Consider the following 144179-nt stretch of genomic DNA (forward strand, 5'->3'; position numbering starts at 1 on the left):
CTCCATCCACTTCCCGGCCTTTCCTGACACAGGCTGCTTGGCCCAGGTCCTATGCACTCATAGAGGAACAATCTCCATTCTCAGCGTCCTATAACCCCGGCTATCAACCCCTCCAGTAAGCGCCTCTTACCTGCATCTTCCCGCCGACGCCACTTCGCTCCTCCAGCCTGCCACCGAAGCGGGGAAAGAGGAGACCGAAGCACCCGCACTGTCCCCCCCGCAAACACACACGGAGGGAGGCGATCAGAGGCGGAGACCACCAGGTAAGGTCCCGGGGTGGGTCAGAGCCAGCATAAAGTTATTTGCAATTTTTCACACTTCGTGGTCCGGCTCTGCCCCTAACCCCCGCGAATACCAAGGGAGCAGTGTATTATGTTACAGTTATTACTTTTTTAAAAAAAATAAATTTTATTTGTAAATTTTCAAAATTTAAAATAACAAACACAGTAACCACAAACAGCTGCAATATTGTTACAAAACTCGAACAACTATAAGATAATTAGAGAGTTCACAATGGAAGTACAGTACACTTATGTATTACAAGGTTAGGATGAGTACAATATGCATCCAAGATTCCTCAAGTTTTGATTATGTTTTAAAGCTATAACTTCTTCATATTTTCTAAAAGCATGTAAGGTATTCCACCATTTGTGAAAAGTGACATATTGATTATTTTTCCAATGAATAATAACGATGTGTAAAGCCAAGGCAATCATAAGGTCAAACAATCTTGAATAAGTGGAATTAATGATGAAATTGGGGTTGGATGATCGAAGAATTATAGTTTCATATGTTACGGAGTCCGATATAGAAAATACATTGGAAATAGTGTCCCAAATTTGTGTCCAGTATTACATTAAATCGGTACAATAATAAAATCATATGTGATAATGATCCCGCCGAATTATTACAGGACCAACAAACATCAGGAGGTTTACGTGAAAGCTTTGCAAGTTTTACATGGGTCCAATGAGCATTCTACAAAATAAAATATGAAGATTGTAATAAAGCCGCTCATAAAGATGATCTGATTGATTTAGACCAAAAATGTTTCCATGAAGTAGAGGATAATTGCAGATCCAAATCAAATTTCAAGTTTATTTAAAATTTTTTATACTGCCTAATCAAGCCTTCTAGGTGGTGTACAAAAAACACCAAAACAATGCGCCGATTAAAATACAATATGAACAAAGACAAACCAAGAGAAATGACAATGTATAAAGATATTGACGAACTGGAACAAAAGGGAAGAAGGGTTGGAACTACAGTTGATAGAAAGAAAGAGAACATTCAAGACAAAGATCAAAGGGAGAGGGAACTGAAGGTAGAAATTGTCCTTGTCTATTCCACTTAAGATAGACATCAAACTGGCCTTTAGAAGCTTGGAGGATTTTGTATACAGTAGACGCTGATTTTGTGGACTGCAGGAGATGCAAATGGAGGTGATAGGAGGAGTTTGGAAGTAACTGCAGAAGGATGAGTTTCTCCTAGATTGAAAACCAAATGGACTTAAAACAGCAAAAATGACCAGGCAGTTAAGTGCAAAGGCTGTGCGGTAACTGTAGGGAGTTTGTCAGGTGTGTCCTCTGCAGTAACTGCCCTGAAAAAGTTCTTTAGCACTGTACAATTACCATGATATTGCTAGAGGAGGCCATACATGAACCTGTATAGGCTGCAAAAATGGCAGTGCACAGTTAACTGGCATTAGGTGTAGAGTACAGTCCCTGCCTAATCCCCACCCACTCTCTCAGTCTCATAAGAACACAAGAATTGCCATTGCTGGGTCAGACCAGTGGTCCATCATGCCCAGCAGTCCGCTCACGCAGCGGTCCTCTGGTCAAAGACCAGCGCCCTGAGGCTAGCCCTACCTGCGTACGTTGTTGTTCAGCAGGAACTTGACCAACTTTGTCTTGAATCCCTGGAGGGTGTTTTCCCCTATAACAGCCTCCAGAAGAGCGTTCCATAAGAACATAAGAATTGCCGCTGCTGGGTCAGACCAGTGGTCCATCGTGCCCAGCAGTCCGCTCACACGGCGGCCCCCAGGTCAAAGACCAGTGCTCTAAATGAGTCCAGCCTCATCTGCGTATGTTCCAGTTTAGCAGGAACTTGTCTAACTTTGTCTTGAATCCCTGGAGGGTGTTCTCCCCTATAACAGCCTCCGGAAGAGCGTTCCAGTTTTCTACCACTCTCTGGGTGAAGAAAAACTTCCTTATATTTGTATGGAATCAATCCCCTTTTAACTTTAGAGAGTGCCCTCTTGTTCTCTCTACCTTGAAGAGGGTGAACAAACTGTCTTTATCTACTAAGTCTATTCCCTTCAGTATCTTGAATGTTTCGATCAAGTCCCCTCTCAATCTCCTCTGTTCGAGGGAGAAGAGGCCCAGTTTCTCTAATCTTTCGCAGTACAGCAACTCCTCCAACCACTTAACCATCTTAGTCGCTCTTCTGTGGACCTTTTTGAGTAGTACCGTGTCCTTCTTCATGTAGGATTACTTTCAAAATACTACTTCTTACTTTTAAAGTTCAATCTAATCACATTCCGTCAGATAGGATGTTAATCCCATATGATCCACATAGAACTCTACGTTCTTCCCAACAAAACCTTTTAGCGGTCCCTTCAGTCCACCAACTGTTTTATGATACGTGGAAAACAATCTTCTCTGTGACCGCTCCCACACTGTAGAATACATTACCTCTGACCTTGAGACAAGAAAAGAATCTCAATCATTTTAAATCTAATCTTAAAACATTTCTTTTCAGAGATACTTTTGGGATTTATATTTAATTTTTTAATTCAAAATTTCAGACATCAGGCCTTATATTGATTCCTTTTGTTTTTTACCTCCCCTTTTTTAAAATTTTTTAATGCAATGTATCCTCCCCATTTGCCCATCTGTATTGTGTTGTGTCTGTATGGTAATTGTGAATTTGTTCCCTTTATTTTATTTTTTTTAAAATCTTTTAAAAACTTTGAATAAATTGGAAACCGCTTTGACTATTAAAGCAGTATATCAAGATTTAAATAAACTTGAAACCCTCTAATAACATGCCAACAAGCACAGACCAGTCGTATCACTGTGATAACAGCTACAATTCTCAGGCACAATAATTTGCAAGTTGACTGTTTAACATATTTTAATGGAACGGCCTGTAAGGAATCCTTTTACTAAGCTGTAGCAAAAAGTATTCCTAGCTGATCCTTGCATGGTGTTTTCCCCAAGCATTAAGGCTATTTTTATCACAGCTGCAAAATGGGCATTATTATTATTTTGTATTAATCGCATGAACTAATGTTGCCATAAGGATGCATCCATTAGAAAAAATTACTGAAGAGCACTTACCAGCACCCATTTTGTAAGCGGTAAGGACAGTGCACTAATGGGGATGTCCTCTCCATCCCCCTCGCACGCAGCTAAACACCCCCCCCCCCCCAATATTTTATAGTGCATGGATTAGCATAAATTTGGCAGTTCCCACCCAGGGTGCCTGAGCACATCCCACAATGCCATTTTAAGCTCCGTTAGGCATGCATTGGTGTGTAACACAGTTTATTAATAAGTCCTCTGCAACATTTGGCAAGTTTGGTTTTTATGAAAGCGTAGATAGATACCTCTTACATTAAAACATAAGAAATCTTTTGGGTCAGACTAGTGGTCCATCTAGCCCAGTAGCCTGTCTTCATGGTGGTCAATCCAGGTCACAAGTACCTAGCAAAAACCCAAATAGTAGCAACATCCCATGCTACTACCCCAGGGCAAGCAGTGACATCCCCATGTCTGTCTCTTACATTAACATGTTCGCACACTTAACTGAGAAAAGAAAGAAACAAGCCTTCACCTTTCCTAGTGTTCCTCATTCTCAGGGTTATTTCTCCGTCAGAAAGATAAGTTACTACTGCCAGCTGGTTCGATGGAAATAGGCTATTACTGAATGCTGCTAAGACAGAGGTGAAGGTGGTTTCTCAATCTTTTGATGGCAGATCTTCCTAGTAAACTTGAGTTGGATGAAGAGGAGGTATCATTTGTACAGCAGGATGGAACTTGGGAGTACCGTAATGCTTGCACTAGCCTTTCATTGAAACAAATTGGAACGGTAATCAAGTGCTCCTTCTTTAACTTACAGAAACGATCTTCTACCAGAAGTCTCTAGGTTAGTGGTGCCCAGTGTAGCACTGAGTGGGAATAGACTATTTTAACTCATACTTTACGCTTCCTGCTGGAAGGATAAAGCATTACAGGTTGTAGAAAAAGTTGCTACCCAACTGATTTAGATCTCCAAGAATTCAACATGGGTCTCCACTGTTGACTACTCTCGGGGCAATTTCTCCAAATGAGTTAGTTTTGTGCATACCACAACAGGAATGAACCTCACTCTTAAGACAGGCCATGTATAGTGTAGATCTCAATCTGTCGGATGTACTTTCAACACTTGCCGTAAAACTTGCACCATGCCAAAGAGCTTATTTCTGGAGTTCATAAGATTCTTGTGAAAACTAGAGTGAGGTTTAAGTTCTTGCTTTTGATTCAGAAAGCCCTAAGGCAGAACTCCACTTATGTCCATAGTTTCAAGCCTAACAGATCATTGAGGTTACTGGGCATGTTCCTTTTGACCACCCCTAATCTGTCAAGGGTTCATCGTTATTGTTGATTGGCCATTTATTACCCAACACAAACGATTGCCTTCATGTTTGCAGGTTCAGTAGCATGGAAGCAGTTGTCATCGAGGCAGATAACTGTAGTTTAATAAACATTTCAAGGAGTAACTTTTTTCAAAAGTATTTTCAAGTTTAATGATTATTTAATATATCGCTTATAATACTAAGTGATTATATAAAGTAATTAAAATCAGGGGTGACACAATAAAAGTACATAGTGACAGATACAAAGATAGAACGGACTAACATGACACAAAAGGACTATGGGTGAACTACAATAAAGTATGGTAAAGAGGAAAATAGAGGTTAAAACAATACAGTGGTTCTGTGGAGCTGTCTAGAACTGAAACAGGACGCTAACGTGGCATGGGTGGGCAATGTGGTAGAGTGGGCTAGTGGAGGTAGAATCGGTCCAGCTGTGCAATTATAACATTGTTTTGTTTCATATGATGTTATTTTTAGTTTGTTTTACATATTATGTATGTTTTATTATGATTTGCCTTGGTCAAGGCAGAATATGCTTGTAAATAAATAAATAAATATGGATTCAGTTCTAGAAACAATAGACCAAACATTTTTCTATGTCAACTGGATTTGTAGATTGTAAATCTTCCAAAGATACAGGTTTAGGCAAAGGTAATCCACCAGAACCAGTTATACCAAGGACAGGATCACCAAGTTTCCTCTCCAACGTAGTTATAGTTTCCTTATTCCCACTAACCATTTCAATATTTGGAGAACAAACTAATGGGTGAGGAGTGGGTCTACCTTCCAAACTAAGGGAAGGGCTAGATTCTGGTGAGGAGACATTAAATAATTGTGTGGTCTCAGTTGTTGTTACTAAATGCTTGTCCATCAGACCAGTCATTCTCAAAGGAGTCTGAATATTCTGTATTTTAGATCTTCTGAATATTATGTATTTGGATCTTCGCTTTTCCATTTTTCCAGATCTAACACTTCTCTGTTCCTTCTAACTCTCCTCGAAAGTCTTCACGTCTCTTAGGTCAAAGCCCTTTAGGCATGGGTCAACGGCCGTGCGCCATTCCTGGCGCTCGCTTTTAACTCAGCTGATGACGTCAGTTCTTCCACAGTAACAGGCAGCGCATTCAGGCACACAACCCCTCCTCTCTCAATTATAGCATTTGCATTATTGACATGTTTAATAAATAAAAGTTTGTGGTGGTTCAGTTGGTTTTTATTTTTAGGTTGGTTTGAGCATTCTGTTATATATTCTTATATGCTCTTAAAGCTGCTATTGTCACATTCCCAATATAGAGCGAGATAGTAGAAATAAGGCAATATTTTTATTTTATACATTCACAGTAAGCACATCTTAGGGCTCCTTTTACAAAGGTGCGTTAGGGCCTTAACGCGTGGAATAGCGCATGCTTAATTGCCACACAAGATAGCCGCTACCACCTCCTCTTGAGCAGGTGGTAGTTTTTCGGGAAGCAAAACACTAGCACACCGTCGTAGAAGGAGTCCTTAGTATGATAGCGCAATGTGTATATCTCCCTTTAATAAATCCATTCATCATTCCAATCTTTATTTGTGCATATCAACACTTACTTTGGACCTTTTTTTAAGGTACCTTTGTCACTTTTTTAATATGGTAAAAGATAGTGGAAATATGTCACTATCCATTCACTTTTATTCTGTGCAATGCTGGCACATACCTATGATCTCACATATCTCCCCTTTTATATGTTTTTCAATTATTCACATCACTTTGTACATTTTTCTTTGGCACAATATCAACTTTTTCAGTACAGTGTTCCCCTGGTCGTTCACAGTCGGCGGTTCCGATCATTCGCGGGATTTTCCGACCGCGAACCGCCGACAGGGAGAGGCAGGAGAGAGAAGCCGGAGCACCGCGAGTGCAGAAATCACTCGCAGTACGCTCCAACTGCCTCTTCCTGCACTAAGTCGGGCCTTATCCAATCAGGAGCTGCTTTGATACACAGCTCCTGCCTGGATAAGGCCTGACTTAGTGCAGGAAAAGGTGGTCAGAGCACGCCACGAGTGATTTCCTGCATTCCCGGCGCTCCGGCTGCCCTCTTCAGGCTCCCCCATGAAAAACCATATTTGGGGTTTTTTGAGATTCGCGGGGGTTCCTGGAACGGAACTCTCACAAATATTGGGGGGGGGGAGTACTGTATTCCAGTTTCGTACACAATCGCCATTTTGAATTTTAAAATTCATTATAAATGCCTGAGTTTGTCTTGTTTTATAAAGGACTCCGCAGGAAGGCAACAATTGCCGACACACAGACCATGTGGAGTCCTAGGTTTTACCACTGCACATCTTGACTTGTTCTTTGAGGATTTTAGGGCAAATTCTATAAAAGAAGCGCCTAATTAGACATTATTCAGCGCGATTCAAGTCAAATTGGGTGCTGTTTAGTCAATCGCGCTGAGCGACACCTATTTTGGAGGCGCCCAATAAATAGGCCAGCTCTAGCCACAACGAAAAGTTAGGCGCCCATGCGAGCGCTTAAGAGCAGCAATTCTGTAAGAAGGCGCCTAACACGAAGCCACGCCCACACCTAACATGCATAGCGCCTATATTTGTGAAGGCCGCCTAAATTTTTAGAGGCGCCTTGTTACAGAATCGTGCTTTCTTGGTAGGCGCCTAGGTTTCAATCAGTGCTGATTAAAAAGCTTCATTGAGCTTGTTCTTCAATTGAGATAGGCGTCAATCTAGTTGGGCATCTCCGAAATAGGTGCCTAACTTTAGGCGTTGGTTACAGAATGTAGGCCTTTATGTTACATTACATTACGGATTTCTATTTCGCCTATACCTTGCAGTTCAAGACGGATTACAAAAGATTTGACTGGGCATTTTCTAGTGAAGATACGTTTTTGTTTTTTTTAATAACAGAGGAGAGATAGCTGGATAGATTCCGAGGGGAACTTCCGAGTTGGAGGTAAATTGAAAATGCAGAACTAGTGATTTAAATAAATAGATTACAGTTAGAGTAGGTGAGATTACTATACATTTCAGGGATCTGTTTACTTGGTAGGTGTTTTGGGGGGGGGGGTTTAGGGGGGAATTATCTGGAGGTATGGTGATGAGGGTTAAGATTTTTGGATGAATTTTTTGAAGAGTAGGGTTTTGATTTCTTTTCGGAAGGTTTTGTATGTCTATCAATAAATATATTTACATTTTTTCCTGTCATCCTTATACGGCATAGTTTTTTTTTTTTATTGTGGCCACCTTAGCACTAACCAGAGTGTTACACTGGTCAGAGGTGGCATTGACAGGTAAAGTGCCACTGAATATCGGTGGGCAGTCCACTCAGTGTGGTTTAAGTGGGCAAAAGCCTCTTCTGTCTGCTTAAATCATGAATACTGATCCCAAAAGTTGGGCTCCTATAAGAATATGAAATCATCCTCCTGCAGCTAATCAGGATTTTAGGATATCCACACTGAATATGCATAAGATAAATCTGTACACATTATACCACTGTATACAGATCTCTTTCACATATATCTGTTGTGGAAATCAATTTTTGACTCCACAGCAAGAACTGAAAGATTAAGGCTAACCCCTGTTCGTTTACAAAAATTGGATAGCTCTAAGTCTAATAGATGTTGGCACTGTCATCTCGAAGCAGGGACTTTATTATTCTATTGTCCATTCATTATGAATTTTTGGAAATCAATTTGGGACCAAATTAACTGTTTATTAGATAACCCTGTGGCATTATCATATGATACGGTGCTGTTTGGTATGGCAATGAGAGCAAAAAGTCAGATATCTACAAATAATAACAAATTATTACTTATAATGACTGGGGTTGCCATTCAACAAATTACATATAATTGGAAAAATTGGAGTAGATTAAATTATAATTTCTGGTGGAATTCCTTATGTCATATTTATAAAATGGAGAGACTTATTGCAATACAACAGGGTTGTTTCAGGAAATTTCAAGATATTTGGGAGCCATTAACAAAGTATTGTAATGATTAGAAAAATCTTGTTCCCCTTAAATTTACAAATTCAATTATGGGGTGGGAGGGAGGGTATTTTTATTGTTACATGTTGTATAAGTATTGATTATATGATAGATAAGGGTGGGGAGGGGGGGAGATAAGAGAATATTATATGTATCATTGTTGATTATTAAGTGATATATTTATGGTTATTTGTATGGATATGTTATCACACTTATTATAAGTTTAAAAATGAATAAAGATAAAAAAAAAAAAAAAAGTCTAACCTCTAAACCTGTTAATGAAAAAGCTTGCTCAATTCAATTTCTTATGCAAAAAGTTTATTTACTCCTTAAATGGAGATTGCATGATCCTATGTTAAAACACCCAAGTGGGCAGAGGGATTCGGTGGGGGCAGGGGGTGAAGCAGTTTCAAGAACATGCACACCATTTGCCCAGAAGAGATACTGTACATGCAGAAAAAGAAAAGATGAGTCCCCGAGGAGTAGAAACAAGCACATTTTTTCATTCCGAGGACTAGTGCAACGTCCACCGCTAAAAAGTACCTGCAACCTTTGCTGCTACTAAAACCTTTCCCGTAAGGACCAACTGTTGGTTAACAAAACTGCATGGCTTGGGGCAAATTCTGGGGGAACTTTCACCCACAAGGTATACAACTGTAATCAAAAGGAAACCACATATTCAAAGTGATGCTTACTTAACTCTCCATCGCCCCAGGTATAAAGTCAGATTGTGAGGCTTCCAGGGAAAGAAATAAATGCCTACTGAACGTGAAAGCAGGCAGTATATAAGAATGCTTGAGTACCTGAATAAATTCATGCAAGCCGTTCTGAGCTCCCATGGGAGAACGGTAGAGAAAACTGAATAAATACATAAAAAGAAACTAAAATACAAAAATAAGAGATTTATTGATCAAGTGGGGCATGATTAGCAGTGGGAACCTAATTATCTTTAAAGGAAGGCCATATCTGGGGAGAAGAAAATTAATGTTGAGGGGCCTAGGGGAGGGTAAAGGTAACGTAATAATGATCTGACAAAGGAAGGGGAGCTGTGCTAAAAGCTTAGCTTGAAATCTAAGTTCTCCCTTGGAACGTTGCTACTCTTTGGGTTTTTGCCAGGTACTTGTGACCAGGATTGGCCACTGTGAAGACGGGCTACCGATTGGTCTGACTCAGTAAGACTATTCTTATGATACTCATCCCATGGCAGTCAGCAGTTTTGAAGCCACCGACAGCCTCTGGCCAAATTAATCCCAGACGTTCAATGCACTGTTCCGAGATAACCAGAGAGCAGTCTGCCGAGCTAGATGGACGGATCACCCCTCCATTCCCCTCATCTTATTATCCTATCATGCATTGTACTCGTAATTCCTCCTCCAACCTATTCTTACTATCTCTCAACTTTCTTTTGTTCTTTTTTCTTTTAGTCCCATCTGAAAAATGTGACATGGAAATCCAAAAATTTAGAAAATTTGCAAGCCGCTCAGATGGCCCATGATGGGAGGTATAATCAAAACTTTAAACACGGAAACTTTAATTTGATCATTGTAAAAAGTTAGGTGCAGAAATATGTCCCTCCTTTTGCTGTTCGACATAAAGGGTCAACCTTCTGTTCCCTCTACCCACCATCGTTGCTAGTAATTTTAGCCATTCCTACACTAAGGGCTCCTTTTACAAAGCTGCGTTAGGGGTTTAACGCGTGCAATAGCGCACGCTAAACCACTGGCCGTGCTAGCCGCTATCGCCTCCTCTTGAGGTGGTAATTTTTCGGCTAGTGTGGGGGTTAGTGCGTGATGAAAAGTCCCGTGCGATAAAGACGCTAACGCGGCTTCGGCAAAGGAGCCCTAAGAAATATACTTTCTGAAGTCTCCTAGTTGACTCATGCAGAAAACCACATGTGCCGTGCTGTATATATCTGGCAACGCCACAGAAATAAGAAGCAGTAATTCCTTTCACTGACTGGAATCGCCTCACTGCCAAAGTTCTTAAGAAGGTACAGTAGGCAAAGTCTGTGTGACCACCGGCAGTTTCATCTCTCTCTTTTCATTCCTTAGGCAACATGGAAAACTAGTGAGGCTCTGAGCTAAAGCTTCAGGGTCGCATCCAAACAGCAGCAGAAAATTCAGCTTATTTTTCCAAATTGACCACATTTCTTAGCAGTAATAAAAAACAAACAAACTTCTGTTTGCTTTGCAGAAGCAGCTGACTTGACAAGACACTTTAAGGGAACTTCTATAAAGACACTCAAAATTCAGCATGGAACAATATTCTATAACAGGAATGCTGGGATTGGTGCTCTTTATATAATAGCGCCGGGATTCACGCTCAGCTCTGTTTGCAAGAAGTTGTTCCAACTAAATAAAACCAGGCGCAAATCCCTATGTGCAAGTTGGGCCCCGATTCCCCAAATTCTGTAACACTATTCAATTTTAAGGACCAAAAATTCAGTATAGAAGTAGCGGATAACGTCTGACACCATTTATAGAATTTTCCCCCTAATAGGATATTTCAGATCAGTTCCTTCTTCTTTATGATATGAGTTTTATGACAAAAGTACCAAAAAACAGCGAAAGGAACTGGACGCCAGCAGACAGGCAGATTGCACACTTATAAAGAGGATTGGATTTTGCAGGTCCTACAGCCCATTTTCAGGATTAGATTTAATAAGGTGCATAACTGTTGAAGTGCTAATACCATTAATGTGCTTTATTATTAAACAGCTCCCACTTAAACCTCCAATTTACTTAGTGATCTCTCCAGGGGCAGGGAAATACTTGCAGTAACAGAATGTACTGTATTCTTCGGACCATAAGATGCACCCCCCGCGGTACCTTTTTTAGTGGCCATGGTCCAGCTAATCTCCTGGATGGCTGCCTTGATCTTTAGAAGAGTGATGCACAACGCAGGAGCGTGACCTTTGCCTGGTCATGCCGCTCTGTGATTGGCAGTCAGTTACTGACTGCAGCCAATCACAGAGTGGTGCGGGACCAGGCAGGAAGCGCAAAGGTCATGCTCCTGCATTGTGTGTAGGGTGGCTTTGGGCTTCCCAGCACCAAAAGCACCTACGTGTAGAGGAGGAAAAACCAAGAAGAAAAAAATTCTGAATCAAATTTTTTTTTCTTGGTTTTTCCTCCTCTACAGGTGGGTGCGTCTTATGGGTGAGTCTTTTGGTCCAAAAAAATACGGTAACTTCCCCTTGAACAAGGAATGAGTCAAATCCAAATCTATCAATAAAAACAACAGAAAATCCAGCCCAATATTAACACTAAAAGCAGTTGCCCTCTTCTCCCTCCCTCCCTTCCCCGGCAGAATATTTACATGTACTCCATACATTACTCCATCAGAAAAACTAATTCTGACACCCCTTTTACATATTTTTGGGAAAAAAAAGTTCTATTTTATTTTTGTTTACTTTTGTGCCAAAGATCGACTGCAGAAGTGGTTCGAACTCATAGTATTGCTCAGACAAAACCTGCATTCATTTTCAGTACCCAGGGAGTGGGAAAATAACCCACAGCATGCTTTTTCATCACCTGTGGACTTTTCAAAGCTGCATTCCCTTAAGAAGGGATCTTTCCTATGACAGATCCAAATTACTATTGGTGTTACATCATGTGGAAGGATGCAAGTGATAATGGAAGAGAGAACAGGTCCCAGTAAAGATCTGAGCAGCTTATAGTGGATTCCAGACTTAACCAGATAGCATTTGCTTCACCCACTGTACTGGATCAATTAAATGTTAATTCAAATTTCTCCTGCTCGCCCCCAAACAATCAGAAATAAAAAGAAACCAAGGTGCATCTGTTCCATATTGCATATCACTTCTGTGCTGGAATTGGAAATGCGGTACCTTAATGTTCTAATAGCAGTCTGCACATGAGCATGGTACATAAAACGTTTTCCCCATCTGCTTCAGTCCTGTTTCTGTGAATGAGGATTTCCACTCATCTTGCTTCTCCGACTCTTGGACAGCTCAACAAGCAAAGTATTACCTGTGATACTTAGGCCTTGTAAGGAAGACACCACCCTCTGAGCAGTGCTTGCATCTTTGTAATCAAGGAAAGCCCTGTGCTGTGCACCCTGCCAACTGAGTCGTACCGGCGAGGCGTCGCACTCCCTCAGCATGCTCTTCAATTCGCTTGCTCTCATGCTCTGAGGAATATTACCTACGTACACCGTGGTAACAGCACTGTCTATACATGCTTCTGATTTATCTCTTTGTCCAACATGGAGAGACCCGGATTCAGATTTTGGAAGCTTGGGTTCTGTTTCAGCAGTTCTCACTAAGGCCGGTTTCTTCTTGTCCTGCGAGGAATGTTCGTCCTTGAGGCGCACGTCCTTCCCTGCCAGCCTCTCCCTATTCTGCAGACTCTTTAGGATGGGAATTCTTTGCATCAGTTCCCAGGTGACCTGAAATTAAAAAAAAAAAACCCACAACAAAATACTAAAACATAGTGGAAACATAAGAAAATGCGTTATACCACTCAGAGATATTTCTAGAGTGATGTACAGTTAATAAGTAGATGTTAATGGATGTTCTGCTCTTCAGATGTCTCCTTGACACTGTCTGGTAAATATTTAGCAGGCAGTGGTCAGCATTCATTTTAAATGCTGACCACTGGTGGCTAAATTAGCCCCAAATATTCAATGTCAAGCCATAGCCGGGCTCTTAGCACTGAATATCTGGCTCTCACCATATTTAGCCTCGCTGTCAGAACTTTTGCATTAGGGCAGTTAACTCCCTCCTCCTGAGCACAGTTGAACTTCTAGCGAAAGCCAATCCCCTCTCTGCCCCGCACAAGCACTTGCACTAACAAAATGGCTGAAGCAGCATCTCCTGGTACAGAGGATTCTGACTGGGAGAATAAAGGCACTGAAAGAGAGACCTTTCCAGCCTCTGACCTGTCCCCATGTTCCTCCCAGCTCCATACCGCCCTTGCATTTGCACTCCAAATTAATAGAATATCAATTAATGGCAGTTTCTGCTAACTAGTCCTGAATAGCATCAATTAAGATCAATTATAGCTAATAACTAGTCATTAATACCCATTAGCAGATAATTAAGCTATTATACGCACAACTGACTTTATTCTATAACTTGCACATATAACTTTGTGTGCTAAGCATAAAATCGGGGGTGCAAGTTTACAGAATTAGGGGGAGCAGGCCTGGTGGATCTAGTCGTGGTCCATGAAGGCGCAAACCACACTCGTGGTAGTAACATGAAACTACTGCTAGAGCTCACGGCAGCCATTTTTAACTGGAGCTTCGAGGGGCAGGAGTGAGTTGGGTTCGCTCCTGCTCCGACTACCACTAGACCATCAGGCCTGTTCAGCAGGTAGTCAGGAGGGGGACCGGGCAGGGAATCAGCCTTTGTTGGGGAGGAGCAGGAGAGAAGGGGTCAGACTTTACTTGAGGGGGATTGCAACTGTGCTTGGAGTGGGGGTGCGGGGGGCAAGAGAGAGAATGGATGAGCTAAACAAACTCATGTTCTTAGCCCTGTTAATGAAAATATATCTGATTAATATTCCTGAAACTATTCCAGTATTGAGAGCTTCATCGATATCTTCTGTAACAGGTAGAACATCCCATTATGAGATCAGCTAAGAGTGTAAAACAAATTAAACCTCTTTTTTGGCACTTCAAATTATGTCCTCTTATTTTCACTTCTAGCCATAATAAACAGATTGCCTCATTTAGCTGGGCATTGATCTTCCAACTATTCTAACGTATAATCAGGTCACTAATTAATCCTTCCACCCATTCCAGGGTAAATAGTCCAGTAGCAGCTGCATAACTAGCTCTTAAAAAGACAAGATGGACACTTGGATAAGTCCAGTAGTTGTACTGTGCTGTTTCCTCACAAAATTGCCTTGTCATGTGTTTCCTAGTCATTATCTCACTATAATAGCTGACTACCAGCAGAGATAACAGATCTTGGACCATGTGCTATCTGTCCTGAAGAAATTCCAGAATGATTACTCTGCTGGAACTCAGATTTTTCTCTGTTCTTTAGGCCAAGTAATCAGTGCATGTCTTGGAAGCTGAGAGCACCTCCCTTACTGGGCACTGTGACATAAGACTAGCGTCTTGAAGGCAGCTGACTGTTTTTGCTGGCCACTGAATAGGAACATTTGTTGTGTGGGGTCAAGTTTTCCAGGCGAAATCTCAGCTCAAGGCTAACTCTGGCAAACAGGAAAAACGGTTTGGTGTTTTTCCTACCCTAATATAACTAAATCATTTTTCTCCAGGAGTTTCATCTATTCTGCAGGAACGGCAGTGATAGCGTATGAGGGTCTTGGACAAGCCAATATCAGACTCAGTTTAATCCTTTTGAGACTGGCACCAGCAGTGTTGTGCGAAATGTTACATGGCTGGTGACCTAAAGAAAGACGCATTTACAGGTGGACAGGGGGGGGCAGAGGGATATTAGTTGCCAGACCATGAGGGAGAGGGGGAAATACTCATCTGGGGATGGCAAGGATGGCATTTGACAACACTAAGGTAGATATATTTCTTAGCACAAGGGCTTGCAATTTTTCCCATAGATAGTAGCTTGCATAGATTTAAAATTAAAATCTACTTCTCCCTGACCTAAATATGCTCTATGGGAGTAATTCTATCCAGTAGGTGCTAGCTTTACCTACCAGTTATGCATGCAAGCGTTTAAAGGGTAAGTATATAAATTGAAGCCTCAATGTTGTACGCTTAGTGCCAAGTCTATAATAGCAACTTGGCATCTAGATGCCACTGTGGAAAGATTAGGTTCTAACCTCAATAATCTTCTTTCTAGTAGAAAGACACTATTCTTGAACCTGTGGGTAGACAATTCCTTCTCGCGAAAACTTTTGTAGAGAGCTGAAGACATGAACGGCCTGCACACAGTTGGGTCCTCTCCAAGATCAGAGGCCTCCCACTAGGTCTGGATCCAGACCTCCTAGAGCTGAAGCAGCATCTCCTGGTATAGCGGATTCTGACTGGGAGAATAAAGGCACTGAAAGAGAGACCTTTCCAGCCCAGACTTCCTGGGTCATGGATGATCCTCAGATGGCCACCCATTGCAAATGTACCATGAATCCAAGGTATCCTGGCCTGAGGAGTCCACCACACTTGTGTATAAGCAAACCCGAGGTGTTTTGAGGCAGACAGAGGCTTATATTTTCAAATCGGGAAATCTAAGATGGCCAGTGCAGCAGCTATTTTAGTGTCAAAAACGACCTGGCTACACTGAGGTCCAAAAACTAGCAATTTTGAGATTTTAGAGCTGGGGAACCTGACTAACCCATTAAACACTCAAATTATGTCCTATTGGAAACCACAGAGGGGACCTACCTAGACACTACAAGGTCTACCCACTCACTCAAACAGTGGCACAAAAGAACACACACAAAAAACGTAAAAAAAAAAGTGGAGAAAAGGCCTCAGTTCATCTTCATATGGCAAAAAAAAACTCCAATGTAAGACCACAAACAAATAGGGTCCAAAATATATCAGTCCAATCAGCAGTGAGAAACACAATAGTAGCCCTCGTAGGAACCACCTCAAAAACTTCAGCAGCTTGTCTCTTGGCTCCAGCAGCTTGTCTCTTTGTGCTGCCTTTTATTCAGCTTTCAAAAACCTTAAATCCTTGACCCCCTCACCCTTTCACATGATTCTTTAGAGGGGGGGAACCTCTTCCTCTTAGCAGAAGGAAGCCTCAACAAAATACAGTGGTACCTTGGTTTGCGAGCATAATTCATTCCAGAAGCATGCTCGCAATCCAAAGCACTCTTATATCAAAGCTTATTTCCTCACAGGAAATAATGGAAGCCCAGATGATTCGTCCCACAACCCAAAAACTAATGTACAGAATAAAATAACCCAAAAACTAATGTACCTGAACAAAATAAAAAGGAGAAAGACACCGAGCTGCCAGAGGAGGAGGACGAGGAAAAGAACCGCAGCCTGGGTGGCTCCCCGGTACTGCTGCTCCTGTCTTAGTAGCCACCGTTGCTTCTGGAGCTGGCCTCAGTACTGCTGCAAAAGCAGACGTGGCAGCGTCCCAGTGCACGCCCTGCAGGAACGTAAACACCACCGGACCTGTACGCATGCAACATCTACGTAAACACCACCAGCACTGGCCAAACCTGTACGCATGCGCTAACCCCGCCTCCTGGAGCTCTAAACACGTAAAGTATAGGAGTTCTAACCAGGCGCGCGAGCTGCACAGAAAGAGCCCCGCCTCGAGCGAATGTATGCACCGTCCCATCTCCGGAGGAAGGCGTCTCTTCAGATCCGGTCACCTCGCAACAAGGACGCACTCCCAGCGGGAAGAAAGTATTTGACTGCTCGTTTTGTGAGTCACAAATGTTTTGCTCGTCTTGCAAAACACTCGCAAACCGCGTTACTCGCAAACCGAGGTTTGACTGTATTGGATTAAATCCTAAAAATACAAAAATCTAGTGCAGAGCAGATGAAAAAACATCTTCTCAACTTGCTTGGAGAAATTCAGACTGAGGAGAGGGGGCACTGTCCAGAGAGACAAGGTGGTGGAGAGAAGAAAATGACCAATGTCTTTTGCAAGCAACTCGCAAGTTGAACTACTTAACCCATCCAGAAGGAATTGTATGCTGTTGGCAAAGGAGTTGACCATCAAGTATTGTTAAAGATGACTGGAGCATTTTGGTTTGACCAATTCTGTTCTGGGGTGTTTTAAAACAGTGATTCCCAACCCTGTCCTGGAGGGTTTTCGAGATGCATGAGAGAGATTTGCATACAATGGAAGTGATAGGTTTTCAGGGCTATCCTGAAAACCTGACTGGCTGGTGGTCCTCCAGGACAAGGTTGGGAACCACTGTTTTAAAGCATGACTTGAGGATAGTTTTTCAAGTCAAAGTGAATTTGAATGTTTCAACATGGAAATCAGTGTCCTGGGGAGTCCCACAGAGATCAGCCTCGTCTCTAGTCTTGTTTATATGACATCCATTTGTAAACTTTTGGCCTCCTTGCAGATGATTTACAATTTTCTTTCAGGTCAAATTATCTTTCCCATCGTTAAAAGGCGTCATGTATGCAGGTAAATCCCTTTTCTTCAAATTCACTGAGATTTGGAATAACCTCCCTGCCCCGCTGCGGAACCTAGGCTCATTCCAATTATTCCGAAAGCATCTGAAAATCTGGCTCTCAAAGCTATATTATGCCTTGCTGATAGTTGGTGGCAAGGCATATATTTGAGGAGGTGGGTAAATGGGGAGAGGGACTCAACCAGTCGAGTGTGGCAACCTTGAGGTTGGACGGACCCCTGAAAGGGTCCCTGTGGACAAGAAGGCCAAGTAAAAACATTTAACAGCTCTACACTAAACACTAAACCAAGGAAAGACTACACAGGCTTACCACCTCCCCCTGCTGGAGACTGAGAGCAGACTGATTTTACTGGAGACTGCAAAGCCCACTTGTACTACAGCCAAAAGGTTTTGTCTCAATCTCCATCTGCTGGTCATGGTAAACTATTATCCCATCAGTGAACTGCACTGGTCTGGAGAGGTACTAAATAATTTTCCTTTTGTGTTTCAACTTTTAGGTGGCAGAAATAGTACTGTTTAATTTTGATTTTTCCATCGATGAAGGGAGCAAAGTTTTAAATCTGCCCATGGTTACTGTGTAATTTGCATCTGACATTCTTTACCTTTGAACATTCATCTAAATTTGACTTATGGAATTTAGAAGAAGCTGAAAACAATACTAAGTTTTATCAAGTTTTATGCACCAATTGTTAATTTTTATATATATTTTTTTTCAGTGAAGATTGTAGATTTGATGATATTGCTACCTGCTTTGAACCTGATTGATTAGGGATTTGGTGGAATAAAAATCCTTTACATAATATAAGACAATGATGCCCCTACCCCTAACCAACAGAGGAGTGGAAAACCTAAGACCAGGTCCCTCAGCATGGCAGTGTGCCCCAAAATAAGAAAGCTTATATACAGTATGTACAAAATCCTTACTAGGTCTTAAATACAGTCTGGGTGATATTCAACCCATGGCAGGCAGCCCATAACAGCTGCAGGCTAAATTAATAATAATAATAACAGCTTATATACCGCAGGACCGTGAAGTTCTATGCGGTTTACAAAGATTAAAGATGGTACAAATTGAATGAACTTAATAGAGGTGAAAGATAGAGGTTAACATTCAAGGGAACTGGTATTGAAGAGAAAGATTGTATGGGTCAGTTGTCTAGATACATTCAGGATCAGATGTTTTTAGGCGTTTCCTAAATTCCCCATAATGGAAGGCGTAAGCAATTGTTCTAGATCTTTACCCCATAATGCTGCTTGGTGTGAGAGAAGGTATTGGTGGTGTCTTTTGAGCTTACATCCTCTAACTGGGGGGGGAAACGAAGTTCAAGTTTGTGCTTCTCTTATGTCTGTTGCTGAGAAGGAAAAAAAGGTCAGTTATGTAATTAGGGGCTAGGCCATATAGTGCTTTAAAGCAGAAACAGACGAACTTAAACTTTACGCGTGCCTCCATCGGCAGCTAAGGCAGCTGTCAGTAGTAAGGTGTCACGTGGTCGAACTTCCTCAGCCCGAAAATCAGTTTGACCGCTGCATTCTGTATTAGTTGTAATCATCGCATATTCTTTTGGGAAATTGCTAAATAGGCGATATTACAGTAATCAAGTTGACTCAGTACGAGGGATTGTACCAGAATTCTAAATGCTGACATATCAAAATATGCTCTAATGGATTGAAGTTTCCATAGAGTGAAGAAACCCTTCCTGATCAAGGAGTCCACTTGGTCTTTCATGGTTAGGCACTGATCTAGTGTTACACCCAATACCTTCATAGTAGTCTGAATAGGATAACCAATTTTATTGATGCATAGTGGTGTTTTGTTGTCAAACGGATGTGGCGAGGCTACAAAAAATGAAATCCTGATAATCATGCCAAGCCCTGTCCTGGTACCAAAACTGAGGATCTGGATCTTTGGTGGACCCAGAAGTTATGTAGGTGCTGACAATATTCAAATCCGGCATCTGCACATCTAACCAGGCAAAAATGCCTCCTTATCTGCCGGTTAGGCGTGGGCACCAGATCTGAATATCGCCAGAGCCTATATACTCACGTCTAGCTCCATGCCGGCCTTCAGACTGCCCTAACATTAACTGGACAGTACCATAACGGATACACCAGATGGTCATTACATCAAAATACATTTCTAGACCGCAATACTATCCAGATCGATGCGGTTTACATCATCAAGAGACTGTAGAAAACAGTGAAATACAAAAGAAATGTCATCTTCTTTACTGTCCTAAGAATTTTATAAAAAGAGATGTCTTTAATAGTTTTCGGAAATGCATATATAAAATTGAAGAAGCAAACAAAATACGCAGTTCCGAATCCCAAATAGCAGCCTGATACGCAATTGTTCAGTGCAAGAATTTCTTATAAAGACATCCTTGCACTGAGGGACACACAAACAGTGAAGTTATCCTTAGTGGACAGACCGCCTTAAAAAAATGTAAATTGTTCTAATAAGTGACCAGGTACCTGACCATATACAGCTTTATGACAGAGAGCCCAAAATTTAAACCAAATCATGGCCTCAAAAGTCAGCCAATGGAGTTGTCTATAGTATGGAGTAACATGATATGATTTCGTTAAATAAAAAATTAAATGCACAGCAGCATTCTGGATTTTGTGCAATCTATGCAAATTTGACCGAAGGCCTGCCAAATGAATTGAATTACAATAGCCAAGCATACGACCTACTAGAGATTGGACCAGTATTATGAATGCAATGGGACCAAAAAAAAAAAAAGACTTAATCGTGTGTAACTTCCAAAGAGTGAAGAAGGATTTTTTAACTAAAGCATTTGTAAATGTTTTCATAGTTAAATTCCTATCCAGATAAATACAGTCAAACTACAGTTTGCGAGTAACCCGGTTTGCGAGTGTTTTGCAAGACGAGCAAAACATTCTTGCAAAACTTGTCTCGCAAACAAAAAAAAAAACAAAAAGGATATATGGATAAATTCAAAAAGATTTGGGGACCATTAACAAAATATTGTAATAATTGAATTTCATTTTCCCATAATAAGAAAATAGTTAAAGAAGAAAGGGAGGGAGGGGATATGGGAGGGGGATTTATACTCTTTATTATAAATTATAAATAAAATATTATTAATAGATGGTATTCTTACATGAAAACAATGTAATAAAGGGAGGGGAAAAAGGTTAATAATTTAAAAAATAATTGATAAAATCATTACAATATATATGTTGTATAACTTTATAAGAAAAATAATTAGTTATATGATATATAAAATCATAAGAAATATAAGATAAGAAATGTTATGTATAAAATACATTATAGAAATATCAAGTGTATTATTAAGATAATTGTATGAAAATTTATGACACTTGTTGTTAAATGAAAAAAAATCAATAAAAAAACTTAAACAGAGTGTTGACTCGATTTGCGAACACCCCCCCCCCCCGCACCGGCATCGTTTCCCCCCGCTCGCAAAGGCCCCCCCCCCGCTCGAACCGGCACCCCCCTCCCCCCCCCGCGCAAACCGGCACACACACCCCCGCCCGAACAACTTGAAACTTATCCCCCGTCTGGTACCGACACGCAGCCCACAGGACGTGCCAGTGCCGCTTGAAGAACTTCCTGCTTCTGCCGGGCCTTGAGCATGCATCTGTGCATGCTCAAGGCCTTCTCATTCTCCCTCTCGCCGAGATTCTTGGGGATGGCTCATTCAATGTGATTTAACTAGGCACAAGTCTCCTGCTTGCTTAAATTATGCTGAATATTGACACCAGGAAGTTGACTTTGAGGACGCTGACTTGAGATCTCTTCTAATATAGCTACCATCACTGCTGTCTAGAGTCATCTTATCTATCATATTACATGCAAACTCAATACAAATGAGTCAGGTGTCCGAGACAAGCAGAAACATAAAGCTCAGTGGTTACCTTAGGCAGATGGTCTACATCAGTGTGTTGCAAACTTTTTAAGCTGTGGCACAATAATCTTGGGGCTGCGGCTCAAGAACACCCGGAAATGCGCTGCCGTTGACACAGATGTCACACGCATGCATGACATCATCACACTGACATCCGTGTATGCGTGGATGTCCTATAACTGCGGGGGGGGGGGGGAGGGGAGGGTGCTGCAGGAGAGGTGAGAAGGAGAAGCGCCGGCTGACTGAATACAGGATGTGCCTCTTGCCACGAACCCTAAAAACATTAAAGCAAGAACTCAATTTTTCACTCTGTCAAAAATTCCAAAGACTAGGGGGACACTCAATGAAGTTACAGGGAAATACTTTTAAAACCAAGAGGAGGCATTTTTTTTTTTGCACTCAGAGAATAGTTAAGCTCTGGAACGCATTGCCAGAGGTTGTGGTAAGAGCGGATAGCGTAGCTGGTTTTAAGAAAGATTTGGACAAGTTCCTGGAGGAAAAAGACAGAGTCTGTTATTAAGAAAGACGTGGGGAATCCACTGATTGCCCTGGATCGGTAGCATGGAATATTGCTACTCTCTGGGGTTCTAGAATCTTATTACTCTATGGGATTCCGGAATCTTGCTATTCTTTGAGATTCTATATGGAATGTTGCTACTCTTTGGGTTTTGACCAGGTACTAATTACATTACATTACATTAGGGATTTCTATTCCGCCTGTGCCTTGCGGTTCTAGGCGGATTACAATATAGAAAATATCTGGGACATTCCAGTAGAATTACATTTCAGGATATGAGTAAGTTACAGGAACAGTGAAGAGTTATGATATTACAATTTCACAGAAGATATTACTTATTACAGAAGATACTACATATAGCAGAAGATAATGCATTTTACAGAGGTAATATATGTCAACTCGATCAGTTAAGTCAGGTGTAGTGTAGAAGAGTTACAGTACATTCTTGATCACAGACAAAGAGATATTATGGATGAGTGATTCCGAAGTCGTTGATTGGGAACTCATTGGGCGGTGGTTAGAGTGATGGGAGATATTTTTTGAACAGTAGTGTTTTTATTTCTTTGCGGAACTCTTTTATGTCTGTTGTTTTGGTCAGTAATTTAGAGATGTCAGAGTCTATTTTGGCTGCCTGTGTCCCCAGGAGGTTGTCGTAGAGTTTCTTACGGCAGGTACCGTTGAGTGGTGGATAGGTGAAGAGGTTCTGTGTTCTCCTTTTTCTTGGTGGGTGGTAGTAGTGAAAACGGTTATTTAGGTAACTGGGTGCCGTGCCATGGGTTACTTTGAAAATGAGACAGTAAAGTTTGAATTGTGTTCTTGCTTTTATTGGTAGCCAGTGAGATTCTAGGTATGCATTGGTAATGTGGTCGTATTTGCTGAGTGAATATATGAGTCTGAGGGCTGTGTTCTGGATGGTTTGTAGTTTTTTTATTGTGTTGGTCGGGCAGGGTAAGTAGAGGCTGTTGCAATAGTCGACGATACTTAGTACCAGGGATTGGACAATGATCCTGAATTGGTCTTTTTTAAAGAATTTTCTGATTTTTCTTAAATTTCGCATTGTGAAGAATGCTTTTTGGGTGATTTTTTGGATTTGTGTTTGCATTGTACAGCATCTGTCTAAGTGTATTCCAAGGATTTTGAGGGAGTTCTGTATAGGGTACTTGATTGAGTTTACTTCCAGTTCTGTTAGGGATGGTGTTTTGTCTTTCTCTAGTAATAAGAATTTGGTTTTGTCAGAGTTTAGCTTCAACTTGTGATCTATCATCCATTTATCCACTGTTTCCAATGTATTTTTCAGGCGTTCTGTGGAGATTGGGTTATGTATGTCGAATGGAAGGAGGATGGTAATGTCGTCCGCGTAGCTGAGAGAAGTAATATTTTGGGTGTCTAGAGTGGTGCCTATGGGAGGATATGAATAGGTTGAAAAGTGTGGGAGAGAGGGAGAGCCTTGTGGTACTCCCAATGGATTGGACCATGGTTCAGATAGAATGTCTTTAGATTTGACTCTGTATGTTCTATTTTTGAGGAAGCCTTGAACCAGTTATGAACTTTACCTGAAATTCCTATTTCGTCTAGTATTTGGAGGAGTATGTAGTGGTCCACAAGATCGAATGCGCTGATAGATCAAATTGGATGATTTAGCAGTTTGTTTCCTTGGCTGAGGTGACTTCGAGCTATGTCTAGTAGAGATACTAGTAGAGTTTCAGTACTGTAGTTGGTTCTGAATCCGGATTGGATGGTTGTGTAAGATTGTTGTGGGATTCGAGGTATGTGGATAGTTGTTGTGCGACTAGTCCTTCTATTATTTTGTCGTATGTTGGGATAGAAGCGATTGGTCTGTAGTTTGATGGGCTGTTTGTTAGACCTTTGGATCTTTCAGTATTGGCGTGATTTAACTTTTCTCCGAGGCCTGGTGGGGAACTGGCCACTTCTCTGAGTGTAGGTTTTTGCAGCCATAATGTGTAGCAAGCTTGGAAATTGATGGAAGCTTGTTGCTAGTAGGTATGGTGGGCAGTTTATTCCAGATCACATGCTGATTTGCAATATTTTTTGTATAGCCTGTCCAATTCGGTCCATTGGGTTTTAGGGAAGGTCGGTCCAGAACCTGTCTGCTGATATTGCTTCGGCTGTTGTGGGTTTTGTTAGAATCTTGTCTGTGTTGTATTGTGAGTTGTTGAATGTTGTTCTAATTGAGATGATTTTATTTTTGAAGTGGTCTGCTAATTGAGAGGCTGTAGGTGTTAGGTTTCCTGGGTGGCTAGGCATGGTTTAGTGTCGGTGAGGTTTCTTACTAGGTTGAACAATTTTTTTTGTGTCTGGTTTGTCGGTGCCTATGAGGTTGAGTAGTAGTCTTTGCGTTTTTCCTTCAATTTGATTTTGTATTGCTTGAGTTGGGTTTTCCATTCTATTTTGGTAATAACTTGTTTCTGTTTTGTCCATGCCCTTTCTAGTTGTCTACATTTCCTTTTTAGTTGTAGGAGTTCGGTGTCAAACCATTTATCTGATTGTCTATGTATTTTGTTTTTTTCTCTTAGTGGTGCTAGTTTGTTCAAGGTCGATTCACTGAGAGACCGCCAGGAGTTTATGAATTCACTAGGGTTGCTGGAATCTATTGCTGGGTCCACTGCGTTCCAGAATGTTTGGTTCGATTTTCTGTCTAGTCTTAAAGCTTGTTTTGAGGGGGGTGGGTTTGTTTTTGGTATGTTCCCAGTTGATGGTGAAGTTGTATTTATAGTGGTCCGAACATAGGGTGGGTTGCCAGGTGCCATTGGTGATTTGGATGTTTTGTGTGTTGAAGTTAGGGGATGAGTATGCTGCGATATCGAGTTGGTGACCTTTTTCATGTGTTGGTTCCGGGTTGAGGATCTGGTATGATAGGGTACTGAGGTATGATATAATATCTTCTACTTGTTTGGAGGAGTGGTCTTCTAGGTGGAGGTAAGTCACCAAGGATCAGATTGTTTGTAGAGGAAAGCGAGTTTCTGGAGGATGAACTCTTCTAGTTCATATTTAGTTATGTTCCATTTTCCTGGGGTGATGTAGCATAGGAAGGCAGTTTAGATTTTCCTGTTAGGGTGGTGTCAGAAAGTTGGCAGGCTAGAAGGTCTAAATGGGGGGAGGGAAATGCTTGGCTAGGACTTTGATGTTGAAGTTGTTTTTTGCTATGATTGCAATCCCCTCCTCCTCGTCTGTTTGCTCGGCATACTAGTTCAATTTTGTATCCTTTAGGACAAGATTTCTATAATGTGAGGGTACTTTGTCGGATGTGAGCCAGGTTTCAGTGAGGAAGAGGCAACCTAGGTCTTCTTTTGATTAGCCAGTCTTTGATTAGTTCTGTTTTTGGACCTACCGATCGTATATTTAAGTATGAACATGCTATTTTGTGTGATTTTGTGAGTGGGCAGGGGGGTAGGAGCTATATTTGATAGTATTTTTTGTGTTGTCTGGGGTCTTTGAAAGCTTATCTTGGCTTTTGTTTGTATGTCTTTTTTCCCCAGACTGTGGGTATGCTTGTTTGGTTGGATGGGTGAACAGGAGGATCAAAGGTTCTAGGGGTTTTGGGTTTTTCTGGTTTGTAGGACCGATTTGTTTGGTACTAGTAATGATTGGGATTGGCTGTGTGTGGTATCCGGTTGTTTTCCTTTTGTCTGTGAAGAGGGATAGTAGTAGGATAGCAAGGATGAGTTTGGGTGTGCTTGTATCCATTCTGTGTGTGGCTGAAAGAAGTTGTTGTGGGAATTTGCTGGAAACTTTGGAGGGTCTCGGTATGTAGGCTGGTCGGGTTTCCTGTTTGTAGTTGAGTTAACTAGTAATTGTTTGTTTGGGTTTTGGTATGGTGGTTCTAGTGTGATTTCCTGGTGGTGTTAGGTGGTTATTTCTCACTCACCTCTACGTTAGGTAGTGTTGGCAATTTCTGTGTTCGGCAGTCGTCCCTGCAGTCGCTTCCCAAAGGCGCGCACTAAGGCGCATGCGCCTTTGTCGTGCGCCTTCGTCGGCGCGCCGAACGGCGGTGCGCCGTTGGCCCTGGGTCGAATAAGTATGGTGTCCTCCTGCGGGAACGGGGGGGCGGAGCAGGGCTCCCACGCCGGCCCGTTCGAGCTGGCTGTGTGTGGTGCTGGCGTCGGGTTTGTAGTTTTTAAATATGGTGTCCTCACTGCGGGAACGGGGGGCGGAGCAGGGCTCCCACGCCGGCCCGTTCGAGCTGGCTTTGTGTGGTGCTGGCGTCGGGTTTGTAGTTTTTTAAATATGGTGTCCTCCTGCGGGAACGGGGGGGCGGAGCAGGGCTCCCACGCCGGCCCGTTCGAGCTGGCTTGTGTGGTGCTGGCGGCGGGTTTGTAGTTTTTTAAAATATGGTGTCCTCCTGCGGGAACGGGGGGGCGGAGCAGGGCTCCCACGCCGGCCCGTTCAAGCTGGCTTGTGTGGTGCTGGCGTCGGGTTTGTAGTTTTTTAAATATGGTGTCCTCCTGCGGGAACTAATGACCTGGATTGGCCACCGTAAGGATGGGCTACTAGGGTTGGATGACCATTGGTCTGACCAGTATGGCTGTTCTTATGCCCTTATGTGTGCCAATATAGGACAATCAAGCTATTGTGACGTCACTGATGAGGTTGGCTCTGAGGCATTATGACATCACAATCCTCAGCTCTGGAATGTTGCTCTCATTTGGGGTTTCCAGAATCTTGCTATTCTTTGGGTTTTGGGCCAGGTACTTAGGGACCTGGACTGGCCACCGTGAGAATGGGCTACTGGCTTGATGGACCATTGGGTCTGACCCAGTAAGGCTATTCTTTTGTTCTTATGACATGCTCAATAGTTACAATTGCAATGATTAAGAGTTATAATCCCAGTGTTTGGTCTGATATTGAAGAACAGCTCTGAGCACTGGGTTTACCATAATTGAAGAGTTTTTTTCATATGCTATGAAATGTGTGATGCTATTATCCCTTTGAAGTAGGCAGCTATTACTTTGTTTATACTTCCTGAGTGTTTGAATGTCCTGTAAGCAGTCAGATGGCACCTCTCCTCCTCGCCGGCATCTCGGGGCACACCTGGAATCTGCCAGGGCACACAGTTTGCGATACACTGATCTACCCAAAAGCCCTTCTTTAGTGAAAGTTGTCATGGCATACCTTGGACCAAATTATTGCCCGAGGCTTTGGCCGCTTGCAGTCTGTTTTCATAATTCTGGTTGGGGTTAGTATATAATCACGGTAAGAATCATGGTCAGCAACCAGCTCTTCTGGTATATCAACAACCTAAAATAAATTGAAGCAAAAGGTCTCTCAATGACTTCTCATGACTGCACAGCCACTTCATAATGTCCAATCACTAGGAATGTAAAATTATTTAGCAGATCTGGGCACTGGAAGGCAAGGAAATATTTTCCATGAACTTTTATCTTGCATTTTTGATCTATTTCCTGTTCAATTTGCTTTCCCCCCTACTTTTAAACCCCCTTCCTCCAGCTTATTGTCTCCCTATTTAAGTCTCCACATCTCCTAGATTCTACCTCACTTACTTTTTTCTCTTCTTTTTAGTTGCTCTCTCTCATCCCATTGTTTGGCCTTCGAACTGTTCTCACCTTTACCTTAATCTCTCTTAGCAGGTTTCCTTACAGTCTCTCCTCCTTCACTTTTCTCCCCTTCCAACTTATCAACAGCTCCTTCCTTCCCTCCTTCTTTCCCCAGCCAACCTCCCTCCAGCTACTGTCTGAACCAAATTTGATTTTGGCATCAAAACTGCGCTGAAATTCAGCTTTGGGTCTTTGGTCAAAAATACTAGTTGCATTTTCTGCTGAAATCGATATCCCCTATCTACACTCACCAAATCTGTGCCTCCCTGGGCCTACTTTAAGCAGTCCTGGTGGTCTATTGCCTTTTTGGGTGCAGGAATCAATCACACTCTTTCTGCCAGTGCCTCTGCTCAGTCAAAATGGCTGCAGAGACTGCCGTGGGAGGTCAACAGCCCTTTTGAGACTGAGCATGGGCAGGAACAAGTCTGTCCATACTGGTTCCAATCTCAAAACTGCTGTAGGGAAGTCTCACGAGACTGCACTGGAAGTCCCAGAAGCCATTTTGACTGGAACTGGCCATACACAATAGTGAGTGGGGGCATCCTGCGCCCACTACCCACCAACAAGTTAGGTCCAGAAAGGGGCTACAGCCACAAGTGGGGGGGGGGGGGGAAGGGAGGAGGCAGTTTCATTTTTGATTTTGACTTCTGCTGAAACAGAGCTGCCAATCTGGTCCTGGTTTCAGTTGGGCTCTACTTCCAGCCTTCTCTCCCATCACTCTCCCTGAACTGATTATTTATGGTAGCAATACAATTGAAGGAATTTTTTTTTTTCCACTCAGAGAATAGTTAAGCTCTGGAACGCATTGACAGAGGATGTGGTAAGAACAGATAGTGCAGCTGGTTTTAAGAAAGCTTTGGACAAGTTCCTGGAGGAAAAGTCCACTGCTTGCCCTGTATCAACGTGTAGCATGGAATATTGCTACACCTTGGGTTTTGGCCAGGTACAAGTGACCTGGATTGGCCACCGGGAGAATGGGCTACTGGGCTTGATGGACCATTGGTCTGACCCAATATGGCTGTTCTTACGCTCTTATGTGTGCCAAGTATCAAGCCATTGTGACATCACTGATGAGGTTGGCTCTGAGGCATTATGACATCACAATCTCAGCTCTGGAATGTTGCTCTCATTGGGGTTCAGGAATCTTGCTATTCTTTTGAGATGCTGGAATGTTGCCACTCTTTGAGTTTTGGCCAGGTACTAGGGACCTGGATTGGCCACCGGGAGAACGGGCTACTGGGCTTGATGGACCATTGGTCTGACCCAATATGGCTATTCTTATGTTCTTATATTATTGGCCCCACCTGAATTCTTCACATGAGTTTTTGAGACTTCTTCAGATATGACCTGCGGGGGGGGGGGGGGGGGGACTTCCCTACCTGACAATCATGGACAATGGTTACCACTGTGGTGTTCTCACCGACTGCTCCCATTGTTGCCATCATTGCATATTCCATGTCGGCAAAACCTTCGCCTTTGCCAATTCTCCAACCTGCAGGTTTAAAACAGACAAGGACATGCTGAGAATAGCATTTGCCTACTAATAAAGTATCTTCCAGCATGGCTAAGGAAACAGTATTTTGCTCTGCCTTAGATTCTGTAGACATCATGTACTCTTGGTAGCTCAGGAAACAGAGAAGTCCTGGACTCTCTCTTCTTTCATCCTTTCAACTTAAGGCAAAGATTCAATGCATTGAAAAAATGTCTGCATGGTGTGCCAAAACCAATAGTGAACAGAGACGGTGCTACAGCACGTGTGCTCCTACTGCTAAATCTGATACCCAGCCTTAAATCGGGAGCAAGCACAAAAAGAACGGCAACTCTTCAGCAAACTTGAACTCCACATGAAAAGCTTTTTAACTCATTTACAGAAAGCCACAGGGTTAGGACAAATCCTTCACGGTTTAGCATGCTCGCAAAAGCACAAATTTTGTCCTTAAACATTGGACAAAACAGCCTTTCTTGGAGATCAGAGCCAAATGAATACTTGAAATGGCTTAAGGCTTGAAAAGTATCTATCAACAGATTTTACAAATAATTTACCGCTAGGCTGCTGTGAAATTGAATTCTATGCTTCTTTTTGGATTGCGAGGGAGCACCATATACAGGAAAGGATATGAAAAGTGATATAAAGCTTTCTCACCTGCTCTAGCTAAGCACAGAAGGAACCTATTCACATTTCTGCCATATGAAATGCTGGCTACGTAGCTGGGGGAGCAGCAGCGCTGGCTGCCTAGCTCCAAAGCATGCAGGGGAACACTGCTCTGGCTTTTTAAGTGTCTACCAACACCTCCAAATGTCAAAAGAAAGTTATTTGGCTTCATTCTTTAATTAACTCCTCTTAAGTATGCAGTTTTTAAAATTGTCCATATGCAACACTCATGTAATGCAAAGTTCTGAGAGATACCGCTCTCCCTCTGCTAATGGAGGCTTGAAAAATTGTTGCTCCAGTTGTACGGACCAACAAAGATATGGGCATTCCTGCACATTTTCACATGTGTTTTGTCAAACTCAGCGTCATTTGTAAAATAGTGAAGGAAATACAAACGTTAGAAACCTGGGCCTGCACTCTACAGGTAGGGCCCCATTACTTTGCAAAATCCATTTACATGCCAACCCTGTATGCAGGTGAACAAGTGTACTTTGAGGAGTTAAAGTCTGGGGGACAGGGAATGCCACAACAGGCATAATCTCACATTTTCAAAAGTCCTGTTTCCAAGTTTACATGATAGACTTACAGCACCACAAGGTTACCTCCACTGTGCCTGTTTGGGAGAGAAGAGAACCTGCCAAAAAAGCAGATGCACTTTTCCCAATAAGTATGTGCCATTCCCTTGGTAAGCTAGTTTAAAAGTTCAAGTTTCAAGTTTATTCGAAATTTGATGAATCGCTTATACATAAAATACTAAGCGAATTACTATAAAATCCAAATTTGAACATACGTTAAGATACAAGGTGATAATAATAACAATAAATAAATAAAAAAGGGGGTTTGACCTACAGACCAACAGACTCAACTGGATGGAAGGGAAGAGGGATTCAGGTTACAATATTAATCATTTTAAAAAGAGAGAAACATGAAAGGAGAAAACATTAGGTTTTTTTTAAGAGACTGCTGCACTGCAATTATTCCATATAGGAGATAAACGCATCTTTAAACAGAAGGGTTTTTAAATTAGTTTTGAAACGACTAATATCTTTTTCGTCTCTAATATATTGGGGGAGAGAATTCCAGGTTTGAGGTGCAACTACTGAGAATATATCGTATCATCTTGTGCCGATCACTTTCAAAGAAGGGACTACCAAAAGACCTTGGCTTGATGAGCGAAGGGAGCGAGAAGAGTTGTATGGAATGAGTATCCTGTTTATGAATTGCGGTTCGTTTGTGGATAAAGTTTTAAATACCAAAAGTAAAATTTTGAAAATGATGCGATGATTGATGGGAAGCCAATGTGAGGCAATCAGAAAGGGGGATACATGGTTCACAGGTTAGAGTATGTGTGTGAGGTAAAAACTGAGCCATCATGTGCCGCCTTTGGAAATAGAGCTTAGGACACTTTGGGCTGATAGTTAATGGTACTTATGTAGATAGCAGTGCCATTTTTCCAAGTAAGTCTTGCTCACTGAGTCCATACCCAGATTTTGAGTGGCATTATCCAGATAATGCTGCTAAAATTCCAGCAGATCGCTCAACGCTCTGGGTGAAATGCTATCAACGGTGGTCAAAATTCAGCACAAAAAAAAAAAGTAGGCAGCGAACAGTATTCTACAGGGTGCCCACGAAAACACTCCTTGATTTTAGATGGTTACAAAACCAAAATTTATTGGAATATTCTTTCACCTGAGGCTACAGTTTTATCAACTCATAAAGTTTCATATGGTATCTGTTGATTACAAACACTCGATGTGTGCCCCACCTGTTACATCGATGCGATAATTGAGCTCGGACCAGACTCTCCGAAGCATATCCGGCGTGATCGCATTTATAGCTTCAGTGATGTGTTCCTGCAGACCATCCATAGTTGCGGGTAGTGGAGGTACATACACTCTGTCTTTCACGTACCCGCCCAAAGGAAAAACATCACAAACAGTAATGTACGGTGATCTCGGGGACCACTTGAGGAACACCTGGTCATTTTGTCGCATTGCATTGTCTGAAGGTTGTAACTTCTGCAACAATTGCAGCTTATAAGGGTGAAAGTGCAAGCGATTGTGTAAGTTCTTGCTAACAGTGCTTTTTGGTGTCAAATTTTGAAGAGCATATTTATTAAAAGTAATTTTATACTCCTTTTTTTGCTTGGCATCTTATTTATAAACATATACCAATAAGTTTTGATTTTGTAACCATTTAAAATCAAGGAGTGCTTTTGTGGGCACCCTGTATAATGGGCATTCCAGGACTGGCACTCTTTAAAAAAATAGCACGTTTCTATCATTTAATTTGCCAGAGATATATCATTTCAATTAACAAAAACTTTTAGTTATAAATAGAACCCAACTGACATTGTTGCCTCATTTCTCAAGCAAGCGTACACTAAGACTTGGGACCTTTTCTTAAGATTGTGACGCAAATGGGCACATAAACATGTAATTCTGCTCCATTTTCACACCCATTTCTGGGCCAGTAGTGCCGAATGATTGGCACCATATATAGAATTTCGCCTTATCTAGGTAGTTGCTGCGCCAGTCCGCAGACGGAACCTGGGCAGAGTTTCCCCTTTCTTGACCAGAGATGATTTTCAATCAGCCAATGAGGTAACTGTTGTCTGGATAAAATTAGAGAAGCCAGAAGTTCCTAACTTTATCCAATTACTTATTCAGGTACTGATCTGAATATCGTTGATATAAGTGCCACTGGCCAAGATTATACAGTACACAGATATTCAGTGCTGGCTTGAAACCAAATATCCAGGCATGCAATAATCGCAGCAGCTGGCATTTGAATCAAAAGACGGGCCACCAATATTGACTGTTAACCTCCTTTATCTTCTTTCAGTAAGATCCCAACATTCATATATCTGGATGAAAACGAGGTGAGAAATGAAATGTTTGCAAACATCCCAGGCCCGCATCTTAAAATGCATTTCCTACTGTCCCCTTTTAACTCAATCTGGCTGTTTGACTTGTCTTCCTGCTAATGCCATAATTATGGCCCTTAAAACCTAAAGTGACAGATCTTTATTTCTATCTTTACACCCTCCCCCCACCTCATCCTACCTTTCTCCGAAACAGCAACTGACCCCACGACAACCAGGTCCACTTGGACTTTGGCATCCAGGCCTATGGGTACACTGTATTCCTTTACACCCTAGATCCAGAAACAAGGTTTCAGATGGATAAGCATGACATTTGGGGTGAGAAATAAAAACACAGCATATGCATACACAGATAAGTTGTTTACTTTGCTTTAGAGATTTAAGATGACTGAAGAGCAAAAGTGGTCATTCTCGTCTACATAACTACTAACAGAAACACTTGTGCTCCGTCATTCCCACGCCGACAATCCCTCACGGGACACATGAGTGCCGGATTAAAACAGTAACTGTTAGCGCTCTGAGGGTGTTACAAGTGTTCACGCTCCCATTGGAGCGGGGGTGGAAACCTCCCACTACACTAAAAAACTGCCGAAAACCCCAAAACACTTAGCAAAACGGCAGCGCAAACACTTCTAAGTTTAGTGGTGGTGGTGGGGTACCCCTCTCACAGTGCTAACTGTTTTAATCCAGCGCGCATACGTCCTGCGCGGGATTGTCGGCACATTTTTGTCCAGCACACTTCTGTTACGGTACCGTCAAGACGGTTATAGTATTTGGGAATGCACACTAAGAGAGCTCTATTTGCCAACACCAAGAGAGTCCTGTAGCGAGATTCTGTACTGAACAGGACTTTACATAAGGAAAATTAAACACATATTTATATTCTGAAGTTCCTCTTAAAAAAAATGAATTGACACATGTGGTGTTACATAAACCTGTATTACTTTCATGCAAATGTCACCCTAAACCACGCTTGCAAAGTAAGAGTTTGGTGCCTCCAGCAACGTGAACCGAGGAGGTCAACCGGGATACCTACAGTAACTTTCTGCCTTCATAGCAGAGTGAATGAAGCCTTTGTTTCCTGTTGGCAAATGCACAAAATCCTTCTGGGGTTTTCTTTTCTTATTCCTTCCCATGCAACTTCATGCCATTGCGGGTGCCTCACCGCCAGCTTCAGAAGTAACATTCGTTTGATCCAATTCATGTCATTAATAATCAACTCTCATACACACTGTGTTGGTGACCACAAAGCTCCACATCCAGGCCTTGAACTGATCCAGTCCTGGTCTTACCTCACTACATGCAGGGAGATGTTAAGGAGCTTAATAGGGAATCAGCACTACAACAGCGGTAATTTCACTTTCCTCTGGACATTGGGGTAGAGGTCTGCACGGGAACGGGGATCGCGGGAATCCCGCGGGTCCCGCAGGAATCCCCCCCCTAACCCATGGGAGTCCCACGGGGACCCCCCTCTGGCCCACGGGACTCCCACGGGGATGGAAGCAGGGTTCATCCATATAATATAATGGACACGTCAGCCTTAGTAAAAGAGGGGGTTTATAAGTGAATTACTTGAACAGAAAACAAAAAAAGGGTTCCACCAAAGAGATTCCACAAGGAAAACAGCAAAAGAAACTGTGGAATTGATGATCCTGTCAGAAGTAATTGCTGCTTTTTATGGGGACGAGCGGGGATGGGTGGGGACGGAGAGAATCCTGGCGGGGATGGGTGGGGACGGAGGGGATCCTGGTGGGGACAGAGAGGATCCTGGCGGGGACGGGTGGGGATGGAGAGGATCCTGGCGGGGACGGGTGGGGACGGAGAGGATCCTGGCGGGGATGGAGAGGATCCTGATGGGGATGGGTGGGGACGGAGAGGATCCTGGCGGGGACAGGTGGGGACGGAGGGGATCCTGGTGGGGATGGAGAGGATCCTGGCGGGGAGGGCAGGGACGGAGAGGATCCTGGCGGGGATGGGTGGGGATGGAGAGGATCCTGGCGGGGACCAGTGGGGATGGAGAGGATCCTGGCGGGGACGTGTGGGAACGGAGGGGATCCTGGCGGGGATGGAGAGGATCCTGGCGGGGACGGGTGGGGATAGAAAGGATCCTGGCGGGGACCGGTGGGGATGGAGAGGGTCCTGGCGGGGATGGAGGGGATCCTGGCGGGGATGGGTGGGGATGGAGAGGATCCTGGCGGGGATGGGTGGGGATGAGAGAATCCTGGCGGGGACGGAGGGGATCCTGGTGGGGATGGATGGGGATGGAGAGAATCCTGGCGGGGACGGGTGGAGACAGAGAGGGTCCTGGCGGGGACGGGTGGGATTTCTATCCCCATGCAACTCTCTACATTGGGGTTAGGTAACACAATACAAGTCCTGTTCTGGAAGCCATGTGGGCAGCAGAATGATTTTGCGCCAATTCATTAATGGTTTAAGGACCTGCATAAGCCATTAGAGAATGTTAGCACACAGTTGCACTGGCGCTTCCTAAGTTGGCTACTCCAATAGAATTGGTATAATTTTCCTTTTTATCCCAGCACAGAGATAACAGCTGCACTTACTGATTCAATTATTAAGTAAAGGGGTTTCAGTACAGGCTCAATTATCCCTACGAGTGACTAGAAGCCCCAGGAAGGTATTCATAGATGACTAGCACCAGACCTGAAGGTTTTTTGAATAATCATAAGTTGGGCACACTTACAATTTAATGGCTGGTGAAGCCCGAGTTGAGACTGCTCTTGCCCAGAAGAGGCCATTTGACCACCAAGAAATTTATCGGTAGGCCTGGGGAGGGCCTTCAAGTGGTGGTGGCCAGGCTGAGAGGACTCACTCTGCTGGCAGCAGTGTAGATGGGAACTGGTGGAGAGTGATCATGGGGGTGGGGGTGGGGGGTTGTAATTGGTTTCAACTGAAAATGCACTTGTATTTTTGGCAGAAACTAAAGCATGACCAAACTTGGATTTCAGGCAAGTTTTGGTGCTGAAACTGAACCCAAAATTTAGTCGGCCTCTAGATTAATGTACTAAACAATTTCCCCTATTTTGCACCTATGGAAAAACACTTAGTACCAGGAAAGATGATAGAGGCGAGGATAAAGGCGCGCATCACTGATCACCTTGACGGATACTGTCTGATGAGGACCAGCCAGCACGGTTTCAGCAAAGGCAGATCATGTTTGACGAACTTGCTGCTCTTCTTCGAGGGAGTAAACAAGCAGATAGACAAGGTCGACCCGGTCAATATTGTATATCTGGATTTTCAGAAGGCGTTCGACAAGGTTCCACATGAATGACTATTTCAAAAAATTGCGAGCCATGGAATTTAGGATGAAATACTCATGTGGATTAAAAACTGGCTGGAGCATAGGGAACAGAGAGTGGGGATAAATGGACAATACTCGGACTGGAAGAGCGTCACTAGTGGGGTGCCGCAGGGCTTGGTGCTTGGACCCGTACTCTTCAACATCTTTATAAATGATCAGGACATTGGTACGACAAGTGAGGTGATTAAATTTGCGGATGATACGAAGTTATTCACATTAGTGAAGACGCAGGGGGATTGTGAAGATCTGCAACGTGACATAATCAAGCTCGAGAAATGGGCATCGACATGGCAAATGAGGTTCAATGTGGATAAGTGTAAAGTGATGCATGTCGGTAACAAAAATCTCATGCACAAATACAGGATGTCTGGGGCACTACTTGGTGACACCTCCCAGGAAAGAGACTTGGGAGTTCTGATCGACAAGTCAATGAAGCCGTCCGCACAATGCGCGCTTGCAGTGAAAAGGATGAACAGAATGCTAGGAATGATTAAGAAGGGGATCACGAACAGATCGGAGAAGGTTATCATGCCGCTGTACCGGGCCATGGTGCACCCTCACCTGAAGTACTGCGTCCAGCACTGGTCGCCATACATGAAGAAGGACATGGTACTATTCGAAAGGGTCCAGAAAAGAGAAACTTGGAGGAGTTGCCGTACAGTGAGAGAGTGGAGAAACTGGGCCTCTTCTCCCTTGAAAAGAGGAGACTGAGAGGGGACATGATCGAAACATTCAAAATACTGAAGGGAATAGACTTAGCAGATAAAGACAAATTGTTCACCCTCTCCAAGGTAGAGAGAACGAGAGGTCACTCTCTAAAGTTAAAAGGGGATAAACTCCGTACAAATGTAAGGAATTTCTTCTTCATCCAGAGAGTGGTAGAAAACTGGAATGCTCTTCCAGAGTCTGTTATAGGGGAAAACACCCTCCAGGGATTCAAGACAAAGTTGGACAGTTCCTGCTAAACTCGAACGTACGCAGGTGAGGCTGGACTCATTCAGAGCACACTGGTCTTTGACCTGGGGGCCCCGCGTGAGCGGATTGCTGGACACGATGGACCACTGGTCTGACCCAGCAGTGGCAATTCTTATGTAGTACATGTGGCCCAATATGAACAAGGTGACAACATTAGAAAACCAGCATCCTGTTGTCATGTGAAACATGAAGTTGGATATGTGCATGAATGTGAATGAATGCTAAGTGTTCTTTCAGTTTACCCATTTAGAAAACACTGCTCAGATATAATAACACATGTATAGAACATATAGAAGGGGTAGGGAGGGAAAACTATTGTAATATTAATATGATATAAATTCTGAAAAAGGGTTTATTTAATTCACATTGTAAGAAAATTTAATGATAATTTCAAGTGTTTTTTTTGTATAATTGAATGTATTACATGTATTTCACTTGATGTAAGAATTTAAAAAAAAAGAATAAAAAATATTTATACAAAAAAAAAAAAAAAAAAGAAAACACTGCTCACCATCCACTCCAAAAATTATCAACTTTCATTTCATTCTAGGCTAACTCCCTCACATTCTGTTTCTGCTTTGCTTTTCAAACTTGTTTCTCTGGAATGTAATGCTGTCCTAAAACAAACAGTGTGAAGGTACGATAGCCTCTGTCCTGTTTTGAAAACGTTCCTCCTCCACAAGCCATTCTTTAGTGGTTAATACCAGGGTCCTATGTTCACAAGGCAAAATAAATTTCACATTAACAAGCTTTTATTCAGGTATCCATGCAGTGAACCAGGTAGAAAGCAGCCACATCCCCCCAAACACTGCATATCTTGCTTTACACATTGAAAGGTGAGTTCGCCAGGCAAGCAGAACATGTCCTACCTGATATTCAGCGCTATTTAGCCACTTAAGCACAAATATCATGTTTCCCCGAAAATAAGACCTACCCTGAAAATAAGCCCTAGTCCCTGGATTTGCTGGCAGCAGCGCTTCCCCCTGCCTCCACCCCCGCCGCGTAGCTGAATCCCCGCTGACCCTCCCATCTCTCTCTCCACTGGGGCATTCCCTCTGCTGCATCACTGATAATGTCACTGATGATGTCATCAGCAACACGGCGCATGGAAGGCCCTGGCGAGAGAAGGCCGCAAAGCAGCCTGTTTAGAGTACTGCCGACACTGCTCTGTGGAGGGAGGTATGTAGGTCTCGCAGTCGGCGGGGTTCAGATGGGAGTGTCAGAGGGAGTTCAGCTGCGTGGCAGGGGCTGCTCAAGGGTTCTGCTGCAGCTGCACGGAAGGGAGGAATAGAAGCTGGGCAAGAGTTCTGCTGCACAAGGGATGGAAGGGAGGGATAGAAAGATGCTGTGCAAAATGCAAGGGTTCTGCTGCACAGGGGGATGGGAGAGAGGGAGGGATAGATAGAAAGATACTGCAGAGGGAAGACTCAAGGGGATGGGTGAGAGGAGAGGAAAGATGCTGCACATATTGGAGACATAAAGGAAAGAGGAAGGATTGGGGTGAAGAAGAGGAACTGAGAAATGATCATGTACATGAAAAAAATAAGACTTACTCTGAAAATAAGCCCTAGTGCATTTTTTGGGCCCAAAATTAATATGATACTGTCTTATTTTCGGGGAAACACGGCCACTGAATATTAGTTAGTGGCTAACAGATAGCCACCCAGCAGTCTCAATTTCGGCTAAGTCGAGCGGCCAAATCAGGCCATTTAAATGGCTGGCCTATCTTTGGTCACTATAAACTTAACTGTCCAGTGGTGAATACCAACATAGCTGCTAAGGTTTTTTTGCAGCCAAAACCAATCTGGATATTCAATGCTGGTCACCAGAAACAACCTTGACACTGAAGATCCAGGCTTAGCACTAACCAAGGGAGTCGGCCCAGCTAACGCCCGTGATCTGAATATCAGGCCCTTTGGGTTTTGTTTGTTTTTTTTTACTTGGGACTGCCTTGTGATTCTAGAATTTGGATAAGCCTTAGATGTTCTGTAAACTGGAGTGCTCATACTTCCAATTTCATGCCCAGCAGACATGCTTGATCTGTGTGCTGGAAGTAACCCTGCCTGTACTAGAGGAAAATGCTCTTCAAACTCTCCATACCGGCCTCATCTGAAATGCAACACTAGCCAGAAACAGAACAGGACATGTTAAATTCATGCTTCTTCAAACATATAATCTACTTGGAAGAACAATTACTTTACATTGAATATTACAGTCCTGTACAGTCTCAATTTATTACATCAGAGGGAAATGTACTTACCTGAGAGGTGGCACATATTCTCAGCATGTCTTTACTTGCTCCTGGCGGTGGAATAATTTTATTAAATAAACCAGACCTTAGACGTGGTGTTGGAACCAGTAGTATTTTTCTTGCCTGTGATAGAGGGGAAAAAAAAAAAAAAGGTCAGTCGTTAGGGATCAAAAGTGGGACAATGAACAAAAAGAACTTACAGCTGAAAGTACACCATAGGCAGCGAAATGGGGTGGACCGCTGGGGCCTCACCCTAACCAACTTTTGACCCTATATGAAGCGCCAACTTCAGAAATTTTGGAACACACACACCATATTGGGCCCAATATTCAAAAGATTTATGCTCGTAAATTGGCATCTCTAAAATTTTATTAGGGCCGAGTGCCTAAATTTACAATCACAATTTCATTAAACTTCTAAATTTAGGAGTACAACAAGGGGGAAAGAGTGTGGCGCTGTGGTTAAAGCTACAGCCTCCGCACCCTGAGGTTGTGGGTTCAAACCCACGCTGCTCCCTGTGACCCTGAGCAAGTCACTTAATCCCCCCTTTGCCCCAGGTATATTACGAGATAGATTGTGAGCCTGCCGGAACAGATGAGGAAAAATGCTTGAATACCTAAATAAATTCATGTACAGTACTCTCCAAAAATGTGCAGGGGTTCCGTTCCAGGAACACCCACGAATTTTGAAAAATTGCAAATGCGGTTTTGATTCTGTAAAAAGGCAGGAGAGGGTAGCTGGGGCGTTGGCAGGTGACGTAAATCATACCCAGTATGCTCCGGGAGGGAGAGGAAGAATCGGCTGTGCAGAAGGCTAACGGGGTGGGGGGGGGGGGGAGAGAGGAAGAGAAATCAGCTGTGCAGAAGGCTGATTGGCTTACCAATGGGGGGAGGGAGGATGAGGAATTGGCTGTGCAGAAGGCTGATTCGCGGACTCATTCCCTGTATTTTCAGACCGGAGGAGGCAAATAAATAGCATGGCTAAATTTAAAAGCATAAAACTTTAAGTTCCTAAATTAAGATGAATTTTCAGCTGAAAACTTAAGTTCCTAAATCTGTTTTATAAATCTTTATTCATTTTCTTATGTTACAAGTGTTTCAAATAAACTTATTAGAAACTTGAATATACACACTTGATTAACTCACATAATAACATCAATTTTAACATTTCTTTAGAAATTAATATTATATAAAGTTATATTAATATGTAAGAAATCTAAATAAATATATTTCTTATTGAATATAATAATCCCTCACCCCTCCCTCCCTCCCAATCAAATATATATAAATTCAACTTTATTAAGAATTCATTAAATATTGGTATAATATATAATAATCAGAACTAAAATCCCACCCCGATCTCCTCTAATCAAAAATCTTATCATGGGAAAATTAATCATTACAAAAATCTGTTAACGGTCCCCAGACTTTTTGAAATTTACTCACATAGCCTTTTTGTGTTGCAATGGTGAGTTCCATTTTGTATATATGGCATACAGAATTCCACCAGAAACTGTAGTTTAACATGTCATGTTTTTTCCAATTACCGGTATATGTTATTTGCTGTATTGCTATTCCAGTTAAAATAAACAGAAGTTTGTTGTTGCTTGCTGAAATTTGACTTCTTGCTCTCATAGTTGTGCCAAATAAAATAGTATCATATGTCAAGGCTACCGGATTTTCTAACATCCTATTGATTTGAGGCCAAATTGTTTTCCAGAATGATAAGATGAATGGACAATAGAATAAAAGGTGGTCTAATGTCCCGATTTCAACATGACAGTGCCAGCATCTATTAGACTTAGAACTATCTATCCTTTGTAAACGAACAGGGGTACAAAAAGCTCTATGTAATAGAAAAAACCAAGTTTGTCTCATAGATGCTGACACCGTACATTTTAACCTCCAAGACCAAAGTCGTGGCCATTGAGATGCAGTAATTTGGTGCTTTATCTCAATGCTCCAAATGTCTCTAAGACCATTTTTTGGTTTTTTATTTACAAATCCAGATATTAATTTATACCACTGTGCGGCATTATGATCTGTTGAATCCATCTGGAAACATAAGAATTCCAAACTATGATAATTAGTAAGATTTTTCTATTCAGGGAACCCTACCTGAATGGATTGCTTCAATTGCAACCATCTAAAATATTGTGACTTATTAAGATCAAATTTATGTTGCAATTGTGAAAACTCCAGCAACTTACCATTTTTTATTACATCCTCCAAAATACGAATACCTGCTATCATCCAATGTTTCCAGATGATTTTAAAACCGCCAATTTTGATCTTGGGGTTTAACCAAATCGTTTTGAGTTGTTGATTTACTTATTGGAATAGGAGTTAGATTACTTATATATCTTAGAGTTTTCCAAGTATCCATAAATATTTTATGCTCTTTATATAACCTTACAACAAAAAACCTCCCAAACCCCAAGAATAGAAACTAGACAAGGGAGAGAGACAAAAGCAGAGACGGCTCAACTACATTCACCAACCTATCAATGATGTTTAAGATGTAAGTAGATTAAACGGGAGAGCCCTCAGTAACACAGCCACCCACTAGAGAACCAGTGGAAAAGGCTGTCACATGGCTTACACCCAAATGAGTGTTAACTGTGAAACATCCCCGGGCTCTACTCTGTATTTTTTACAATAAAGTGCACCCAACAGTGCTAAGTGTGAAAAAAGATATACATAAATCAAAAAAACACACTTTACCATCCACTACGATTGTCTCTGCCCCTTGTCCAGGGGGCCAGAAAACGTCCAAGTCCAGCCAAGCAAAAAACAACAGGAAGTACTTAGCTTCTCCGTGAAGACAAACAGCCAGCAAAGATATTCTTCGTCCAACGGGACTCCGTTTCGGGGGTGCACACCCCCTTCTTCAGGAACAGCTGGACTGCGCTGTGACCGTCCAAATCATCCGGCACAGCAAGGATTGACAAAGCAGGAAATGGCACTGAACCGAACAGAACGCCTCCAATTTAAACAGCAGACCCAAAATGTAATTGGACAAGAAAAAAGAAAGAAAAAGCACCTGACTCCAGAGAACTTCAAAGAGACCAGAAAAACACGGCCCGGAGTCAGCTGAAAAAATGAACTGCAAAAAAATTCAATAAAAAATAAAGCAAAACTAACTTTCAAAAAACAATAAATTAAAAGGTATGTTGCCATTCAATATAGTCATTATGTCCCATAGGAGCTAACGCTTGGAGTTCAAAAATCCAATATTGCTCCCTCCGTTGTAACCACAGTACTTTATCTCCCTGATGACTATCATAAACCTGTTCAATAATAGACCAACGTAAATCCTGAAAGGTATGTCCCAACTGGATACAATGAGGCACCAACGGGGAATTCATTGACCGGGTATTGATACGTGAGCGGTGCTCAATCAAGCGTGTTTTGATTTTCCTTTGAGTACGGCCCACGTATACCATACGACAAGAGCATGTAATAACATATATCACCCACATAGAACTACATGTGGTGACAGATTTGAGAGCATATGTCTTAAGAGTCTTAGGGTGTTGCCATGTATTACCCTCAATAGTAACCTTGCACAAATCACAGGTATCACTGCATCTTGAGTGCTGTCCCTCCTGGATCTTATGGTTATGTTCAGCAATATATCTGGAATGAACCACATAGTCTGCAACATTTTTGGCACGAGAATATGCTATGCAGGGAGGTTCATGAAAGATGGAATGAAGCTCCCAGTGCTTTTTGATGCTTTGAGCAACAGTGGCCGCTTGATCAGAAAACGACAACACACAGACTGTTTTAACCTCTTTTTGAGGGGAAGTGGAGGACAGCAACAAGGCCCGGTTGGCATAAAGGGCTCTGTGATAGGCATTCTGCAGGACACAATGCGGGTATCCTCGCTCTCTAAATCTGTGGTATAATTTCCGGGCTTGAATACGGAACTCATCAGTATCTGTACATAACCTCCGAATACGGAGGAACTGGCTTATAGGAAGAGATTGTTTAAGCTTAGTGGGGTGACAACTGGTGTAGCTTAAATAATTAACCTCCACTGCTTTTCTGTAGACAGTGGTGGTTAGGGTTTGGTTGGACTTCTGGACCCATACGTCTAAAAAAGCTATTTGATGTTGATCAGATGTCATAGTAAATCTCAAGTTTATGTCCAACGTATTAAGCCAATCCACTAAATGCACCAACAATTCTGGAGGGCCCATCCAGATACAAAAAACATCGTCAATAAATCTATACCAGACTTTAATAAAAGCAAACCACTGGGATGGATACAAGTGGGTTTCCTCAAACCGGGAAACGTATAGATTAGCGATGCTGGGGGCCGCTGCGGTGCCCATGGCTACGCCATGTGTCTGCAGGAAAAACTGATGGTCAAATTGAAAATAGTTACGATTCAAAACTAGCTGCGCCAGTTGGATAAGTAAATCCGCTCTAATACGCTCATGGTGAATGTCCTGCATGAAAATCCCGGAAATTAATTCAAGAGCAGCGTTTTGTGGTGTGTTGGAATATAAGGATTCTAAATCCATGGTGACTAAAAGGTAAGTATCGCGAACGTCCGTAATCTGTGCAATACTTGACAAAAAGTGGGTTCTGTCTTTCAAGTAAGACCTAGCTTTTGTAACTTGAGGTTTAAGAAACCAATCAATGAATTTGGACAAAGGTTCCAGGACAGTGCCTCTAAGAGACACTATTGGTCTACCCGGTGGGGGATTAACGTTCTTGTGAACCTTGGGAACGATATAGAACGTCGGGCGGCAAGGGGACGGCAATTTGAGAAATCTTTTTTCAGCTCCCGTGAGTTGTCCTTCATCATAAGCCTTATCCACAATGGATGCGATGGTACTGATAAGAGAATCAGTGGGGTCCCCAGACAGACTAGAATAGTAACGAGTGTCAGCTAAATGTTTGTACACTTAAGTGGTATATTGTTGGTTATTTAAGACGACTATCGAGCCCCCCTTTTCCACCGGTTTGATGATACGCTGGGTGTCTCTTCCTAAAGCTAATAAAGCAGCACGTTCTCGAGCAGTCAAGTTAGAATACCTCCGTGTTTTACTACTAAGAGTGCTCTCTAAAGCATGTAAATCTCTCAAAATAAGCTCTCTGAAAGTATGAAGGGCAGGATCCAGGGGTCCTGGCAGAAGCCATTTGGAGGGAGGTCTAAAAATAGATGGATCTTCCACGTCAGGTTGCTTCTGGAAAAATAACCTGATTTGGAGAGATCTAATAAATCGTTCAATATTACAACGTGTAGTGAAGGCATCATACCGCATAGATGGAACGAACGAGAGCACCTTATTCAACACCTCCAATTGATCAGTGGATAAGGGTATCCCCGATAAATTATTGACTAGGGATTGGGTGGGCCGAACGATCTCATTTGGGGGCGTGTAGATGGATTCAAACTGGGATATTGACCTTTGTTCGGCCCCCTGCCTCTCTGCCTGCCTCCCCCCTGCTGCCTCCGTTGCCTGCCCCTACCCCCCCTGGGTAAAAAAACCGGGGATTTAGACCTGGCATTAAGATCCTCCGTGCCACTGCTGGAACCTGAGTCCAAATCAGTATATGATTGGACTGATGGCATATTGCGTTCTGTTTCTTTAAATGTCAGCCATGAATATATATTACCCTTAGCGTAGTCATCTGCATCACGATGGAATTTTTTAATTTTGGATGCACGTGTTTTAATTCTTAATTGGTCTAAAGATTGTTGGATAACTGGTAGACTCTCTTGTAATGCCTGTAAAGCCTCTGGCTCTTTAGATATTTCCTCATGAATCTTATCTGCTTGTGTGGTCACTTCCTGAGTAACTTCCTGAATAGTATCAACTATGAGCATCATTAGGTCAATAGAACATTTATTTAATATTGATGCCCATTTGCAGAGAAACGATTCCCTGTCTGTGAATAACCCAGGAACCTTCTGAATATGAAGGCCTCTGGGAATATATTGGTGCTTGAGATATTCTACCAGGGACATACTATGTAGATCTAATCGAATGAGACTACGTTATAAATTGATCCAGGTTTGTTTGTTGGGGGAGGAACTAGAAGAAACTTTAGATTGTTCATTATCCAACAGAGAAGTACGTTTGGAATATTGAACTAATTGGTCTGCAGTGTAACATAGAGTACGTTGCCATTCTGGTACTTCCATGGGTAGAAGTAGTCTAAAGAAATCAGAAAAACCCGAAAAAATTGGAAGGTGAATTGGCTGGACTTGGACGTTTTCTGGCCCCCTGGACAAGGGGCAGAGACAATCGTAGTGGATGGTAAAGTGTGTTTTTTTGATTTATGTATATCTTTTTTCACACTTAGCACTGTTGGGTGCACTTTATTGTAAAAAAATACGGAGTAGAGCCCGGGGATGTTTCACAGTTAACACTCGTTTGGGTGTAAGCCATGTGACAGCCTTTTCCACTGGTTCTCTAGTGGGTGGCTGTGTTACTGAGGGCTCTCCCGTTTAATCTACTTACATCTTAAACATCATTGATAGGTTGGTGAATGTAGTTGAGCCGTCTCTGCTTTTGTCTCTCTCCCTTGTCTAGTTTCTATTCTTGGGGTTTGGGAGGTTTTTTGTTGTTGGATTTGTCTATTCACCTTCCAATTATTTCGGGTTTTTCTGATTTCTTTATATAACCTTGGCATTTTGATACTAACTACATGACTAAGACGCAAGGGAAACATAAGTCTCCATTCTAACCAGAACCAGTCTGGAATATTATCAGTGGGCTCTGGGAGGATCCAATACATACCTTGACGTAAAATATAGGCTTGATGGTACCTATAAAAATTGGGAAAATTTACCCCACCCTCCACAATTGGCCTTTGCAACGACACTAAAGCAATTCTGGGGTTTTTACCAAGCCAAATAAATTTTGTCAAAATCCTATTTAATTTTTTATAAAAAGATTCTTGAAAGAAAACTGGTGTCATCCCCATTTGGTAACAAACTACAGGCAAAATCATCATTTTAACAGTTTGTACTCTTCCCCACCAAGATAAATGCAAAGGATTCTATTGCTCACACATTTCTGTCACCTTTTGCAATATGCATTTTTCATTACTTTTCATTGTTTCATCCACTGTTTTTGTAATCCAAATTCCCAGATATTTAATAGCCTCCTCCTTCCAAACAAAAGAGAATGTATCAAATAAACCTTTTGTACAGTGTACATTTAATGGAGGAACTTCTGATTTATTCCAATTTATCTTATATCCTGAAAACTTTCCAAATTTCTCAATCAACTCAAGTAAATATGGAATGGTAGATTCTGGATTCCTCAAATACAATAGTAAATCATCTGCATAAGCAGATACTTTATATTCTCTATCTGAGTGTGGTATACCTTGTATTTCCTTTACTTGCTGGATAGCTAATATTAAGGGTTCTAAAACAATATCAAACAGTAAAGGAGACAAGGGACAACCTTGTCTAACTCCCCTCTGTAAATTAAATTTTTCTGAAAAAGTATTATTAATATATAATCTAGCAGAAGGGGAGCTATACAATGTTTGTATTATTTGTATGAATCCGGGACCTATACCAAACCATTCCAATGCCTGATACATAAAGGTCCATTCTACTCTATCAAAAGCCTTTTCTGCATCCAGAGAAACAGCAAAAGTAGGCTCATTCATTTTCTTTGTTAAGTATAACATATGGAATGCCAATCTGGTATTATGAGATGAATGTCTTTGAACAACGAATCCTTTTTGATGCATACCTATAATATGAGGGAGAGCTTTAGCCAATCTTAACGCTAATATTTTTGCTAGTAATTTACCATCTACATTTATTAAAGATATTGGCCTATAGTTTGAAACCAAAGTGGGATCTTTATTTGGCTTTGGCAAAACAATAGTTAAAGATTCTGCTATAGTGCCATTAATAGAACCTTTATTAAGTTGGTATTGATAAAGATTTAATAAATAGGGCAATAGAAAATTTTATAGAACTCCACCGTATACCCATCACCACCTGGAGCGGATCCAACTCTAAGGGACTTCAAAGCTGTTCCTAATTCTTTTAGTGATATTGGCTCTTCCAAACTTCGTTTTACATGTTCCATGTGCCTCAGGCGGGGCCTGAGGCACATGGGCCCAACCCGACCATGTGCCCAAGGACCCGCCCCCAGGAGGGACCTAAGGCTCCTGGGCCTATTCTGATTGGCCCAGGCGCCTTAGGCCCCACCAGTAGGCGGAGCTTTGGGACGGATGGGCCAATCCGGCCTTATTCCGTTGTTGGCTGCCTGCCGGACAGGCAGGTTTGGCTCCCGTCTGTCCGGCCAACTACAGAAAGGTATGGGGAAGGGGGGTGGGGGTGTCATGGGGGTCGGCCAGGGGGGGCGCGGGTCGGCTGGGGGGGGCGGTCGGAGGTTCTTGGGGAGGGGGCGGTCGTTGGGAGGGGGGTTTGCGTCGAGGGCAGGAGGGCCTGGGATCCCTCCTGCCCGTAATGTAGTGCGAGGTGGGGGTAGGGGGTCGCGTGGCCAGGAGGGTTTGGGCTCCCTCCTGCCCCGATATTGTCAGGGAGTTGGGGAGTCGGCGGGGCAAGAGGGCTTGGGCTCCCTTTTGCCCCGATCGTGTCGGGGAGTCGGGGGGGCAAGAGGGCTTGAGCTCCCTCATGCCCCGATCGTGTCAGGGGTGCCGCGGTTGGCTGGGGCAAGAGGGCTTGAGCTCCCTCTTGCCCCGATCGTGTCGGGTGTGCCGCGGTTGGCTGGGGCAAGAGGGCTTGAGCTCCCTCTTGCCCCGATCGTGTCGGGTGTGTCGCGGTTGGCTGGGGCAAGAGGGCTTGAGCTCCCTCTTGCCCCGATCGTGTCGGGGAGGGCAAGAGGGCTTGAGCTCCCTCTTGCCCCGATCGTGTCGGGGGTGCCGCGGTTGGCTGGGGCAAGAGGGCTTGAGCTCCCTCTTACCCCGATCGTGTCGGGGGTGCCGCGGTTGGCTGGGGCAAGAGGGCTTGAGCTCCCTCTTGCCCCGATCGTGTCGGGGAGTCGGGACCGCCAAGAGGAAGCAGCAGGTAGGAGCTTCTACATGATGGGGGGGGGGGGGGGTCGAGAGCCTGTGGGGGTGCGAGCGGTCCTTCAGGGTGGGGGTGCGGGTTCGGGTGGGAGTGCGTGCGAGCGGTCCTTCGCGGTGGGAGTGCGAGCGGTCCTGCGGGGGGGGGGTGAATCTGATGTCGGGGGGGGGGGGGCATCAGGCTTTCAGGGTGGGGACAAGACTTCAAGGGGGAGAGGAGAGTCGGGGCGGGCGAAAGGAGAGTTGGGGTGGCCAGAGGAGAGTCGGGACGGGCGAAAGGAGAGTCGGCCAGCATGCGCGGTATACGGGTGTGCGCGGTATATAAAAATTTCTGTACATAATTTGTGTTTTTCGCGCGCTATACCCGTGTGCGTGTTTTACACGGGTGCGCGTTATCTACGTGAAAATACGGTAGTTGCTCCGAATTGTCCTCCAAAATATTTATTCTATTTTCTGTCACATCCACTCTTTTTGTGAGGATTGCAGCATCATCAATTGCTTTTTGTAATTTTGTATTACTATCTAAAACAATCTCCTTGATTTGCCGCAATTCCTCCATAACGTCGGGGCTCTCATCTGATGGCAACGGCACTTTTGAAGGAGGAGTACCCGGCTCCGGCTTTGATCTCTTGTTACTTCCTGTACCGGATCCTCCAGCCCCCGAATCGCCTTTGTTTTGTTTGCTAGATGCCATATTCTTATAATATTCAACTTGTTTTCTTTTAAAATTTAATTATTTTTGTAGTATTTTCTATAAATAGAGCTTGTCAGCACGGAGCTACTCTCTCACCCAACCATCAGAGTTCGCGTCTAAGCCACGCCCCCCCCAAGTTCCTAAATCTGGCTGAACATAAGACACAAATTTAAAAATACAGTTTATTTTATTTTTTTTTGTAAGTGTTGGGCAACCCATAGCTTCTCTCTCTTGCTTACTTTCAGCACCCCTGGATTTCTTGGGCAGGTTCCTGGACTGGTCTGGTACTCAAGGAACAGAAATTATCAGGTAAGGCACAACCAAGACAAGACACATCCATGGAACCAGAAGAAAATACAAAAGCCCTCTTTGTCTGGAGTGAGAGGAATCCACTGCAGTAACCAGATCTCTCACTTCAAAGGGCCATTTTGGCCCAACAGGTCTAATCCACAGCATCTCACAAAGGGCTGGAGAGATACTGTATCTATTTCATTTCTTTACAGATATCTTCTGTCAGAACAGATCTATATTCCACCCAGGAGGCTGGTTGTTGGATCTTGGTTGTGTGTGTTTTAAAATCTTTTGAAGCCTTTCATCTGTTCAAGCCATATTCCATCTGAATGCTGAGCCTCTCCCATCATTTTGGGCCTCTTGTGCAGCAAAAGCTGATGTTGGCTCAGCCCTGGCATCAGGATTGATAAACCTAATACATCCACATCAGGAAATGCAGGAACAGAGCCTTAAGAAGGAGCAAACCCCTCACCTGAGTTGCCCCTGTCTCTCTTTGGCCTGTACAGGTAACAAGCTGAGGTGGAGCACCCAGTAGGTCTCGATTCTGTGAGGGTGGGAGAGGAAGAAGATAGCTGCTCTCCCCAAAGCTGAACCAGTGGCAGTTCAGCAGAGATAATTAAGAATCATTCTTCAAACAAAACTAAGCCCACTACTGAGCTCTGTTTTCTGTCACAATAACTAGAACAGAACCTGCCCCCCCCCTCCTTGAGTTTGGCCATGATCATTAGAAACTGTCCAGCCCTGCCCAAATGCTGTAACAATCCTTTGCAACTACGAGAGAACAGCCATTGCCCAAGAGGCAAAGTGATTCAAATCCACACTGTGGCTTTTTTTATTTTTAACACTAAACCCTTAAGTGTGCATGAAACAAACAAAAAAACCCTAGCATGTACTATTTACATGGGCATTGCATCCCAGTAAAAGAACACCTTAAACCAGGGTTTCTCAACACAGTCCTCGTAGAACCCCCAAACCAGTTTGGTTTTCAAGATATTTACATTGAATATGCATGAGATATATTTGCATATCTTAACAACCAGACTGGCCTGGGACTTCCCAAGAAATAGGTTGAGAAACTGTGGTCTCAAACTCAAACCTTTTGCAGGGCCACATTTTGGATTTGTAGGTACTTGGAGGGCTGCAGAAAAAAATAGTTAATGTCTTATTAAATAAATGACAATTTTGCATGAGTTAAAACTATAAAGAGTTTTACATCATGCAAATTTGTCATTTCTTTAATAAAACATTTACTATTTTTCTGCGGCCCTCTAAGTACCCTTTTTTTTTTTCTTCAGCCCTCACAGTTAAAGTTTAGCATCTTTCCTTTTCCTTTGAATTAAGAAAAGATTATAACAGTTATAACAGGCATCTGCAATCGCCTTCAGCTCTCATCTTTTCCAACACTGGACCTATTTCTGAAATAGGGAGGGAGGGATTGGGGGGTTTTCTATTTTAGTTACACTTGTCATATTTATTAAATGTATTACATAATATTAAAATCATTATAAAATATGAATACAAGTATGACATATTGTACTTAAAGTGTTCATGAAGAAAATCAAGTGTGTATTTATAAGATTATATGAATTTTTCTGATACACTTGTTGTAATATGCAAAACTGAATAAAGAAATTTAAAAAAAACAAAAAAACACAATACCGGACACACGCACAAGCTGCACTGCCTCCAATCATTGCTCCAATGGTTACCTTACGATCTGGAACGTTGCCCGCCTCACTGCTGTAACCTCACGCAAGCGCTTTCCTGCGATTGGACTCCACTTCACAATCGCATACAGGTGCAGGAAAGTGCTTGCGTGAGGTTACAGCAACCGCCGGACACTTGTGGAGTGGACAATCACGTACAAAATAGTACCTGGTGGGCCGCAAGTTTGAGACCACTGCTTTAAACAGTACAACACACCAGAGAAGCATACGTTAATAACCATCACTCGCCCAAATATTGTTAAAGAGAACAAAATTCACCTGAGCACATCCCCCTCAATATGGCATTATTGAAAACCTTGTGGAGGTACACCAGGGCTTTCCACAAGCCCCAGGAGGAAAAAGGGAAGAAACAATAGCCAGGGACTGAACTACTCATTGGCAATGAAGTGCTGAGCAGGATGTGATACCTCTCTCCATAGTGACTTTCCAGTTATACTACCTTCAAGGGCTATGAGGAGGGGGAACACCCTGGTGGCTCTGGGCCTTCTACTATGATTGCCTTGTTTGCTCAGCTCTTAGAATTTTTTTTTAAATCTACTGCTAAGCTGCTCCAGCCAAGAAATCCCTATAGAACAAAGTTTTTGACTGGCTCCAAGGGTTTTCTCTAGGGCACAGGTGTCAAATACAAGGCCCGTGGGCCGTATCCAACATGCCTGGCTGTTTTATGTGGCCCGTGGTGACCGTGGACCCTCCTGGAGTCCAGACTCCCACCACCACCTCACCGCTGCTGAAATATAAAATCTTTAGGCAGCCAGCGTGAAGCCAGCCTCCCATTGCTGGCCTGCCCCGGAAGTGTTCTTTCTGCAGCGTCCTGCCTACATAGGAAGAGGAAGTGCTCCAGAAAGAACACTTCTGGTACAGGCCAATGATGAGAGGCTGGCTTTATGTTGGCTGCCCAAAGATTTTAAATTTCAGCGGGGGTACGTGGGGAAATTGGGAACTGGGGATTATCATACCTTAGGATCCAGCTGAGAGAGGAGGGCTGGGATTGGGAATGAGGGAAGGATATGCTGAACGGGCTGCAACGGCTGGGGGTTAGGAAGGGAGGGAAAGAGATGCTGCCGGAGGGTGAGGGAAGAGAAAAAGAAAATTCTTGGACATAGGTATGTGGAGTGGAAGGGAAGAAAGGAGGAAGAAAGAGATGCCAGACCGTGGAAGGGAATGGAAGGGAAGGAGGGGGGGGGGAAGAGATGCCAGATCATGGAAGGGAAGGAGGGGGGGGGGAGAGATGCCAAACCATGGACAGGAAGGAGGGGGGGGGGAGAGATCCAAACCATGGACGGGAAGGAGGGGGGAAGAGAGAGAGATGCCAGACCATGGACGGGAAGGAGGGGGGAAGAGAGAGAGATGCCAGACCATGGACGGGAAGGAGGGGGGAAGAGAGAGAGATGCCAGACCATGGACGGGAAGGAGGGGGGAAGAGAGAGAGATGCCAGACCATGGACGGGAAGGAGGGGGGAAGAGAGAGAGATGCCAGACCATGGACGGGAAAGTGGGGGGAAGAGAGAGAGATGCCAGACCATGGACGGGAAGGTGGGGGGAAGAGAGAGAGATGCCAGACCATGGACGGGAAGGAGGGGGGGGAAGAGAGAGAGATGCCAGACCATGGAAGGGAAGGATGGGGGAGAGAGAGAGATGCCAGACCATGGAAGGGAAGGAGAAGGGAGAGAGAGATACCAGACAGCAGGCAGGAGAGATGCTAGACCACAGAAAGTAGAGGAGAGAGATGTTAGACCTTGGGAAGAGGGAGGAAATGAGAGATACCAGCCCATGGGATAGGAGAGATATTCCAGGCTATGGGAAAGAGAGGAGAGAGATGCCAGACCATATGAGGGGGCAATGGGGAAGACAGCGTTGTTTGACCATGGGAGAGGGATGAGAAGGTGCACAGGGATGGAGAGGAAGGGGAGACAGAGGGAGGAGATGGTGCACAGCAATGGATGCAACAGGGAAGGGATAAGAAGACATTCTTCTTATGGATAGTGGGGAATAGGGAAGAAGAAAGAGGGAGGAGATGGTACACATGGATAGATGGGAAGGGAAGACAAGGAAAATTTAGATAGATTTTGAGAAGAAAAATGGAAGAAAGTTGAATGTTAAAAGTTAATGCTAAAGAAGGATGTATGGCAGAAAGTAAAGGAGAGAAAAATAGCAAATGGATAAGGTGGCCCTGGATGCACAGTTAAGAGCACAGACAGAAGGAAGTGCAGCCAGAGACTGGGAAGAGATGGTTTGAAAACCAAAATCACCAGACAACAAAGATAGGGAAAATGATTTTATTTTCAATTTAGTCATTAAATTGTGTCAGTTTTTTTTTTTTTTTTTTTTTTTAAATTTTTATTTATAAGTTTTCCATTCTTACAATATTTGAGTAATATAATATACAATAAAGTTTTTTTTTTACATATTTAAAATATTATCATTAATAATACATCGTATTTAAAATATAATATGATAAAGATTATACATTAGCATATAAAATATAATTCCCATCCCCTTTTTATATAGTATATTTCCATTAATTAGTCAAATCCCACCCCATTCATATATAATTATTTATCATAGTGCTAAGAACTAATCATTAGAATATTTTGTCAATGGTTGCCAAATTTTATTAAAATTAAGATGATTTCCCTGTTGTAACGCTATTATTTTTTCCATTTTATAAATATGACAAACAGAATTCCACCAGAACGTATAATTTAATTTGGTGTAATCTTTCCAATTTTGAGTAATTTGTTGCATGGCGACTCCTGTTAGTATTAGTAATAGCTTATTATTGTTTGCTGAAATCGGACTCTTAGTTCTCATTGCAGTACCAAATAATATGGTGTCATACGAGAGTCCTACGTGATTCTCTAGTAACTTATTAATTTGGGGCCAAATTAAATTCCAAAATGCGTTTACAAAGGGACAAAAAAAGATTAAATGATCTAACGTCCCTATTTCCAATTTACAATGCCAGCATCTATTAGATCTAGTACTATCTATTTTTTGCAGGCGCGTTGGGGTCCAGAATACTCTGTGTAATAAAAATAACCATGTTTGATTCATAGATGCTGACCTTGTAGATCTTAATCTCCAGGACCAAAATCGTGGCCATTGAGATTCAGAAATTGTCTGACCTATCTCAATACTCCAAATATCCCTAAGACCTGTTTTCTTTTTTTTATTTAAAAATCCATATATCAATTTGTACCATTTTGCGGCTTGGTGACCCAACAAATCCGTCTGGAAACATAGAACCTGTAAACTATATTGATTATTTAGATTTTTCCATTCAGGGAACCCTACCTGAATGGCCTGCTTCAATTGCATCCATTTAAAATATTGTGATTTATTTAATCCAAATTTATTTTGCAATTGTGAAAAACTAAGCAGTGAACCTTCTGATATGATATCATTCAATGTTCTTATTCCTGCATTTATCCATTGTTTCCAGACGATTTTAAATCCGCCAATTCTGATCCTGGAGTTTATCCATATTGATTGATTTAGAGATTTAGCAATAGGTTCAGGTGATAGATTACTAATATATCTCAATGTTTTCCAAGTGTCAAATAAAATTCTGTTGTCTTTGTATCTTTTAGGCATTGTTATAGTTATTAACTGTTCTGGATATAAAGGGAACAGGAGCCGCCATTCTAAATATAGCCAATCTGGTACATTTTCTAGAAGCTCTGGGAGGATCCAATACATACCCTGTCTTAAGATATAGGCTTGATGATACCTATAAAAATTTGGAAAATTTACCCCCCCTTCCATAATTGGTCTTTGTAATGATACTAAAGCGATTCTTGATCTTTTCCCACACCAAACAAATTTTGTAAGAATATTGTTAAGTTTTTTATAAAATGACCCCTGAAAAAATATTGGAATCATACTCATTTGGTAACAAACCACAGGCAATATCATCATTTTAATTGTTTGAATTCTTCCCCACCAAGAAAGATGTAATGGATTCCATTGCTCACACATTTCTGTTATTTTTTTCAATAAAAGTTTTTCATTCTCTTTGACTGTGTCTTCAATTGTATTTTTGATCATAATTCCTAAGTATTTTATACCATCATCTTTCCAAATAAATGAATATGGGTCAAATAATCCTTTGGTACAATGAACATTTATTGGGAGAATTTCAGATTTGTTCCAATTAATTTTATATCCAGAAAAAGTACCATATGTTTCTATTAAATTAAGTATACATGGAATAGTAGTTTCCGGTTTTCTTAAATATAATAATATATCATCTGCATATGCAGATATTTTAAATTCAAAATTGTTAAATGATATTCCCTCTATCTCCTTAGTTTTGTTTATTGCAATTAATAAAGGTTCTAGGACAATATCAAAAAGTAAAGGAGACAGAGGGCATCCCTGTCTAACTCCCCTGTGCAAGTTAAATCTATTTGATAAATTATTATTAATATATAATCTTGCTCCAGGAGAGCTATACAATGTCTGAATCATTTCAATAAAACCGGATCCTATACCAAACCATTGTAAAGCTTGGTATATAAAATTCCATTCCACTCTGTCAAAAGCTTTTTCTGCATCTAAAGATATTAAAAAAGCTGGATCATTTATATTTTTTGCTAAATTTAATGAGTGGAATGCTAATCTAGTATTATTTGATGAATGTCTTTTAGCAATAAATCCTGTTTGATGTACATCAATAATGAAAGGGAGAGCTTTTGCCAATCTTAATGCTAATACTTTAGCCATTAATTTGTTATCCACATTCAATAATGAAATAGGCCTGTAATTTGAAACCAGAGTAGGATCTTTGTTTGGTTTTGGTAAGACTATAATTATTGATTCTGCCATAGTACCAGAAATTTTTCCATTCTTTATTTGATATTGATATAAATTTAACAGATGTGGTAATATGATATTTTGAAAAAATTTATAAAATTCAACAGTATACCCATCTCCACCTGGAGCGGATCCAACTCTAAGAGACTTCAATGCTGTTTCTAATTCTTTTAAAGATATAGGTTCTTCTAAACTTCCTTTTATATGATCTGGAATATTTGGTCCAATATATGAATTTAAAAAAGTTAATCCGTCTTGTTCTTTATTTTTATAAGAATTGGAAGTATATAATTCTTTATAAAAATCAAGAAATTGTGTTATAATATCTTTTGTGTTGGTATGTGTGTTACCTTTTGTATCTTTAATTGCAATAATCTTAGATTTTCTTTTCTTTGCTTTTAGAAAGTTTGCTAATAATTTACCAGCTTTATTTGAATTTCCATAATATTGTACTTGTTTGTTAAAAATGTCTTTCCTCACAATTTGAGAAGAAATTTCATTGTATTTAACTTTTAATTTTAATAATTCTTGTAATGTATTATTTTCCCATTTCTCAATTAATTTATTTTCTAATAATTTAATTTGCTTTCCCATCTCAATAAATTGTTTTTTTTTTTGTTTGTTAATAAATGTTGAATATGAAATAATATTTCCTCTCATAGTTGCTTTAAAAGCATCCCATAAGATCTCAGCATTAATATCGTCTGATTCATTAAATTGAAAGAATTCTTGCATTTTTATTTTGAAATCTTCAAGAAATTTTGAATCCGCTAATAAATCATTATTAAATCTCCAAATTAAATCAGAGTTTTCAGCATCATAATTTTGAAGATTAATCCACACACCAGCATGATCTGAAATTATAATGGGATCAATTACTGCTTTTAAGACACGCTGCGCTATATTATTAGAAACAAATATATAATCAATTCGTGAAAAGGATTTATGGACCTGAGAACAAAAAGAAAATTCCTGATCATTAAAATGAAGAATTCGCCATATATCTACTAAATCACAAGATAGTATCAAATTATCTAAGCCTAATGATTTCATAACTTTACTTGGTTTTTTATCCAATATCGGATCCATTACAGCATTGAAATCCCCTGCTACTATTAAATTAGATGTAGCCAGTGGTAAGAGCAATTGTTGAATTTGTTTAAAAAACTCCATTTGATTCGTATTAGGAGCATATAAATTGAATAAATTCAGGGTAGTATTTCCCAGAACCATTTCGACATGCACCCATCTTCCTAAGGGATCATAATTAATTAGTTTAAAATCTGCATTACATTTTTTATTTATTAGAACAGCCACTCCAGCCTTTTTCTTTAAAGCCGGTGCAAATAAACATTTAGAAATAAAACCTCCAGATAATTTTTTTGATTCAATTTCCGAAAGATGAGTTTCTTGAATAAAATAAATATCCGCATTTTGATTTTTAAGGAACGATAATAATTTCTTCTTCTTAATAGGATGATTTAAACCATTGACATTCAGCGAATACATTTTTAGATCCATCTGATTAATAATTATACTTAATCAATATTCTATGATTGTTTACATGATTAGCTCCTAGCACATTCATTGAAAATTTATCCCCTAACCCACCCATTATTTTCCCTCCCCTCCCACCCATTATCTTATTCTGATTTGGAACACGCATTGGTCATGCAAAACCTACATCTCCATCCCCAGGCAACTAATAATTCATTATATTATTTAAAAACAAATTTCTAAATTCAATACATTCTTTATACTTCCACCCTTATATTATTAAAAATTATATTCATTTAATCTATAAAATTTTATAAATTTACTGAGAATTATATATATTTGATTCATAAAATTAAATTCAATATCATGCATACATGTAATATAATACTCTTAATAAATAAACATATTACAAATATAGTTCTTATTCTCTATATATCTGATATAATATTAATAATAATGCATTTCAATCATTTTCATAGATCATATATATCTGTAGTTCATCATATAAATTAAATATATCCATTTTTATATAAATATTAATATTAATAATAATGCATTTCAATTATTTTCATAAATCATCTTCATAATGAATTAATTTGAATGAATAATTGAATAAAATAAACATTATCTCAATAAATAAGTTTTATAATAAATTCATGTTTTATTAATTATCTATATCAATGAATAATTGAATAAAATAAACATTATCTCAATAAATAAGTTTTATAATAAATTCATGTTTTATTAATTATCTACCAATCAATTACTTAATTTTTTGTTTTTCATAATAAGTTAATATGACTGAATATTTGAATTTAATAAAAAATTTTATAATATATATCTATTTTATTAATTAATCCTTTCAATATTCAAATTTTTTTCTTGTATATATTTCATAAAATTATAATTTTCTTACATAGAATTAAAATATTGTTTTTATAATAAATTAATATATTTCATTTTTATATATTATTCTCAATATAACAGTAACTAATTTTCTTTTCAATATTTTTAATAATAAAAACATTGTAATTCGTTTCATTATTCATTAATCATAATAAGTTAATATGCTATATAATTGAATAATTCTATATTTGATTAAATTATGTATTATATAAATAAATTTATAATAATTTAATAATTTTTTATATTATATTTATATATATATATTTTTTTTTTTTTTTAAATTTTTTTTTTTTTTTTTTTCCTATTAATATTAATGAATATAGATGCAAATATATTATTAATAATTAATTTAATAAAATAATATTATATTATTGCATTCAGTATATCAGTATAAATATTTCCAGTTAGTATCATTTCTTATTTCTTAATTAATTTTTTTTTATAATCTTCTTTCTTTTCCCTTTTTTCCATGTCCTTTCTTATTTCTTCTTTCTTCTTTCTTCTTTTTTTTTTTTTTCCTTCAGCATAGTTATTTTTTCCATGTCCTTTCTTGTTTCTTCTTTCTTCTATCTTTCTTCAGCATAGTTATTTATATTTTTTTTTTTTTATGTGAATATAGGATCTTTTTGTGTCAAAAATTCTTTCAGTTTTGCAGGGTCTTGAAAGTATATGGATTTATTTCCACTGGATACTCTCATAGTAGATGGATAATATAGTCCATATATGTATCCTTTTTCTTTCAGTTGCTGTCTGTATGTGAGGAATTGTTTTCTTATGTTTGCTGTATATCTAGCAAAATCCTGAACTAAAATCAGTTTTGATCCTTTGTAGTTCAAGTTTTTATTTGCTTTTGCCATTTTTAATATTTCTTGAGCTTGTTGATATCTTAAAACCTTGAATATCAAAGGTCTTGGAGCAGCCTGATTTACTGGCTTTCTTGTGGGGATTCTGTGGGCTCTTTCAATTTCTAACGGCCATTTTGAATTGAGCTGAAGTAGTTTAGGCAAAAGATTTTCCAGGAATTGCACAGGGTCTCCCCCTTCAATATTTTCAGCCAGCCCTAAAATTCTGATGTTCTTTCTTTTTCCTCTATTCTCCATGTCCACCATTTGATTTTTTAAAGCTGTTATTTCTTTTTTATCTTTGTCATATTCCTGTGTGAAGGAATCAAACCTCTCCATTTTTTCTTCCAGCACTGTCATTCTCAGTCTCTCCGTTTGGATCTCTTGTTTCATGTTGAGAAGTTCTTCTTTTACTTCATTTATTTTATTGGCATTTTCAGTCAGCATTAGTTTTATTTTGAAGAGTTCAGTCATTATATCAGATTTTTCAGTCAGTTCTTCAGTCTCCATCGGGAACGGTACACTCGATGGTGACAGGGGAGTAACTTTTGTTCTTTTTGCTGATATTCCTGAAGTTGAAGGTTTTTCAGCTTTCCCCTGCTTCATGCTTGCCATCTCCGACGTTGTTTTATATATTTTTAGTGGCGATTTGAAAAAGTGAAAGTTTTATTTTTGTTCCGTTTGTTGCCTGGATACGGGAGCGCTGCGGTTAGGCTGCCATATCGTGCGCGCTCCAAGCCACGCCCTCAATTGTGTCAGTTTTGAGAATTTGATCTGCTGTCTATATTTTGCACTGATCAAAAAGAAATGCATTTGTTTCTATTTCTCTGGAGTTGCATTTTAGGGTTTCGTTTGCGTATATTAGTACTTTTATTTTGTAGTCCTGTGTTTGCATAGGGGTTATTTGTGTTCTGCATGTGTGACCAAGGCCAGGTGTTCTGGTAGGAATGAATGTTGAGAAACATACAGTGTGCTTTGTGTAGTTTAATTTTGTGGTTAACCATTATGTGTTGTTAATAAGATTATATTATGTGCATATATGAAAAATGAATGGAAAAAATTGTATTACAATTACAATTATTACCTGGGGCGGAGCTTTCAGGCCCCCCCAAACAAAAAAGTGTTCCGCTGCCTATGCCTAGATTGACTATTTGAATAAAGTTGGGATTAAGTATGGTAACATCTATAAGGTGAAAATAACCAGATGAATCTCTCGAATGGTGTCTCAAGGTGAGGAAGGATCTATACTTCTACTAAGACTAAGTATCTTAATAACAAATTTGTCTCACGACTTAGCCCGTGTTTTAGATTTCAGCCCCTTCCATGATTGAGTTTGATACCCCTTGTCTAGGGGAAAGAGATGGGTGGGGGTGTGGGTGTGGGGGGGGGGGGGGTTATTCCATGCCGAAAAGAGCCCATGCAGATACCTGGGCTCTAATCAGTGGCAAAACACACAGCTTTCTTTATCTGCTGGAGTCAGAGCAAATGCTGACCAACTACCTGCTGCAGCTGCATATACAATGAATAGAACAGGACTTTTCACTATCTGGAGAGAGAGTATATTCCCACTGGTTTGGCAGGGAGAAGAGGAATAGAAAGCTTAGGCCAGTTTGCTTTTCTGTCACTTCAAGGCTTTGCAGTTGTAACATTGCTAAATACAGCTGCATAAGGTGTTCTGGAGTGAAGCATTCATAGGTCTCAGTTCTCTAAAAAAACACAAATCACAAACAAGTTACCTGTAGAGTTGCAAGCCGAACTCCTTCAAGTGGCTTGTCAGGGTCCACCTTCACCTCACTCGTTCTGTTGAAGGCATCAAGTTCTTTTATGGAATGACAGGCCTGGTAAGAAGCCTGGATTAAGAGAATAGCGGAATGTGGACTTACTTCTAGTGTAAGAAAGCGAGCATTCTTCTGCGGTGCATCTGGATTTACTTTAATGGCCTTGGCATTTTTGAATTCCTGTAAGCTTGGTAGCTGTCCTGCAGCCTGAGAGGCACCCTGTTATTGTGAGATAGCAGTGTTATCACAGTTCCAGAGTGGGTTCAAGTCACAGGAGAACTAGCCTATCGATCTTACTCCCTCCTTTGCATGTTTAATCAGCAGTCCTTTAATTTATAATGTGTGTTTTGAAACACTGCTTTTCTTTCAAACACTTTATAGACCAATATTAATGCACTATACTCCAAGCCAAACAGACAAACTAAAGAGTAGCAAATCACATGGTATCTACTCCAAAGTGCTGGAAAAAATGAAAAATGAAATTGCAGATCTACAATCTGTAACCTATCACTAAAAATTATCTATGGCACTGAAGATTAGAGGGTGGTCAACATAACCTTGTTTAAAAATTTGACTTCCAGGAATGATCTGGAAAACTGCAGACTAGTGACCTTGACAAGGAGTGCCAGGCAAAATTGCAAAACATTTAAAAAGGGGTAACTGGGTTGGTTAGTCTGGTGCAGTGGTTCCCAAACCTGTCCTGGGGGACCCCCAGCCAGTCAGGTTTTCAAGATATCCCTAATGAATATGCATGAGAGAGATTTGCATACCTGTCACTTCCATTATATGCAAATCTCTCTCATGCATATTCGTTAGGGATATCTTGAAAACCTGACTGGCTGGGGGTCCCCAGGACAGGTTTGGGAACCACTGGTCTGGTGTAAGAAAATTGACAGAGTCAGATGACACCTTACAATCAAGAAACAATATATCAGGAGGAAAACACTTAAATTAACCCCTTCTTTTACAAAGGTGCGTTAAGGTTTTTAGCATTAGCAAGCGCTAAATGTTAACGTGTGCATGTTATTCTATGGACGCGTTAGCACACGCTAAATCCGCACTAAAACGCTTAGAACGCCTTTGTAAAAGAGGGCCTAAATCAAATCAAATCTATCTATCTATCTATATATATAAAATCGGAGGTATGTATGTGTGTATGTGTGTGTATGTGCCGCGATCACGCAAAAACGGCTTGACCAATTTGAACGAAACTTGGTATGTAGATCCCTCACTACCTGGGATGATATGTTCTGGGGGTCTCGCGGCCGACCTGCACACGTGGGCGGAGCTACAAACAGAAAATCAGATTTCACCCATTCATGTCAATGGAAAAAATGTAAAAAGCTGCCATTCTCACAGTAATTCAACAACGGCTTGACCGATTTGAACGAAACTTAGTATGCAGATCCCTCACTACCTGGGGTGATATGTTCTGGGGGTCTCGCGGCCCACCTGCACACGTGGGCGGAGCTACAAACAGAAAATCAGATTTCACCCATTCAAGTCAATGGAAAAAATGTAAGAAGCTGTGGGACCGATTTGAACGAAACTTGGTATGCAGATCCCTCACTTCCTGGGGTGATATGTTCTGGGGGTCTCGCGGCCCACCTGCACACGTGGGCGGAGCTACAAACAGAAAATCAGATTTCACCCATTCATGTCAATGGAAAAAATGTAAAAAGCTGCCATTCTCACAGTAATTCAAAAACGGCTTGACCGATTTGAACGAAACTTGGTATGCAGATCCCTCACTACCTGGGGTGATATGTTCTGGGGGTCTCGTGGCCCACGTGCACACGTGGGCGGAGCTACAAACAGAAAATGAGATTTCACCCATTCATGTCAATGGAAAGGATGTAAAAAGCTGCCATTCTCACCGTAATTCCAACTATAAAACACTTTCTATGACACTATAACCACTAGGGACATCGTTTCTATTCTACCACGGACACCATACATATAGTGTTTGTATGTTCTAACTGTATTTGTAACTGTTTCCTTCATGCACCCCAGTTCATAATGTTATTACATTACATGAGTACTCACATATCCTGAACTAGGAACACAGGTTCCATTCTGAACCGGGAAACAACTGCATGGAGTTTCTTTTCAACCTGAGTTTCCACATATTGAGTTGTTTTAATCAATACTGGAACTTTTGGATGCCACTTATTCCAACAGATCTTCCTTTTCAGTTTAAGAGATTGCTAATTCCAGTGAGACTTGCATTCTCTATCACAATCAACAAATCACAGGGACAGACTATTACATACTGTGGAGTGGATTTAAGATCCCCCTGTTTTTCCCATGGACAACTCTATGTTGCTTGCTCAAGGGTGGGTTCACCCAAGAATTTATATGTTCTTGCTCCTGGAGGTGAAACTAAAATTGTTGTTTATAATCAAGTTTTGTGTTAGTTGTATTGTATTCATTTTGTCAAATATTTCACATTATAATTTGATTATTGTACTTTTTATAAAGCTGTAAAAAAATAATTTCATTCACCACTATAAAGTATCTTTATTTCAATCCATTTACTGTGTTATTGCTATAATTAAATACCCGTGCAACGCCGGGGCATCAGCTAGTATTTTATATAACTAAACTCTATCAGGGCGGGATGCGGCCGAGAGAGCGAGAAGTTGCTTCAGAAGGGGGCGGGACACCGGTAAAGGAAAGTTGCGGGGTCGGTCGCTGGCGCTCTGCACAAATTTGAAGGCTAGGACCCGGGAGGGAGAGCTTGAGACTGAGGTGTAGGACCGTGGCCAGCGGGGAAGGAAATGACGTGCTGGATTGGACAGAGCGGGAGAGAGAGAGAGAGATGGCAAACCGCAAGGGAGGCTAGGAGTCCAGTCTTGTCTAGTGATTGCGAGGTTCAGAGCTGCCAAGCTACCCATCCAGGAGGGAGTCGTTGGTTAGTCCAGGATTTTTGTCAACCGCATTAGGTACACTCTAAATATAAAAATCAAAGAAATGGAGCCTCAAATGCTCCCTTTTAACCCACAGTAACTGGAGACCTTCATATAAAGACACAAGGTAAAACAGCATAGACACATAGAAATAGACGGCAGATAAGGGCCACGGCCCATCTAGTCTGCCCACCCCAATGACCCTCCCCTACCTTTCTCTGTGAATAGATCCCACGTGTCTATCCCATTTGGCCTTAAAATCAGGCACGCTGCTGATCACCTGAAGTGGAAGTCTATTCCAGCGATCAACCACCCTTTCAGTAAAAAAGAACTTCCTGGTGTCCCCATGCAGTTTCCCACCCCTGATTTTCCACGGATGCCCCCTTGTTGCTGCGGGACCCTTGAAAAAGAATATATCTTCTTCCACCTCGATGCGGCCCGTGAGATACAGTGAAAAACTCCATACCAAAGAGAAAAGACTGTGCTTCCAAAACCTGACAAACTAGAAACAACTCTTTATGAGGTTCCTTCTATAACAGGGATCTCAAAGTCCCTCCTCAAGGGCCGCAATCCAGTCGGGTTTTCAGGATTTCCCCAATGAATATGCATTGAAAGCCGTGCATGCACATAGATCTCATGCATATTCATTGGGGAAATCCTGAAAATGCGGCCATCAAGAAGGGACTTTGAGACCACTGTTCTATAACAATGTCATGTTTTAGCTGAAGTTCATGATCACACAAAGGTCCTCCAGCACCTGGATCACCTGATCTGCCATGTGCCAACCCTTGGCTAATGAGGGAGCCCTGATCAGCCAATCATCCAAGTAAGGGAGAGTGTGATGTAGTGGACACAGCTACAGCCTCAGCACCCTGAGACTGTGGGTTCAAACCCTGTGCTGTTCCTCGACACTCTGGGCAGCATCTCTTTCCCTCCCTTCCTAACCCCCAGCCGTTGTAGCCCGTGCAGCATGTCTTTCCCTCATTCCCAACCCCAGCCCTCCTCTCTCAGCTGGATCCTAAGGTACATTAGATAGAATGTGAGCCTGCCGGGACAGACAGGGAAAATGCTTGACTACCTGACTGTAAACCACTTAATACACCTCGTTCAAGTGGTATATCAAATACCTTGGTGAAGGTATGGGGAGCCGTTGCCAGCCCAACGGGCAGAGCTAAGAACTGGAAATCCAGGACATGAAGCCTCAAGAATTTGTGGTGGGCTGGAAAAATCAGAACGTGCAAGCAGGCTTCCGTGAAATCCAGCAAGGAAAGGAACTCTCCCAGGGCCACCACTGCAATGACCAATCGCACTGTTTCCATGCAAAAGCGTGGAACTTTAGAGACCTGCATTCATGTGCTGAAGATCCAGAATAGGCTTCCAAACTTCAGAGTCTTTCTTTGGCATGATAAAGTATCTGCCTGAGCCCGAGAGTTCAGGTGGCACTGGCTCTATAGCTTGAATATCCAGCAAGCGTTGAACAGTGGCTTCAACCTTAAGCGCCTTGTTCGGCAAATCCATGGGAGAGTCCACAAACCAGTCTGTCAGAGGTCGGGCAAATTCTTGCTTGTAGCCTGACCGAATAACGTCCAAGACCCACTGGTTGGAAGAAATGCGAACCCAGGTGGACAAGAACACTGAGTGTCTACCTCCTATCTGAAGGGCACCCCTTGGCTTGGCATCATTGCGCCTTTTTGGCAGAGGGTGCAGAACAAGAGCCGAAAGACTGGGATCGCCTATAGCCTGTATACCTGTGTCAAGAGCCCTGGGAAAATCTCTGTGATGCGGCACCTGCATATTGGCAGGATCGCCAGCAGCCACGAAAATTAGAGCAACCAGAACCTCTAGAGGTCCTGAGTCTGCTGTCAGGCAGGGTCTTAGGGCAATGGTCCACCACAGAATTCATGATGTTGTCCAGGCCCTTGCCAAACAATAACTGATCCTTTAAGGGAAGTCCAGCCAAAGTAGCCTTGGAAGTGGAATGACCAGCCCATCCTGAGCATCTGGTGGGCAGAAATGGAGTACGCCGACACCTTTGCCAAAACCTGCATAAGGTCATACAATGCGTCAATAACATAATCAAACCCAGCCAAAAGAAGTTGAGGAGGAGGATCCAACACCTCACTCTTCAGTGTGTGCAGTCGAGAGAGACAGGCATGTGTGACAAAAGGACGCCGCTGAAGCAGCCTTTATGCTTAAAGTAGCTGCATCAAAAAGTCTCTGGAGTACCACACCATCTCATCACATTCACTAGGTAGAGAGCTGCACTTAGTCACCTGCGCAACCAAAGAATCTACCCTAAGCTGACCCAAAAGCTGTTGGCACTCCTGTGCCAGAGGATACAAGTGAGGCATGGCCCTCGCTATCTTGAGAACACCTTCCGGAGAATAAAACTACTCATATCACAGTACCAGGGAAAGGTGGAAGACTGCGAGTGCACACCACAAAGCCAGGAAGACATGGACGGAGCCTGCTGAGTGACTAAATTCCACTCCTGCAAAGTCTCCAAAATAAGATCTGATAAAGCCACAGACTTAAATAAACGTAGAACCGTGGGATCATCCCCAGGTTCTAAAACCCCAGGGGGATCTACAGATCCAGCACACAGTCCCTGATCTCCCATCCCAAGAAGCACTGTGCCTTTAAATAAGAGATCAGCAAGCTGGTCATCATCATCATCAGGATTCCCCAGATCAGGATCAGGCTGACGAGATGAGGACGTGTCCATAAAAGCTACGCCACTAATAGACACATCTGAGGCGGAGCAGGACTGCGCAGGGGAAGAATGCTGACTTTGAAACTCATTTCACAAATGTTTCATAAATTCAGAGAAAGCCTGTGGCTCCTGAGAAGTAGAGTCATCCTTTGATGACTTAACTTTGCATTTCTAAGGCTGCAGAGTCCGCAGCCAGGCACAAAACTAGTAGCAGTGCCAAGCCATGAAAATAAAGAAGGCTGCCCCCACCAGGATAGCCGAGCGTTTGGTCACCTGCTTCAACATGGGAGAGGCTAAGCGGGACACTGCTGCTTCTCCCAAGTGTGCCATGCAGCACAAGAACACTCTTGAGGCACTAAATTTGCACAATCCTAGCAAAAATTCAAATCAGGAGAGCTGAAGGACTCCATCCCAATACGATTTGAGGCAAAAATTTCAGTTTTGGAGAAGCAAGGAGCTTTTTTTTTTTTTTAAAAAAAAAAAAGATTGCTAAAAATCCAAGTTGGCCGCTGTTAAGAAAATCATGCCAAAATTTTTTTTAAAACTTCAAAAACGGCAATTCTAGGATTTTTCAGGAGGAGGAACACAGAAATGCAGAAACCCTCAAAACTTCAAATTTCAAACCTCCCCCGATTCACCTAACTGCCTTTACTCACTGTGACCTGTGCTGTAACTGTGCTGCAGCCTGCCTCTGCTCTCTTTCAGTAGCTGAAATCAGAAAAATCATTGCCTCATGCTGGGAATGCATCTGCAATGTTGATCTTCGGGCTGCCAGTCAGACCTCATGCCCAACTGTACTTCCACCCCTGCAGAGGTGAGAAGATGCAGTCCACAACCTGCGAGACACCATCAAGTCTCCAGTGGATGCCAAACAGCTTGTACTCGAACTCTCATTCAGCATAAGGAAAAAGTTGGGGACAGCCCCGAGCTCTTATAAAATAAATGCAGACTGGCTGACAGGTACCACCAGGGACTGGCCTGTCAGCTGCAGACTGAAGTGTGTTAAATCTTAATGCAGGCAGAGCTGAATAATTGCTCCGAGCACCAGAAACCCAGAAAAAGGGATGAAAAATACACCAAATAAAATAATAAATTGTGGAGATCAGAACAAACATACTCCTGTAGATGGAACTATGGAGCCTGTCTAGAATGTCTATTGCTCTGGAAAATAATGTCTAGAATGTCTATTGTTCTGGAAAAGATGTTACCACTGCCATGACAGGAGTCCTAGCGAAAGCCCAAGCACCAGAATGAAGGGAGATTACCAGGACCGGTTCCCTTCATGGCCTAAGGAGAAACAGGGGAATGATGACCCTGAGGAGGGAATACAGGTGTGCCTTAGCCTCCCTCGCAGGTAAGCCATTCTGGACCCGAAATGACGCTGCGGCTGCCACAGGGAAAGAAGGCAGAGAGAGCTGAGAAAGGAACGCTATCTGCACTCACAGTAAGATCCGCATCGCTGCACAGACCCAAGCCAACAACAGTGACATGAAGCAGAAAACCACTGTTCTCCACGCAAATCAGAACTGTACCCAAATGCCCGCAGGAAGATAGCAACCCTGCTAAACACTCAGCAAGCATGGTATTCATCATGAAGAGGCTGCTGCCCCTCCATCCTGGGACTCCAGAAAACGAAGGGTATCAGAAGTGGAATAAAGGCCTTATATCTGCAAACCAGCAGAGACACCACTTTCTCCAGCTGTCCTCCCAGGTAAGTTTCCAAAGGCCTCATAAAAAGGAAGCTGCTCTCCCAGGGCTTTATTCCAACTCTCCATGTTTTGTTTTGAAGGAGGAAAAAGGGGAGAAAGGCAGCCATGAGGAGGGCAGGGGGAAGGGTAGGGACATGACACTACTAGGTGTAGCCCAGATAGGAACTCAAAAAACCTATACCCCCAAGCTCACTGAGATAAACTAAAACAGGAGCTGGAGCACACAGTGAAACCAGGAGTAAGAGAGAGACAATCCATCTGCCTGCTGGAGATCGAGAATATTGGCTGAACAGTGTGTTTTTGGTTGCTGCTGATTTTTAAAGAAAGAAAGATTTGGACAAGTTACTGGAGGAAAATTCCATAGTCTGCTATTGAGACAGATACGAGGGAAGCCACCGCTTGCACTGGGATCAATAGCATAGAATGTTGTTAATTTTTTTTAAAGGCATGAATAAACATTTGGAAAAAGGCGAGTCAGTTGATATAATGTACCTGGGTTTTCAGAGAGCATTTGACAAAGTGAGATTCCTGAGGAAATTAAAAAAGCCATGCGATAAGAGGCAATGCCCTACTGTGGTTAAAAACTGATTAAAAGATAAAAACCAGAATGTAATGTTAAATGGCCAAGTTTCTTGATGGAAGAAGGTGAGATACTGGCTCGCTTCATAGGAGGCTCCGGGGCGGAAGTAAAAACATGCAGATGAGAAACAGGGGGACTCTTCCACATCCACGCCCCTCTGTGTCACTTCATGTTCTAAACTAAATAGAAACCTATGCAATGCACACCCCTCTGTCGAATTCCAAAGTCCGTTGCACTTGAATCCTCTCCTCGGGTCTTAACAATCAGTGTTCCACTTTAACTGTCCGCTACACGAATCAGCACTGACTGTTGACCAATCCAATCCAAGTCTTGTAGCTCATATTTAAATGAGGATCGTACGAAGGAACAAGGAAGGCAGTTGTAAAATTTCAAATTCTCTCCCATTCTAATATTAACCATCTTTAAAAACTACTTTGTAAAACACAGTTTAAGGATTCTCAGCAATAAATAGTATAATCAGCTGATATCATATGACCTCTAATTTCTTCCGGTCAGATCAAAAACCCTCCTTCTCTCCAAGTTTAATCTTTAATCCATTCTTTCCTCCTGTTTCTTAATGAAATCCTTTAAGTCATTAGGATTTTCATAATTGGTGGTTTTATTGTGAATAATGACCCGCACCACTGCAGGATACAAAAGACCTTAGCTGTGATCTCATATTAAGAAACTCCTTTTTGACAGTTGCTGTGTGCTATACGACCGGGATAGCCATGCAGATGATAACCCGTAATTGGAAAAATTACGATCGCCTGAATTTTCCTTTTTGGTGGGCGAACCTATGCGCTAGTTATAGGTATTAAAAAATGAATGCTGAAATGCTGGGGCATAGTAACCTGTTTAAACTGGTTTGGGGCCCGTTGACATCTTATATGACTTCTCCATAGTTTTTTGTCTTTTAATTCTATGCCATCTTCTTGCACATTCAGGTTGGGAAGGAGGTGGGGGGGGGGGGGGATTGTGTTATTGTATAGCTTTATAGCCTGTTACATTAATGGGTGCTAGAATATATGTGTGTGTGTCTGTCTATTTCTTTGTCTCTCTGTCTCCTTAGCCACTTTCTGTATTTCTGTCTTTCTTTCTTTTGGCTGTCCACCACCACCCCTTCACTGCTCCCCCTGTCCAGCAGGCCTCCCTTCCTTTTTTCCCCCTCTCTTCCTGCTCCCCCTGTCCAGCATCATGCCCTTTCCCTCTCTCACAATACCTAAACGGTTTACAATACTTTTACAATGAAAAAAACAACAACAATGCTTAAAAGAAACAAAAAAAGTAATATTGAATAAAATAAATTATAATTAAAATGATTGGGGGTTGACAAACTGAAAAGTACTAACTGGAACAGTGGGAGAAGGGGGGACAGGGAGTGAAAAATACATTAAGATTGAAAATTTTAAAAAGTGGGGGCGGGGAAGGAGAATACAGTAGGATTGCTTCTAAGGAAGTGTTTGCCATTCTCTGCTGGTTAGGTCTCATCTCAAGCGTTGTAAGCATACTTAAAGAAGGTGGTTTTTACTTTTAAGTTATCTGGTCCCTTGCAGCCGCGCGGCAGCTCCTCCCGCAAGAAGAGGGGAGGAGGCCCTCCGTTCCTCAGCCCTGCGCGCCTTCAGCTGGCCATGGCTTCACACCAGCGAGAGCACATTCTTCCAGTGCAGGAAAAAGAACCTTTTTGGAAGCGGGCTCTGCCGACAGCCGTAGCGGCCTGAAAGATCTGTGAGAGCGGGTATGTGGTGCAGTAGCGGTATTTCCCTCCCCCTCTCCGTCGTCCCTTACCGGAATTTTTTTTGTGTGTAAAAGTGCCCAGCGGCTTCTCTCAGGAAGCCTGCCTGCCTCCCTTAGTCCCTTGCCGCCCCCTTCCCACGGTCCCAACAAACGTCCTTACTCCAGCAGGGGCCGCAGCACTCTAAACACGCTGCTTCGTGGCCTGCTACTGCTCTGATTTGCTCTGCCGTGTCGGTATATTTAAAACAAATTGGAGAAAATATTTTTCCTTTGACACATAGTTAAATTTTGGAGCTTGTTGCTGCAGAATGACGTAAAAAAACGTCTTGTAAAGCGTAGGTGGGCTTTACAAGATTTGGACAAATTTCTGGAGAAAAAGTCAATAGATTGTTATTAAGGAAGACACGGGGAAAACTACCATTTTATTCCTGGAGTTAAGCACCTACCAGGGATCCTACCAGGTATTTGTGACTTAGATTAGCCAGTGTCTGAAACAGCAAACTGGGCTTGATGAACCTTGGTTTGACCCAGTATGGCAATTCTTATGAACCAGAATTAGGACTAGTTTTGGACACAGCATACTGGGTAAACAGCGGCATCAAAATTCAAGTGTCCTGCAAAAAGGTTTTTGTAAAACAATCCCACTCCCTCTTTGTATCCAATTATTTATCATCTTCCTAAACACAGAAACATAAAATACCTATAACTAAGGTGGATTTGATTTAAAATCACTAGCCAGAAACACCCAATTTAAATCATGCCTTAATCATTATGAATGGCTTAACGAAATTTAGTTACAAAAAATACCGGAAACATTGCATGAATATACAGCCACATGCTACATAGGGATTAGTTTTTAATTATTTTCATGATGACTATCTTTGGACTGTAATGAATCTTTACAAAGATTTTTCCTTAAAGAAGCATTTTATTTTAAAAAAATCCAATTTAAATAAAAAATCTGATTTAAATTTTTTAAAATAATTTTTTTTATGATCATTGATTTTTATCTACCCTGCCTATATCTCACAAAAGAAAAAGTAACATACCTTAAAATTGGGTATGCGATGATGTACTGGCCTTGGGAAGTCTGCCAAGTTGTGGTCTTCAATGTAATCCCAAACTTTCTGACGGATGTCCCATTTGGAGACCCCTGAAATTATAATAGGGAATGTAAATAAACCTTTCAATTTATTAAAAAAAAAGTCCATGCTAGTCAGACAGTGACCTATATTGCAAACCCTTTTGTTTTATTACAAACTAGTCTTTAAGCCCGTTACATTAACGGGAGCTAGAATAGATGTGTCTGTGTTTCTTTATCTCTCTCTCCTTGGCCGCTGTCTGTATCCTTCTGTCGTCCTCCCCCCCCCCCCCCCCCCCGAGCAAAGCTGTCTGCCCCCAGCACATACCTCCCCCCCAAAGAAGCCTCCTTTCCCTCTCCCTAACTGTCTCTCCATGGCCTTCTTCTGTCTTCACCCCCAGAGCAAAGCTGTCTGTCCCCAGCACACCTCCCCCCAAAGCAGCTCCCTTTCCCTCTTCCTATCTCTCCATGGCCCCTTCTGTCTTCCCCCCAGAGCAAAGCTGTTTACCCAAGCACACCCCTCCCCCCAAAGCAGCCCCCTTTCCCTCTCCCTGTCTCTCCAGGGCCCCTTCTGTCTTCCCCCCCAGAGCAAAGCTGTCTGTCCCCAGCACACCTCCCCCCAAAGCAGCCCCCTTTCCCTCTCCCTAACTGTCTCTCCATGGCCCTCTTCTGTCTTCCCCCCAGAGCATAGCTGTCTGTCCCCAGCATACCTTCCCCCAAAGCAGCCCCCTTTCCCTCTCCCTATCTCTCCATGGCCCCTTCTGTCTCCCCCCCAGCACACCCCTCCCCCCAAAGCAGCTCCCTTTCCCTCTCCCTCTCTCCATGGCGCCTTCTGTCTTCCCCCCCAGAGCAAAGCTGTCTGTCCCCAGCACACCTCCCCCCCAAAGCAGCCCCCTTTCCCTATCTCTCCATGGCCCCTTCTGTCTTCCCCCCAGAGCAAAGCTGTTTGTCCCAAGCACACCCCTCCCCCCCCAAAGCAGCCCCCTTTCCCTCTCCCTGTCTCTCCAGGGCCCCTTCTGTCTTCCCCCCCAGAGCAAAGCTGTCTGTCCCCAGCACACCTCCCCCCCCAAAGCAGCCCCCTTTCCCTCTCCCTATCTCTCCATGGCCCCTTCTGTCTCCTCCAAAGAAAACAAATTATACTCCACCCTGAACTTTTCCAGATAGGGCTGTATATCAAATGCCAATAAACATTATATATTAAAAAAGGGGGTTGCTTGGGGCAAACAGCTTTGCTCTGGGGGGGGGAAGACAGAAGGGGCCATGGAGAGACAGGGAGAGGGAAAGGGAGCTGCTTTGGGTGGAGGGGTGTGCTGGGAACAGACAGCTTTGCTCTGGGGGGGAAGACAGAAGAGGGCCATGGAGAGACATAGGGAGAGGGAAAGGGGGCTGCTTTGGGGGGAGGTGTGTGCTGGGGGCAGACAACTTTACTCGGGGGGAGGGGGGGACAGAAGGATACAGACAGCGGCCAAGGAAAGAGAGAGAGAAAGAAACACAGACACATCTATTCTAGCACCCGTTAATGTAACGGGCACTCCCCAAGTTTTGTTTTTTTTGGGGGGAGGGGAATTTATTGAATTTTTTCATTGCAAAATTTTATTGTAAAATATGTGCACTCTTTATGAAGATTGCAGAAACGTTTTGTTTTTTTCCCCTTGTCCTATTTGGGAAAGAAATCATTTCATTGTAGGGAAAAAAAACCCTAACCTTGAAGAACTTGGGAAATACCATTGACATTTGCCCTGCCTTTTAAATGACTGAACATCCCCTAAAAATGACTCTTTGACAATTGCTGACCCAATGTATTTCACAAATTATTTACTCCAGCGTATTAGTATTTGCTCCTTCCTTACCTAGATTGGATGAAGCTCTCCCCTCTGCTGCCTGATCTTTAAGACTTTCGGCGATGCCCAGCTGCTGTTCGTGGTAGTGCTTTGCGCGCTCCAAGTCCTGCATGCATCGTGCGGCATGCCCTAGGCCAGCATAGGCCCGCATCTCAATCGCTTTCTCCGACAGCTCTTGCGCAAGCTCCAGCATGTGGTTGTGATAAGACATCGCCTTATCAAAGTTCCTTCTGTAATGGTAAGCACTGGCCAGGTTGCTGTAGGCCCGCGCTTCTTCCCGTTTGTTTCCCAGCTCCTTGGAGATTTTCAGGTGCTGCTCGTGACACTGAATGGCGTTTTCAAAGTCCCCCATGGCAATATAGACAGCGCCCATGTTCCCCAATTCCCGTACTTCGGAAAGTTCATCTTTGGATTGTTTAGCGAAGAGAACGCACTGCTTGCGGCTAGCCAGCGCATTCGGGTAATCTCCAATGGCAGTGTAGACATGGCCCAAGCTGCTCAAAGCAGAAGTCGCAGCCTGTACTTCGCCGATTCCTGGGTAAGAGTGGGGAAGCCCTGGTAGCTACCATAGAGAGCAGTCGGGCGCCTTCAGCCACTGCACGCGCCTCTGCGAGGTCATGGCGGGAGAGAGAGATTTGCGCGCATGCGCACTCCTACCTGAGGTGCCCTACATCTCACGGAAAACGGACGCACGCAGATGGGAGTGCGCATGCGCGGCTTAGTCTTTTATTATATTAGATGTAGTGCACATTTTAGGTGGAATGAGATATACATTGAATTAATACTACAGTAATACAGTATTTATATCTCACATGTACCCAGATCAGTTTATAAAATGTCAAAGATCCAGGCATACCTGGGAAGAAAATAGCATGTGAAATAAATCAATTTAATCACCATTTCCAGTGCAAAAACTTTGAAACAACCAAGTGTTTAGATGTTTTATAAAGAGCAGATAAAAGACAGTTGTTCTAATAGCCTCGGGGAGCTCATGCCACTTTATTGTGGCTTGAAAGAAGGAAGTAGACACAAGGATTTGTTTATATCACACTCCTGTATCTCCAGGAAAATGAAATAATATTCAATTTTGTGATCGGAACATTCCTTGAAGTGGTGACCAAAGCACAAGTTTTTCTCATGTATTGTATTTGTCCATAAAGAATCTTAAAAACTAAAGTGCAGACTTTTAAAAATTATTCGTGCCTGCATAGGTAACCGATGAGCCTTGATATACAATGGTGTTACACCAGTGGTCTCAAACTCGCGTCCCGGGGGCCACATGTGGCCCGCCAGGTACTATTTTGAGGCCCTCGGTATGTTTATCATAATCACAAAAGTAAAATAAAACTAAACTAAACTAAACCTTAGGTTTGTATACCGCACCTTCTCCGCAATCGTAGAGCTCGGCACGGTTTACAGGGCTGGGATAGAAAGGAACTCCAATGGAAGGTTATAGGATTAAGTGTAAAGAAGGTTTAGAGGGGTTTAGGGTACCAGAGAGGGGGGAAGTAATACATTTTTGAGAAAAGCCAAGTTTTCAGATGTTTATGGAAAAATTGGAGGGAGCTCGAATTTCGAAGCGGGGATGTAAGGTTATTCCAGAGCTCAGTGATTCTAAAGGGGAGGGATGTCCCTAGTTTTCCTACATGAGATATATCTTTTATAGAAGGGAAGGATAGTTTTAATTTTTGGGAGGATCTGATGGACTTAGGATTTGAGGAATTCCAAGATAGTGGAATAATGGGAGGAAGGATACCGTGTAGGATCTTGAAAGCTAGGCAGCCATATTTAAAGTGGACCCCGGAGATTACTGGAAGCCAGTGAAGCTTGGACAGGAGTGGTGAGACATGGTCAAATTTACTTTTTGCGAAAATAAGCTTAGCTGCGGCATTCTGAATCTGCTGAAGTCTATGGAGGCTTTTCTTGGTTAGGCTTAAGTAGATAGAGTTGCAACAGTCCAATCTGGAGAGGATGATGGATTGTACAAGGACGGCAAAGTGTTTTTGATGAAAGCAGGATCTCACTTTTTTCTTAGCATATGAAGGCTAAAAAAGCATTTTTTTTTTACCAAGGAGTTGAGGTGGTCATTGAAGAATAGTGAAGAGTCCATGGTGATGCCCAGAACTTTGCTTGAGAACTCAAGCTGTAGTGTGGAGCTGGAGGACAATGGGATGGAGGTGGGTAATTTGTCTAATTTTAGGCCGAGCCAAAGTAATTTTGTTTTGGACTCGTTCAGTTTCATTTGTACAGTGAGGGCCCAGGATTGGAGGTTTGTTATACATGAGGATATATTCTCAGAGAGGTTAGTGAGGTTCGAGTCGGTCTCGAGGAGGACAAGGATGTCATCAGCATAAGTGTAAAGTGTTTCTAGAGGGGATAGATGGAGGAGTTTCAGAGAGGACATATAGACAGTTTCTTTAGCTATAAATGACAATATTATTATTAAGACTTAGCCAAAAGGAAAGATTTATAAACTATAAAGAGTTTTACCTCATGCAAAATTGTCATTTCTTTAATAAGACATTAACTATTTTTTCTGAGGCCCTCCAAGTACCTACAAATCCAAAATGTGGCCCTGCAAAGGGTTTAAGTGAGACCACTGGCCTATATCGGATGGGCTGACTGGATATTTCTATAATCATAAAGTTCTATGACATCACAATGCAGGTGTAAAGAGCCTTAGCCAATAGGGAGAGGAAATGCAAATGTTAAGAGCCTTAGCCAATAGGGAGAGGAGGAGATAGTGGATGCTCTGGATATGCAATTTGGCCTTTATCTGCCATCATAAAGTTCTATGACATCACAATGCAGGTGCAAAGAGCCTTAGCCTATAGCAGTGGTTTCAAACTTGTGGCCTGCCAGGTCCTATTTTGAGGCCCTCAGTATGTTTATCATAATCACAGAAGTAAAATAAAACAGTTTTTTGATCATATGTCTCTTTAGCTATAAGTTACAATATTATGATTAAGACTTAGCCAAAAGGAAAGATTTATAAACTATCAAGAGTTTTACCTCATGCAAAATTGTCATTGCTTTAATAAGACATTAACTATTTTTTCTGAGGCCCTCCAAGTGCCTACAAATCCAAAATGTGGCCCTGCAAAGGGTTGGACTTTGAGACCGCTGTGTTACACTATCAAACTTCTTAGCAGAATATATTAATCTCAAAGCCATGCTCTGCATTGTTTGTAATTTCTTCAATAACAAATCAGAACACCTTGCATACAACATAAGGACATAACATAAGAACATAAGAACTACCATCTCCAGATCAGACCTTCGGTCAAGTCCGGCGATCCGCACACGTGGAGGCCCAGCCAGGTGTACACCTGGCATAATTCTAGTCACCCATATCCCTCTATGTCTCTCGTAAGGGTAAGAGTTTGCTTTTAAATCCTAGAACGGTGGATTCCGCAATAAACTCCTCTGGGAGAGCATTCCAGGTGTCCACCACTCGTTGCGTGAAGCAGAACTTCCTGATATTTGTCCTGGACTTGTCCCCCCTTAGCTTCAGTCCATGTCCTCTTGTTCGTGTCACATTGGACATAGCAATGTTACTTACCGTAACAGTTGTTATCCAGGGACAGCAGGCAGCTATTCTCACTAGTGGGTGATGTCATCAGACAGAGCCCGATACGGACGTCTCACAAGCACGTGTTGCTTGTAGAAACTTAAAAGTTTCGAGATGCCCGCACCGCGCATGCGCCGGTGCCTTCCCGCCCGGAGAGCCGGGCGTGTCTCCTCAGTTCAGGTAGCTAGCCTGAGAAGCCAACCCAGGGGAGGTGGGTGGGACGTGAGAATAGCTGCCTGCTGTCCCTGGATAACAACTGTTACGGTAAGTAACATTGCTTTATCCCAGGACAAGCAGGCAGGTATTCTCACTAGTGGGTGACCTCCAAGCTAACCTCAGTGGGATGGAGGGGGAGTTGGCGACTTAAGAGAATAAATTTTTCAACACTGTTTGGCCAAACTGTCCATCCCGTCTGGAGAAAGTATCCAGACAATAATGTGAGGTGAAAGTGTGAACCGAGGACCAAGTGGCAGCCTTACAAATCTCCTCAATTGGTGTTGATCTGAGGAATGCTACTGAGGCTGCCATTGCTCTGACCTTATGGGCTGTGACCTTAGAAGGAAGTGATAATCCAGCCTGGGCATAGCAGAAAGAGATACAAGCCGCCATCCAATTAGAGATGGTGCGCTTTGATACGGGTCTTCCCAACTTATTAGGATCGAAGGAGACAAAAAGTTGGGGGGTGGTTCTGTGTGGCTTGGTACGATCCAGGTAGAAAGCCAAAGCACGTTTACAGTCTAGAGCAGGGGTGTCAAAGTCCCTCCTCGAGGGCCGGAATCCAGTCGGGTTTTCTGGATTTCCCCAATGAATATGCATTGAAAGCAGTGCATGCAAATAGATCTCATGCAGATTCATTGGGGAAATCCTGAAAACCCGACTGGATTCTGGCCCTCGAGGACCGACTGACACCTGTGGTCTAGAGTGTGAAGGGCCGATTCTCCGTGGTGAGAATGGGGCTTAGGAAAGAATACTGGAAGTACAATGGATTGGTTGAGATGAAATTCGGAGACCACTTTAGGCAGGAATTTCGGGTGAGTGCGGAGGACCACCTTGTCGTGATGAAATACTGTGAATGGTGGGTCCGCCATCAATGCCTGGAGTTCGCTGACTCTGAGAGCAGACGTAAGGGCTACAAGAAAAAGCACTTTCCAGGTGAGATACTTAAGAGGAGCCCTGTTGAGTGGTTCAAACGGGGGCTTCATGAGATGGGAAAGGACTACATTGAGATCCCAAACTACTGGGGTGGTTTGAGAGGAGGGTTAACATGAAAGAGCCCTTTCATAAATCTGGCGACCACCGGATGGGCCGAGAGGGGTTTCCCTTGTAGAGGCTGGTGGAAAGCTGCAATAGCGCTCAGGTGGACTCGTATGGATGTAGACTTGAGCCCAGATTGAGATAGGTGTAGGAGATAGTCCAGCACGGAGGATAAGGAAGCTCGCTGAGGTTCCTTTGATTTAGAAACACACCATGAGGAGAATCTAGTCCATTTCTGGGAGTAGCATTGCCGAGTGGCGGGCTTCCTGGAAGCCTCCAAGATCTCCCTCACTTCTTGTGAGAATTGGTGAGGGGTTACGTTGAGAGGAACCAAGCTGTCAGGTGGAGAGACTGCAGGTTGGGATGAAGCAGTGATCCTTGATGTTGAGTAAGTAGTGAAGGAAACACTGTAAGTGGTACAGGTTCCCTGCTGCTGAGTTGAAGTAGAAGGGAGAACCAAGGTTGTCTGGGCCACCGAGGAGCTATTAGAATCATGGTGGCCTGTTCAAGTTTCAGCTTGACCAGAGTCTTCTGGATCAGCGGGAATGGTGGGAACGCATATAGAAATCGTTTCCCCCAGTCCAGTAGAAAAGCATCTGCCTCGAGGCGATGAGGAGTGTAGATCCTGGAGCAAAACTGAGGCAGTTTGGAGTTGTGGGGGGCCGCAAAGAGGTCTATCTGAGGCGTCCCCCACTGTGTGAAGATTTGGTGAAGGGGGCTGGAATGGAGAGTCCATTCGTGAGGTTGTAGAAGACGACTTAGGTTGTCTGCTAAGATGTTGTTCTTCCCCTGAATGTAGACAGCTCTGAGGAAGGCGTTGTGGCGAACCGCCCAGTCCCAGATTCGTAGAGCTTCCTGGCAAAGGAGGGCCGAGCCCGTGCCTCCTTGCTTGTTGATATAATACATGGCGGCCTGATTGTCTGTGCGAATGAGGATCACCATGTTGTGAAGTAGGTGTTGGAAAGCTTGGAGAGCATTGAAGATGGCTCTGAGCTCCAGTAGATTGATTTGATGTAGTCTGTCCGCACTGGTCCAGAATCCTTGGGTGCGGAGACCATCCAGGTGGGCCCCCCATGCATAGTTCGACGAATCGGTTGTGAGAACTTTCTGATGGGGGGGAGAGTGCAACAGCAAACCTCTGGATAGATTTGAAGAGGTCATCCACCAAAGTAGAGACTGCCGAAGAGCAGGTGTGACTACGATGTGTTTGGTTAGTGGATCGGACGTCTGATTCCACTGTGATGCCAGGGTCCACTGGGGGATTCTGAGATGGAGTCTGGCAAAGGGTGTCACATGTACTGTGGAGGCCATGTGGCCCAGGAGCACCATCAGTTGTCTCGCCGGTAGGGTTTGGCGAGTAGACACCGACTGGCAGAGATGAAGAAGAGCCTCCATGCGTTGAAGAGGCAGGAATGCTCGGAGTCGACTGGTGTCCAGGACTGCCCCGATGAAGGGGAGGGACTGGGTGGGTTGTAGGTGAGACTTGGAAAAGTTGATCTCGAAGCCCAAGTTCTGGAGGAGGTAGGTTGTAGCCGAGACCACCGAAGTGACCTCTGGGGCTGACGGGGCCTTGATGAGCCAGTCGTCGAGGTATGGGAACACCTGTAGACCCCTGTCCCGGAGTGCCGCGGCCACTACCACCAGGCACTTTGTGAAGACTCTGGGGGACGAAGAGAGGCCGAATGGTAGCACTCGATACTGTAGATGCAGATTTCCCACCCGAAATCTGAGGAACTTTCGGGAGGCCGGGTGAATGGGGATGTGAGTGTAGGCCTCCTTGAGATCCAGGGAGCATAACCAGTCGTTCTGCTCGAGGAGGGGGTATAGAGAAGCCAGAGTCAGCATACGAAACTTCTCTTTGACCAGAAACTTGTTGAGGGCCCGAAGGTCCAGAATGGGTCGCAGGTCGCCCGTTTTCTTCGGGACGAGGAAGTACCGGGAGTAAAATCCTCGGTTCAATTGGTCTGACGGGACCGGCTCGACGGCCCGAAGCTGAAGTAAGGTTTGGACTTCCTGAAGAAGAAGGGCGGTCTGTGTCGAGCTTGAAGGATACTCTCTTGGAGGATGGTCCGGGGGGACCCGATGGAAGTGAAGAGAGTATCCGTCTCTTATGATGGTAAGGACCCATAGGTCCGTGGTTATGGCCTCCCATCGATGGTAGAAAAGATGGAGGCGGCCCCCTATGGGAGAGGCTGAGGGGTGCAGAACGGTGTCGGTTATGCTCCCAGGAAGGGAGTCAAAAGGGCTGGGTAGCCTTAGGTGCAGCCGGTGGCTGGGGTTTTTGCTGAGACTTCTGGGGAGGTTGTCTCTTCGCAGGTTGTCTCGCAGCAGGCGTTTGTCGGGGCATGTAACGCCGCTGGTAAATCAGGGGTGGCCTGGAAGGTCGAGACTGTTGAGGTTTGGGTTTGGGCCGCAGGATGGATTGAAAGGATTTTTCGTGATCCGACAGCTTCTTGGTAACAGTTTCGATAGACTCATCGAACAGATCAGCTCCCGCACATGGTACGTTGGCGAGTCTGTCTTGGAGGTTGGGATCCATATCGATTGTACGGAGCCATGCCAGGCGGCGCATGGCTACCGCGCTTGCGGCAGCACGTGCCGAGAGTTCGAATGCATCGAAGGAGGATTGCATCAGCTGGAGGCGTAACTGGGAGAGGGAGGCTACCACTTCCTCGAACTCGAATCGAGCTTGGGTGTCTATGAAAGGAGTGAACTTGCGGAGCACCGGCAAGAAGAACTCCAGGTAGGAAGAGAAAAAGAAATTGTAGTTCAGCACCCGTGACGCCATCATGGAGTTTTGATAGAATTTTCTACCAAATTTGTCCATCGTTCTCCCCTCTCGGCCCGGCGGTACAGAGGCGTAGACCTGAGAGGGATGAGAGCGTTTAAGAGAGGACTCGACCAGTAGGGATTGGTGAGAGAGTTGAGGGCCTTCGAACCCTTTATGGTGCACGATGCGGTATCGAGCATCGAGTTTGCTGGGAATCGCCGGTATGGAGTACGGTGTTTCGAAACACTGCATGAAGGTCTGATCCAGCAATTTATGCAGAGGGAGCCGAAGCGACTCCGTTGGAGGGTTAGGTAAATGCATGGTGTCCAGATACTCTTTGGAGTATCGGGAGCCCGTGTCAAGAGTCACATCCAGATCATCCGCCATTTGTCGGAGGAATGATGAGAAAGACAATTGATCCGCCAGCGTCGGTTTGTGAGACGGGCTGGAGGAGGAAGAGGCCTCCAGGTCCATGGACATCGGGGAATGGCAAGGAGAGTCGGGTACGGGTGTTTCCTTGTACTCCGGTCCCTCTGGTGGGGATACCTCTGATGAGGGGTATCCCATACGTTGCAGTTTTTTCTGCGGTGACACCTCCGAATGGCGTGAAGAGTGCCAGGATGAGTGTCTGGATCGATGTCCCTCTCGGTGGCGGGACGGAGATCGGGATCGTCTGTGCATCGCATGGTCTCCCGAGGCCCCCAAGTGATGGATAGGGCTGGAAGCGGTGGATCGTAACAGGGGTTGCGATGCAGGTTCTTGCGATGCTACCCAAGTCTGGTAAGGAGTGCGGAAGAACTCTTCCTGACTATGCCCAGGGCTTTGATTATCGATCGGAGGTCTGGTCCCATGTTGGCGCGGAGGCGTAATGGGCTCTAATGGCGGCATATCAGTAAGCGAGGCTTGCCGCATGGGCATCGCCGCCCTCCCCCGTTCGTCCTCGTCGGTTGTCGAGGTCGAACGGCGTGGGGGAGGGGGCGGACCGCCCCTTTGGACCGGTACCGGGAGGTCACCCTGTATGGCAGCGATGAGCCCGGGTCCGATGGTCTGCATGAGCTCAACGAATTGAGCTTCCAGCATGGACCGTAGCGAAGCCGATAAGGAGGGATCCGCACCGAAAGGGGGTCCTCCTGCACGGACATCGCGCTCCTTCGAGGTCGAGTGCTTCTGCTTGGTAGCTTTCGGCACTTTGATGACCACTGGTGGTACTGTGGAAGGAAGAGGTACCTGAACCGAGGAGACCTGGGCAGGCACCGACGTCGAGCTCGTGGATGGTGTCGGGATGAACGATGCCGGTTTCACCACACTCGATGCAGGAGGGGTCGATACCGGTTTCGCACGAACCGGGGAGGTATCAGATGAAGTGGAAGCTGAAGGATCCTTAGCTGCGTCCATCTTGAACATCGACTCCCACAGTAGGCAACGCCGTTTGAATGAGCGTGCCGTAAGGGTAGAGCAAGGCCTGCACGATTTCGGAATGTGGTCAGGACCAAGACACTGCAAACAGCGTCGGTGCGGGTCCGTGAGTGAAATCGCGCGTTGGCACTTGCTGCACTTTTTAAACCCGGTGATTGGCCGGGACATAGGCCGGAAAATCTCCGCCGCGAGGTCGAAGCCAGTAGGCCTGAGCCACGTGGCCGGCCCGTTCGACCCGCCGGAGGAAATAATCTTTTTTTTTTTTTTTTTTTTTTTTTTTACTGAAAAAGAAATGTACTACAATTAAAAATAAAAGAAAGCGAAAAACGCGGACAAGGAAGGCAAATTTAACTGAATTCAGCTAGCGCATGATGAAGTTGAACTTCTCAGCTCCGCGGAAAGAAAAGAACTGAGGGAGACACGCCCGGATCTCCGGGCGGGAAGGCACCGGCGCATGCGCGGTGCGGGCATCTCGAAACTTTTAAGTTTCTACAAGCAACACGTGCTTGTGAGACGTCCGTATCGGGCTCTGTCTGATGACATCACCCACTAGTGAGAATACCTGCCTGCTTGTCCTGGGATAATGTAAATACTTTTTTTTTTCCTTGCTCTATTTTGTCAATTCCTTTCAGTATTTTGAAAGTCTTGATCAAATCCCCTCGCAGTCTCCTTTTCTCAAGGGAGAACAATCCCAGTCTCTTAAGTCGTTCCTCGTATTCCAAGTTCTCCATACCTTTTATTAGCTTTGTTGCTCGTCTCTGCACCCTCTCCAGCAGTTTTATATCCTTCTTTAGGTTGGGAGACCAATGTTGGACACAGTATTCCAAGTGTGGTTTGACCATTGCCCTATAAAGCGGCATTATAATTTTCTCCGATCTACTCGTGATTCCTTTCTTTATCATGCCTAATATTCTATTTGCTTTCTTTGCCATTGCCGTGCATTGTGCTGATGGTTTCAGGGTCCTATTTATCAGTACACCCAGGTCCTTTTCTTGTTCGCTCTTACCCTGAGTTGCACCTGACATTCTATACTTGTGTTCCTTGTTCTTTCTGCCTAAATGCATTACTTTGCATTTTTCCACATTAAACTTCATCTGCCATTTCTCCGCCCATTTCTCTAACTGACACAAGTCACTCTGGAGTTCCTCGCTATCCTTCTGCAATCTGATTGCCTGGCATAGCTTTGTGTCATCTGCAAACTTGAAGAACTCACAGGATGTTCCTTCTTCTAGGTAATTGATGTCAATATTAAATAAGATGGGCCCAAGTTCCGAGCCCTGGGGCACACCGCTAGTCACTTTCTCCCAGCCTGAGAACTTCCCATTTATGCCCACTCTCTGCTTTCTGTTCTCCAGCCATTTGCCTATCCATCTTAGTATATCTCCCTCTAGTCCTTTGTAGTTTCCTGAGAAGTCTTTCATGTGGAACCTTGTCGAACACTTTCTGGAAGTCCAAGTATATTATGTCCACCGGTTCTCCGCTATCAATTTGTTTGTTCACGGTCTCAAAAAATTGAAGTAAATTCGTCAAACATGATTTCCCTTTCCTGAAGCCATGTTGACTGGCTGTCATCAGTACGTGTGTATCCAAGTGCTATCTTTAATCAGTGCTTCAACCATCTTTCCAGGGACAGATGTAAGACTCACAGGTCTGTAGTTGCCCGGTTCTCTTGATCCTTTTTTGAAAATTGGCGTGACATTCGCTATCTTCCAATCGTCCAGTATCTGTCCAGTTCTAATTGACAGGTAATAATAATCCAGCTGACTGAGGATCAGAGCCTGAACCACCATTTTAAATTGTTCAAATCCAAACAACTCCTTATCTTTCTCAAGTGGTGTAAACTTAGGAAACCTTTTCTTGACAGCATCATAATCTGATGCACTCAGACGTCAGAATGAGAAGGGGCCTTGGGGGCTGCGGCACCCTCCCCCCCAAATTGGTGGTAGGAACTTATATGACATGTAACTTCTTACTGCCGTCGGTGCTGGCTGATTGGGAGTAAGGGAAGGGGTTTGGAGTGTGCAGCAGAATATAGGTTTTAGTCTGACCAATTTTTCTAATGCTAAAGAATAACATGTAACTTATACTCAAATTGTTATTACTCTGTCATTTCTTACTATTTATAAATCCCTATACCTATTTCTTATTGCAAACTGCTTACAGATCTAAAATCCTTTTCCAGCATCAGAGCTCAAATGAGTCAATCGTCATTCTGTCTTGTTTCTGTAGTGTCCAGCTTTTGCATCCATAACTGACCACTGAGAAAATGAGTGTGTGGACAAGTCTGAGTTTGGAGTGTTACCTCCTTGCCTTTGAATACTTTGTTAAGAGCCTTCATTGAAGAGCAACCAAGTGCTATTCTTGCTGCTAGTTGCTTCTTTATTTACAAAAGAGACCAGGAGATTCTATAAGGTAAATCATCAGTTGGCATAACTTGTTAACACACCAATCCAGTTATGCCACCTTTTTAGAACGGTACACAACCAATTTTCTTGGTAGTGACATGTGCAAGTGCTGTACAGCTGTAGTTAGCAACCAGCATATTAAAATAATTGGGGGTGCTAAACCCAACAGAAAATACCCCCTGGACATAGTCAAAGTTTACTTAATATCGGGTAGGGGACCTCACACATTCACAGAGCTGATTCCCATGACTATAGATGCCAATTTATAGAACTGCCTTCATACCTGATATATCTAAGTGGTGCAACCTGTGGAATGCCTAAAATCCCACCCTCTTTTCAGATGGATAATTTTGGATTATAATGCTTTACAGATCCAACATTAACTGTTCAAGTGGTTCACAAGTGCTTATTGAGAATGACATGGGGAACAAATTTGTCCCTGTCTCTGTGGGATCCATCTCCATTCCATCCCCACGAGTTCTGTCCCTGCGCCATCCCTGCAAGCTCTGTCCTCATCAGCAGAAGCCTTGAACATTTTATGATTTTAAAGTGTTTGAGGCTTGTGCAGATGAGGACAGAGCTCACGGGGATGAAGATAGATCCCATGGGGACGGGAACAAGTTTGTCCCCATGTCCACTATCTAGTTTTGAATATCAACCCAAAGGTGTAAAATTTGAATCTGGGTCCTTATTTTGCAAACAAAAGAGAAATATGGTGTATGGCACTGAACATGCAAATCAAAAAGAAAAGTTCATGTCAAGAAGTGAACAGGTTTGCGCAAAGAAGCAAATCCCGACTAATATTTTGCTATAAATAATAATAAATTTATTCTTTTATACCGCCATTAACCAAGGGTTCTAGGTGGTTTACACCATAAGAAACTGAAGAATCAGCGAAGTACATACAGCAGGGCACCTGATCACAGTTACACCCCTCCCCCGATCCAGCAGGGGAGAACACTTTAAATATATATTTTTTTATTTCTCTTGATACTTATTTTTTTTATCTCTATTTTTTATTTATTTTACTTATTTTTAATTCTATCTTTAAATTTATTTATTCATTACTTGGTGGAATATTCATTTCTATCTCTATCAGGTACTTTAGTTAGATTGTGAGCCTTTGGGACAGTTAGGGAATTTCCAAGTACCTATCTTATTTATTGTATCTTTTAATGCATTCATTTTTGTAAACCGCTTCGAAACCTCACGGTTATTAGCGGTATATAAGAATTAAATTAAATCAAAATTAAATACCATAGGATCAAACCAGAATGAATGGATAAAAAAGGAATTACAATCTTAAAAAGACCTAAGTGATAAATTCGTCAAAGAAAGCAGACTTTCCTCGTTTTCGAAAAGAACAGTCGGACATTCACCGAGCCTGGAACATCTCCCAGCACCGGGTCCTTTTGTTGTGGACTTTAACTGGGGCCAATTCATTCTCCTTCGTGAAAAAACCCACTCGAAGCTAAGGGGCAGGTGCTAAACCCAGTGGAAAGCGCCCATCCCTGGGCTCAAACACCCACAGAACCGGCTCCAACGGCTAAGCTGCCCCCCCCCCCCCCTTAAGAATGGCAGAAAAGTAAGCTCTGGAGACCCAAGAGAAACCCAAAAGCAATACATTTCAATTGGGGGAGGGGGTTAAGGCTGCCCCCTCCCCCTGAAATCCGCCGCCTACCGTCCGACTGACAGTCCCGCAGCTTTCCCTCGCCGCTAACCGATCCCATCTTTGACGTAACCTCTCTCCCAGGAAGTGGCGTCACAGGAAAGCAGCCCGCCGGCGAATCGGAAAAGTCGCACTTAGAAGTGGGCTGGGGGCGGGGGGGCTCCTCCTCCGAGAGCTCCGCCTCCTTAGTTCTACCAGCCAAGGGCGCAGCCGCTCTTGCTCTCCGTCCAGGCTGATGCGCGGCGTCAGACGTCACCTGATCTAGCGGCGCGCGCGGGTGGGCGGCGTTCACGCGCTGCACGTGGAGGTCGCGCACAGCCACCTGCTAGTGGGTCAGGGAATTGCTTGAAGTCAGGACTTGGAGGATTTGCTATAGGAGAGGGGGGGAGGGGGAGCCTTAACTGTATCCGTGACATCCTGTTTGTCTGTCTTGGCTGTTTACATTGTAAGCTCTTTGGAGCAGGGACTCTTTGTGACTCTGTACAGCGCTGGTAGCTGTATAGAAAGAATTCATAATGGTAGTAGTAGTAGTGTGAAGAGTTTCAGGCTTTGGGAAGCAGAGCTGAGATTGTGATGTCATAATGCCTCATTCCATCAATAAGAGCCATCATCAGTGATGTCACAATGGCTTGATTGTCCTGCACTCCCCTCTGCCCTCCAACCCAGCCAGCAGATTAACCCTTTCCCTTAACTGTATCCATGACATCCTGTTTGTCTGCCTTGCCTGTTTAGATTGTAAGCTCTTTCGAGCAGGGACTGTTTTCTTACTCTTTGTGACTCTGTGCAACTTTGCGTGCATCTGGTAGCGCTATACAAATAATAATAGTAGTAGTAATAGTAGCCTAATGGTTAGTTAAGTGGGCCGTAAGCCTAGCTTGATGTCCACCGCAGTCTACAAGCCCCCCATTCCCTTTCCCTAAGCCATGGTAGCGGTTTCTACAGCAGTCTGGAACACAGTTTGAGATGGCGGTGAGACATCCAAGCGGCAATGTCAGACAGGCAGGCTGAAATTCGGGCCTGAACTCCCGGAAAGATATCAGGCGTGGAGAGGTAGATCTGGGAGTCATCGGCATAAAAACTGCGCTATGATTTTGTGAAAGGGGTGGGGGGAGTGGAAGCAAAGTAAGAAAAAAAGTCAAAACTGTGTTTCCTTGTATCTAGTGTGGCTTTGATACACTTTCCCAAATTAATATTACAGACTAAGGGCCTCTTTTACAAAGCCATTTAGTGCAGGCCACTGAGGTAACTGTCCAAAGTCCTTAGGGCAGGGGTGTCCAATGTCGGTCCTCGAGGGCCGCAATCCAGTCGGGTTTTCAGGATTTCCCCAAGAGCAAGTGGCCCAGATAAATGCAAAGGTGGAAGAAAAACGACGGAACCTGAGGTGCTTATACGCAAATGCAAGAAGCCTCATGGCCAAGATGGGTGAACTAGAAGTCGTGGCCAAGGGGGAGGACCTGGATATAATTGGAATTGTAGAAACCTGGTGGACAGAGGAAAATCAATGGGATGTGGTGCTGCCGGGGTACAAGCTTTACAGGAGCGACAGGACCCACAAGAAGGGAGGAGGCATAGCACTATATATAAAGGACTCTATCCACTCAGTCGGGATGGATATGGCAACAAAGGCAGAGGGGCTGGAATCACTATGGATCAAATTACCCAGTAACAAGGGTGCGGGCATAAAACTGGGGCTGTACTATCGACCACCTGGTGCGCCAGAAGGAGTCGGACACGACTTGGAAGCAGAATTGAGACAGGAATGCAGGACTGGAAGTGTAACAGTGATGGGGGACTTCAACTACCCGGGAATAGACTGGAGTACGGGTCACTCCAACTGCACTAGGGAGACAGGATTTGTAGAAACTGTGAAGGACTGCTTCATGGAGCAACTAGTCAAAGAACCGACGCGAGGGGGTACTACTCTTGACCTCATCCTAAACGGATTAGGGGGGCCTGCAAGAGGGGTAGAAGTGGGAGGACCACTAGGCAACAGTGATCATAACACGATCAGATTCACATTAGAAAGAGGGACACCCATAGTTAGGAGGACCGCAACAACTGCACTGAACTTCAAGAAAGGGAATTACGCTGCTATGAGGGAAATGGTGGGGAGGAAGCTCAGAAACATCTTTAGGATGGAGACTGTGGGAAGCGCCTGGACCCTATTCAGGGACACCCTGCAGGAAGCACAGAGAATGTATGTCCCCAGTTTCAGGAAAGGCTGCAAGAACAAGCGATCAAAGGACCCGGTTTGGATGTCAACAGAAGTAAAGAGGGCGATAAAGGACAAAAAGGTATCCTTCCGGAGATGGAAAAAGGACCCAACGGAGGAAAATCACCAGACACACAGGAAATGCCAAAAGGAATGCCACCAGGAGGTTAGAAAAGCAAAGGGGGAATACGAAGAGGGGCTGGCCAGAGAGGCGAAAAACTTCAAGGCATTCTTCAGTTACGTTAAGGGAAAGCGACCAGCGAGAGAGGAGGTGGGGCCGTTGGACGATGGGGATAGGAAGGGAGTGATTAAGGAGGATAAAGAGGTAGCTGAGAGGTTGAACACGTTCTTCTCGTCGGTTTTCACGAGCGAAGACACATCCAATATACCGGACTCAGAGGAGCTCATGAGTGGGGAACAGGCTGAAAAATTGGATCACATAGAGGTAAGTAAAGAGGATGTCCTCAAACTGATAGACAGGCTAAAATGCGGCAAATCACCGGGCCCGGACGGGATCCACCCAAGGGTTCAGAAGGAACTAAGACAAGAAATAGCGGGCACAATCCAGCATGTTTGCAACCTATCCTTGAAAACTGGTGAGGTACCAGAGGACTGGAAATTGGCGAATGTCACACCTATCTTCAAGAAGGGATCGAGGGGTGACCCCGGGAACTACAGGCCGGTGAGCCTGACTTCAATTATAGGGAAGATGGTGGAAGCTATGATCAAGGACGGCATTTGCGAGCACATCGAGAGGAATGGCCTACTGAGAACAAGCCAGCATGGATTCTGTAAGGGAAGGTCGTGCCTAACGAACCTTCTGTACTTCTTTGAGGGAATAAGCAGTCGGGTGGACAATGGGGAACCCATAGACATCATTTACCTCGATTTTCAAAAGGCTTTCGACAAGGTGCCACATGAAAGGCTGCTTAAGAAGCTGTGGAACCACGGGGTGGGAGGGGATGTGCACAGATGGATCAAGCACTGGTTGTCGGGCAGACTGCAGAGGGTCGGAGTAAAGGGTCAATATTCTGACTGGCGGGGAGTCACAAGCGGTGTACCACAGGGGTCGGTGCTGGGGCCATTACTCTTTAACATATTTATCAATGACCTGGAAAAGGAGGCAAAGTGCGAGGTTATAAAATTTGCAGACGATACCAAACTGTGCGGCAGAGTTAGGACCAGGGAGGAGTGTGAGGACCTACAAAGAGACCTGGACAAGCTAGAAGACTGGGCAAACAAATGGCAAATGCGCTTTAACGTGGACAAATGCAAGGTCATGCATATAGGGAAAAAGAACCCGTTGTTCAACTACAAATTGGGGGGGGTATTGTTGGGAGACAGCAGACTTGAGAGAGACTTGGGTGTGCTGGTGGATGCATCACTGAAGCCATCTGCACAGTGCGCAGCAGCCTCGAAAAAAGCCAACAGGATGCTTGGCATCATAAAGAAGGGCATAACAACCAGAACACGGGAAGTCATCATGCCATTGTATCGAGCGATGGTGCGTCCACATCTGGAATACTGCGTTCAGTATTGGTCGCCGCACCTCAAGAAGGACATGGCGGTACTTGAGAGAGTCCAAAGGAGAGCAACGAAAATGGTAAGAGGGCTGGAACACTGCTCATACGCCGAGAGGCTGGATAGGCTGGGGCTCTTCTCTCTGGAAAAGAGGAGGCTCAGGGGAGATATGATAGAGACCTTCAAGATCATGAGGGGCATAGAGAGGGTGGATAGGGACAGATTCTTCAGACTGAAGGGGACAGCAAATACGAGGGGGCATTCTGAGAAACTGAAGGGAGACAGGTTCAAAACAAATGCAAGGAAGTTTTTTTTCACCCAAAGGGTCGTGGACACTTGGAATGCGCTACCGGAGGAAGTGATCAGGCAGAGTACGGTACAGGGATTCAAACAGGGATTGGACGGATTCCTGAAGGATAAAGGGATCATGGGATACTGAGGGAGGAGCTGGGATGTAACACAAGTATAGAAAGCTAATCAGGTAATGAGTATAGAAACCAAACCAGGTCGTGCATGTGCAAGACCGGAGGGCTAGGACTTCGATAGGAAAACAGGACTTAAATGAGAAACCAGGGATGGCAAGGGAGCCCCTTCTGGTGATACAGACAGGTCATGACCTGTTTGGGCCGCCGCGGGAGCGGACTGCTGGGCAGGATGGACCTGTGGTCTGACCCGGCAGAGGCACTGCTTATGTTCTTATGTTCTTAATATGCATTGAAAGCAGTGCCTGCACATAGATCTCATGCATATTCATTGGGGAAATCCTGAAAACCCGACTGGATTGCGGCCCTCGAGGACCGACATTGGCCACCCCTGCCTTAGGGGTTTAAAAGGCTTTGGGGTCGTTGCCGCGCAGTAGCTGCTAGCATGGCTTTTTAAAAGTGGGGGAGGGGTAAAGTCTACAATTATTTATTTTATTTATTTCCACAATTTCTAGATTTGGCTATCCAATGTACTAGGCAGCTTACAAGTCAATATTCATAATAAAATAACACAGATAAACACTGGCTTTTACAAAGCTATGGTAGAGGTTTCTACTAGAGAATGACACGGGAACAAATGTTTCCCCCATCCCCGCGTGAACTCATTTTCCCGTCCTGGCGAGTTCTCTTTCCTGTCCCTGCCCCATCCCTACAAGCTCAGTCCTCACCTGCGCAGGCCTCGGACACTTTAAAATCGTAAGTGTTCAAGGCTTGTGCGGTTAAGGCAGTTTACAGGAATGGGACGGAGACGGCAGCAAAACCCGCAGGGACGGGATGGGGGAAATTGAGTTCCTATGGGGACGGGAACAAATTTGTCCCCGTGTCGTTCTCTAGTTTCCACCGCAGGCCGACTTGGTAAATGCTCTGATGCTCATGAGTCCAAAATTAGCATCAAAGCAATAATCAATTATGTAATCACATTAATAGGTCCTTTTACTAAGGCGCACGCTAATCGTTAACGCGTGCATGTTAGCTAGATTAGTTTGCGCGCTAAATCGGTTAGCGCACCTTAGTGAAAGAGGGGGTAAATGCTAAATTAATGGTTAGATAAGTTGTGCCACAGGCGATTTGAAAGTAGACTTTATTAATTGTTCAGCAAAATAATAGGAGCCAACTTCATAAACAATGTAACAAAGGGACAAGGACTTGTACACTACCACACTCAACGTGATTTGCATATATACAGGAAGTAGCATAGTAAGGAAGGGAGGGGTCCGCCCCAGGTGCCCTCTGGTTGGGAACACCTGCACACATCATCCTCTCCGCCCTATTCCTTCTCCTCCTTCCCCACCGTCCCCCCCCCCCACTACCACGCGCGTGCCACTTCCATTCCCCCATAAGTTTTTAACCCCCGACCTGCTGCTCGCGCCAGCGTCAGCTCTTCTGACGTCACTTCCTGGACCCAGGCCTAGGAGGGGACGGAGGAGGAGGAGCCTATGAAGGTTGGGGTTGATGCTCGCGCCACGAACCTTTTATTGGACTAATTTTTCAATTAGCTTTCGGAGGCCAAAATCTCCTTCCTGCTGTTATAGTATCCTGTCCGTACCTGAGGAAGGTGGGTTTTGGTCTCCAAAAGTTAGTAAAAAAAAAAAGATTTGTATTGCGGTGTTACTCTGTTATGGTTGTTTCCCATGTTTTGTCATCAATAAAAATTGTTTCAACCTAAAATTAGTCTAGTAAAAAGATGACCTTATTTCTATTTTCTATTTATAAACTATATAGCTACAATACTACTTTATTCTAAAGCAACAACAAAAATCTTTTTTCTGCATTTTGTCATTTCTGCTTTTTTCACTCTCTTCTTTCCATCCAGTGTATGTCCTCTCTCTCCCTTCCATGCAACATTTGCCTTCTCTCTCTCTCTCTTCCCCTTCCATCCACTGTCCACACTCTCTCTTCCATCCACTGCCCTCTCTCATCTAGCGTTTGCCCTCTTCCTGTTCCATATTACATCTTGCTTCTTTCTATGTCCCATCCATAAACTGTCTATCCTTCTCTCCTTTATATATGATTCATTTCAGCTTCACCCCCCCCTCTCTATTTTTCTCTCTCTGTCTCCACACCTTCCCCCATGCTTTCTAGCATCTTTTTCTTCTCCTTTTCGTCCTTCCTTCCTACTCCATCTCACAGTCTGGCATGTATATCTCCTTCCCTTCCCTCCCGCATGCCCTAGCATCTCCCTCCTCTCTTTCCCCTCCATCTCTCCCTCCCCTTCCCCTCCATACTCTGTCATCTTCTCTCCTTCCTTCCTTTCTCTCCTTTCCCCCTGGTCTGGCATCTCTGTCTCCTTCCCCTCCCTCCCCCATGCCCTGGCATTTCTCCCTTCCCTCCATGGTGTGGCATCTCCTTTCCTTCCTTCCTTTCCCTCCCTCTCTCATGGTCTGGTATTTCTCCCTCCTCTCTGCCTTCCATGGTCTTCCTTTTACCTCCCTCCCCCCAATCGTGTGCAGCATTTCTTTCCACCTCTCTTTCACCCCGATGGACACCTAGTTCCCTCCCTCTCTCCTTCTTTGTCACCCCTCAGCAGCGCAGCCTTCACAATACGCTGCTCTTGTCAGCGTCGGGCCTTCCTCTCTGCTGGTCCCGCCTACTTCCTGCTTCCACAAAGGCAGGACCCAGCATAGAGAAAGGCCCAACACCAGCAGAGCAGCGAGTTGTGAAGGCTTTTGCCACAGCTGCCGGAAGAGAAAGAGGTTCCCAACCATGATGCCGTCCCTCGGAGCACCGCCTTAAGGGTGGCACCCGGGGTGGCCACCCTCCCCTTGGTGCACCACTGACTTCTGAGGCTTTTTCTCAGAAGACACCTTTGTGTTTTCATTGATAAGACATATATCTAATTTGTTCTAGGGAACACATTTTTGGTGACATAGTTGAGGGGCCTCAGCAGTCATGTCTGCATAATTTCTTTATTAAAGTCCCGTAGTTACCATGTTTATCTGCTTAAATGCACAGGAATAATTGTTCAGTTAAGAAAACTATCTACAGTATGAGGTGATGCCTTTTTTGGGGGGAGTAACTTAATATGTTTCTTGACTGGCTTTTAGAAATTCTATTCTCTTCATCAAGTAAAAACAAAAGGTGATTTGTCTACACATAAAAGCGAATGATTAGATTACATTGCAATCGTGGTTTGAAGGGAAAGGAAGCAAGCCGCAGTTGTGGTTGCAGTGTGATACCAAGGTGACAGAGAGACAGCAACATTATTTCTGGTGGTAAGTTAAAACAACAAGTCTGTTCAATCCTTTGTCTATGAGATCATTTTAACTTCAAATGTTGCATGAGTCTCAGTTTTCATTCTAGAATCCTGATCATAAAAGATTATTGACTGCTGTGGTATGATTCCATCATTTAAAAAAAAATTTTTTTGGGGGGGGACGACAATATGCCGAATGGACCGCATTGTATAGTAACTAACCCCCTCTTTTATGAAAGGTGCGCTAACCGATTAGCGTACGCTAATTAAATTAGCACACGCTAAATGCCAACGCGCCATAGACTAACAGGCACGCGTTAGCGTTTAGCGCGTGCTAATTCGATTAGCGTGCGCTAGTGGGTTAGCGCACCTTAGTAAAAGAGGGCCTAAGGGCCAGATTCTGCAAACGGTGCCATAATTGGAGACTGCCTACAAACAAGGGCATCGATCGCGTGTCGTTCACGCTATAGTGTCGTTTGCAGAATCCGTGACTCACGTTAAAAGTAGGTGCTGGTAATGTGGATCGGGGTTTTAAAGGTCTTAGATCAGGGGTCTCAAGGTCCCTCCTTGAGGGCCACAATCCAGTCGGGTTTTCAGGATTTCCCCAATGAATATGCATAAGATCTATATGCATGCACTGCTTTCAATGCATATTCATTGGGGAAATCCTGAAAACCCGACTGGATTGCGGCCCTCAAGGAGGGCCTTTGAGATCTCTGTCTTAGATGGAATCACGCCTGATGGCACCTAAGGTCATTTCTGGCCCAAGCCACGCCTCCTTAGATGTGATTCTGGTGCCCTTTTTATAGACAGTAAGGCACCTACCACCACCGCCGGGTGGGGAGGAAGTTCCGGGGTGTGAGCATCCCTCCTTCCAGCCAACTTCGCGGCGGGGAGGGATGGAGGGTTCCCTGCCTTAGCCGCTCAGCTGATCGTGGCAGGAGGATTTCCTTGCCACGATCAGCTCAGTGGCCACGTCTGTTTAAAATGTAGGCCTACATTGCAGGCATCTATCGCAGCACTAGGGAGATGCTTAGGGCCGCATAAGCTCACCCAAGCTACTTCTGGGCAAAACCACGCCCACCGGGGCAGGATTAATTCGTCGAGGGCCCCTAGGCACACAAGTACACTGGGCCCCCTGCCCCGCCCACCTCGCCATGCACCCAGGCGGGAACAGGAAGCTGTGTCAGAGGGAAGCTTTGGGCAAGCAGCACCGCTTGCACAATTACAGTTCCTGTTGCCTTTCTTACCCATGTTGCTTGCTTGTCTTATTTTCCGTCGATAGGGGAGGGGCCACGTTGCCGATCGGGGGGGGCCCGCATTGCCAGTCGATGCTGGAGGGACCCATCGCCGTTTGGAAAAAAACAATGTCGATGCCCTCCTTCATCGGGCCCCCCTGACCATTTCGGGCCCTAGGCACGTGCCTACTCGGCCTATTGGCTAATCCTGCCCTGACACCCACACCCAGCCTTGGGCGAGCTTAAGTGTCCAGACGCATCTCCCTGCACCTGTGACAGATGCCTACAGTATAGGTGGCCTGCCTTGTGTTTTTTTTTAACGTGCGTCCCAATTGGCTGGTTAGACAGTGGTAGAATGACTACTGCTGCCTACAATAGGGACACCATTTATAGAATTCGCCCCTAAATGTATTCTTCACTATACTTTTTACTTTTGTGTATTAAAATATACATTTATTAAGTACTTAACCCCCTCCTTTACAAAGCCGTGCTAGTGTTTTTAGCGCTAGTCATGGCGGTAGCAGCTCGGATGCTCAAAGGAATTCTATGAACATCAGAGCTGGTACCAGTGCTAAAAATGCTAGTTCAGCTTTGTAAAGGATGGGGTAAGCTATTAAGTAAATATACATTTACTTAAGTACTTTGAACAACAGTACAAATGGATTAGTTTTGTGCATACCATGACACGAAAAAAAGTCACTTCTAAGTCAGGGTATTTGGTCACAAAATAATGACTCATATATTTTGTGATCATACTCCATACTATTGTTGACTATTTTTATTCCAACAATTTTACTCTTCTACAATTCAATTCACTTTGCTTTTAGTAAAGTGGATTCATGTGAGTGCATTTGTGAATCATTAATCCAGTACAGCTAAAAAATAAAGTGGAGTGTATCTATCAATCAATCTATCTATTTACTAATCTTTAAAAAATGGATAAGAGGATGATGGGGCAAAACCAGGAAAGCATCGCTTTGTTGACCTTGTCATTGCCTCCAAATCTTCATCCTCTCAAAGCACCCCTCAAGGGTCCAAACACATGATAATCAGAGGGAGCAAGATCAGAGCTGTAAGGAGGATGCTGTAAGATCTCAATCTCCAAATGGTGTCAAGAGTTGCAGTGGCCATGCGAAAGCTTGTGTTATCCTGGAGGAGAAGAACGCCTATAGGTAAAAGTCCTCTGTGATGGCTTCTCCTCTAACATTGCATTGTACTAGGCACTATTCACTGTTTCACCTTTTTCCCCGATAGTGCTCCAAACTTGGTCCATTCATATCCCAGAAAACACTGAACAGGACCTTTCCAGCAGAGGGTTGAGACTTGAACGTCTTCTTGAGTGGAGATGATGTGTGACACCATTGTGAGGACTCCTCTTGCTTTCAGGCTCATAGTGATGCACCCAGGTTTCATCTCCTTCATCGTTTTACCATGCCAAAAAGGCGGTGGAAGTCTACACATGAATCATCTTATGCTCATCAGTCAGCATCCTAGGCACCCCCATGCATACAACTTGTGAACCTCCGTGACAATGGTATGTGCGGATCCGATACTGACATCCTGTTTCCTAGCTAGAACTTCTAAAAAAAGGCATCTGTTTTCATGAATAATGACAGCAGCATGACCCACCTTCACATCAGTGATGACTGAGCTGGGACAACCAGAGCTTTCTTCATCCGGGATTGATGTTTGCCCATTTTTAAAGCAAAACAAGGCAGACTTGATAGATGTGAATATCATCCAGATTTTCAAGAAACCAAATATTAAAATGGTTAGCGAATCGGGGGAGAACGGACCTCAAGTGCCCACAGGTGTCAGATATAGACAAATCTTGTCTGATCACCAAAACCTAGGCCATCATAAGACTGAACAAAAACCCATTTATCCTCTTCTAGGCTCCGCTAAACTTACATTAGCTACAAAACAATAAAAGTTACTTAGCTTTTATTTACTGGCGGGTGAACAGCCAGGACCATAAAATTAGTAATTCTTTCTCCAACGGAGTATCCCCGTTTCACCACAAAGAAAGGGCTTCATCAGGAGATATACCCAGTATGACCACATTACCACCGCTTTTCGAGATTCACACTGGCTCCCAGTACAAGCACATATACAATACAAATTCTACTGCACCCTATTCAAAGCCCTAAATGGAAACGGACCAAGCTATCTGAGCAACCGCCTAATCAGGAAAAACACATCCAGACCAAGGAGAACTCATGCACATTTCACCCATCCTCCAATCAAAGGTATACAAAGCAAAAAAAAAAAAAAATACAACGGACTATTAGCCAGCAAAGCAGCAAAACTAGACCGCCACCTCTCCAATCTGCTGACCACGACGCCCAACTACAAAACATTCCGGAAAGAACTTAAAACTTTTCTATTCAAGAAATTTGTCAAATGATCTAACTAAACCTGATCGACCCGCCACAGACCCCGACGCACACTACATCTATTAACCATGTATTCTCCCTGGAAATGCCCAGGCCAACTCCTGTTGTAAACCGCCTAGAACTGAAAGGTATTGGCAGGATAGAAAACAATAATCTAACGTAATTCCCCAAAGCTTGTGAATAGAGAACACAGCGTGCTTTCCTTAACCGAAGCAAAAAACAGCACACCCACCGCCCATTTTTAAACGCATCTACTCAATCGTACACTCTTTTCTCACCATGCAGGCATCTCCATACTGTTGCACCATTCTTCCATGAATTTCATGAGGTTTCACACCCTCCGACCTCAAAAATCTGATGACTGCTCGCTGCTCCTGTACTGTGCAAACAGCTAAGGGTGCTGCCATTTTGTATATGAGGCGCTACCGATTAAATACGCCATGCGATCGGCTGGGCAGTTTCAGCACTTCCTCTAAGAATGTATCTTCCCTGCACAGGAGTTTGACATGCCAGGGGTTTTCGTTTCATGAAATACTGTCAAATTGCCATGACTTTTTTTGAAACACCCTCGAATATATGTTTTTATCAATTTTTACATCTTTACATGGCAACTCTTGCCAACAGTAATAATGTCTTCATACATTACATCTATATTCAATAAAGAAAAAAAAAAAACCTATTGCATGGAGCCCATTTAGTCCACTATAAAAGAGGGGTGCAGATAAAAAGAAGAAAAAAATTATTTACATTAGAAATCGGACTGCAACCAAGACATTTATTATGAGGTCAAATATTAAATCAAGCCAAGAATATCACACGAAGGACAAATAGGACCTGGACCCACTTGCAAATATCTTAAGGTCCAAGAAGGATCCAGTTGTGAAACAATAATACAGTGTTCCCCCGTGAATTTGCGGTTCGCGAATCGCGGACTCGCTCATTTGCGGTCTGCTCCGACCGCCTCTTCCTGAAGTAAAATCGAGCTACACCAATCAGGAGCTACGTGTCAAAGCAGCTCCTGATTGGTATAGCCCAACTTTACTACAGGAAGAGGCGGTCAGAGCAGACTGCGAGTGATTTTCTTCGCCAGATGGCGCTCCAGCTGCCCTCTCCTGCCTCCCCTGCCTTTTGACAGGCAAAAAACCGCATTTGCAGTTTTTTTAAATTCGTGGTGTTTCCTGGAATGGAACCCCCATGAATTTCAGGGGAGTACTGTACTTACAGTACTATTTGATTTTTCCATAGAAAGCTGCTTCACAACACTCGCCCACAAGGTGTCAGCATCTTCCCTGGTACTGTATGATCAGTTGAAACAATTCAAGGTAAAAATACCTGTGGGTCCTCTAGAGGGCAGCAAACCCCACAAAGTCAGCAGGAATTATCCCAGTAAGCAAAATTCAGGTGACTTTTGAATGTTATTTTCTGTCAGAATAAAGGAGCTTTGTGTAGAAACCGTTAGAATAAAGCTGTTAAATCTGCAGACTTTTCTCAGATTAGATGGGCTTTTAAGACAGAAAAGCGGGAAATCAATCATCAAATGATTTCCCAAAAGTAAGGATAAATTAACCCTTGCTCGTTGGAAGCTCTACAAGAGAAAATGTATTTGCAAGGAAAAAGTTTAAGGAGGGTCCACAAAATACGGACAAAAAAGTATTAGAAAATGTTTAGACCGCGGCATTAAAATAAAAAAAAGAATCTGGCCTTTTTGCATGAAGAATGATGGGGAGAAGCCAAAGAAGAGATCATTCCCGTGGAAACAAGCTCTACATATCAATCCTTTTTATTTTGGGGTTGTTTTCAATCTTCTGTTGGGAATTAACTTTTCTTTTTTGTTATTGAAATTGAACCATTTCCTTTATTGGAATATTTATTTCAGCTAAATTCCACAGGGTTAGAAAAAAAAAATTAACAAGGCCAGAACTGAACGCATTATGTTTACCTTGCTTTGAGAAAGGAGAGATATTTCATAGGTGTGCATTAAGAGGTGAGGAATGACGAATTCGTAGCTTCTGATCTTTAACTTCCAAAAAAAACACCTAATAGGAATCAAACGTTTAGTAAGTCACAAGATCTATTCATTTTGTTGGGAAAACGAATTTGAATAGCTAAACTGTTACTGAAATTGTTTTTCAACAATTGCAATTAAAACTTTTTTTGTTTATTTTGGAAATGTTTTAATATTTTCAAAGCAGGGTCTGAGAAGTCGTAGAATATTTTGACGGCTGACAAGAACTGGGGAAGGAGAGGTTATATATTGTACCATGAAATGTATTTTTGCAATAATTCAATGTCGCTATTAAATGTTCTTTACGCGGGTGTTTGTTTTCCATCAAAGGACACACTTTCTGTCGGATTTTATTAGGTTGTGTGCATTCCTAATACAGAAAAAAAAAATCGGTTTCTAAATAGCTTTTCTTAGTATCAGGGTGGAGAATGTTTAATAACATTTGATCCCCCCTCAAAAATTAAAAAAAAATTACTTTCAAATCTTAGTAATGATGGCTCTTAAATTGAAGAGCAAAGTTAACTTCTGTCTTTTAATGGGCAGAAAGACATAACTGAAATTGTAAAATCAACATATGACTTTGAAAGAAGCTGCAAGTCATTGCCTAAAAAGGTCGAATATTACTTGAAACCAGGAACGCGCAGACGAGGTATTGAAATTAAAAAAAAAAAAAAAATTCGCCGAGACGTCTAAGGCGTTTGTTTGATCGGCCATAAGCGATTTCCAAAATCAAGGCGTGCAATTTAGCGGCCGCGCTCTAAATCAGTCAGCATGCTTCACTAATTAACCAAATCTAATTAGCTTTTAATGAGACCATTCCAGAAGTGAAAAGAAAAACAGGTTCCTTTTCATCGCCCTCATTTTCTCAAAAAGCACAAGCCTTGAAAGGGATTCGTAATTTTACACAAACGAATTTACCAAGACAGATTAAAGATCAAGTAGAAGGTTTATTTTATTGGGGGGGGGGGGGGGGGAAGAAGCCCAGTGCTTACACCTCTTTTGTCCACAGTTGTTACTTTTCTAATCTAAAGAATATCAGTTTTAAAATTTCCTGATAGAATGTGTTTAAAATTTGTTGCTTGACAAACAAGGGAACGAATAAATTTTGGGGTTTACTTAGAGCTGACTTTAACTTTTCGGATTTTTTTTTTTTAAGAGTATATAAGTGAACATCTAGAAAAAGAAAAGTTATTTCTCCCCAAATCAATCCACGAGATGAGATGAAATTAAGCCAAGAAGTTTCTTGTAGCCTAAGATTCCAGAAAAGCATTTTTTGGGGGCTTTGAAATCTCTCTCCAGTTCCATCCCAGATCCCACTACCTCCTCCGCTCTTTCTACTGGAACCGAAACTAAAGGGTGGTCTTGCCAGGCGGCTCGGTCCTAGCGCCGGAGGCTTCCAGCCAGTCCTCCGTCGCCATTGGCCGGCGGCTCCCCTTTCCCTCCCCCGATTGGGCCGCGGTGCCCGGAGGGGGCGTGGCCGTCCCGGAGTAAAAAGTCCGGCTCGCGCAAAAGAGTCTGGCAAAGTTTGGGCCGAAGGTCTGGCGGGAGGCGCCTAGGCTCGCCCAGCTCTCAGGTCTAGCCGCGCCGCCTCTCCCTCCCCCCCCAGCATGCAGGCTCGGTACTCGGTGCCCGATCCCAACGCCCTGGGGGTGGTGCCCTACCTCAGCGAGCAGAGCTACTACCGGGCGGCGGGCACCTACGGCGGCATGCCCGCCCCGATGAGCGTCTACCCGGGCCACGAGCAGTACACGGCGGGCATGGCCAGGTCCTACGGGCCCTACCACCACCACCACCACCAGCAGGCGGCCCCCAAGGACCTGGTGAAGCCCCCCTACAGCTACATCGCCCTCATCACCATGGCCATCCAGAACGCCCCCGAGAAGAAGGTGACCCTCAATGCCATCTACCAGTTCATCATGGACCGCTTCCCCTTCTACCGCGAGAACAAGCAGGGCTGGCAGAACTCCATCCGCCACAACCTGTCCCTCAACGAATGCTTCGTCAAGGTGCCCCGGGACGACAAGAAGCCGGGCAAGGGCAGCTACTGGACCCTGGACCCGGACTCCTACAACATGTTCGAGAACGGCAGCTTCTTGCGCCGGAGGAGGCGCTTCAAGAAGAAGGACGTGGGCCGGGAGAAGGAGGAGAGGGAGCGCCAGCCCAAGGAGGCCAAGGTGGACAACCGCCCCAAGGAGGTGGAGAAGAAGGTGGTCATCAAGAGCGAGTCCCCCGAGCTGCCCGTCATCACCAAGGTGGAGACCCTCAGCCCCGACAACGGGAGCGCCATGCAAGACAGCCCCAGGAGCGCGGCCTCCACCCCCTCGGTGTCCCCCGAGAGCTCCGTCCCCGAGCACCATCCCACCGGCAACGGCCTGTCGGGCTTCAGCGTGGAGAACATCATGACCTTAAGAACTTCTCCTCAGGGCGACCTGAGCCCGGTGCCCGCTGTTTCTGGCAGGTCGGGCATGGTGTCCCTCAGCTACCCTCAGACTCAGCCGTCCATTTACAGCCAGGCTTGCGCCCAGAGCATGGACACGGGCGGCAGCTACCAGTGTAGCATGAGGGCCATGAGCCTGTACACGGGTGACAGACCGAGTCACATGTGCGTCCCGACCACACTGGAAGAAGCCATCTCTGAGCATCACGCGGTAACATCCTCCCCGCTCAACTCCATGAGTCAGGAAAGCGCGCTGCCGTCCGGCCATCACCAGCAGGGCGGCGTCGCTGGCCAGACGGCTTCTTGGTACCTGAACCACTCCGCAGACCTTAACCACCTTTCCGGCCACGGCTTTGGCTCCCAGCAACAGACTTTCCCCAACGTCAGGGAGATGTTCAGCTCCCATCGACTCGGAATTGAGAGCTCGACCCTCAGCGAGCACCAGGTGAGCGGCAACACGAGCTGTCAGATCCCCTATAGATCTACGCCTTCCATATATCGCCACACTACCCCCTATTCTTATGACTGCACTAAATATTGATTAGAAATCCCCTTTACTGTGGTGCATAGGGCAATTCGAAGCATTTAAAGACTGCATAGGAAAGCGGACATCTGAAAGCAGAATGTATTTTGACATTACGAATTAAGGTTAATCTCGCGGTTCCGTAAGCTCCAGACAAGGAAATCCAAAGCGTCCAGAAATGCGAAAAGAATGGTTTCTTGGAAAGTAAGTTATATGGACCAAAGCCCAAAGATTTAATGAACTGTATGACCTTGGGTATAAGTTTTAAATCCTGTACAATGTGTGGAATTTTAATCGGGCTAATTTTCAGAGCCGATTTAATATAATATTTAAAGTTAAGTTCACTGGATTGTCTTAAACATTGCCCACCCATTTCTAACTGCCAAATTATTATTATTTTTTTTTAAAGGATCCTATTGTGGTTTGTACAATCAAGAAATAGAAATTCTGTCCATTCCTTTTTTTTTTCTCTCCCCCAAAACAAGGAAATAATTTATTTTTTGTTGGTGGATAAAAGCCAAGTTATTTAATACTTTTTTTTTTTATTATTTACAAAAAGGTGTGTTTTGTACAAAAGACGTGGCCCTGACCATTCCCAAGAACTTACAAAATATATTTTATTTGCACGTTTGTTTGTCTCTGTGGTCTTAACTGTACACTTACCTTAAAAATAAATTTGTTGTTGTTTTTCTGCTTACACTTTGCGGTTGTGTGCCTTTTTTAAAATTTTACACACTGCTAATTTTTCCGCATTTTACACAATCAGTCTTATTTGCAATTAACGAATGTATTTATACATGAAAACGTTAAGCCAAACCAATAATTACAAAGCTTGAACGAAACCATGAAAAATAAGACTAGGTAATCATAGTATATAACCCCCGCAAATAATATTGTACTGTATAAAAAGGACAATAGTTTAAATGCACTGAATTTGAATATAAGATTCTAATTGTTCATGCGAATAATGGATTTTCCAAATAAGAATTATTTCTCTAGCACAAACTTTAAAGACTTCTAGTGTCAATGGCCCAGAATCTAAGATTCATTATCGCTCTTAGAACGGCAGAGGCTGGATATAGAATAATCCCAGTAGTCCAACCCCAGAATGACCAGTAAGTGTAAAGTTGTTCAGAAAAGCTATCTAAAATTAATTTTTTTAAAAAGTCCTGAAAGATTAGATCATAACATAGAAGCTAGTAAAAATAAAAATATTTTAAAAAAATAAAAAAAATCCTATACTGAGGAGGTGCTGAGAAGTTCTCAGCCCAGCCAAGAAGAGAATGATCTGAAACAATGCCAAAACAAACCAAACCCCCCAAAACAAACAGAGAATTTTGTTTCTGTAAATTGGCATTTAACCACTTTTCAGCCACAGTGGTAGAATAACGCTCAGAATTTAGAAAGTGGGTTGGTTGGGCTGAGAACTTTTCAGCACCCCCCCCCCCCCCACCTCCTAAAGCCAAGCTCTAAGGTTGAAACAAAAGTACCTAAATGCTGTTTGCATTTGGGTAGTCTGAGGCTTCATTAACCTCAACAGTGGAAGACTAGACAAGGCGTTTTCGATTCATCCCATTGGGGGAGGGGGGTCTCAACCCCACAGTTGGACAGGAAAAGAGGTAAATTTCAGAGGGAGTTGGACTTCTAGCATATTCCCAGCTCGTGAACAGGGCTTACAATTTTTGTTATAAAATGTGTGTGTGTGGGGGGGGGGGGGGGGGGGAGGGGGAAGAGAAGACATTTGAGGTCAAGTGGTCCAAACTCGATAGAAAAATGAAACCACCATTTGCTAATACTTGTCACGTTGTGAGAAGTTTTAAAAATCCTTTGCTCTACTGTGTTATGTAAATAGATGCAAATTTCTTCCTGGGTATAAAGCTTTAGAATGGGAAATTTCTCTGAAAAATAATGCTATTACTATTTTATAAATAGCTGCATGGAACGCGAACAGTTTATATATGGAATGATTTTTGCAGGGACACTCAGTAGGTCCTTCCACTAGGTTGAAGAATAATAATAATAATAATAATAATAACTTTATTTTTCTATACCGCAATACCACAAAACAGTTCAGAGCGGTTTACAGGATAAGAGACTGTACATTTACAGCGAAGTTACAGCTTAGTTATAGCGAAGTTACATCGAGGTTACAGCATATCGAAAAACAGTTCAGAGCGATTTATACAATGTAGGTGCAGAGAATTAGTTAACAATTATATGGTTTAAACCAGTGACAATTACAAAATGATCCAATAATTGTTGCATGGGGGGAGGGGAAGGGTAGGGAGGGAGGCAAGGGATTATTAGTTTGGTCGGGGGGGCGGGGGTTGGAGGAATTTATCAAAGAGGTATGTTTTTAGAGATTTCCTGAAGGATTGATAAGTTGGGGCGAGAGAGATGAGAGTGGACAGGCAGTCATTCCAAATTTGGAAATCTATGTTTAACTTCGACTTTACAAAAATAACTATTTGGCTTCAAGCAATTCAATGTTTTACCCTCTATGAAGTAAAGATCTCTCTCTCTCTCTGTGATGAAAGAGGCCTGTTTTATCTTGACAGCCTGCAAAAATATTTCTTATCTATATGAGGTCTAAAATACTTTTTTCCCTTTGGGGATATGATTTTGATTTCATTTCCCCGTCATATGCAAATGACGATTGCTTGGGGGGGAAAGGTCGGTATCTTTTTCTTTGACCCATTATCTTCAATTAAAAGGAAGCTGACTCCAAAAGGAGTCCAACAGATTTGATTTCCCAGTGAGATAGCAGACCACTTGCCTTAAGCCACACTTTGCTTCTTTGCTTTACACAGCACAAAACACAAGATAACCAGTTAACTGCCAAGTTGTTAGGCCAACAAAAGTCCATCTTCTGCTCACAGGTATGTATGCAAAGCCGGGATTAAGAAGTTTAGCAGTCTAACGTTTAACCCTTTCAGGACCATAAGGATCGTAGGCCAATTTTTGTGGTTTTGACGACATTTTTATGGTAAAAAGGGCTTGCAGATGCCAAAAAATTGATTTTTTTTTGTGAAATATCATTATTTTTATTTAAAAAAATCACACTTCTGGCTTATGGACAGTGTGGCAAGTGAATCTTCTCGTCAATCTGGCAACGACGCTAATGAATGAATGTCGGAACCAGTTTGTTTACATAAAGGCAGTATCATATGGAATCCGTACATATCAAATTTAGAACTGTAGACTATCCCAATCAAAATTGATAGGATTTTAAAGTTATGGGACAAATATGTCCCTTGGTCCTGAAAGGGTTAACAGTGTATGGTTGAGTTTAATAAGATATACAAGTGTGGAGTTGGGGGAGGGAGTGGAGCGTGGGTACCGAGTAAGTTCTCTCGGTCACTCCCCATAAAGGTAACTTGAGTACTTCTTCCCTAAAATGGATCTGTAAAGCTATGAATCAAACTTTTTTTTTTTTTTTTTGAGGGGGGGGGGGGAGACCGTGGGTGGGAAGCAGGTGTGTTGGAGATGCTTCTTACATATTTAGGGAATGCATCAGCTGGCTAATTGTCCTTTTAGATCAGGGGTGTCAAAGTCCCTCCTCGAGGGCCGCAATCCAGTCGGGTTTTCAGGATTTCCCCAATGAATATGCCTGAGATCTATTTGCATGCACTGCTTTCATTGTATGCTAATAGATCACATGCATATTCATTGAGGAAATCCTGAAAACCCGACTGGATTGCGGCCCTCATGGAGGGACTTTGACATCCCTGAATTAGAGTGTCTATGTCAGGGATGGGCAACTCCGGTCCTCGAGGGCTGGAATCCAGTCGGGTTTTCAGGATTTCCCCAATGAATATGCCTGAGATCTATTTGCATGCACTGCTTTCATGGCATGCTCATAGATCACATGCATATTCATTGAGGAAATCCTGAAAACCCGACTGGATTGCGGCCCTCGAGGAGGGACTTTGACACCCCTGCTTTAATGCATGGGATGACTCACTCATTCTGCAGCTTAGACCAGTGCCTTATGCCTTGTTTTAGATGGAGTGGGGGGGGTGATTGCTTTGCAGTCACAAATGCAACAGAGAAGCCCCCCCCCCCCTTCCCTCCCGCACCCAGCTATTTACAAAGCCGGCTGATAAATAAATTTAAAAAAAGATCAAATATTCATCATCGGCGCATTTGATCTTGCATTTAAATTCTCATGTTTATGTTTTCTTCTTGTAAATCATTATAACGTCATTTTCCAAAATACGGGTGACCCTTGGGGCTCCTTTCACTAAGGTGCGCTAGCGTTTTTAGTGCATGCACAAAAATTACCACGCGCTAAACCGTGCGGTACGCTTCTAGAATAACGCCAGCTTGGTGCTGGCATTAAGGTCTAGCGCGCACAGCGATTTAGCGTGCTCTTTTCCGTGCGTTAAGGTCGTAACGCACCTTAGTAAAAGGAGCCCTTGGTGTGCGATCTGTCGTATTTGAACGAAGCAATCATGGCTTCATGCAGTACAAAGTGTAAAAGCTGTTTAATACAACATGATTTAAATAAGGTGCATATTTTCAAGTACTTACTTTGCTCTACTGTTAGAGTGTCCGAGTGTTTTGCACTTTTTTGGGCCTCTATTGTTTTTCTGTGGTTGACTGTTTTCTGCACAAATTGTTCTGGGTAGGCCTTTACATCCGTCTTTCAAAAAGCCGTCAGCACAGTGCGCAAACAAAGGTGTCATCTTTAAGAGTTCAGTCCTTGCAGGCTTATTATCAATTAGAAGACCAAGCAAACGAGAGGCCGCTGAAAAGTTCAGTCCAACCAGGAAGAGAATGAAATGGAGCCATGAAATGTCCAAGTGATTCCACCCTTCACACTTTTTGTTTCGTTTCCATATCATTGAAACGAAAAGTGTCAAGAAAAATGTGGAATCGCTTGTAAGTTTCGTGCCGCCACATCATTCTCTTCTTGGTTGGGCAGAGAAATTTTCAGCGGCCCCTAGCATGTTGGATCAGATATACTTTGTTTGTTTTTTTTTCTCCCCATGGAATGTGGGGGAACCACTTCCAGCGTTTGTTCCAATTTGCAGGGTGTCCACGCACATCTCGGCTAATTTATTACAATTATCGCACAAAGGTCTCCACTAACTGCTCCCCTACAAACTACTTGTTGGATAATGAAGAAAATCATTTCAGGCCCCTTGCTCACAGAACGAAAGGGCTTTCTCTTAGGTGGGAACAATACTGCTTTGCATTAATCCATTGTAATGCCTTCTTTTTTAAAACAATTGACCTTTATTAGATGGGGAAATATTTCAAAAATATTCACAAAACTGAGAAGGTCGTGCATATCTTAAGCCTAAGATTGTGTGAGGTAGTAAGGGAAAGCTAGAACAGCGTATTTGAAAAAATAAGTTAGTTTAATTTGCAAAAACATTTGATTCGTATACGAAGAAATGGACAATGATTTTCTCAAGAAGCCCCTGTTTGTTTGTTTTTAATTATTTTGGGGGGGGGCTATATACAATGTTCATAGCACCTGTACTTGGATATTTCGGGCTGTCGAGCAATCTTCTTGGCAGGTATATAGGTAATGTTCACAATTACAAGACTTGACCACTGTCCGAAATAAACTCTTTCATCTTGCAAAAGATGCAACGCAAAAGTGGGTGGCCTCAGCCCTTCCCGGTACTTTACCTGTGGCTTCAGAGAGAGCAAAGGGCTCTTCCCATTTCTGTCTCTGGCTCTATCCGTAGAAATGCTTGGAATATCTGATTCATATGCAGAGGGGCCACAAAAAATGTATACCCACGTCAACATGAAAAATATCCGCATAAAAGCTTTTATGATGTCTGACTCTGTAAGAATATTAGTGAAGTGGTTTAGCATCCAGACACTTCTGAATTCTACAAACACCAGTGTCCACGGGGATTGACTTCTGTATACATTTTTGGGGTCCTTCTGTATGCTAGAGTGACTGGCAGGAAGGTTAGCTGTATTTTTCTACTTTGATAGCTGTCCACTTTCCCCATTGTCTGCTCTGACTTTCTAGATCCTTGGAATATGCCTTGGGAAGGACCGAAGGCTTTGTCACCTTTTTGGTTTATTGATGGGTCTTGTCTTTCTGCAGAAAACGCGCACCAGTGAGTTTGCAGTTGGTTCAGACAAGTCCTGTACGCGCCTAATATTCACGATTAACCCAGTAACTACAGGTGTGCATCGGGCGACAGTGTTAACAGGGAAGGGGTAAAACACGGACCTCGCGGATCTAAAACCGCGTTTTACCCCCTTCCCGCGAATACGCACTTAGCTGCCAGAGGCTGCTGTGTGCTCAGATGTGAACCATTAACTCTAGTGAATCTAGAGCTCGGCATCGTACTAAGGGCCGCTGAAAAGTTCACAGCCCAACCAAGAGAATGATGTGGAGCCGCGAAGCTTTTCTTGGCACTTTTCTTTCAGTGATATGGAAGGAAACGGAAAGTGACAAGAAGGAAGTCTGAAAGAACTTGTGAGTTTCACGGTTCCACATCATTCTCTTTTCGCTTGGGCTGAGAACTTTTCAGGCCCCCCCTCCCCCCCCCCTTGTATACGGAAAGCCGTAAGACTAGCAACCACACGCAGGAAATGAGCCAATCAAATCACTTTCCCTATTATTTTGGAAAGAAACCATTTCCATTGTGATTTAAAAAAAACTACATTTACAATCGGCAAACCATGTAAAGAATGTTGAGCTTCAGGAATACCAACTCTTCCATCAGTTATTAGAAAAAAAGTTCCCTTCTTTTGGCGAAACCAAAACACCCAGATTATTTCTTATAGGTTGGCCATTGTGAAATAGCGATCCCATTTGATCAGAAAATACTCCAGTCAAGAGCAATTGGGTGTGTTTAATCACAAACACAACATCCACAACCTAATTGCTTGAGATGCCAATGACCCCTAGGTTTACGTGTCATCGATGTCAGAATAAGTTCCCCCCCTACGCATTTAATGTTCAATAATTTTTATTGAGTTTTAAAAATAAAATATACATAACAAAAATCTTACAAAGAATATCATCTCAACTCAGTTAATGCATTGTAGATATATAAATTCAAAGAAATCAACAATCAATTATCACCACAATACAAACACGATAAAGCACCTCCCAACACTCCCTCCCCCCTTCCACCCATCCCATTTCCAAATCAATTTAAACCAAGCTGGTCCTTTCTTCGTCTCTATCAACAACCTTTGGCTATTACAATAAGCTGAGGTCACACCAAATCCACCACAGTAGCATAGTTTGGTTGACGTCCAACACGAGGACCTATATTCTTCGTTCTGTAGAGCTTAGATGGGCTTCGCCATCTCTCTTTCAATTAGCACCTGGGCAATTTGTGGCTTTACTGAAAACAACTAGAATAATAAAAGAAAATTATTGAAATGCATCTAGGCTTCATAATCTGGACCGAATAATGTTCAGCCTGACTGTGGTCAAAAGGCATTAGAGAATCTCAAATTACAAACAGCGGCTTTCCTAAAAAGCTAGAGGCAGGAATAATGCCTCTAAATAGTGTCTCGGATGAGATTCACAGGAATAAGTGTACCCAGGGAGCAAATATATTCGGTGTAAGTTTATTTTTTTTTCTTTCCTTTTAAACTCAGTTGAGCTTTTAATGTTCCATAATTTTTATTGAGTTTTAAAAATAAAATATACATAACAAAAATCTTACAAAGAATATCATCTCAACTCAGTTAATACTTAGTAGATATATAAATTCAAAGAAATTAACAATCAATTATCAACAAGTACAAACACGATAAAGTACCTCCCAACACTCCCTCCCCTCCTTCCCTTCCCTTCCCTTCCCATCCCGTTTCCAAATATTACTAATAAATAGTGCTTCACTTTCTGATTACAAATGTAATGAGTTCACTCCAAAACTGCCTGCTCTGACTTTTCCTCCAAGTGACTTATAGGCACTGGGAAAGCGCAAACACGTTTCCGGCTCCGAAACCCATGGTTTTTAACCATCAAGTTGATCCTTGGCGTCATATTTATTATTTTAAATCATTTTTGCTTAGGTTTTCTCAAGGAGAGGCCCTAGGAACTGTGAGAATTTAAATAAAAAAACAATTTACTCCGCCAGGCTCCGTTCAGGTTCTGCTAAATATTAATGCATTTGTCCGTAAGGTGTCAACTGAGTGAAAGCAGCTGTTCAAGTCGAGAAATCTCTTTTCTAAGAAGTTTTATCTGAAATAATGTTTAGCCAACACATGCCTTCCAGGATTTTTTTTTTTTTTTACTGGATCAAGTCATATTTTGGCATACGGCAAGTTAAATTTACTTTGGGAAGGAAAGCCCTTTGCTTCTGTACAGCCATTAATCCTCTAAATGAAATATTTGACTGTATGCATAAATGATTTTTTCTGCCACTATGGCAGTTTTTAAGCCTTGTATAACTTATGTTTTTTTTAAAAAACGTTTAACCCCCCTCCCCCGTTAATTATGGAAACAGGGATAGAAGAGAGTGCTACTGCTGAGAAATATTACTGTCTCTCTCTTCTAAAGAAAAGATGGACAGCTTTATAGCCAAGGACTAGCCGAAAAAATTCCTGTTACGGAGGGAGAAACGGAACAACCCAAAATTGTAGGTGAGATTTTTTGTGTGTGTGTGTGTGCACTGGATTACTGGAGCAACATTTTGTGGGTAAATTTTGGAGTCCCTGGCTACTTTCATCGGATTAATGGCAAGGGAGCATAACTCTGATAAACTGACCCCCCAATGGGTTACCCTAGAGTCCAAGGGGGTGGGGCAAACTCTCACCTTCGCTTTGTTTGCTGACCTTTATGTGTGTGGTGCAGTGGTTAGAGCTCCAGCCTCAGCACCCTGAGGATGTGGGTTCAAATCCCTCACTGCTCCTTGTGACCCTGGGCAAGTCACTTAATCCCCACATGGCCCACTGGGATAGATAGGGAAATATGATAAAGTACCTGAATGTGAAATTTAAATAATACCTAGGTGAATTAATAGAAGCGTATGAATCTCAGAACCATACCACTTTATCCCAAACATGCATTAGTGGCAAAAGTCAGGCTAAGGCTCACTGGAAATGGGAGGAAAGCAGAGGATGGACAAATGGAAGTCTTGATGTTTTCTATGGGAAGGGGAGGTTTGGGCAGTTTGAAAGGCTTCTGGTTTGCTTTGAGACATATTTGGTTTGATATGTCACACATCTGCTTTCATTTCACTGTATTGTTTATCTCACCTCTGATGTGCCTTGTCTGTAGGATTCAACTTTTTGTAAACCATTGGGGGGGGGGGGGTTTAAACTCAGCAAACACTACCCTTCCCTTCGAGCGACTTTTCTTAATTAGCTTCAGGCGCTCGCTGGCCCTCTAAATCCTCTCCCACTCGCATTGCTTACGTCATTTATTGTCATATGACGTCACGCCCCTCACGTCACGCGTTCGGAAGGTCAGGCCACAACCGTCCGAGGTTTGCTGGGACTGAAAGGGCGGACCTGAACCAGGCCAAGCTGAATTCGTATGGGACGCTTGGGTCGAACGAATTGATGAGTAGAAAGTGGCTGGTTTTTATAGCATTGTTTAACTTAAACAGAACGAAATTGCCCTCGGCCGCCCATTCATAATGTGTGTGACCAAGACGAATTCTGCTTTTCCAGACCAACCCCAAATCTGGTAGACTTTGTTGTACGATAGGACGCACATGGAATGTGTTTATCTGCTTTGACAAATTGCTGTCCAACGAGCAGTTCGTTACCTGTAGAGTAAAGTAAGTGTTTCGGGGTTCTCTACCTTTCCTGCAGGCACCCGAAATCAATCCGGATCATCCCCTTACCTTTTGATTAAAAACCGTTACATCAGTGAGGAAAACTGAAAGTTTACACCAAAAAAAAGCATCACACATGCTTAATGTAATCACCAGCCAGCTGTGTGCACTTGTAAAGTTGTTATAATCCCCCTCCTTGTTATAAACAGGAAAGTACATAATATAAAGCAAGAGCAGGCATTTACAAATAATAAAACTCTTTCTATTGCCTGCCAAGTTCCCCTTTTATAGTTTTCTCTGCTTGCAACCTTCCCCCCCCCCCCTACCCCGATGGAACTGTTTCGATTTTGGTTACCCCAAAAGAGCAATCTGAATGCAAAAAAAGGCAGGTGGCCATTAAAGTCGGCCTCGCTTCCTCGTTCCGGGGTTGCCTCTCCGTATTTTCAAACGCCTCCAGCGGTTGGCCATTTTCTTTATGACGCCGAAAACTCCTCGGGAAGCTTCATTTCGTGGGACCAAATTGCATTTCACTCTGGCTTGGCTTAACTCAAAAGCCCACTGAAAAAACAACAACAAAAAAACCTTTCCCGTTTAACCGGGCTTTAGAAACGTGGATTTGGGGGGTTCTCGTGTTTTTTCTTGATTAATCATTTAAAGTTTTTTTTTTTTTTTTTTTCTTGCAAGCTGTTGTTTAAACTCCAGCTCCTGCCTGGGTCTGCTTACAGCGTCAAGGGGTGGACGTGATATTTCAAACATCAGATCAGTGCGTTTATATATTGGGTGCCCGGAAATTTTTCCAAATAAACACAGCTTGATTCGACCTGGGTGGCCAGACTTATCAACAGCCTAATTCTCTAAACAAATGAAGGACTAGCCCGGCAAGCCATTGGCTGGTACCAGAAAGACACGTGGAAGGAAGGCTCGGAGGAGGGGGGTGGGGGGGTCGTTGCAATGAAATTTTAATTAATGTGGGTGGGCTGAGAACACAACGACTGTTTATCATTAGACAATTTATTTTCCAGTGCTAAGTCAACATTAAATAGCAAACTTTACAACAATTATTTAACATTTTTAAAGCTATGAAGAAGGGACAGAGCGAGAAGAGGCAGTGGTGGGGTCTGAGCTGGTCCTGGACTCGCTCCTTGGAAGAAGAACCTGCTTGGTTGAGAGCTTCAAGGCCGTAGCCATGAGCCACATCTACAGCAGCCATCTACCTCAGCTTGGTGGCCCCTTAAGCAGCTCGCCTCTGGTCTATCTGTACGGGGCGGAGAGAAGGGTGCTGCCAGCCTTGAGCTTTGCCCCCAGCAACGGGGGCCCCAGGCAAGAGCCTGCCCAAAAGCCGCCCTACAGCTACATCGCCCTCATTGCCATGGCCATCAAGGGGGCCCCAGAGCAGAAGGTGACCCTCAACGGCATCTACCAGTTCATCATGGACCGCTTCCCCTTCTACCACGACAACAAGCAGGGCTGGCAGAACTCCATCCGCCACAACCTGTCCCTCAACGAATGCTTCGTCAAGGTGCCCCGGGAGAAGGGCAGACCCGGCAAAGGGAGCTACTGGACCCTGGACCCCAGATGCACCGAGATGTTCGAGAACGGCAACTTCAGGCGCCGCAAAAGGAAGCCCAGATCGTCAGGGACCCCGGAGCAGAAGGAGGCGAAGCGGCCCAAGGGATCGGACAGTGGGTCAGCCGGGTCCCCGGACGCGAAACCCGACGGGGGCAAGGGGGCAGAGGTTCTGACCTCGGACCAGCTGGGCCCCGCCTCTAGAGAAGCCAATGTGGTCTCGTCAGACGAGGAGGATCAGACCGTGAGGTCTTCTCCGTATCTTCAAGCCTCCAGAGCCCATCTTCCGGCTGATGCCAGCGGCCCGGACGTGCCCCTTGCTTTCTGGAACGATCCACAGCCCGCAGGGATGCTCCACGCCTTTAGATTTTTCGGTTCCTGTGCAACCCCCCCAAGTCCAGCTCTTCACCACCGAGGAGGTCGTGGAAAGATCTCAGGGAGCTGCTGGGGAGCCTGCCTTGGCCAACGGAAGCGCCAACCCCAAGACTTCGCCCACCTCGGCAAATCCCCAGCAAAAGGACAGAGGACAGTCTGTCTCCAAAGCCTCGGCCAAGTCCAAAAGCTTTAGCATAGACAGCATTCTGGCTAACAAAAGCCCCCGAAAGCCGCCCAAGGAGACTTTCTCAGGTGGAGAAAGGGCTCTGGAGAATTTGCCAAGTGAATTCCACAGCGAGTCCCTCGCGCCTAACTCAACTGCGCGTCCAGCGTTTAATGATTCTCTGGTGCTGGACGCGCAGCTTCGAGGTAGATTCTATCAGATCGGGGTTCCTCTCATCTCTTACTTTCCAGTCCCTGTCTCGGAAGCCATTTTTAGCTTTAAGTAGAAGCGCGGGCAGCTTTTTTGCAACTGGAGGCTTTAGCTTAGTTGCAGAGAGAGTAAAAGACACGGGTGCGATCTGTGCTGGTTCGGGATTTTTGATCAAATCAATATTCTGGATCACTATCCCGGGTTGATTATGCTTCCAGTAGTAATAAGATTCCCCCTTTATAGAGTAGACTGTGTTTTGTAAAAGTTCTTTTTTTGTTTGACACTTGGGGCTCCTTTTACTAAGCCACCTAAGGGCATTAACGCGTGGAATAGCACGGGCGCTGGACGCTAACGCCAGCATTGATCTGGCATTAGTTCTAGCCACGTAGCATGCGCTAAAATGCGTGCGCGAAAAACTCTAACGCAGCTTAGTAAAAGGAGCCCTTGGAGACATAACAAAGATATTATGGCAAAAAAAAAAAATCAGTACACTGATTAATTCTTGCATTACTTTTTCCCTTCATGTCACTGCCTGAAAAAAAACACAAAGGGATAAATTAAATAATAGTCTGTATATAATGCATTGCGCTGAAAGATGCTCACAGCCCCTCACCCCTACGCCAAATTGTTTCAAAGGAGAAAATGTAATCTTTTTTTCACTAGGTTGGAAAATTGTTCTATTTATATCAGTGGTCTCAAACACGCGGCCCGGGGGCCACATGCGGCCCGCCAGGTACTATTTTGAGGCCCTTGGTATATGTATCATAATCACAAAAGTAAAATAAAACAGTTTTTTGATCATATGCCTCTTTAACTATAAATGACAATATTATTATTATTAAGACTTAGCCAAAAGGAAAGATTTATAAACTATAAAGAGTTTTACCTCATGCAAAATTGACATTTCTTTAATAAGACATTAACTATTTTTTCTGAGGCCCTCCGAGTACCTACAAATCCCAAATGTGGCCCTGCAAAGGGTTTGAGTTTGAGACCACTGATTTATATGGTATCAAGACACAATCGTATTTCTTCTGCTGTCAGTGCAGGTGTATCTGCTCCTGTTATATGCCTTGATAATAGAAAGGCTAAACCAATTTGGCTCAGATCTGGGAGACTTTGAATTACCCATGCACAGGGGAAAGGTGCAAAAGTCCCCCCAACAAAATCTTCAGGCAGATGACTCAAATCCTAGAATTTTTCTTTTTCCAATAAAAGTTCTTTGGGTAGTCCGTGGTTGCTGACTTTTCACAATTTATAAACGGTTTTTATTATGAATACGACATAATCAATAAAGTATTTTGCTTTCCTGTACTGCTGAGAGGTTTAAATATATTTCAGTGTGTGCTTTTATTCGTCTCGAATTGTCCGTGTATCTTTAAAGACCAAAATTAGTATAAAATACATGCAGCCAGTTGGTATCAGAAAGCGTTTAAGAATTCGAAACAAAGAATTACAGTGTTTAAATTTATCCCCATCCTATAGCTCAGGGGTAGGGAACTCCGGTCCTCGAGAGCCGTATTCCAGTTGGGTTTTCAGGATTTCCCCAATGAATATGCATTGAAAATAGATCTCAGGCATATTTATTGGGGAAATCCTGAAAACCCGCCTGGAATACGGCTCTCGGGGACTGGAGTTCCCTACTCCCTGCTATAGCTGAACCTGAATTATTCATAACTGTATGCACTCATTAAAAAAAAAAATGCACATAAACCTCCCCCACCCCTCCCCCGCAAATACTTAAAAATGCTACATATTAGAAGCAATATGTGATATCAGTTACTTTTGGGCATAATCTGATATTTTCCTATTGGAACTTGTTAAAGAATCTTGAGAGGATTTTCTTTGAAACAGGACAGAGCACAAAGCCCACACTTAAATAAACATTTCCACCAAGTGATTTTGATATCTTTTAAAAGAAGATCATAGTTCTGCATAGTTCTGATTCAGCATAGCTTCACTTTCCCACAGCACCCCACCGGCCAGGGCTCCTTTGAATTTTGGGAACGAGCCGGGCTTTATGTGGAGTTCAGAAGCTGTAGTGCGATTTGGAAAAGCGCAGACCGCCAGCAGACCACGGGAGATGGTGCTGACCTCCGAGATCTTCAAAGAGCTTTAAAAAAAAAAAATGCAGATTACCAGTTCGGATTCATTTCTCATTAAAAATAAAAAAATTCTCCCAAATGATCATCATGTGTTTGGTGCTTTCAGTGCAAAATACAGACTGGGCTTCAGAGCTATAACAGGAAACTAGAGTCGTCTGTGGTTGAAAAAGATGGCAAATGGATTCAGGTGCTGTATTATTTTCATTGGTCCTCAAGCAGGTCATGGTAATCGGGTCTTGCTGAGGTCAAGGACACAGAAACCCCTGATATTCAGCCAACAGAGGTCAACTTTTTTTTTTTTTAAAGAACCGAAGGTCGCCAGCTTACTTATGCCTTAGGGCTCCTTTTACGAAGGTGTGCTGGGGCCTTAACGCGCGGAATAGCACGTAGGCCGCTACCGCCTCCTTTTGAGCAGGCGGTAGATTTTCGGCTAGCACGCGCTAATCCGGTGTGTGCGATAAAACCGCTAGCGCACCTTCCTAAATGGGGCCCCTAGAATTCAGTAATGGGCCATGTCCAGTCACCAGCATTGAATATTAGGGCCATAAGAGTGGGCAGCCTCCCCCCCCCCCCCCCCCGAGCTTATGTGGGCCTGGCTGAATATCGGGCCAGGACCGCTAAACCTTTTTGTTAATAAATTTTTTTTTTTTTTTTAAAAGACCCTCCTGGATCCCCCACTTCCCCTCCCCCACCCCAGTGCCCAAACCTATCCCCCCTCTTCCCTGCCAAGCTCCCCCCCCCTACCTAAATACCTGGCCTGCTTAAATCGAGCTGAATACTGGGCCCGATTTTTGGAAACAGAGAACTAAACCCTCCCTCCTTTTACAAAACCATAGCGTGTTTTTTAGCGCCGGCCGTGGTGGTAACAGCTCTGACGCTCACAGGAATTCTATGAGCGTTGGAGCTGTTTTCGCCACAGCCGGTGCTAAAAACCACGCAATGGTTTTGTAAAATTAGGGGGAGGGGGGGAGGTTGTTGCCTAAATGTAGGTGCTAAAAAAAATGCTTCCTGAGTGTTAAGCTACGACAGGGTGCTCCAGTTTGGATACTGTTTATATAATACTGGGAACTTGCGTCGTTCCAGGATCCATTCCCAACTTTTAGGCAAGATTTACATCAACTGAAACCTGCTGTAAGTTCCTGTACCTAAATTAGCCACAGATCCTCCAAATTCTATAATATCGTGCATGCTTAGTGAATTTTCCGACCCGCCCACACCCCTCCCATGGACACGCCCCCTTTCTGCCACACACTTAAAAAACTTGTACGTACATCTTTCCAGACTAGCCCTTAGCAAAATGCACACGCAAATGCAAATCAACGCTAATTGACCCCCAATAATTGATTGTCAGCGTCCAAATATTGGACGCTAATTGGCTCATCATTCAATGATATTGTATCGTAGAAATTGTGCGCCAATTGGGAGATCAGAATGGCAAGTGCAGAGGTGCACAGATGAAGACTGTTCAAAGTATCGACTCGCTGGTTTGTTAACTCAGTTCATCTCTTCCTGTTACTGGTTCTTTTGCTCTTTTCTTTTTTTCTACAGCGCACTTCCTTGTTTCTAGTTTAAGGCTATTAAATAAATAACTGGCATACTGCTTTTCTTATAAGAACATAAGAAGTTGCCTCCGCTGAGGCAGACCAGAGGTTCATCTCGCCCAGCGGTCCGCTCCCGCGGCGGCCCGTCAGGCCCATTGCCTGAGCAGTGGTCCCTGACTATTTCTATAACCTACCTCTACTCCTATCCCTATAACCCACGTCTTCTCTTATCTGTACCCCTCAATCCCTTTGTCCTCTAGGAACCTATCCAAACCTTCTTTAAAGCCCTGTAACGTGTTCCACCTTTCTTTTTGGTTCACAGATGAAAGCGCGTGGGACAATCGCACGCGGACAAATGAGCAGAGAGACATGCATGCAGGACGTCAGCGCGCCGGATTAAAAGTTAAATTTAAAGTGCTCCAAGGCAGGGTTTGGGGAAGAACCCCCCCAAAGTTTACTTAGAAGTGTTGGCACTGCCGTTGGGGGGTTCCCCCATTACAGAGGAAAGAGTAAATTTTTCCTTGTTTTAATGTTCAATAATTTTTATTGAGTTTTAAAAATAAAATATACATAACAAAAATCTTACAAAGAATATCATCTCAACTCAGTTAATACATTGTAGATATACAAATTCAAAGAAATCAACAATCAATTATCACCACAATATAAACACGATAAAGTACCTTTCTATACTCCCTCCCCCTTTCCCATCCCTCCTTCCCCCCCTCCACCCATCTCATTTCCAAATATTACTAATAAATAGTGCTTCACTTTATGATTACAAATGTTTTAAGGAAAAATTACACCCACCCACCCCGAACGGCAGCACCAAAACTTCTAAGTAAACTGAGGGGTTCCCCCCTCCCCCACACCGTTCGGAGCACTTTAAATTTAACTTTTAATCCAGCGTGCTGACGTCCTGCGTGCATCTGTCTCGGCTCATTTGTCCGAGCGCAATTGTCTGGCGCGCTATAGTCCCGTCACCTTCTTTTTCACGCTCTCCCTCATTATATCCATTCAGGAACAGCTTTTGTGGTTCATCTTAAGTGCAGCCCCACCGGACATGCACTTGACAGAGCATCTCCAGCCCAAGTCCTTCTACTTCCCGTAAGGAGTAGAGGGAAAGAGGAATTTGGAGGTGATGACGCTGGAAGCGCCAATTTCAGTTTTTGCACAGATTGCTGATTCCTTTCGAAGCGGCCCAGAGTCCCTTTTCGCTGTCAGTGCTATACTCGTATGACGCCTGAATGGGATTCTGAGAAGCATCCCAGCATCCCCTTCCTCTCCTCAGTTTTCCGAGCTCCATAAAAGCGGGATCAAAAAGGGCAACGTAGGTTAAACATTCAGAAAGGAAAGGAAATCAGAAGGCACTTAAAAGGCAGCTCTATAAGCTGCAGCTAAACTTGGTGCCAGTAGCATGTGAATGTTACCGAAGTCTCTTACATACGTGTGTCTTTGATGCCATGTGATTGAACCGTTATGGGCCGGATTCTGTATACTGCAGCCGAGTTGCATGCAAAAAATTCTTTGTGCATTGCCAACATGCATGTGAAACGTAATTGTTTAATAAGCTAATTATTGTCGCTAATTAGAATTTACATGCACAACTTTCTAAGCATCTAATATAATAAAATGATAGGCCTCGCATGCGCACTAAAAAAAATCGTGTTCCCTGATCCCGTCGCGGAAACATGAGCGCGCATGCGCGTGTTTTACGTCACCTGCTCTCCACCTCGTGCCACCGCAGCTTTCAAAATTCCCTGCTGATTGAGCTCGGATGTGTGAGTGTGACCTACTAGAGGGCCAGGTACAGGTCGGAGTCGCTCCGGGGGAGGGGGCGGCTTCCGAAGAAACAAGATGAAGCAGCTCGCTCTGTCGATGGCGCCGAAGCCCCGGGTTGACGAAAACGCGTGGCGGTGCGCGTCCGAAACTTGCTGCCCAAGGAGGTGTCTACACGGTACCATTCGGCCCGACGGGTTGAGCCTACCATCCAACCCTCCCACCGCCAGATGAACACAAACCTCCGGCCTGCTCCACAGCACTGTAAACATTCTGCTTCCAGCCTTCTACTGTCTTCATTTTCACTGCCGAGGAAAGTGTAGAGTGCTGTGGAGCTGCTGCAGGCCGGAGGTTTGTGTTCGTCTCACGATGGCAGGGTCAGTAGGGTCGACTGCATGGCAGTGGTACTGCATGGGGGGGGGGGCGGGGGTAGATATAAACATGCTGTAAATGGCGAAATCTACTGTATGGGAGAATGGAGGGGGGGGAGTTGAAATTAAAGGTCTGCACAGGGGGATGGGAGGCAGGCAGGCTGGCTTCGGTGAGAGAGTGTGGGTGGAACAAAGTCTAAAAGGCATTGAGGGGGGCATTGGAAGGAGGCATTGGGGGCACTAAGGACATAGGAAAGGGCACTAAGGACACGGGAAGGAGGCACTGGGGGCACTAAGGACATTGAATGGGACATTAAGGACATGGAAGGCGGCACTGGGGGCACTAAGGGAAGACAGAAGGGGTCATGGAGAGACAGTGAGAGGGAAAGGGGGCTGCTTGGGGGGGGAGGTCTGTGCTGGGGGCAAACAGCTTTGCTCTGGGGTGAATACAGAAGGGGCCCACGGATAAACAGTCAGGGAGAGGGAAAGGAGGCTGCTTTGGGTGGAGGGGTGTGCTGGGGGCAGACAGTTTTTCTTGGGGAGGGGGGGAAGATAGAAGGACACAGGCAGTGGCCAAGGAGAGAGAGAGAGAAAGAAACACAGACAGACAGACACATCTATTCTAGCACCCGTTAATGTATCGGGCTTAAAGACTAGTATTCTATAAAGTGGTGTAGATCTCAAAAGGGGGCGTGGTGGGGGAGAGCATGGGCGTGGCAGGGGGGGATTCCTAAAAGTTAGGTGCACTCTTTTAGAATATGTCCGATCTACATACAACTTAGGCCCAGGAATTTAGGCTAAATGTTAGTCATGTGGACGGGCACTACACTTGATTCTATAAACTGCGCCTAACTCTGGAGGCGGTTTATAGAATCATGCGAAGCGCCGACTTTTTTGGTGCCGATGTTTAGGGGACATTTATAGAATTTGCCCCTGTAAGCATAAGCGCTAGGCATTCTTTGTGTATGTAAGTCACTTGCCCGGATCTGGGTGCCTAAATTTGGGCATGATCTCAAGTTGCCTATGCAACTTAATTGGCCACTAACAACCAATTATTGATGCAACTTGGCATCAATTAGGGTTTGTGTGCGCATCGGACTGCATGCTATGCCATAATACTGGTGTCCAAATCCCATAGCATGCAATTCATAAGTGGGTGTGGCTCTGGGAGGGCCATGGGCGGGACAGGGGTGTTCTGAAAAGTTACCTGCATTGTTACAGAATAATGGCTCAGTGTGCCCAGTTTGGGCGCCAGCATTGACACCAGGTTTCAACGCGAGTAAGGCTGGTACCTAAATTTAGGTGTGGGAAATGGCCGCTGTGTGCCCTTTATAGAATTGTACTTGGTGCTAATCTAATCTAATCTAATCCTTAGGTTTGTATAGCGCATCATCTCCACGTTCGTAGAGCTCGACGCGGTTTACAGTAGGAGAAATAGGAAGGAACTACAACAGAGGGTTAGAGGTAGAAGTGTGAAGAAAATTTAGAGGACTTGGGATGCCAAGATATAAGAGTTTCCTTGATTCCTAAGTTGGAGGGAGACTTATATTTTTTGAGAAAAGCCAGGTTTTCAGATGTTTGCGGAAAACTTGGAGAGAGCTCAAGTTCCGAAGAGGGGAGGTAAGGTTGTTCCAGAGCTCAGTGATTTTGAAGTGGAGGGAAGTCCCTAGCTTTCCTGTGTGGGAAATGCCTTTTAGCGAGGGGAAGGATAGTTTTAATTTGTGGGATGATCTGGTGGTATTAGGGTCTTTTCTGGCCCGTTTTGAGTGTCAGTAACAGAATCTGGCCCTTAGTGTGCAACCGCCATGGGGTGTTTATGGGGGCAAAGCATTGGTGTGTCATGGGCATGCACCAAGTGACATGAACAATTTATACCAGTGGTTCCCAACCCTGTCCTGGAGGACCACCCAGGCCAATCGGGTTTTCAGGTTAGTCCTAATGAAGATGCATGAGAGAGATTTGCATAGAATGGAAGTGACAGACAAGCAAATCTACTCCATGCATATTCATTAGGGCTAGCCTGAAAAACTGATTGGCCTGGTGGTCCTCCAGGACAGGGTTGGGAACCTCTGATTTATACTTTTTTTCCCCGGAAATAAGACACTGTCTTATATTAATTTTGGGCCCCAAAACACACCAGGTCTTATTATCAGGGTAGGTCTTATTTTTGTCATGTACAATGATCATCTCTCCCTTCCTCTCCTCTCCCCCCAATTCTTCCTCTTTCCTTTCTCTCCCCCAGCTGTTTCTTTTTTGATTCTAAGCTCTCCCAAGTTGGGTTTCTGTCAATTTTGAAATCCATTTTCTTTAAAGGTAGTCGTTTTCTAACAGACTTTCGGATGGTGTTCAGGGAGCTTGAAGAAGTAATCTTTTGAAATTTATCAGGTTTGGGCTGTAATTCTCATTAAAGTTTTTCAGAACCTGATGAGTTCTCCAACTAACAGTGACTCCAACATTTGGCAGCAGAGATGTCATCTTTATGTCTCCTAGCAAATTCTTTTTTGCGCACACGCCCTTCAGCTTAGAAGCAAACCTGGTCCCAGCTCTGTTCTCCCGGCAGATCGCGATGCAATGACCCACAGAGGTTCACCCATGCACAGCTTCAATCCCCCAATTGCCTTTTTAGCTTCTTTTTTTTCTGTAACGGGCAGAGATTTGGAGAGCCTGTTTGCGCTAACCCAAGCCCTCTCTCCGAGGGTTCCAATCTACGGGAAAGCAGGAAGTTACCTCAGGGGGAAGAGTGAGGAGTTAACGGGAGCGGGTAGTCCGAATTGCTGCCGCTTCTGTTGCAGAAAACTTCAAATGCAGGGTCACCGACTGGAGACGAGTTGAGACATCAGAACATCGCTCCTACGAGAAAGGAGTGACGAGTAAGGAAAGAAGGCACGTGGTTCAATCACCCACCGCAGAACAGTAACCTCAACAACCTGCCAAAGCAAACCAGAAGACCTGATGGAGTCTCGCTTCACTTCACTTCCTATGAAGACCATCAGCCAATGGCCTCCTACTTCTTCTCTGTAGACAGAACTTGCGGTATATAGAATAAAGCTTTTGTTTTGTTTTGTACATTAACGTCGTTATCAAAAGCAACATATAGCAAACAACAGTACGAAAAAGACCAACCACCCAAAAAGAAGTTTATATACATAGCACTGCCACAGATTTCCTACCTCCATGCTTTCCTTCTGACCCAGCCCTGGATTACGTTGCTTGACGGGGGGAGGGGTAGGGGGAAGCGCTGCTCCTGGTGATTCCAGGGCTTCAACTAGGGCTTATTTTTGGGGTAGGGCTTATTTGGGGGGAAACATGTGCTGTAGGTGTACCAACGTACACCAGCTTTTGACCTGACAGAAGTTGGTATGCTAAATTTTCAGTGCACCAAAGCAACCTTGCACTCGAACAGATCACTCCACTCGCAAGAAGAAAAACGATTACGTGCTCCCTCGGGACGCGCCTTCGGTCTTGAGGATGTCTGAAAAAGATCTTGCACTACCTACCGCGTCTCTAGAACAATCTACCTACCTGCATAAGAGTGTTAGAGGGTCTTCTGAACTTCAGGAAGGCAATAAAAACTCACCTCGTCCCCTGACTGTCTATGAGACTACGCCAAGCCAAATTCCCTGGGCCTTCTGCCAAAGGGCTTGACTCTCCACTGTCTCGAGTCTCAAACGCTGATGTGCTTCATTCTATGTCTGACCATGCCCCGCTCTACCATCCAATGTTCTACCACACTGTCACGCTGCTCGCCATCCTTGTCCTACCATACTTTACTAATGCCATATTTACCATACTTTGTTTGCCATACTATGTTGGCCCTGCTACATTCTCTCATACCATGATTGTCACACAATGTTGCCGTTCCATTCTTCCATGCTATGTTTCGTCATGCTTTGTAATACTATCCCCCTCTTTTACAAAGGTGCGCTATGCTTTTTAGCGCGTGAAAAATATCGCACGCTAAATGCTAACACGTGCATGTTATCCTATGACGTGTTAGCGGTTAGCGCACGATATTTCACGCGCTAAACATGCGCTAAAACGTATAGCGCACCTATGTTTCTCATGCTGTGTCTCACCATACCAAGTTTTGTCATATATTTTTACCATGCTTTATAAATGTTATTTTGCCAAATTTGTCAGACTTGCCCCAGGTACATTAGATAGAGTGTGAGCCCGCCAGGACAGACAGGGAAAAATGCTTGAGAACCTGAATAAATTCATGTAAACCGTTCTAAGCTCCCCTGGGAAAACGGTATAGAAAAGTGAATAAAACAGAATAAATACTCTGAAGTGGTCTAGACAGGAGCAGTTTGAGAATTGGCACTTAAGTGCACGCTTTTGTGACACTTAGGGCTAGATTCACAAAGCAAACCGATTGGGTACCGATCGGTTTGTGACTCCTTAGCGACCCTGGCCCGATTCACTTACCTGTCTTCCGACCCATCCTCCGATCCACGCGTGCAAATGAGGGCAAAGGCATGCAAAGTAGGTAGGGACGCAATTTACTAAACAAAACCCTGCAACACCGACTGGGCTGGCCGATCAAAAAAAAAAAAAAGCGGCTTCTGAGGACCAGTCGCTGAAGCCCTTTGCGACTGCCCTGCCTTCTGCAGCCCTGCTCTTTGCCCTGTCAGCCCCGATCTCCTGCTGCCCCGAATGCCTCCTGCAGCTCCGAACATGCCTGCCTGCCTGCCCCAACTCTCCCACCCTTCCCCGCATTGCAAGCCCGTGGTTTTAACCTGCGGGCTTAAGCGGATTAAAACCACGGGCTCCCAAAAGTTCCTCGATCACCTATTTTAAAAAAATCTACGCCGGCCCTGAGGTCCAGCACTTTTCAGGTTCCCTGGCTGCGTTCAATGTAAAAAATTAGAAGGAAAAAAAAAACCCCAACTCCAACGGCCCGGAGGTCCCGCACATGCTCAGACCATCTGCAGATGGGGGCATTTTTCCAATCACTCTCATTTGCATGTTGGAGTTTGCTGAATTCGTCGGACCTGCCCGGATTGGGCCTGGATCAGGTCCAATCGGGCAGGTTAATGAATCCTGGCCTTAGGTCTTAGTGCTAATTAACTGAATTGTCCTATTAGTGGTTTTGCTTATTTCAGCTATCAATTGAATTAATTTACACCACTTTTAGGAAACATTTTATTTTTTCTGCTCTCACCCTTCTCTAACTCCTCTAGATTAGCATATTCGGTCATTTACAATTTAGAGATTTGTATTCTTATGATTTGCTGATTATAAATATAAATATCTACAAGTCCAAGCTCTTTGGTTTTAATTCAATTTCCAATTTATTATTTCTAGTCCACCTTTGTCCAAGGCAGATTACAAAAGGATACATATATAATAAACCAATTATTATACATAGACACGTACTCACAAAACAGAATGACTAAATACCATCTTTCATGTTAAAAAAAGATGTTTAACATTCGCTTAAATTCTTGCAAGTTTGACAAACGCCTTTGATACATAAGCAGCCTATTCCACTCTAATGGTCCTACATATGAGAACATACTGTTCTTTATTAAGGACCCATAATGCAAACCTCCGGCTTAGGTAAATGCGTTACGCTGTTGGCAGGAACTCTGTGAAGCCGTCCCCCAATCTTTGCCTTTCCCTGGTTGCATTAGCACTGAGTCTGAATGAAAATCACTGATTCTACAGAAAAAAAAACCCCCACCTCAGTGAAGACCCCAAAGAGACATTTGTAGTTTCAAAACCTTATCCTCCTACAGAGACATCAAACACAAAAGCGTCAGGAACAGAATGTTCTCAGTGATGGCCCCAATGTGGTGGAACTCCTTCCGAGGGAATTAAAACGAGAAAAGGACACCAGAAAGTTCAGGAAAGGAATAAAGACGATGCTCTTCAACAGAACACTTTAGCAAATAAAAAAAAACATTTAGGAGGAATAGCAACATGGAGGAAACAGCAGGCTACCCCCCACTTGGAACAAGAAAAGGTAAACTCACAAATGACACAAAGAAAGATGAGAAACAACAATTATAGTATATGTATATAGATGGTATAAATAGGCAAGATTCACATATATTTAGCTCATGCAAACTGTTCAGAATTGACTCCCCAGTCATTAGCAGCGGTATAGAAGCTTCCCATAAACAAGACACCCTATGAATCAGTGATCTACCACTGACCTTTGTGCCGTGAAATCTCTACATATTTCCCAATAAATTTTCTGCCACTGAAATGTGCCTGAATCTTGCAAACCCCACATTGGCCATCAAAAATGACATAAGACATTTATGTCAGTACGCTGACAATTCACGCCATATCTGTTTTACAAGCCTTTAGCAGTTGCTGGCAGCATCAAATATTAGGGTCAGTAGTCAAGAATGAACATTTGAGGCCTATTTAAAGTGATGTATGTGGTTAACAGAGTTAAGTGCAAAAATCTTTTCTCACCCAACTTTGGTGATGGACAATGCATAACATTTGACTGGACATTGAGCTGTCCGGCCAAAAGTTCTGTGAGTGGCAGGGGAATGAATCGGAGGCATGTTGGGGACGTGGCAATGTTGAACCATCATTCTGTTCAGTTTGTTTAAGCAGGACTGCTTGACCAGCCGCTCTAACCTGCTCGGAGAAGCAGTCCCTTTAAGTTTCGGACATTGAATTTGGTGGTGCCACTTAAAAGCACAGTGTTGGCTGAAACCGGACAGCTAAAGTTTCCACTTACCTGTTCAGGTAGACCAGGGGTAAGCAATTCCGGTCCTCGAGAGCCGGAGCCAGGTCAGGTTTTCAGGTTATCCACAATAAATATGCATGAGCTAGATTTGCATCTCAAGGAGGCAGTGCATGCAAATCCACCTCGTACATATTCATGGTGGAGATCCTGAAAACCTGGCCTGGCTCCGGCCCTCGAGGACTGGAGTTGCCCACCCGCTGGTCTAGTCCAGGGGTAGGCAATTCCGGTCCTCGAGAGCCAGAGCCAGGCCAGGTTTTCAGGATATCCACAATGCATGACCTAGATTTGCATCTCAAGGAGGCAGTGCATGCAAATCCATCTCGTACATATTCATGGTGGAGATCCTGAAAACCTGACCTGGTTCTGGCTCTCGAGGACCGGAATTGCCTACCCCTGAGGTAGACCACCCCACTGAACGTTGATCTTTTAATTTATCAAAAAGTGCTATATTTCCTAGGGCCAAGTGTACTTGTACTAAAGGAATTTTCCCTTTTTGGATCAGATTGGCAGACTATATTTTTAATTTTATTTATTTATCTTTACTATTCATATACCACTTATAGCCTAAGTGGCTGACATTCAGGTATGCAAACATTTTTCGCTGTATTTGACTCTTTCTGCTTCAGATTTGAATTTGATGCACTATAGTAAGACACAAAGGCTGGGATTCACTAACCCAGTGGTTCCCAACCCTGTCCTGAAGGACCACCAGGCCAATCGGGTTTTCAGGCTAGCCCTAATGAATATGCATGAAGCAGATTTGCATGCCTCTCACTTCCATTATATGCAAATCTCTCTCATGCATATTCATTAGGGCTAGCCTGAAAACCTAATTGGCTTGGTGGTCCTCCAGGACAGGGTTGGGAACCACTGCACTAACCTGCCCAATCGGGCCCGATCCGGGCAGGTCCGATGAATTCAGGAACGAAAAATATGCAGATGGGGGTGATCGGAGGAACGCCCCCATCTGCCTGCACCGATCGCTCTGTAGCGATCTCCGCGCATGTCCGTCTGAGACGCGACCTTTTTTTTTTTTAACTTGAAAACTTTTTTTTGGTAATTTTTAGCCCTGCGAGCCCGTGGTTTTAACCCACTTTAAACCCGCGGGTTACAACCACGGGCTCGCTGAGCGGGAAAGGGCAGGAGAACGGCGATGCGGCTGCAGTCGCTTCTTCAGGTGATCGACCAGCCCAGTCGGATCGGAAATTTGGTGTTGTGAATTGCGGCCCAGCCTACTTTGCGTGCGTTTCACCTCATTTGCATGCTCGAAGAGGATCGCAGAAGAGGTAAGTGAATCAGGCCGGAGGGAAATTTGATAGTAAAGGAGTCGCAAACCGATCGGTACCCGATCGGATTGCTTTGTGAATCTAGCTCAAAGGCCTGGATTCTATAAATGGTGCATAAAGTTATATGTCTGGATCTCTGCGCTTAGCCGATCTACATGCCTAACTTAATTATTTAAAAGGCTTAATTGGCACCGATAATTAACAATTAACACCACATCACTTTCATTGGATGGTAGGCATGTGCCTAGTTCAAGGCACCTACCAGAAAAGTAGGCACGATTATGGTCAGAGTGGGGGTATGCTTGTTATGTAGGTGCCTGTTTTGGACTTAGGCTAAGAAAACCCTGGCATAAATAGGGTACGTCTAAGTTTAGGATGCCTACCAACACCCACGAAGGGGTGCTGAAAAGTTCCCAGCCCAACCAAGAAGAGAGTGACATGGGGTGGGTTAGAGACCCATGGAGAGGAAGCCCCTTGCCCATAAGCCCCTGTAATCCATGCATTGATACTTAAACATGTGCATTCCCCTATACACCCCCAAAACCCTTTTGTACTGGCATATAAGTGGCTCCTGTAGCCATAAGGGCTATTGGGGTGGTAGATAAGTGGGTCTAGGGGATTCTGGAGATGGTTTGGGGGGGCTCACCCTGACCTATAAGGAAGCTGTAGTGAGATGATGACATGGCACCCTTTTTGTGAAGTTCACAGCAGTGCCCTGTAAGGTACCCCACTATTTAGGTGCCATGTCTGGGTGTTCAGTCCATCACTTTGCAGACCCCTCCCACGTCCAACAGGGCTTGTTCTAGGCGTTTTTCACTTGGACGAAAATGTGGTATAAAGATGGACGATTTAGTGGCTTGGACGATCAGATCAGCAGGACGTATAATTAGACGATTTTCGAAACAATGTCAAAACAGAGAATCTGGTTTCTGCAAATTGGCACTCAACGAAATAAGATAAAACTCTTTTCAGCTCCGGTGGCAAAATAACGCTCGGAATTTAGGAAGTTGGTTGGTTGGGCTGAGAACTTTTCAGGACCCCCCCTCCTAGCAACATTCCAGAGCTGAGATTCTGATGTCATAATGCCTCATTCCACCAATAAGCGCCAACCTCATCAGGGATGTCACAATGGCTTCATTGGCTCACATAAGAACATAAGAATAGCCATACTGGGTCAGCCCAATTGTCCATCTACCCCAGTCTCCTGTCTTCAATCGTGACCAATCTAGGTTACAGGTACCTGACAGAACCCCAGATAGGACGAGGCAGTGCTGAAAAGTTCTCGGCCCAACCAAGCAACTTCCTCAATTCCGAGCGTTATTTTGCCACTCGAGCTGCAAAGAGTGTTATCTTATTTCGTATACTGGCAATTTGCAGAAATAAATAAAAATGAGCTAAGCGGTCCTTTGCCCCTGAAGGAAGTATATGGAAAAACAAGCAACTGGTCACCTAAATGAATTATCAAAATAAATAATAAATAATAATACAAGTCAATCAAGGACATCAGTATGAGCCTTAAATAGGTGACATGTGGTGTATAGGCTCAGGCTATTTCTCATAGGTGACTAGCACCAGAACCTCAGTCCAAATGAGAGTCGCCTCATACATCATTAAGTCCTTTTAAAGTGACCGAAAGGTAAAAAGTGTGGAGTGCTAAGATAGGAAAAAACTTATTTTCAGGGGAAGAATCTTAATAAATAATTAAAAAGAGAAAAACTCCCCAAAACATCACAATGTGAAAAAATATGCTTGAAAGTGCTAGTCACCTATGAGAAATAGCCTGAGCCTATACACCACATGTCACCTATTTAAGGCTCATACTGATGTCCTTGATTGACTTGTATTATTATTTATTTTGATAATTCATTTAGGTGACCAGTTGCTAGTTTTTCATATATTTCCTTCAGGGGCAAAGGACCGCTTAGCTAATTTTTATTTATTTTTGGATTGGACAGTATTGGCTAATCTAGTCCCTTCGGGTTACAGATCCAAATTGCAGAAATAACATTCTCTGTTTTGACATTGTTTCAGATCATTGATTTAACCATATCCACATCATTCTCTTCTTGGTTGGGCTGAGTACTTTTCAGCACCCCTTCGTCAGCTTTTATGGAACTGCGCTAACATTAAGGCGCCATCTCTCTACCTCCTCTGTTTCCGGCTCCATAAGCTCTCCCCCCATGCCCAGTCAGGCACTTCTTTTAATACTCTTCCCCTTGTACTTAAAAAAAAAATTAGTCCAGGGGGCTTTCTCGACCCAGCATGTGCTCTCTCTTTTCTCCGCGTCGGTCCGAGGTTGCCCTCACTTTCTGTCTCATTGAAAAATCCACCAGTCTCGGCAGGGATTTAGAAACATTGCCCGCAGTTCCTCTTCTTGCTTTCCGTCTGCTGCAGGCAGAAACAGGAAGTTGCGTCATTGGGGAACAGACCGCGGCAGATAGAAAGCAAGAAGAGGAACTGCGGGCAATGTTTCTGAATCGCTGCTGAGACTGGAGGCAAGGGTGATATTGAACTGGCTCGGAGAGAAGGGGGAAGACATGCTGGCCCACGGGGGTCTCCAAAGTCTTGGGGCCCAAGGAAGCCGCCCCGTTTGCTCCCCCCTAACGGCGGCCCTGCGCCCACCCCGCAATGACCTGAACGAAACAGTACATACTTATCTCTAGAACAGCAGCACTTGGTATGGGAAACCCTAGTAGAGCATCACCCAGGTGTCATAAGTAACCTGGTGAATGGGCTTGTGAACCATAGAGAAGAGGAGCCAGACCCATAAGCACTATGGGGCTCATTATCGAAAGAGAAAAACGTCCCAAAACTGGCCTAAGTCGGCACTTGGATGAACATTTCTCAAATATGTCCAAGTGCCAATACTAAAAACGGGTTTTGGACGTATTTCTAAACGACCTAGGCCTTCATAGTGCTGCTGAATGACCAAAGCTAAATGGGGCGTTTCGGGAGGAGTGTCGAGGGCGGGAGTTGGGTGGAACGTGGGCCGGCTTAGACTTAGTCGTACAGCATGTATAACCAAAAGTTATACAGCCCACGATCTCCGGAACTTGGACGTTGTGACTTAGACTATGTAAAACATGGTCTAAGTCACAAAAACCCACCTAAACTCACCAGATAAGCACTGAAAACACATAACACAGACCCCCACACACTACCCCAGTGATCACTGACCCCCCCACCCCATAAAAATATTAATCACACCTTTAAAATTCAGCCTCCAGACCATCATCACCTGGCCGCCTGGCATAGGAAAGCCTAGTCGTCCAGCCCAGAGGCAGCTTAAGTCATCTTGGGGTGGGTTAGAGACCCATAGAGAGGAGGACCCATGCCCATATGCCCCTGTAATCACTGCATTGATACTTAAACATGTGCATTCCCCTATACACCCCCAAAACCCTTTTGTACTGGCATATAAGTGGCTCCTGTAGCCATAAAGGCTATTGGGGTGGTAGATAAATGGGTCTAGGGGATTCTGGAGATGGTTTGGGGGGGCTCACCCTGACCTATAAGGGAGCTGTAGTGAGATGATGACATGGCACCCTTTTTGTGAAGTTTACAGCAGTGCCCTGTAAGGTACCCCACTATTTAGGTGCCATGTCTGGGTGTTCAGTCCATCACTTTGCAGACCCCTCCCACGTCCAACAGGGCTTGTTCTAGGCGTTTTTCACTTGGACGAAAATGTGGTATAAAGATGGACGATTTAGTGGCTTGGACGATCAGATCAGCAGATGATTTTCGAAACAAAACAAATTTTGGACATATTTTTCGAAAATGTGTCCTAGGCTGTTTTTTTTACTTTGGACGACTTGCGGCTTAGACGCAAACAGACTTACACGTCCCTTTCGATTAGGCCCCTCCACATTAATAACATCTATTGACAAGTTCAAAGCCAATTTGAAAACATTTCTCTTCAATGATGCATTAATCAATAATTATGTTTAAAGCGCTGTTGGCACCTGGTGAAACAGAAAACATCCCTAATATACTTTTCCCACCTTTTCTTTTACATTTTGTAGTTCTTCTCTTTTGACCTTAATTTCATGGTACATAGACGAAAGTGCGCGAGAAAAGACCCGCCGACAATGCCGCCCAGACAATCGTGCACAGGATGTCTGCGCGCTGCATTTAAACGGTATTTTAAAGCGCTCTGAAGGGGTGTATGAGGAGGGGAAACCCTCCACTTTACTTAGAACTGTTGGTACTCCCGTTTTGGGGGGTGTTGGTGGGGGGAACACCTTTTCCCCTCTTTTTAGAGAAAAATTAGTTTCCTCTGTAATTGGGGGTTCCTGCCCCCATCCCCACCCCCACCAACGGGAGCGCCAGCAGTTGTAAGTAAAGTGGGGGGTTCCTCCCCCCTCAGAGAGCTTTAAAATAGTGTTTAAATCTAGCGTGCAGACGTCCTGCGTGCGATTGTCTGGGCGGCATTGTCAGTGCATCTTTGTCTCACTCACTTTTATTTTTATTTATTTATTTAATTATTCATTCAATTTTCTATACCGTTCTCCCAGGAGAGCTCAGAACGTCACCTAATTTCATGTATTTTTAATTTGTTTTTTATGTTATGTTTTTAGAGCAGTGGTCTGAAACTCGCGGTCCGCCAGGTACTATTTTGCGGCCCGCGGTCTGTACTAGTGCTGCCCGCTCTTTGCAGTGTCCTCTGGCTTCCCCCCTGGCCTCCAGCTCTTACCTTCAGATAATTACTGCAGCATGCAGAGAAGATTGCCAGTGCTGTAGCGATCCTTGCAGGCTGCCGTCATCCTCAGCATCACGTTCCCTCTGCCGCGATCCTGCCCCTGACGTCAGAGGAGGAGCGGGACCGCGGCAGAGGGAATGTGCTGCGGAGGCCGATGGCAGCCTGCAAGGAATGTTACAGCACCGGTGATCCTCTCTGCAGGCATGGTAATTAGCTGAAACTAAGACCGGGAGGCCAGGGGAGAAGCTGGAGGACACTGCAAAGAAGGGGGGAACACGCAGGCCTTTGGGGGGAAGATTTATAAACTATAAAGAGTTTTACCTCATGCAAAATTGTCATTTCTATAATAAGACATTAACTTTTTTTTCTGCGGCCCTCCATATACCTACAAATCCAACTGTGGCCCTGCAAAGGGTTTGAGTTTGAGACCACGGTTTTAGAGTGTTAGCCGCCCTGAAGGTATTGCCGAGGCGCGGGGTAATATTTATGGTGGAAAGTGTGAGGCCACAAAAACCCACCAAAACCCTACTTTGTTGCCATATAGGTGCCTCCTGTAGCCATAAGGCTAGTAGGTCTAGTAGGTTTTGGAGGAGTTTTGGGGGGGAACCTCACCATAAATTGGAAGGGGGTTATGGTGAGATGTACATCTGGCACTCTTTATGCGAAGTTCACAGCAATGTCTTCTAAGGTGTCCCATTGCTCTGTTGGCATGTCTGTGTAGCCAGTCCAGAGAAATGATGTTCCTGAGATGGACTTTATTAATATTAAAATAATATTAAAATTTGGCACACTTCTAGGATGCAGTCCGCTGAAACGCTTTGGACCATGTTTCGACAGAATGTCTTCTTCAGGGGTCCCTATGAAGTCCTAAGGTAAAGATATGTGGATAAAATGCCAGTCGGAAATAAACTGATCCGTGAAAACTGTGTGGGTCCAGGGTCCAAAGCTTTTCAGCGGAATGCGTCCTAGAGGTTTTTATGTGGTTTGCCAAATTTTAATATTATTTTAATATTAATAAAGTCCATCTCAGGAACATAATTTCTCCACATTGCTTTTTGTTTCTTCTTGGATTTTTCTGTGGAGATCATTAGGTCAATTCTCTTCCAAATTTGGAAATTATCAACTTGGACGTTTCTGTAGTTAAAAATGGGGTATAAAGTCCTAAAGGTTGGACATCCAAGAGATCATCCAAGAGGTCCAACTAGGTAATTAAAAAAAAATTGAGGAGAATATCTAGCGGTTAGGCATTCAAAAATGGACTCTCGATGCTTCCAACTTTGGATGTTTTCTGGGAAATGTCGAAGTTGGACTTAGATGTCCTTTTCAAAAATGGCCCTCCACGTTTATGAGGAGCTAGCTAAATTAAAGTAGACCAAAGCATTAGGTTAAACGAGGGGAGATTTATAGACGTGGTATATTTAGATTTCAGCAAAGCCTTTGATGTGGTTTCACCTAAGTGATTTATAAATAAGCTTAGGGGCCAATATTTAGACCACCAGAGGCAGCCCGGCTACCACCTGCTGTTGGCAGCAAATCCAGATCCAGCCACCAGCATTGATTTTCTGGATTAAGTACAGCTGTCGTAGCCACGACATCTAGTACACGGGTCAGTATCACCATTGATAGTGCAGCTGAACTTATCACCACCAGAAGAGAAGGCAGCAAGTGCAGCTGCTCTACTAACAGTCACAGCAAATAGTCACAAGGACCTAAGAATAACCTTACTGGGTCAGACCAATGGTCCATCAAGCCCAGTAGCTCGTTCTCACGGTGGCCAATCCAGGTCACTAGTACCTGGCCAAAACCCAAGGAGTAGCAACATTCCATACAGAATCTCAAAGAATAGCAAGATTCCGGAATCCCAGAGAGTGACAAGATTCTAGAATCCCAAAGAGTAGCAACATTCCATACAGAATACCATAGAATAGCAAGATTCCGGAATCCCAGACAAGATTCTAGAATCCCAAAGAGTAGCAACATTCCATACAGAATACCATAGAATAGCAAGATTCCAGAATCCCAGAGAGTGACAAGATTCTAGAATCCCAAAGAGTAGCAACATTCCATACAGAATCTCAAAGAATAGCAAGATTCCGGAATCCCAGAGAGTGACAAGATTCTAAAATCCCAAAGAGTAGCAACATTCCATGCTACCAATCCAGGGTAAACAGTGGTTTCCCCATGTCTTCCCTAGTCAATGGTGGTCACTCATCAGCACTAGCCTGAATTCCCCCACTCAGATCTTGAACGCACTCGACACAACCCAGACTCCATCTCTTTTTGTGAAGAGTGTACACTTCTTGGAAGGAGTGTGTGCTCTTTCCAAAAATAGGCACTCTTTCAGAAGAGCAAACATTAATGATGTTAAACCCATGTGACATAAGGAACCCCCCCCCCCCAATAAAATAAACATTCCCGGAAATGACACAGGAAAAAACATGAACGAAAATGTTTTACCAGCACACCCTAACAAAGGAGCATATGTGGCTTGCTAAAATTGGTGTTTTCCTACTCAGTTAACTTATTCATAGCCATGGGTGAGCCCAGGTGGGCAGTAGGCCCACTGTGGGCCCAACCAGTTTCAGTTCAGGTCCAACCTGCAGCAGCATGCATCATCAGTGTGGCTGGAGGGGATCCCCAAGCCTCAACAGCTAAATACCCCTCTCCAAATCCTTCCTGAGCTGTCTTAACCCAAGAGAAGTTGACAGCACACTTCCATGAAGTGTGTGCACATGTGCGCTCAAGGAAGCTCTAGAACAGTGGTAGGCAATTCCGGTCCTCGAGAGCCGGAGCCAGGTCAGGTTTTCAGGGTCTCCACCATGAATATGTATGAGATGGATTTGCATGCACTGCCTCCTTGAGATGCAAATCTATCTCATGCATATTTATTGTGGATATCCTGAAAAATCTGACCTAGCTCCGGCTCTCGAGGATTGGAATTGCCTACCCTTGCTCTAGGAAGGACACTTTAGTTGGCGAGGCTTGGGGATCCCGACCAGCCAAGGGTCTATGTATTAATTTTTACCACTTCTGGTGAGGGGGGGGGGAATGGGTAGTGGGTAGAGGAGAAATGTGTGGATTGTGCTCACCACCCATAAATTGAAGTCTGGCTACTGATTCATAAAGCCAGAACCCGAAAGCCAGACCAGCTCCAGCAAAGATGGTGAAATCCAGGCCAGGAAAATGGCAAAAACATTTAGCTTTCAGTGTCTGCATTCTATTCTGTCTCCCTTTGATGCAGGAACTAGATTCATCTGTATACCTTAGCGACCCTCAAAAGCAGGCCTGGAGCATGCCATCACAGGGTGGGGATGAGAACCACTGGTTCCCCACTGGAGCATAGTTTTTAAGGCCAGTGCATTGACCTGTGCAGAGTGTTTATTTAAAATACAGTTGCTAAATATAGCAGAGACTCGGTCAGCTAAATGTTAGCCACATTTCTTCAGACGCATTGCAAATCAGGAATGTGCAAAGAAATAAATAAAGCATTCCACATTTATGGAAATTAAGGAGAAGCAGAAAATGATTTCCTTCAACTATGACACAGCTGGAATGAAATGGATAAGATTTAGTATACATTTTCATCATTGCAATATATTCTTTTTACGTGAAAAAGAATCCCTCAGAGTGATAAGATAGAGCAGACATGGGCAACTCCGATCCTCGAGGGCCAGAATCCAAACGGGTTTTCAGGATTTCCCCAATGAATATGCATGAGATCTATTTGCATGCACTGCTTTCAATGCATATTCATTGGAGAAATCCTGAAAACCCGATTGGATTCTGGCCCTCGAGGACTGGAGTTGCCCATGTCTGAGCTAGAGCATGTGACCAAATATCAGTAAGAAATATTATACTGTGTACTGTGTTATACTATGTTGATTTAATGGCAGTAGATTAGCTACCATGTTTCCCCGGAAATAAGACTGTCATATTGCACCTGGGCAAAAGAAACCCGCGTAGAACTTATGTACTAAATGGTGAGACCTTGATCAGGACCACGGCAGAACGCGATCTAGGGGTGATCATTAGCGAGGACATGAAGGTTGCCAATCAAGTGGAGAAGGCTTCCTCCAGGGCAAGACAAATGATGGGGTGTATCCGCAGAAGTTTCGTCAGCAGGAGACCTGAAGTTATGATGCCGTTGTACAGAGCCTTGGTGAGGCCCCACTTGGAGTACTGTGTTCAGTTTTGGAGACCACACTACCGAAAGGACGTACTGAGGATCGAGTTGGTTCAGCGAACGGCCACCAGGATGGTCATGGGGCTCAAGGATCTCATGTATGAAGAAAGACTAAAGAAATTGCAGCTGTACTCACTTGAGGAAAGAAGAGAACGGGGAGATATGATTGAAACGTATAAGTACATCACGGGACGCATTGACTCAGAAGATGATATCTTCTGGCTCATAGGACCCTCAATCACCAGAGGGCACCCGCTGAAAATCAGGGGAGGGAAGTTTCATGGCGACTCCAGGAAGTACTTCTTCACCGAAAGAGTGGTGGATCATTGGAACAGACTCCCACTCCAGGTGATAACGGCCAGCAGCGTGACGTATTTTAAGAAAAAATGGGATACTCACGTGGGATCTTTAAGGGAATAAATTCAGGGGGGGGATACTTGGAATGGGCAGACTTGGTGGGCTATAGCCCTTTTCTGCCGCTTTTTTCTATGTTTCTATATTAATTTTGGGTCCAAAAAGTGCATTAGGGCTTATTTTCGGGGGATGTCTTTGAGCGTAAAATCGCACCACTCTGCTTGTTTCAGGTTTTATGCTCAAAGACACATACATTGTTTTGCTCATATTTCTATCTTTGGACCCTACATCATCTGGACCCCTGAGGAAGGCAGTCTCGCCGAAACACAGACCGTGTAGGGTCCGTCAGGACAATCATATGTGTATTACTAATTCAGACTTTTATTTGTATTTTTATTGTGAAGAGCGAATAAAAATCATCTTACAGGACATCCACACGCACAGTCTGTTGTTTTTATCTTTGGAATTTCAATGTGAAATGTTATAGCTTTATTTGTTATTACTATCTATATTTATGTTCCAAAACATCCACCGTAAAGAGCAGCTGACCCAGTGGATAGCAGCGGACCCGACATGGTCCGTGTTTCGGCTTACGCAAGCCTTCCTCAAAGGTCCTAAAGCTTGTGAATGTTCGACGACGTTCCAGGTAATTTTGGATCCAATTATTAAATGGTGTTCAGTCTCTAACATGAGTGCCATCCAAGAAGCTAGTGAGCAAACTAGTAAATATTAGTGTTGCTGGTGAAAAATTACCTGGAACATCGTCGAATATTCACAAGCTTCTGGGCCCCGAGGAAGGCTTGTGTAAGCTGAAACACAGACCATGTCGGGTCCGCTGCTATACACTGGGTCAGCTGATCTTTGTAGTGGATGCATTTACTTCTCTCATCTTAATAAATATGAATTCAAGAACATTCCACAGTCTCTGCCTTTTTGGAACTCCTTCTACTCCTGTAGAATCTTTGGGCTTCTGTTGCTCATCTACGTTTATGTGTCGAGTGAAATGAGATTTTGCTTGTTTGGGATCTTGCCAGGTATTTGTGTCCTGGATTGACCATTGTTGGAAGGAACTTTGGTTTGTCTAATCTAATCTTCAGTTTATATAATTGGTCATCTCTCGTTGGAGCTAGACTCGGATTACAAGAAGTCAAGAGACTAGAATATACATAAAATAAGGATAAATAAAAGATAATAAAAATTAGTTTAGTCTATCATAGAAGGAAATCTTGCAATGTTAACAGTTAGTAGGTTCTGCAGGTAAGCTAATTAGATATTATGAAAGTAGAAGGGTTTTTAAGGTTTTCCAAAATAATTGCAATTGGTCTATCATTCTAATAACACCAGGAAGTCCATTCCAAATCTCTACCAACTTGAAAACATAGGACTGACAAAATTTCCCAGATGATTTGATTCCCTTGAAAGAGGGAAACTATAATTAGTATTTCTGTGTGTTCCTCAAATAGCAGATTCTATAGGCATTCCAATGTAAGGGAATTAGAGGATCAAATATTCCATAAAGAAGTTTGAAAAAAATACATGTGCATTTAAATTGGATCCTGAAGTGAACAGAAAGTCAATGAAGCTTTCTAAGCAAAGGAGAGACAGGATCAAACTTTCGTTTCCCAAAGATAAGTTTTGCCACGTGTTTTGTAACAACTGAAGACGTTGCAAGTTGCCTTGCTTGAAACCCAGATATACAGAATTGCAGTAGTCCAATTGAGCAAGCACAGTGGACTGTACCAGCAACTCTTATATTCCTATTATCTTAAAACATGGCAAAAGTTACTGACTTTTTATAACGACCACTTAGTGATTTTCACACTTTCAAAAATGTTTGCACTGTAAAACTATCATTATTTTTTTTAAAAATCCAACAAAACATGGGGTACCAGCATACTCTAATTGACATCAGTGGTATAGTAAAGGGAGTGCGATCTGCCCCTGGAGCGGTCTTCCAAAGGGCATGGCACTACTCCTCCTCTCCACTCCCCGCTCCTCTCCTTGCTGCACACACCCATTGAATTCCCCGGCGTGAGGTTGTTGCCTGCGCCAGCATCGGTGCTTTCTCTGACGTCACTTCTGGGACCCACACCTAGGAAGTGACATCAAAGGGCGAGCCAACACCAACATGGGCATGCTGCTCATACCAGAGACGTTAAAAAGGTACAGGGAAAGGGAAGGGGGAGCGGGCGCGGAAGGGGTGGCAGGGAAGAGGGTAGGGAGAGGTGCCATCGCCCCGGGTGCCGCTCACTCTTACTAAGCCACTGATTGACATCACAGTGGTATAAACTTATGTCTGGGGAGCAATGTTGGAGGCCTATCACAAGCTCTACCCAACCCAAAGTGGTTGCTGAACAAATGACAAAAAAAACCCTAGAGGATACTTCTGGTGTGCCTTACCCGGTAGGTGCTAACATACGGTATGTGCACCCATCGTGCTCGTAATGGCATTTTCAAAGGGGTTAGAAATAGATGGAACTCAAAACATATGCATATAACCCACAGAGTTTTATAAGTTATGCGTATGTCAATGACATTTAGGCATACTGTAGAACCTATGTTGAAACCCTCTCTCCTTTCTCTGAAATTACTGAAGGGGAAACCCCCCATCTTCTCTCATCCTCCAAACCCACCACTTGCTCCTCCAATCTGATTCCCACTCACCTACACGGTGCTATCTCGTCCGCTGTCATCCCTCCTCTCTGTCACATCCTCAACCTATTGCTCTCCATTGCAACTGTCCATGCTGCCTTCAAACATGTCGTTATCACACACCTCCTCAAGATATCCTCACTGGACCCCATGTGTCCTTCCAACTGTCGCCCCATCTCCCTCCTCCCTTTCTTATCCAAGTTACTTGAACGTGCTGTTCACTGCCATTGCCTGGACTTCCACCATCATTGCCTGGATCTGCTTCAGTCAAGCTTTCACCTGTTGCGTTCCATGGAAAATTGTCCTTACTAAAGTTTCCAATGACCTGTTCTTGGCCAGATCCAAAGACCTCTAATCTATCCTCATCCTTCTCAATCTATCTGCCGCCTTTGATACTGTTGATCACCACCTACTCCTTGATACGCTGTCCTTGTTGGGAGTCCAGGGTTCTGCCCTCTCCTGGTTTTCTTCCTATCTCTCCCATCGCACCTTCAGTGTATGCAATGGTGGTTCCTCCTCCACAGCCTTCCCGCTATCGATTGGTGTACCGCCCCCCCATGCCCTCCTGTCCGCCTCCCCACTCCTTCCCTGCCTCCCACGCCACACTCATGCCCACCTTTCCCCTCTGTACCTCTTTAAATCATCACCAGCATGAGCAGATTCTCTGGCCTGCTGCCCATGCCAGCATTGGTTTACCCCTCAGACATCACTTGCTGACCCCATGACCAGGAAGTGATTTCAGAGGGGAGCTAGGTTGGGCGCAAGCAGCAGGCCAGAGAAGCTGCTTGTGATGGCGAAGATTTAAAGAGGTACAGAGGGGAAGGGTGGGCGTGAGTGTGGCGTGGGAGGCAGGGAAGGAGCGGGGAGGTGGACAGGAGGGCATGGGGGGGCGGTATACCAATTGATAGCAGCACGTTCAAGGGGAATGGATGGTGTGAGTGTGACATGGGGGGGGGGTAGAGAAGTGCCGGCATCCCCACCAAGATGGTACCTAGGGTTGTCTGTCCTCCCACCCCCCACCTTACTACACCACTGGCCTGAGGTGGGGGGGGGGGCGGGTAGTGAATTCCGCACAAATTCTGCACCTTTTTGTGACACCTAAAATGAGACTCCAATGTGTAACATTGCCACCTTAAGGACTTGTCTCAGTCCCCAAATTAATCTTGTATACTCCCAGATTCTATACATGGTACTAAAAATTGCATGCACTAATTTTGGGGCGTTGAAGTTTGCACTTGAAATTTAACTGAATAGTGGGTCAATTAGCTGCAATAATTGGGTAGTAAAAATCAATTGGTACTTGTTGACAATTTGGATTTGAGCATGCCTCTTGCTAAGTAGGGTTGCCATATTTGTGGAGACAAAAAACAGGACACATGACCCTGCCCATACTCCACCCATAGCCTCGCCCACACACCCCCATCGCCCTGCCCACCACCCTTAGCTCCACCTTTCACCCATTTCCTTGGTCCCCCTCTCCATCCTCTGTGCTTCTGTCTCGCCTTCCAACCCCCCTTCTCCTCCTGTTTCTGTCTCCCCTCTCATCCAGCACTACTCCATGATCTTTTCTCCTGCACTCTCTCCTTTCCATAATACTTCTCCAGCCCTTCTGCCCTCCCTCCAAGCTGTTGCTCCAATTCTCTCCCCTCCTCTCCCCTCTCAGTGCTGATTCTTCAGTCCTCCCTCCTCAAACCTCAGATGCTGCTTCCCCTTATGACCTCTCTCTCCAGCTCCTGACTCCTCCACCTACCTCTTCCCCAGCCTCCTTAACGTTGAATCTTCAGGCAACTGGCATTGACAACAAGGTGAGCCTGCTGCCATCAGCCTATTCCAGAAACTGCAGTGACTTCCTGTTCCCAGTGACTTCCTGTTCCCATGTAGACGGGACTTGTAGAGAGGTGGCTTCCGGGGCAGGCGAAAGGAAGATGATATCTTTCTTCTCAAAGGACCCTCGAACACAAGAGGACATCTGCTCAAACTCAGGGGGGGGGGGGGGGAGTTTCATGGAGACACCAGGAAGTACTTCTTCACGGAAAGAGTGATAGAGCATTGGAACAAGCTTCCTGTACAGGTGATCGAGGCCCGCAGCATCTTAGACTTCAAGAATAAATGGGATACCTATGTGGGATCCCTGCGAGGGTCATGCCAACGAATAAGGTCACTAGGGTATAGACTTAAATGAGCGGGTCATTAAAGTGGGGATCAGTAGCCTTAAAAGGGTGGGTCAATAGTGTGGGCAGACTTGATGGGCTATAGCCCTTATCTGCCGTCATCTTTCTATGTTTCTAAAGGCAGCAGACTCCTCTCATTGCCGCTGCCAGCTTCCCAAAGATTCAAAATTTCAATGGCCAGGGAGGAGGTCAGTGAGGGAATTGGGAGAGCTGGCTTTTGGTCCAGTCCCTAGTCCTAGGTCTCCTCGACTACTGCAACATCCTCTCCATTTGAAAAAAAAAAAAAAAGAAACATTTGGACACCTGGACAGTCCTCTAAAAAGTGGACATGTCTGGGTTTTCCTAGATGCATGGTAGCCCTATTGCTAAGTGCTACTCCATAAAGGTGTGTGAACAATTTTATTTTATTTATTTTATTTTTTTGCATACAACAGAAAAAGAGGTGTGGGTAAAGATGTGCACAGTTTTATAGAATTCAGAGGACCTGTGGCTCATTTTTGCATGAGGATTTTTCACTGGGTTGAATCCTTGTGCCCTACGTTGGGTGCAGATCCTGGCATTACCTGCTGTGGTACAAACAGCGCCCAACTTGGAGCACCGTTTATAGAATAATGCTTGCGTGCATTTTTATCGGAGCCCAAATCTGGGCACCCTTTACTGAGTTTAAATTAAACTTCATCTAAACCTCTTGAGGCCCTGATGCTCAAAGCTCCAACAGCTGCGCCCATTAAAAAAAAAAAGAAGCCAGCAGCCCCTGCTCTCTCTGCCAGCCCTTAAATGGCTTTTTAATGGATAATGCTGTGCCTCTTACAACCCACGCACAGCAGCTACGACAATTTTTGTCCTCTAAAAGGGGGGGGGGGGCGTTCCCTTTTGTGCATCGCAAGGAGAGCTCATTTAAATACTAAAGAGCTCCTTGTGATGCATTTGCATACAAATCTCGGTGGCTGCTATGAGGATCAGTAGCAGCCCTGAGCGCCCTCTTGAACATTGGCAGGAGAGCTTTCCACAACAGTAAGAATGCTTTTAATGCAGTGGTCTCAAACTCGTGGCCAGGGGGCCACATGCGGCCCACCAGGTACTATTTTGAGGCCTTCGGTATGATTATCATAATCACAAAAAATAAAATAAAACAGTCTCTTTAGCTATAAATGACAATATTATTATTGAGACTTAGCCAAAAGGAAATATAAACTATAAAGCGTTTTACCTCATGCAAAATTGTCATTTCTTTAATAAGACATTAACTATTTTTTTCTGAGGCCCTCCAAGTACCTACAAATCCAAAATGTGGCCCTGCAAAGGGTTTGAGTTGGAGCCCACTGGCTAAATTGTAACCATGACATCCTTTTTGCCTTTGGGAAACAGAGCTGAGATTGTGATGTCAAAATGCCTCATTCCACCAATAAGAGCCAGCCTCATCAGTGATGTCACAATGGCTGATTGTCCTGTTCTCTCTTCTGCCCTCCAACCCAGCCAGCAGATTAACTGTTCCCCTTAAGTCAGTGGTCTCAAACTCATGGCCCGTCAGGGCAGCTCTACATCAACACCACAAATCATCCTTAAGAACAGATACCAGCTGCTACAGGAGGGTCCTGACAACGAGGTACAGGAAGATGTTCAGCAGATGGTTCCAGAGTCAACAGTTCGACCCACCCCTAAGAAGCGTAGAGTGGTGGTCATCGGGGATTCGCTGCTAAGGGGCACAGAGGGACCAATTTGTAGGCCGGACCTGCAATCAAGAGAGGTCTGCTGTTTGCCAGGGGCCAGGATCCGGGATGTAACCGCTTGCCTTGACAGACTCATCAGGCCCCGAG

At 43.9% G+C, this 144179-nt stretch overlaps 3 protein-coding genes across 6 annotated transcripts; 2 read left to right on the forward strand and 1 right to left on the reverse strand.

Annotated features, from left to right (window-relative positions):
• Positions 1 to 11917: 11917 nt before the first annotated feature.
• On the reverse strand, positions 11918 to 86660 carry MTHFSD (methenyltetrahydrofolate synthetase domain containing). 4 transcript variants are annotated; one of them, XM_033943450.1, is made up of 8 exons: positions 86479 to 86660; positions 71509 to 71612; positions 60917 to 61030; positions 39251 to 39364; positions 32875 to 32965; positions 29037 to 29149; positions 27215 to 27340; positions 11918 to 13022 (listed from the first exon to the last, which is right to left on the reverse strand). In XM_033943450.1, exons 1-8 carry the CDS (start codon positions 86525 to 86527, stop codon positions 12525 to 12527), a joined length of 1209 nt encoding a protein of 402 aa, XP_033799341.1. In that variant the 5' UTR covers positions 86528 to 86660; the 3' UTR covers positions 11918 to 12524. The 4 variants fall into 4 exon arrangements, with proteins under 4 accessions (XP_033799341.1, XP_033799340.1, XP_033799343.1 ...); XM_033943449.1 differs by lacking the exon at positions 60917 to 61030 and adding an exon at positions 60770 to 60883 and having other exon boundaries at positions 86479 to 86654; XM_033943452.1 differs by lacking the exon at positions 86479 to 86660 and adding an exon at positions 86145 to 86369.
• A 14372-nt stretch (positions 86661 to 101032) lies between these two features.
• On the forward strand, positions 101033 to 116552 carry FOXC2 (forkhead box C2). The gene is made up of 4 exons (XM_033940039.1): positions 101033 to 102395; positions 105284 to 105352; positions 110974 to 111056; positions 116481 to 116552. Exons 1-3 carry the CDS (start codon positions 101121 to 101123, stop codon positions 110992 to 110994), a joined length of 1365 nt encoding a protein of 454 aa, XP_033795930.1. The 5' UTR covers positions 101033 to 101120; the 3' UTR covers positions 110995 to 111056; positions 116481 to 116552.
• On the forward strand, positions 113382 to 114759 carry FOXL1 (forkhead box L1). The gene is made up of 2 exons (XM_033941309.1): positions 113382 to 114104; positions 114163 to 114759. Exons 1-2 carry the CDS (start codon positions 113382 to 113384, stop codon positions 114583 to 114585), a joined length of 1146 nt encoding a protein of 381 aa, XP_033797200.1. The 3' UTR covers positions 114586 to 114759.
• Positions 116553 to 144179: the final 27627 nt, after the last annotated feature.

This window comes from Geotrypetes seraphini, chromosome 4 (assembly GCF_902459505.1).
Source record: "Geotrypetes seraphini chromosome 4, aGeoSer1.1, whole genome shotgun sequence".
Classification (NCBI taxonomy): Eukaryota; Metazoa; Chordata; class Amphibia; order Gymnophiona; family Dermophiidae; genus Geotrypetes; species Geotrypetes seraphini.

Excerpts from the sequence above, each read along its gene's own strand:
- MTHFSD (XM_033943450.1), bottom strand. The coding sequence starts at position 86,527 with ATGGGATCGGTTAGCGGCGAGGGAAAGCTGCGGGACTGTCAGTCGGAC. Across the intron at positions 39,365-60,916 it reads CTCGCTTTCTTACACTAGAA|GCAAGAAAAATACTACTGGT; the intron begins GTAAGTCCACAT and ends CCTCTATCACAG. Across the intron at positions 27,341-29,036 it reads CCATTGTCCATGATTGTCAG|GTTGTTGATATACCAGAAGA; the intron begins GTAGGGAAGTCC and ends AATTTATTTTAG.
- FOXC2 (XM_033940039.1), top strand. The coding sequence starts at position 101,121 with ATGCAGGCTCGGTACTCGGTGCCCGATCCCAACGCCCTGGGGGTGGTG. Across the intron at positions 102,396-105,283 it reads CGACCCTCAGCGAGCACCAG|CACAAAACACAAGATAACCA; the intron begins GTGAGCGGCAAC and ends TGCTTTACACAG. Across the intron at positions 105,353-110,973 it reads AGTCCATCTTCTGCTCACAG|AAAAGATGGACAGCTTTATA; the intron begins GTATGTATGCAA and ends TCTCTTCTAAAG.
- FOXL1 (XM_033941309.1), top strand. The coding sequence starts at position 113,382 with ATGAGCCACATCTACAGCAGCCATCTACCTCAGCTTGGTGGCCCCTTA. Across the intron at positions 114,105-114,162 it reads TCTGGAACGATCCACAGCCC|CTCTTCACCACCGAGGAGGT; the intron begins GCAGGGATGCTC and ends CCCCAAGTCCAG.